This window comes from Ambystoma mexicanum, chromosome 5p (assembly GCF_040938575.1).
Source record: "Ambystoma mexicanum isolate Mex_15411 chromosome 5p, UKY_AmexF1_1, whole genome shotgun sequence".
Taxonomy (NCBI): Eukaryota; Metazoa; Chordata; class Amphibia; order Caudata; family Ambystomatidae; genus Ambystoma; species Ambystoma mexicanum.
Window position 1 is genome coordinate 1214825766 of NC_090930.1, and position 144179 is coordinate 1214969944.

A 144179-nucleotide genomic window follows, 5' to 3' on the forward strand; every position below is an offset into this window, starting at 1 on the left:
CATACCACCGAGCAACTGTCTTTAGTCATCAACAGACACACGGAGGTCCTTCAATTCGACATCATCTGGGCCGCTCATTTTCCCATAATCTTAGGAATCCCGTGGCTTCGCAGGCACAATCCTCGCATCAACTGGACTGAGAACCAACTGAGTTTCGGTTCCCCATATTGTGCTGCCAACTGTCTTCCGTCAGAAGCTAGGGAAGATCCACAGTCTGTCAGGATTCTCTCGAACGATCATGTGGGGATTCACACTCTTCCTAATTTTTGTGCAGAATTTACTCAAGTATTCCAAGAGAGCCTTCACGCCCGACTACCATCTCACCGGCCAGAAGACTGCTCAATTGATCTCGAACCCAATGCTCTGGTTCCATTTGGGCGAATGTTCTCCCTTACCCAGTCAGAAAAGAGGGTACTAAGGAACTATCTTGACACTAATATGGAGAATGGGCTGATCCAACCTTCGAAGTCTCCCGCCAGAGCCTCCTTATTCTTCATCAAAAAGAAGGACAGCACCGACCTCAGACCCTGCATAGACTACAGGGGTCTTAATAAGGTGACCATCAGAGATCGATATCCTATGCCGCTCATAACCGACATCATCGAGGCGGTGCAAGGAGCTCGGATATTCACCAAGTTAGATCTCAGGAACGCATATCATTTGCTCCGCATCACCGAAGGGGACGAATGGAAAACAGCTTTTCGCACCCCTTACGGTCTCTATGAGTATAGAGTTATGCCATTCGGATTGGTGAATGCTCCAGCGGCGTTTCAGAGATTCATGGATAAGATGTTCTCGGATCTGCTTTCAGTCTCAGTTATAATCTACCTTGACGACATCCTTGTATTCTCCCCTACCATGAAGGAACACGTGAAACACGTTACTCAGGTATTGTCTCATCTCCAGGAGAATCAGCTGCTTGTCAAAACTGAAAAATGCAGGTTCGCGGTTTCTTCGGTGCACTATCTAGGCTTCATCCTTTTCCCGAAGAAGGGGTTGCCATGGATCAGACCAAGGTTGAAGCTATTCTCGACTGGCCGGCGCCTACCTCCGTACGGGAGGTACAAAGATTCCTGGGCCTAGCAAACTACTACCGAAGGTTCATCTCTAACTTTTCTGAACCGGTGTATCCCTTTACGCGACTGCTCAAGAAAGAGGCGTTCCCGTTTTCCTGGTCGGACGAGGCCGAAAAGAGTTTCAGTTATCTCAAAAGTATTTTCTGCTCTGCTCCCATTCTGCAACATCCTTATCAGACACGACCATTTATTCTCCCAGCCAACTCAATTACTCTGTTCTGGAAAAGGAACTGCTGGCCATGAAACTTGCCTATGAAGAGTGGCGTCATCTGCTATTGGGGGCCAGACATCAATTCCTGATCAGAACTGATCACAAGAATCTCAAGGTTCTTCAAGAAATGGAGTGTTCAAATTCCAGAAAGGCCAGGTGGGCTCATCTTTTTGCATAGTTCGAATTCCAGGTCACATATATCCCTGGATCCCAGAATAGTTTGGCAGATGCTTTGTCCCGCAAAGACTCCATTAAAGAGCACACAGCGATCAGGACGGAGTCCATGTTTAACCGTAATCAGATTCTGGCTTGCATTGGATCTTTCCTTCAAGAAGTTAAGACGGCCCTAGTCCAGGAAGGGCCTCGATTGTCCTTACGCTCCACCTCCCCCTTTCAACAAAAAGAGGACTGGCTTTTCTACAAGAGAAGATTGTACATCCCTGAGGGTTCTCTACGCATTAAGATCCCGAGTGGAGCCATGACTCTTGCTCGGCCGGTCATAGAGGAGCCGATAACACTCTTTTTTTTTTTAATAAAGTATTTTATTATTACTATTATAGTACAACAATCACAAAAAACAACAAAAGCAAATCAACACAAAGACTGTCATGGTCATCAATAATCAACAGAGGTAATGCATCTCATCAGAGGTCGAATGGCTTTCTCAGTACATATATTAGCGTGTAGTACTAAATACCCAGTGCACGCTCCCCCGCATGTAGGAGGGGTTCTCAGGTCGCTTCTTCTTCCCATCTATCCCATATTTTCGAGACTTTGTTGGGACAGCCTCGTGCTAAGTAGATCCTATGCTCCATCATATCGCATGTGTCCATATCCGATTTCCATTTGTCCAATGTCGGGGAATCAGGGGCTCCCCATTTCTGCGCTATATTGCGCTTAATCAGTCCCATCGCCCTATGCAGGAGCATTCTCTCCCACTTGTTAGCCTCGATTTCATCAGGCACACCCAGGAGTAAGGCCTTCGATGTCCAGTGGTATGGTACGGGTCAGAACTCGGGAGAGTTCCCTACAGCATGCATTTCAAAAGGTTTGTATCCGGGGACATGCCCACAAGATGTGAATGAAGGTTCCCTCCTCCTCCCCGCATCGCAGACAATTCGGGTTTGGGGCCAGTTTCCAGCCGTATAGGCGCGTCCTAGGGTAATATACCCGGTGCAGTATTTTCAGCTGCACAAGTCGAAGCCTAGAGGAAATAGCGATTTCTCGGGGATGCATGAGGACTTGTATCCAGTCCTCTGGATCTATTTCCCCCACATCCGCTTCCCATTTCGCCTTCAGCTCATTCAGTTCAGGGGTGGCAAAGGAAGATATGGCATTATAAAGGATGGAAGTGCATTTGGTGGGAATATACGCCGGCAGGATGTTACGCTCTATAGGGGTGTACTCCGGTACCAATGTGTCTGCTGTTAAGTAGGGTCGCAAGGCGTGGGCCAGGCGTATGTAATGATATCGTTCCGTGTTTGGGATCTGAAATTGTAGTTGCAGGTCGTCAAATGGGGTCAGTCTCCAATCTGTGAGCATATCCCCAACTCTAGTGTCTCCCGCTCTCACCCATTTGGGTCATGGCTCAAACTTCCGGATTTCAGCTAGGTTATTATTTTGCCAGAGGGGTTGTGCGGTGGTAACTTTGTTTTCCCACCCAATGAATCGATGTACCTGTCTCCATACCATAATAAGGTGTGTTGTGGTTGTGGGTGGGGGAGTTCTCGGAAGGGGTTGATAGAGGAGGGACAGCGGATCCGTGTTCTGTATAGTGGCTATCTCAGCGCGTATATGAGGTAAGTCTCGATTTCCATGAAGAAGATCATTAACTACTGCCAGTTGTGATGCCCAATAGTAAGTTTGGAGACGGGGAACTCCTACTCCTCACTCCCAGACCGATCGCTGGAGTGTAGTTAGCGCGATTCGTGACTGGCCTCCCCCCCATATGAGATCTCTGAGAAGTGTCTCCACTTGGTGAAATTCTAGGTCTGGGATTTTGAGTGGGGCATTCTGAAGGATGTAAAGGAATCTGGGAAGGGTCATCATTTTAAAGAGTGCCACTCTTCCCATAAGTGTCAGGGGCAGGAGTTTCCAGTGTTGGACATCAATAATGGAACGGTCTGTGATCGGTCGGAGATTGTGTTCTATATAAGTTGTCAAGTCCCCGGATATCCATATTCCCAGATATCGAAAGCCCTGTCGTTCCACTCGGTACGGGCACTCCTGGGGGATTGCTTGTTCGCCACCCTTTACAGGAAAGAAAACTGATTTATCCCAGTTGATTCTGAGTCCGCTAAATTCACCAAAGCGGATGAGCAGTTGTGTTACAATAGGGGAGGACCTTGGCGGGTCTCCTAGATATACAAGGAGATCATCTGCGTCGAGAGATGTACGATCATCATATCCCTCTGGCCATCTAAACCCCGTCCAGGCAGTATTTTGACGAAGCCAAAGAGCCAGTGGTTCGATTGCAAGGGCAAATAGAAGGGGGGAAAGCGGGCATCCCTGCCGTGTACCCTGACCCAGAGGGAAGGACCTGGAGGACCATCCATTTACTTTCACCTCAGCTTGGATGTTAGTGTAAAGTAACTTCACCCATCCCAGACAGGCTTCTCCGAATCCCATACGGCGCATGATCTCCCAAAGGCTGTCCCATCGAATGGAATCGAACGCCTTTTCGAAATCGATAGCCAACAGGGCCAAAGGTCCGTCTATAATCGGGGATCCCTCCAATGCCAGATGGAGACGGCATAGATTCATCCGAGTCGATTTGCAAGGCATAAATCCACATTGGTCCGGGTGGACCAGGGTGGGTGCAACCAGTTGTAATCGGTTCGCTAGTAGCTTAGCGAGAACCTTAGCCTTCCCGTTAATCAGTGATATAGGTCTGTAGGAAGCACATTTGTGTGGAGGTTTATCAGGTTTGGGAATGACCACGATGGTCGCCTTGCAGAGATCTGGTGGGAGAGTCCCCTGTTCCCGGGCCGCAAGAAACATTCTATGCATGGGAGCCGCCATTTTGTCTGCCCCTAGCTTTTGCCAGGTTTCAACAGGGAATCCATTCGGGCCTGGTGCCTTCCCTGATTGGAGTTGAGATAGCGCTTCTGAAATCTCAGCCTCCGATAAGGCCGAATCCAGATGGTCCCTTTGCTGCTCAGAGAGAGTCGGCACCGTTACCGTATCTAAGAGGGAGGGGTTTAGCGGAGAGGTTGGGGCTCGGTACAAGTCTGCGTAAAACTGAGTGATAGCTGTTGCCCTGTGGTGTAACTATTTCCCAGACATGGCGCTGTCCTTCATCCCTTTTCTGCAGCCAGGTGAGCAATTTACCCGCCTTGTCCCCTAGTTCGTACACCCCCGCTTTAACCTGCCAATGGGCCTGCTTGGCGTCATCCATCCCTCTGTTCCTGAGGCACTCTTGGGCGTGTTGGAGGGATCGATGAGTCTCGGGTGTGGGATCAGAGATGTGCTTAGTCTCCCAGTTACTCACTTCCCTCTTGGCCTCTAGTAGTTCCTGGAGCCGGGTTTTTCGTTTATGTGTCGTCCAAGAGAGAATCTCACCCCTGAGCACTGTTTTATATGCCTCCCATAAAGTCACAGGGTTATCTACCGATTCCTCATTAATTTCGAAATATTCGGCGGATACTGCCTCTAGGCGATCTATCAGTTCTGGGAACCCTAGATAGTAGCTATTAAGTCTCCACGTTCTAGGGGGGAGGGGACCCTGCATACATATTTCCACTAAGAGTGGTGAGTGGTCCGAGATGCCCCGAGGGAGTAATTCTGCGGACATTGCCCTGTAAAGATCGGTATGTGGTAGGAAGAAATAATCCAATCTGGACATAGAACCGTGGGCACCGGAGTGGAAAGAATATTCCCTAACATCCGGGTGTAACTCCCTCCATACATCTCGGAGCCCATGTGCAGATGTAAAGTTGGCTAATCTGGTAGGGGTATCTGGGCTACGATTCCGGAGATGGGAACGGTCAGTGTTATTATTCATGGTGTCATTGAAGTCTCCCCCTAGGATGAGTGCATCAGGGTGATGTTTCCCTATAAGGGTGGTAAGGTCATCCAGTAACTCCTGTCCCAGACCAGGTGGAGAATAGATTGAGGCAATTGCCATCTTTTGACCCCAGATCGTTCCCAAGATGAACACGTATCGGTCCCTGGGGTCCTGTTCTACAGTTTGCTGAATAAATGGGATGCGTTTGTGTAAGAGAATGAGGGTGCCCCTGGAGCCCATTGTGTACCCCGCATGAAAGGCAAGGCGATAGTTGGTTCTCTGAAAGAAGGCACAGTGTGATCCGGCCAGGTGGCTTTCTGTTAGGAGAGCAACATCAGGGGAATGTCTATTTAAGAATTGCATGATAAGACGCCGTTTAATTCCTGAGCCCATCCCATTCACATTCCAAGTGAGGAATTTCAGAGATTTAGTGTGTCGCATGAGTGATTTACAAGTTTGAGCGGAGGACATTTATTACGCATGATGGGGTTTTCCAGGGTATAGCGATCAGTGAAAGATGGCGGTATAACTCCCGTCCGTACCAAAGGAGCGGGGGTGCACTGTGGAGTGGTACAGAGTGTGCTCAACAAAGGACAATGGTTCGTTTGACCTATGAGCATGTGACAGTCTTGAAATAACAAACAAAGTTTTGAATTTTCCCAACTCACCCCCACCCTATACTCCACCCCAACACGAAGTACCTGTCGCCCAAACATTGCTGAACCTTCAACTTAAGGTGTCAGTTCAAAAACCAGACCCTTGGATAGAGTCCAAAGAAGCAAGAAAGAGAGAAAGGGGGGGGGGGAGAAAAGAAAAAGGGGGCTTGACCAGGGAAGGGATCAGAGCTTCCCCCAGAGTTCCCTCTCTTGCGCCCAATGTCAACATCTTCCATGGTGGACAGATTATGCGTCGGGATAGGAGGCGCGGAAAGCACACGCCCACATGTCAGAGCACTGCTCCTAGGCCCCCGAGTAAGGGACAACAGTTTGTTCAGTGTCCTCCTTGTTCTGCCGCTGGCTCCAGGATCTCCTGTCCCTCCCGGTCTGGGTTTCTCCTCGGGGAGGCCCGCCTGGGTCCTGGTCGGGGTCTTCCTCTCGGTCTCCTTGGTCTTGCAGTCCAATCGCCTTCTATGTGAGCCACTGCCCATTTCCAGGCCTCTAGTGGGTCGTTAAAGTGAACAGTAGTTCCTTTATGATACATTTTAAGTTGGGCCGGGAAGAGCAGGCCGTATTTCACATTCAGTTGAGCCATTTGTCTCTTAAGTGGTTCAAACGATTGTCGTGCCCCCTGCACTTCTCGGGTATAGTCCGGGAAGAAGGCGATTCGGGAGCTGTTATGGGTGATCGACCCTTGCGAGCGTGACAGTTGCAGGAGGGCGTCCCTGTCCCGGTAGTTGAGCAGGCGGGCGATGATAGTACGGGGCGGAGCACCCGGGAGTGGTTTGCCCGAAGGCATCCTATGAGCCCTCTCCACTGAAAAGAACTTTGAGAAGGATTGGGCCTCGAAGATGTCCACGAGCCACTGTTCCAGGAACAGTTCCATGCATTGTCCCCTCTTCCCCCTCCGGCAGGCCCAGGATGCGGACGTTGTTGCGGCGGGACCTTCCCTCTCCATCATCCACTCTTGATTCAAGGGTTTTCAAGCGGCTTAAGGATTGGGACAGTTGACGATTGATCCCGCCAATGTTGTCTTCCGCTTCAGAGATGCAGTGTTCCGCCTCTCCTGTTCTGGAAGTCAGCTTCTGCAAATCGTGGCGCAGGAAGGAGACATCCGCCGCAATACTGTCTATTTTAGTCTCCATGGAGGATCCGGAGTTGGCGATGCCCGCCATTACGTCACGTAAGGAGAGAGAGCCGTCCCCCGTGGGGGAGTTTGGTCGTGTTGCTGGGCCCGCCGTGGCCGGGGCAGTAGCGACGGCAAACTGATCTATACTGCTCTGTGTGGATGGTTTCTTCTGCCTGTCTTTCCCCATATTTCCGGAAGCCGTGGGCGCCCGGAACAATGGGTCGGATGGTATTGTTTATGCGCGGTTGGAGTGATCGTCCCTCCCAGGTGTGTGGTGTTGCAGCCCCGTAGCGAGTCAGATGGAGAGCTGTGGGTCCCCAGGGCTCCTCCAGTAGGCTAATATGGCAACATACTTTGAGCGCCTGGGGCTCAGTGCCCCTTATTGTGCCTTCACAGAACGTTCACAGAACGCGCGGACCTCTGGCGTTTCTAACAGTTCACCCAAGAAGTGGTGGTCCTCTAGTGGTCTCTCATCCACTATACGGTGCGTTATGACCTGTGTTTCACCAGGAGCAGTTGCCAGGTGGGGCTTGCACCACAGATTATCATTAGTCCAATGCCAGCACCGTCACGAGACCCTAAGAAGGCCCTTGCCGTTACACCAGACTCTAGCCGGGCTCGGCCCTCTTCAATGGACTGTAGGGCGCTTCCGTGCCTCACACCTCCTTCCTCGTGGGGAAGAATCACCCCTTTTCTATGTATATTTTCTCCCCCAGTGGTTGGTTCCTCAGTGGGGGGTCGAGAGGGCCTAAAGGAGGAGGGGGCCCCACTCACTTGTTATGGCCTGGGGTTGTTCCCAATGCAGCCTCCGGTCCCCTTCTGCAAGCCGCTCTTCACGTGGTAGTGCAGGGAGGGGGAGAGGTCACGCTACGGGATCTCCTCCAGGTTCCAGCCGTTCTTCAGGGGCCCGCGGCCCACAGCGTGTGCTCCTCCGTGTCCTCCGTTCCCCCTTTGAGTTGCAGAGGACCGCTTGGATCACGGCACCAATGTCCAGCGCAGGCACGCTGGGTCTATGGAGTCCGTAAGCTGGTGTTAGCAGATGGATGCACCGCCGTGCTCCTGTGTTGATGCCGGCTCCCAGCAGGGAGGGGCGGGAGCACCGGCCGATGCAGCCGTAGTTCGGTAAGGGAGCCTCGCTTGCTGTTGTTCTTCTCGTCCGTCGCTCTGGCTCTCAGGGCTGCAGTCCTCAGCATACGCAGCCGACACCGCTCTCTGCAGTCCTCTCCGTTGGCGCTCGCGTTGCGGTAGGCAGTGACGGTTCCCAGCCGGCAGGTATGAGGCCGCAGCTCCCCGCTTCACCGCCACTCTTACTGGGGGTTGCCGGAGGTCCCCGCCGGGTCCGCAGCACACCCCCTCCTCAGCAGGCAGGCACGGGGGGTTCAGTCCCTCTCCCTCGGTGCCGTCCGCCGTGTCTAGGCTGCAGCAGCTGCCCGGCCAGCTCCACTGCCACACGGTGCAGGCGTCTTCTCCTACCGCAGGCAGTTTCCAGGGGTCTCTGTCCTCTAGACAGCAGCTGCCCGGCCATCTTGGAGGCGGCTCACGCGTCTTACGCACTGAAAGTATTTCTCGACTTACAGCCTCAAAACACAGGATTTGCAAGCTGAGACTTGCACGGAGCCCCTAGAGACACTCGCCCAATTGTGCTTAAAATTTCAGGTCTCCGCGTCCCACCAGGCAGGATAATCTTATCAGGATGTTTTCGGCGGCAAGAGGAGCTCACGGGACTCACGTCTTCTGAGCTCGCATGTCGGCCACGCCCCCGAGCCGATAACACTCTTGAACTCCTTTCCAGAACTTTTCTGTGGCCCAACGCGAAGAAGGAGACCTACGATTATGTTAAAGCCTGCCCGATTTGTGCCAGAGCCAAGTATCGCCTGGGTAAACCTTTAGGTCTGTTGACTCAAGTCGAACTTCCTGCTCGTCCTTGGTGGCGAATCTCCACCGATTTCATAGTCGATCTGCCAGACTCTGAGTCCTGCACTTGTATCATGGTGACGGTGGATGCTTTCTCCAAACTGGCTCATTTCTCCCCTCTTCCAGGTCTACCCACTGCGGCCAAAATGGCAGAAGTTTTTTCTCGAGACATCTTTAAGCTGCATGGTCTACCCGATAAGATAATTTCTGATCGGGGAAGCCAGTATATCTCAAAGTTTTGGACGGCCTTGTGCAACCGGTTGGGCATTGAGAGGGCTCTGTCTTCGGGTTTTCACCCAGAATCCAATGGTCAGACGGAACGACTCAACGCTACCCTAGAACAATATTTACGGTGCTACATCACCCAACATCAAGACAACTGGGTCGCTTTGCTTCCGATTGCTGAGTTCTCGTATAACAACACCAGGCACTCTGCCACCGGACTCTCTCCTTTTTTCTGTACATATGGGGTCCATCCCCGTTCAGTGTTTACAGAGGTTCCCAGGTACACCAATTCCCCGGCTGCGGAGGAAGTCTTAGGAAACATCAAGGAGGCCCAAGCTTCTGCTATCCGGAGTCTGGAGGCTAGCAGAAAACGGTCCAAATCCAGCACCGATCGACACCGTAGGGATTGTCCGGCTTGGGAGCCTGGTGATCAGGTGTGGCTATCCACCCGGTTTCTGCCCAGATGGACACGGCCTTCTAAACTATCCCCTCGATTTCTAGGACATTTCCTCATTCTTTCCAAGGTCAATCCGGTTGCGTATCGCCTCCGGCTCCCTTTCACTCTTCGCCGTATTCACCCTGTTTTTCATTCTTCTCTTCTCAAACCCTACTATCCTGATCTGCACCTGCGGCCCATCCCAAATTCTGCTCCAACTCATTCCCCGGAGTCAGAGGAGTATGAGGTAGCTCGTATCCGCGATTCCAGGTTTTATCGCGGACTTCTGGAATACCGTTTGTCCTGGAAGGGCTACCCTGAGTCAGAGGACTCATGGGAACCGGCTTCACAGGTTCATGCTCCGAGATTGTTAGCCCTGTTTCACCGCCGTCACCCAGGGAAACCCGGGGCGGTTAGGTGGAGAGGAGGGCATACTGTCATCCGCCACCACAGCCGCAATTGGCGGCTTCTTCCACGTTGGAGACTGCAACCCGGACGAAAGGGTTTTTAGTCCTTCCTTTGTTTCTGGTCCGGGCCCATTGGCCGGACGCAGGGCTGCCGGGTGTTATCTTCTCCCTCAACCCGGAAGTCGCTGCGTTTCAACCCTCGCTGATTTTGCTCCAGCGCTCCTAGTTCCTTCGCTCTGCTTGGGCCCCTCTTGATCCCTCCGCTTGCCTCGGCTTCCGAAGCGGATCTTGGTGCCTGCCAGTGTCGCTCTCCTAGCGATTCTATTTTCCTGTCTTTTCTCCCTCCTCTGCCGCTTCCTTCGCGGTACCCTTTCTCCCTCCTCTTCCCTCGCGGTCGCTGCCTCGGCGGCGTGCGTTTTTCTCCCTTCTCCTACCTGGCCGCTTCTCTTTCCGTAGCGGTAAGGTTCTCCTGCATTCTCTTCCCGCTACCTTTCTCCTTTTCTGGGAACTGTTTGCTTCCTTTCTCTGGGCCGTGTTCCTCAGTCCACTCAGTACTTACTAGCCACCTTTTCACAGCTGCCTGCTCCTACTTCATAGGACTGCCCCGCCTTCCTACAGAGTTCTTCTCGACCCTTCAGCTACCGGTCTCATTTCGTTGGAACTTCTCTGTACTCCACCGTACCTGCATTTTGGACTGTATCTTCTCCAGCCTTGCCTGCGTGGATCTTCCAGACTGCAACGGTCACTCTGTATCCTCAAGGGTTTTTTCCCTGTGTGGGTTTTTCCCTTTTTTCGGCTTGTTCCCCGAAGAGGAGTCCCGGAACTGCTGTCCATTCAGCGGTCACTGTGGCTTCTTTCCATGACAGGCAAGTGCCCCTAAAAAAGGAAAGAGACTACCTGAGTCGGCGGAACCTACAAGACACAGACAACTCGGGAAGTTCAGGTGAGGAGAGTGTGGAGGTACAGGGGAGAGACGTGGTTCGACAGCACGAACAGTCACAGTAGCTCCATTGGTCTGCGGATGATAACCTGAGGAGAGGGCACGTTGGATTCCTAGTATACGGCATAAGTGTTTCCAGAATTGAGATATGTATTGAGGACCTCTGTCTGATATGATCTTGGAAGGGAGTCCATGAAGTCGGAATATGTGTTCCAGGAAGATTTCAGCAAGTTCTGAGGAAGATGGTAATTTATACAAGGGTGTAAAATGAGCCATGTGAGTGAATAAATCAATGGTAACCATGATAGTTGTATATCCCCTGGAAGCTGATAGTGCCACAAAAAAGTCTGTAGCAATAAATTCACAGGGCCTTGTTGGTAGCGTTGGTTGGAGTAGGAGACCCACCTGCCTCTTGTTATCATGCTTGTTTTGATTGCAGACTGCACAGGCTTGGATGTACTGCTGGATGTCAAGTTTCATTTTTGGCCACCAAAACTGTCTTTGTATTAAACAGAGTGTTGGTAATGCCACGATGTCCTGAATGAAGGGTATCATGACAGAGGCGTGTAATCCTTTGTCGCAGTCTCTGTGTGGGAATGACCAGGCCATTGTCCTTGAACAAATACCCGTCTTTGGTTTTAAGATTCCATCGATTCTTCCCAGTAAATTCCTTCCAGATCTCAGAGGACTGGGTTTGAATCCGAATGTCTTCCATGACATCTTATGGGGAAACATCTTTGGGAAGGATCGATCTTCAAGAGTTTCGTAGTCGGGACATCGGGATAAGGCGTCAGCAATTATGTTGTGTGTTCCAGGTACATGATGGATTTGGAACTGGTACTGGGCAAAGAAGAAGGCCCAACGGGCTTGACGACTATTCCTACATTGCATGGATTGTAGGACTTGGAGATTCCGATGATCCGTACGGACCTGAACAGGATGTTTAGCTCCCAGGAGTAGATGACGCCACTCTGTGAAGGCTTGACGGATGGCCAACAATTCCTTTTCCAGAACAGAAAAATGGGTCTCGCTAGGAGTTAGGGTTCGCGAGAGATAAGCGATGGGGTGTTCTAACATGTCCTCGAATTCCTGCTTTAAGACTGCTCCGATGGCGTAGTTAGAGTCATCAGTCTCCACTAGGAAAGGTCGATCAATGTCAGGTTGAGCCAAGATGGGGCCTTGTGTAAATTCCGACTTCATACGTTGGAACGCTTTGTCTTGGGCTGGGGTCCAGAGGAAGGGAGTATCCTTCTTCAACAATGTAATGATTGGTTGAACTATCTCCGAAAAGGAAGGTATGAATTTCCGGTAGAAGTTGGCAAGCCCCAGGAAGGATTGAATCTGTTTCACAGTAGTTGGAACAGGCCAAGATAGTATGGAATTTACTTTTGAGTGGTCCATTCCAATTCCTTCTGTACTAAGGACAAATCCGAGATAGTGAACAGTAGAGACATGAAAAAGGCATTTCTCGGGTTTAGCCAAGAGTTTATGTTCACATAGCCGTTGTAAGACTGCATTGACATGCTCTTCATGCTTAAGATGGTCCTTGGAGTATATCAGTATGTCGTCCAGGTAAACTATGACGAAGAGGAACAGCATATCGGAGAACACACGGTCCATAAAATGTTGGAAGACCACTGGGGCATTGGCGAGTCCGAAAGGCATGACCAGGTATTCAAAGTGACCAAAGGGTGTTCTAAAGGCTGTTTTCCATTTGTCACCTTCCTTTATACGGATCAGATGGTAGGCACCTCTGAGATACAATTTCTTGAAGATTACGGCTCCTCTCACCGCTTCCAGGATATCCGAGATTAAGGGCAATGGGTAGCGGTCCTTGAGGGTGCATTGATTGAGACCACGATAATCAAGACAAGGCCTAAGCTCCTTAGTATCTTTCTTGGGAATGAAAAACAACGAAGCTCCCGCTGGGGATTTGGATGGTCGTATGGTGCCATTTTCTAGGTTGGTATCCAAGTATTCTCGGAGGGCCCTTTTCTCTGGATCTGATAGGATGAACATCCTTCCAAAGGGAATCACTGCTGAGGGTTCCGTATCGATAGCACAGTCTTCTGGTCTGTAAGGGGGTAGGGCTTGAACTATGGCAGTTGAAAACACATCACTGTAGTCCTGATAGGCTCTGGGGACCTGGATAATATTTGAGACCGTGAGTGGGCCTTGCTGGTCTGTCGGCGTACCTTCAGAGGATCTTGACGAATCCAGGGATAGGCAGTGAGACATGCAATGTTCGGAGCCAAGAAACAAGGATCCTGCTGCCCAGTTGATGTATGGGTTGTGCTTCTGTAACCAGGGCATTGCCAGTACCATTGGAAATGGGCAGACTTTATGATGTCAAACTTGATCATCTCTTAATGATGGTTTATCGAGAGCTGGATCTCTTTGGTTTGCAGGGTGATTGGTCCTGAAGAAAGAGGTCGTCCATCGATGGCCTCTACAGGTTGCATGATGTCTCGAGTTTCATATGGAATGTGGTGGGTAGCGACCCAATCCTGATCTATAAAAATCCCCATGGCTCCACAATCCACTAATGCTAGAATGGGGTAAGTTTCTTTCTTGGACGGCGATAGAAAGGCCTGCAAGATCACAAGGTTGTTTTGCCCAGGAGAGTTCAAGGATGGAATAGATGTGGAGCAAACATTTCTCTCCCGAAGCTGTGCTCCATCTAGGATCGGGAGCTGGCATTTCCCGAGCGCCATGGAGGGGCCAAAGGACATTCTCTCACAAGATGTTTATCTGATGTACAGTACATACACAGCCCGGTGTGAATCAGTCGCAATCTTTCTTGTGGGGATATGGGTCCACAGAAGGCCCCCAGTTGCATGAGTTCAGGGTCTGTGGTCGGGGCAGGAGTGGGCTCGGGTTTAGAGGGAGATTCTATAGAGTTCTTTTGGTAAGGCATCTTTGTTTTCTTCTTTTCTACCTTCCTTTCCTGGATTCGAAAGTCTATTTGTAAAGAGAGGTCCATAAGGGCCTGGAAGGAACCTGGGCGAGCTACCCTGGCTAGCTCGTCTTTTATTTCTTCGTTTAGTACTCTCCGGAATAGAGTAAAACAGGCCTCCGGGGCCCAATCTGCTTCCTTGACCAGTTGCTTAAAGCGTGTTACATAGGTAAGCATGTCCTGAGACCCTTGTTGGAAATCCAATAGACGTTCTTGGGCACAGTAAACCTGTTCTGGGCGGTCAAACATGGTCTTTAGAGCACGTACAAACCCATCATAATCATCCAGGAGGGCATCTCCAGAATTAACTAAGGGCGTAGCCCAGGTTAATGCATTCCCGGAGAGATGCGAAATCATAATGCCCAACTTTGCCCAGGGTGTGGAAAAGTAGTAGGGCTTAAAGGTAAAGTGCACTAAACATGAATCAAGGAAGCCACAAAGGTTCTTTGAGGAGCCATCATATTTATCCACTTTCCGCCCAGCAATACACTTTCCTTGGTCGCGGAATCACATGACAGGACTAGTTGTTTTAATCCGGCATTCTCAGATTTGAGATTCTGAACTTCTGTGGTTAACTCTTGCATGCCGCGCATGAGGTCTTGAACTGCAGCCTCCATGTCCGTATCTGTATCAGTTTGTCGGCGTCTCAATCTGTCTTTGTTGTTTGTTGGAGTTCTTCGATGGAGTCTTCTTTCGTAAAGTTCGGGTCTCGTGTAACCCAGTGTGCAGGTCCTCGTGTTCCAGCGTGCATTCAGCGTTCCGAGTCCTGGGAACGTTCAGATGTCCGGAAAGTCAGAGGAAATCCAGGAAACAGCGAAGAGTGCACATGGAAGACGAGTGCACGGAGATCCGGGATGCAAGGAGGACAAAAAGGAGGGGGAATGAAGGAGGAGGAATTTAGGGGATCCGGGAACCAGGAATCAAAGGAAAAACACAAGCGAACTACGGCAGCACACGTCTAGCCAAGGCAAGCGGTAGCGTTGAGACGCGCAGGGCCGCAGGGGTCTGTCCGATTTATAGAACGTAATGCGTACAGCGTGGAAACTGGTAAACAGTATTCCGTGTTCGGTGGCCATGTTGGGAGTACTGCTGAGTGCAAGCCCCTATGGGTCAGGGACCAGGAAGTCCAGAAAGGACGCGTCCGATGGTTCATGACAATTTCTGCAAGGGGTGCTTAACACAATGAACTAACATCTGAACCATTGTGGCACTCAATTTATCAACATGCATTTCAAATGTGGCTACATGATCAACATAATTCCAACAGAAATGAAAGAATGCTACAGGAGTTGTGCCGTAAGGAGCACACAAACTATGTACACCACAGTGAACACAGAAAGCATTATGTGATGAATTGATCAAGGCAGAATGTACTTGTCAACACCGACAGGCAATAGGTTCAGAGCCTCGGCAGAATGCCATAAAATATCCTGATGTGTGCCGTTTAAGTCTGGTGGACAATGGAATCTTACTTCTTTAGATCATGCAGCCTTGTCGGGCCCCCCTCCAAGGTGGGGGCCCGGGGCAAATGCCCCCTTTGCCCTCCCATTTAATGGTCTCTGTACTCATTCATGTCACCAATTCTCACACCACTGCCAACCATTATCTCCTCCATTCTCAATCTTCTAGACCTTTCAGCTGCTTATGATACTGTGGATCATCCCTCACTCCTTCAATCTCTTTCCCTCTTTGATGTCAAGGGCACCATACTTGACTGAGTGTCCTCCTACCTCTCTGATCCATCTCTCTTAATTTCAGGGGTCTCCATTACCTCCTCCCAACAGCCCTTCCCATTAGTGGCCTGCAAGGATCAGTTCTGGGCCCACTTCACTTCATAACATACATCTCCTTTTTTGGTAACCTAATTTCCTCCTTTGGCTTTAACTATCACCTCTTTGCCGATATTTGTCAGATATTCGTGCCTTTCTCCTTCATCCCTGCAATTCTCAAATGCATAACCAAGTGACCAACTGCCATCCACCACTTCACATATAGCTGGCAATCTTGAGGTTCTCTTTGACTATGACCTGAAACTCTAGCTGTTCATAACCGCACTACTGTTACAGCCAGCCTCAACCATGTAAACATTAGAAAAATCACCCCATTCCTCACACACGTCAGCTAAAATACTTCTCTAATCTTGTGCTCAACAATTGCACTACTGCACAAGCCTACTTCTTGGCTTACCCTCTAATCTTTTGCTGTCTTCAACAAAGTCCTCACCTTTGCAATATGCACCCTTTTCAACCTGCCCAGATCCTTCCCCACATCTACCTACCATCACTACGCTCAGTGTCTATACATGTAAAATGGCTCAGTTGTTAAATTCTTGCTATTCGTCTGTAAATTCATCCATGGTATTGCCCCCACTACCTCACTGAATGCATCTCACTGTATTTTTCCTCTCAAACTCTTTGTTCGTCAACTCTTCCCAACCTTTGCATCCCCTGAACCCTGTGCCTCCTTCTGCTTTTGATCCTTTCCCTACTTGCCCCATCCCACTTGAATGCTCACTTCCTGGCCATACAAGCTATCCCTCTATTGAAACTTTTTAATACAAGACTCAAACTCCACCTTCAAGCAGTCAACAGATCACCGCAAGCGCCTCAAACCGCTTATCCAAACTCACCACACACCCTACTTATCCTGCATCCTGCAGGAGATTATTGTGTTTCATTTGTAAATGTGTAAACACTGGCCTCAGGCTCCCAATGTTAAAACATTTTAATGTCCTCAATTCCTTCTTCCTGTTTTAGATTTCGATTCTTACCCCATTCACAACTTGGCATATGCCATTCAATAAAACGATGCTCTTATATTACTCCATCTTTCCATCCCTCCTCTGTGTATACTCGGCCAAACACGAGCACCTGCGTTCTTTCCCAACATTCTTGTTCTCCTCCTATTTCTTTCACCCCCCCTTCAGGCAGGGTAGTTTCTTCAGTGTTATTGTTTTCGTTTCGCCTTTCTACAGATCATATGTATTGTATAGCTTGGTCTAACTGCCAATAATTGTTCATCATGTCCAGAGTCTTTATGTAGCCTTCTTCATATGGGATTGTTGTTTGAGACATCCATCACAATGTTGCAGTTTTCCCTGGAATCTTCCTGGGGTTGTAACCATGAATAGGTACATGAGGCATTGTGATCTTGGTGCTGGTATTTCAGTTGCTATGAACGTTCTGGGGGAACTCATGGCATAGGGGATTAGTGAGCAGACAGAGCAGCTCTCCCTGATGGTTTTCTTGACTACTTTGGTCATGTGTCTATACCTGAGATATATGTCCACCCCCATGTCTGTGTCCATGCTGCACTTACCTCTCCTTACCATGCTTGCAGTGCTCACCTGTCCACCTGACATTGTCGCTCCAGCTGCTGGGGTTGGGGTAATGTTAGCAGAGGATACAGCAGTTTCACTAGACACAAGAGATATTCGCCAAAATAGAAATGAAAAAACACCACATGGGGATAAGAGACACAACATGATGAGCACAATTTTAATTACTTCTCCCATTTATTTGTACTGCTGGATTGTTGTGCAGCTTGAAGATATCAGTTGGCCACTTGAAATGTGAAAAACTGTCCATTATTAGATGTAGGGTATCCGAGTACTGCAAGAACAGATGCACTTCCTCGTTCGAGTTGTGGGTAAACCTGGGCCAAATATGTTATAAAAACATGGTAATACACACAAGGGGGACGTGCTTGGAATCTGTTGGGCCTTCAAATAAAGTGGACAAATTGGCTCTGAAAATGATCAGGTTGTGAATCATTGGGCAGCATGAAAAATTATGCAATAACAGTCGCACTTTCGCAAAGAATGTGTGTAGAGAGAAAACTAAGAGACAGTGTACACTCACCCTGGATGTGTAGGAAGTCCTTGCCCTAGATCTGCTCCCTTTGAGCGAGTAACCATTGGGTGTCCTCTACTCAGCAGTGCTGGTTTTAAATCATCTCATTGCTCTTCTTGCTGATAATCATTGGCCCTGCCAATCTCGTTGTCAGGTGAGGCTACAGCTTTGAAGGGCTTGATGTCTTTGCTATGATTCCAGACAGTCTTTCGCTCGAGATTCACTGCTCTCTCAGTCACTGCGAAAATCGCATTTGAATGAACCTGAATAAGGCCGACTACGTTGCCATTTTAGAATCATCCGCCATTTTTATTAACTCCTGTATCTGCCTCATGTTAAACTTTGTGTTTTCGGCTTCAACAGAGAAAAATGAACTTTGATCTGTGTCAGCGTAGATAAACATGTTGAGGTTGCTGAAAGTGGATTGTGTGTCCTGCACTAAGAAACCTTAGAGCTAAACTAGAGTTGAACTGAACAGTAATTTAGATGTTGTCTGTATCAATAGCGTCATCCTCGCGCAAACAGTGAACAGAATGTTGAATAGCTGAAACCGAGTGCCTTTGCAGAAATCTGTGTGTACGTTCCTTGAAACTGGATTAACTTTAAGCTTGAAAACAAATGTTACCATTGTATTGTATGTGCAGAAAACAAGTATTTAGGGAAAACATTGAACAATGTATCGTGTTTGAATCTGCATTAGCTATGTGAACTGGCTACAAACTCTTAATGAATATATAACTCGAAGAAGGGCTGGACGATGTAACCAGGACTGTGGAAAAGGTATATAAACTGGTGTCTTTGTAATGTTGAGTGCTCTCCTACCTCACGGTGTCTGCTGGTACACACTGCGAGGTGTTGAGAGCCAGATAGCTATATGCCAAATAAACTGTACATGTAGTTTTGAACTTGTGACTGGCGTATTTCATTTTTTGGTGGTATTAAGCCTCGATATTTTCTTTCATTTTTCAACTGCTTCTACAGTCTGGGCACCTGTGAATCTGGGTGCGTCCCAATGATGAGAGAAGTTGCGGAGGAGGAAATACAGGCAGCTGCTTAAGTAAGTCATCTGTGCTGTTGACACTGTTGCTTCCACCGTTGGCTTCATGTCCTCCTTTCTGTTGTATCTGGTGAGAGATGAGAGGCTCTAGCAATCAAGGAAGTCATAATCATACATTTCTTGAACCAGTACATTTTCAGTACTCTGTGCATCTTTAATCTACTGTGTGGGAGGTGCCAGGGGAAGTTTCAAGTGCCATCCTGTCACCACCTTGTGTGGGGTTAAATGGTGGTCGGACCCAGGCTTTTTGTGTAATGAGAGCAGGGCTAAGGTCAGAGAGTTTAGTCAATTCTTATTGATAATCTTTTTAGTTTTGACTATTGATTCCTTGAGCAGGCCATTGAGACGTTCACACAGCCCGTTTGCTTGTGGGTGATAAACTCAGGAAAATGTGCTTTAGATACTTAGCAATGTTGGAACATCTCTTTGGTGAAGTGAGGGCCATTGTCAGACCGCAGGACCTCACACACACTTCATCATGGGAACACTTCCCGAACCAGAAATGTCGCTGCTCTGAGCACGTCAAGATGAGAACAGGGGACAGCCTCAATCCGCCATGAAAATGGGCATACAACCACTATCATGTAGCCGTACTGTTGGCAGGCTTGGATCATGTCCACATAGTCGATGTGGAGGTGTTTGAATGTACCAACTGGGCAAAGTATGGCTCATCTCACAACTCTCAATGTATGCCCTGCAGTAAATTGCTTGCAAGTCAAACAGTTACTCATAGATTTGGCCACAGGTTCTGCCAAGTTAGGACAGAACCATGTTTCTCCAATATGGGCAGCAAGGACTTCCTTCCCTGTATGTGTTGGGTAATGTGGCTGTGTCAGTGCTGTATGCAATAATTTCCCTGTGTAATTTTACCACCATAGGGCATCTGTTGCAGATACTGTACACACCCCCTCCTAAACCATATGTGTTTCTCCTCCCTGGGTGCATCTCCCTTCAGTTCCATTATTCACGTTGCTGGGAATACATTGTACTCCTCTTTGAGCATCATTGTCCTTCCATAATCACAGGCCTCCTTGTGACAAGGCGTCCGTTTCTAGGAGCACTACAAAATATGTGGTGCATTTTGCTCCCATGTCTGCTGCTTCATTCCAGCATTTTACTATTGCTAGTTGCTCAGGATAATGTACGACATCCACTATTGTCCCCAAAAGGAGTGCATGCTGCACTGGTGATCCGTTAGCACATCTGAAACCCCTCATCCACTGTGACAGTCCTGAATGTACTGTGAAAGTCACGTAGGCTGAATCTGAGTAAATCATCACCTCCCTTTTTCTACTGTGCTCCATTGCCAATATTAAGGCCATTTATGTAGCTGCTTGTTATGTTATGTTACTTTGCATTTATATAGCACCTTATGTATCATTGGTATGATCTCGAAAGCGCTGGTAGTTTGAACGCCCTCTGGAACCGTAGTTCAAGTCAGTAGGTAGAGAGAGAGAGAGAGAGAGAGAGAGAGTCATAAGGTCCGTGGGTGCACCGCATATGTGTGCAGCTGGTTTAGCACTTGCATGATAGCTGCTTCTTAGCAGTCGGTGTGGTGGTTGGGAGGTCAGGAATATGTGTTCATTCTGGTGGGTTGATACCCAGACTGATTTCTGGCTGTGTTAGGCCTGAGGAGACGCTTAGGTTGGCAGTGTGTGCTCAGCTAGCTGTGTTTAATTAAGATGATGAGGAGCATGTGGCGGGTGTTAGAACAGCTATACCAAATGTGTCATAGTATCGCTGTGTTCTAGTTGAGTGGTGGTGTATAGGAGAGTGTAAGCGTGGGGGTGTGATATGGTGGTTTTCAGTAAGGCGCTTGAGATCGAGCGCTCCTCTGCACCATCAATTTGATCTGTTTTATTCACTCTGTCCATTCATTCAGCTTCGTCTGTTCATGCATTTCATTTGGTTTGTCATTTTGTTTACTAGTCTTTCCATTCATTGCATCATTCAATCCTTCATCTACATAAACTACTCCATCCAATCTGTTGATCCATTTCATCCTTCCCATCTGTTTAGTGTGTTCCATTTGTTCCATCTTTTTTATTCGTTCGATCTGTCTCATGTGTTTTACTCACTTCATCAGTTCCATCCGCTGCATTAGTTCCATCTGATGCATCCGTTCCATCTGATGCTTCCGTTCCATTTGATGCATCCGTTCCATCTGATGCATCCGTTCCATCCATTCCCTGCGTTCTATGCACTCCCTCCGTTCTATCCGTTCCATGCACTCCCTCTGTTCCATGTGCTTCATCCATACCACGCACTACAACCGTTCCATGCATTCCAACCGTTCCATGCATTCCATCCGTTCCATGCATTCCATCCGTTCCGGCCACTCCATCCGTTCCAGCCACTGCATCCGTTCTATCTCCATCTGGTCCATCCACTTGGTTAGTTCCATCCACTCTATTCGTTCCATCTGGTCTATCAGTTCTATCCACTCCATCTGTTCTATCTACTTCACCTGTTTTATCTATTCCATGGGCCTCATTACACGGATGGCGGTAGGGATTTACCGGTACCGGTAAAATACCGGTACCGGTAAATCCCTACCGCCTTACTACGAGGTCCCTTTGCGGGTTGGGGGATTTAACGCCTGCTTTTTGCAGGCTTTAAAATCCAACCCGCTAAGGGACCTCGGAGCTAATTACGGCACCGCAAAATTGCGGTGCCGTAATTAGCGCCTTCCCCATTCCCATAGAGCCCTATGGGGCAGAAATGGGAATGGGGAAGGGCAATGGTGGAAGGGGGATTTACCGCCCCTCCAACCTTGGAATGGGGCGGTAAATCCCCTTTCCGCCAAGGCGGTGCCGGTATTTTACCGGCATGAGCCATGGCGCTAGTAGCGTGTAATGAGGCCCCCATCTGTTCCATCCACTCCAGTCCGCTCTGTTCGTTTCATCTGCTCTATCCGTTCTATAATTCCAATTTTTTGTTCTACTCCATCAGTTTCATCAGTTCCATCTATTCCATCTGTTCCATCCACTCCTTCTGTTCCATCCACTCCTTCTGCTCCATCTACACCATCTGTTCCATACACTCCATCTGTTCATCCAGTCTATCTGTTCCGTCCACTTCATCAGTTCCATCCTTTCTACATGTCTCATCCTTTCTACATGTCTCATCCACTCTACCTTTTCCATTCACTTCATCTATTCCATCGACTCCTTCAGATCGATGCACTCTAACTGTTCCTTCCGATTCATCCACTGCACCAACACAGTCTGTACTGTCTACTGTATCCGTTTCATCCACTGTATCCGTTCGGTCCATTTGATCTGTTCCATTTGTTAAAGCTATTAATTTTTCCATTTGTTCAATCTGCTCAGTAGTCTCATCCATTCAATCCACTAATCCATTTTATCTGTTCGACTCCTACCATCCATTCAGTCTGTTCCACCCACTCCATCCGTTCCACCCACTACATCCATTCTAACCCCTCTACGTGTTTCGTCTGCTCCATTCGCTCTGCTAGCCAGTACGTTTACTCCATTCTGATTGGTCTGTTCCATCCACTTCTTCCGTTCGTTTTGACAATTAAACTTATTCCCACTAGCTCTTTGTTCCATCCTTTGCATTCACTCTATCCATTTGATTGATTCTGTGCGTTCGATCTGCTCTATCCGTTCTGTCAACTCCATCTGTTCCATCTACCCCCTCCTCTCAATTCAGTCACCTTTTCCATCCATTTCATTCCTTTGTCCACTATCTGTCCACTCCATCCTTTCCACACGTTTGATATACTTTTCTGTTTTGTTTACTTGGTCGGTACTTTATATTTAATCCATTTGTTACATTTCATCTATTCAGGATACTTCTTTTAATCCCTTCTTCTTCGATTCTATCCAATTCTTCTTCGATTCTATCCAATTCTTCTTCGATTTTAAACACTTCTTCCGTTCTATTCACTTATTCCGTTCCATCCATTTCATTCCGGATCCATCCTCTTATACCGTTCACATCATCCGTTCCGTCCGCTTCATCTCTTCCATCCGCTTCATCTGTTATACCTACTGCATCCGATTCATCCGTTTCATCCATTTCATCCTCTGCATTCATTTCCTCCATTTCATCCACTGCATTCGTTTCACCCACTGCATCTACTTCATTCCTTTCATCCACTTAATTCGTTCTATTCAGTTTATCCGTTTTAATTTAATTTATCTTAGCATTTTTAGTTTTCCATTTTCTCGATTGGGTCTCAATGCTGGATTGTTATTTTTGTTGCAGCAACTATAGGCTACTGTTTATTGTTACTGTTATATTTGTCCTGAAGATAGAGGTCCGGTTTTATGCATTGCTCAGTGAGAGATGCATAACCGGGCAACCAGAAGCCAGTGCAGAGTTTTGAGAGCTGGGGAGATGTGATCTCTTGGGCCAAGTGCTAGTAGCAGTTTGGCTGCATCATTTTGTGCTCTTTGCTCTTTGAAGTTTAGTCAGGTGGTACGCATGGACTCCGAGGTAGAGGCTGTTAGCATAGTCCAGTCTTGACATAAGAATTGATTGGATCGTGGAGAGACTGTTGGGAAAGGAGAGGTATGGTAAAAAGAGCTTAGGAATTTTGAGGTGTTAGTGGCAGGACTTAGAGACGTTGTTGACTTGGAGCGAGAGGGTTAGGTCAGAGTCGAGACTGCATCCAAGGTTTTTTACAGAGTTTGAGGTTGTCGGGTAATTGCCCATGGCAGATGGCCAGGGTAGGGGGTGCGGAAGAAGTTTGGTGTTGCCACACACCATGATTTCAGTTTTGGAGGGGTTTAACAGGAGGTGGTTTGTGGTCATCCCATGATCTATGTCAAGGAGCAGGCAGAGAGGTCGGGTTGGCAGTTGGGTTTTGAATTAAGGAGTTTTAGGATTAGTTGGGTGTCATCAGCGTAGTTGTAGCACAGGATATTGTGCGAGCAGATTATTCATGGGAGGCTGGACATATAGAGGTTGAACAGGAGGGCTGATAGGCATGCTCCTTGTGGAACTCCCATATTGACTGGTCGGGCGGGGGAAGCATAGGAGGAGAGTAGGGTTATTTGGTTCCTATTGTTGAGGAAGGATGCTATCCATTTAAGAGCGTTTCCACAGATTCCTAGGGAGTGGAGGCAGTCGAGGAGGATTGAGTGGTTGATTGTGTCAAAGGCGGGGGATAGGTCAAGTAGGATTAATGCGGCGCATCCCACAGAATCTGCAGTGTTTTTAAGGTCATCCCAGACTGAAATTAGGGTAGTTTCGGTTCTGTGTCGGGTCTGAAACTTGATTGAGCGGGGTCTAGTAGATTGTTGGCTTCGATAAAGGCATAGTTGGGAGTAGGCTGTTCGGTCAATGAGTTTGGCAAGGAAGCTGGTGTTTGAGATGGGGTGGTAGTTTTTGGGGTCAAGGGAAGTTTTTCTTTTAGAAGAGGCTTGACATGAGCAGTTTTGAACAAATCAGGAAGAATTCCTAAGGAGAGGGAGTCGTTTATGATCGTTCTTGCGTGTTCTCCTGTGCAGGTAGATGCACATTTTTATTTGAGGGTTGTGGCTGGGCAGGGGTCTAGCAGGGAGCCAGATGGTTTTCGGGTGGAGAGAAGTTTGAGAAATTGGTCAGTTGTTATTGGAGTAAAAGAGTCGAAGGTTGGGTGGGTAGCGGTTGCAGGCAGTGGGATAGCAGGTGGGGTGGGTGGATTGTGTGGGGGTGCATGAGGGCTAGTTTGTTGGTTAGAGAATTTGTTGTTTCGAGAGCAGTGGTGTAGAAGTGGAGAGAGAGTGAGTCGCAGAGTGATTGTGAGGGCATCGATTGGGAGGTGGTACATGATGGTTCAGTGAATTCGGAGATGATTTTGTGGAGTTCTTTGCTGGGGTTTTGACAGTTTAAGATTCGGGCATTGTAAGGGGCTTTTCTTGCTTTCCGGATTTCAGCTTTGTAGTGGCGATGGTGCCGGGCTAAGGTGGATCTGCTCAGGGTGGTTTTGTCTTCCTGCCATTTGCATTTGAGGGATTTATATAGTTGTTTAGCAGTCTTCAGTTCTGGTGTAGACCATCTAGGAAAAGTGCCATGGCGAGCTGATGGTTTGCAAGTGGGGGTGAGCGGGATTAATGAGGTATTGAGCTATGAGTCAAAGGCATCAGAGGTTAGGTGTTCATTGGGGGTGCTGGTAGGGGGAGGAGACTGACAGAGCGTGTCAGCTAGGTCGGGAAGGATTTTTAGTTTCTTCCAGCATTTGCGTGGATTTGGAGGTTCTGGTTCAGGTATGGTGAGCGGGGTGAGAGAGCGAATGGTGAAAGAGACAATGAAGTGATCGGACCAGATGATAGTGGCGGGGGTGTTAGATGTATCTGGTCGTCGGAGCGGAAGATGGCATCAAGAGTGTGTCCTTTATAGTGAGTTGGCCCGTTTATGTGCGTTATGGAGGTTAATCGCGTCTAGGCAGTCAACTAGAGAGTGGGTCATAGGGTTGGTGGGGATGTCAAGCCAGATATTGAAATCTCCTAGGAGGTTAAGGGTGGGATGGTTTAATTGGAGGGTGGCTATCGAGTCACAGAGGTTGTTTGGAAATGTCTTTCATTGCCAGGAGGTCTGTAGATGATTAGGAAGCTGTGGGAGAACGAAGGGGGGAGGGACAGTTTTACAAGAAGCGATTCGCAGGAAGGGATGGTTGGCTGGTTGTCGATGATTGTGGCGGCGAAGTGTGACTTGAAGGTGATTGATAGTCCCCCTCCTCTAGAGGGTCGGTTCAGTGGGATGAGACAGTAGTCGGGGAGGAAGGCTTCATTGGCGATAGGGCCAAAGTCATCAGAGAACCAGGTTTCCGTGATAAAAACCAGGCCCGGTTTGTCAGAGGTGAGGAGGTCAAAGATGCTGTGTCTGTTTTTTGCTACAGATCGGGCATTAAAAAGGACGCATCTTACTTCGGTACAGGAGGAATGTGTGGGAGTCGCAGATGTGGAGGATGGGAGGGGCAGTGAGACAGAGGGGTGGTGGGGGGGTGTCAGAGGTGAGAGAGTGGACACTGGGGTGTGAGAGAGGGGGGTGGCCGGTGGTCGATGGGAAGAGTAGGCAGGCGTTCGAGGTGGTGGGTGTTGGGGGGAGGGGTTGGACGGGTGTGTCGGGTTGGTTGGAATTGGGTCAGCGGACTTGAAAGAAGGGTGTGGGGGTTAGGAGTTTCAGTTGTGGTTGGTGAGAATTCAAGGGAGAGGGGTTTTAGGCAGGGTGAGGAAGGGGGGAGGGTGGGAGTGATTGGGAATTGGAGATTGATGTGGTGGGTCGAAACAGGAGTGGCGAGGAGTAATAGAGGTTGAGGGAGACCAAGTACATTTTCTTTTCAGGGTTTTTGTTGCAGTTGGAGTGTGAGAGAGTGTGGGAGGTTCAGAAGGTGAAACGATTGCGGCTACGGTTCTTGTCAGGGCAAGATGTGGAGTTTTTAGAGAGGGAAAGAGTAGGGTCGGGAGGATGTTTAGGGGAGTTTATGAGAGGAAGGTAGAGAGGGCGATGGGGGGGCAGGGTGTGCCTGGGAGGCTGGGAGGGTTGTTGATTGGAGGGGCTGGGGGTGAGGGGATGATGATAGTGGGCAGGTGGGTGGAGGGGATGGGAGGAGCAGGGGTCTTAGGATAGACGGCTCACCATCAGGCTCCTCTGGCTTGGTGTTTGGATAGGGGTTGGGTTGGGGGCGTGATGGTCAGCGAGTGGGTTGAGAAAGTGGGGGTGGGTTGACTTTCGGTGGGCCATGGTGGGCTGGGTGGTCTCATGTTGTGGCCAAGTTTGAACTAAACTATAGTTGGGTGTTTTTGTTCACACTTTCCACTTTCATCTATACCAGAGGTTGAAAATATTCACACTTGTTATACCACAGTTAGGGACACATTCTAAGTTCAACTATATCACAGGATGAATATTCACACCTTCTAAGTTCAACTATGCCGCAGGGTGAGATTGATTATCTGCACTTTTGAGTTCAGTTATACCAAGGATGATGTCATTTACAATTTCTACCCTTCGTCGACCGGTGCGGGTAACCCACCGAACTCCGTTCGCGATAGGGATAGGGGCTTCTAAGGTTACCTTTGTCACATTTAGGGACAATTTCTGATTGTAGGCTAGGATGATATTCTTAATTTCTAGGTCAATTACCATAGGATGATGTCATCACACCTTCACCTTCTAAATTGAGCTATGCCACCGGGTGAGATTATTCAGAGTTTCTGAAATTAGCTGTGCCACAGGTGATATTATTCACAGTTTCTAAGTTCAACAAATCACAGGATTATATATTCTAAATGCAAATAAACCACAGGTATGCTATTAGGCACACTTTCTAAATGCAACCAAACCACAGTTATGCTATTAGGCACACTTTCTAAAGGGAACTAAACCACAGTTGTGCTATTAGGCAAACTTTCTAAATGCAACTAAACCACTGTTATGCTATTAGGCACACTTTCTAAATGCATCTAAACCACAGTTAAGCTATTAGGCACACTTTCTAAATGCTACTAGACCACAGTTCTGCTATTAGGCACACTTTTTAAATGCTACTAAACCACAGATCTGCTATTAGGCACACTTTCTAAATGTTACATGACCACAGGCACAAAGGGGGAATAATGTGACGGCAATCGTGCGCTGACCACTACCTCACTGGTTCTGTCCTCCCTTAGTCTTACCACTGCTGTCCCTGTATTTCTTTACCCTGTCTGCCTGGTGAATTGTTGAAGTCCAGTCAATGTAGAGCACGTCTCCCACAGCAAGTGTCCTTGTGTACTTTGCAAGTGTCACTGAATTCTTGTAGGTTTGCTGTGCAGTCATGGGCATAGTGCCCCTCTTGTAAAACATCAGCGAGAATGGTCGCCAGATTGACAAGTCTGCATCTCACTACCTTAATAGCTGGATTCGACAGTAACACCTCATATCTCGATGCTCTTTGTGTTGTCAGTGTGCTCTTTGATATTTCCAGTATTGCGAAGAGGGCATGCTCCACGTAAAGAGTAGTGCTGCACACCATGGCAATACTCACTGACTTGTCGACTGCGAATGTGGCTGCAGCCAACGCTTGTTTGCATGGATATTGTCCTCTCATTACTGGGTCTAACTTCTCACTGTAGTATGCTAGTGTCTTGTGCCCCAAGCTTGTCTTCTGGGTCATTATTTCTACCATCACTACTCCGTCGGAGTGTGAGAACAAAAATAATTCATTTTTATAATCTGGCATCCCTAAGACTGGAGCTATGCACATCGCTTCCTTCAGCTCATTGAATGCCTCAGTCATTTCTGTTGTCCATCGTATTATCTTGTCCCCTTTTTGTGCTTCCTTCAGTGCACTCGGTAGAGGCCTGGTGTAAGTGCTATAGTCAAAGACCCATGCCCTGGAGTAATTGCATGACCCAAGAACTGCTGCATCTCTCAAATGTTGTGGGTTTTGCTGTCCTGCATATTGCCTCTGCCCTCTCTGGCGTCACATATCAGCCATTGCCCTCTCTGGCGACACCTGTCAGCCATTTTGTGAGATCACCTGCCCAATGTATAGCACTTCTGTCCGACAATACTGTAGTTTGGCCTTGTCCACCTTGACTCCCTTGTCAGCTAACAATGTCAGCATGTGTACCGAGTCATTTCTACATTGTTCTTCAGTCGTGCTGCAGATCAATATGCCATCTATGTACGGTATGACCGTGCTCTCCGTCTGTACATTGCCTAGGTCCATCTGGAGGACCTTGTTAAATATGGACAGTGATTCACAGTACACTTGAGGAAGTCTTATGTGTTCCCACTTCTTATTTCTATATAGAAAAGAAGCTTGTGAGTGTAGTTGTAGTGGTATAGGGAAGAAATCATTCTTCAAGTTTAAAATAGGCAGCTTCTGCTGGAATGCTGCACAGAATTGTCACTGGATTCAGAACTAAGGGACATTGTGCTTCTACAATATGATTAAGAGGGTACAGGTCCTGCATAAAACGTCACAACTGCCCTGTCGCCTTTTTGACTGGGAACACGGCCATGTTGCAGGGTGACTGATGGTACTAGGATGCCTTGCTTCACTAGTGCTGCAATGTTCTCATAGATGCCCTTGTCTGCCTCCCTTGAAAGTGGGTACTGTTTGACTTGTGGTAAAATCGCTCCTGGATTCAGCTTGATCTTCTCCGCTCCCAACCCCTTCAGAAGCTCCACATCATAGGGACCAGTGGTCCATAACATGCTGGGTACCTTTGACAGATCCTCCTCAAGAAAGGTTGGCTGTGCCTTCAGCGCCATCAATATTCTCTGTGGTAGCTCCCTGTAATGTATCCTCGCCTAATATGGGTTGCTCATTTCAAACACCATCTCATGGTCTGATCTGTTGTCCCTGAATAGAACTTCATCTGTCACTGTGGTTAATCTGTATCCTTCAGCTACGGCAATCAATGTTAGCCATGGTCACCCTATGTCATAGGTCCCATGCACTGCCATCCACTCATCTCCCACAATCACTGCCTCCAATTCTAGTGGCAATATTGTCCCTTCTGCCTCATCCACGGGAATTTCAGGTCTGAATAAATATTCATTTGGAATGCGCCACATCTTCCCTTGGATCCCTGGGAGCCATGCCATTGAAACCTCAGTCCGATATTGGAACAGTTCCTCATCCACTGGCACCCCTCTCAGTACCCTTCATCCACAGTAGGCTTAAATGTTTTCCCGTACATTGAAATGTGGATCCCTGGTGAATGAAATGGTCATGTTAAGTCTACTCAATGTCCCTCTCCAGTAGGTTTACAGGTGTCTGTCGGGAGTAAAGTCAGGGCAAGGATAGATCATGTTCCACTATAGAAAGTGAAATATTTTCTGTGAAAGGAACCACTTTCATAGCCCCAGAGAATCCTTGAGCATTCAGGATATCGCCTGACAACCTACATCTCCCCTCCTGAATGCAGGATTTAGTTGCTCCTGTGTCTACAAGAGGAAAAGGTTTTGTCACCTATCATCACCCCTATGCGTGGTTCCTCCGCAAGGTTGGGTGTGACCGACAGGATATAACACATCAGTCCATCGGTGGGCTGCCCTAATGAGGGTATAAGGACACACCCGTCCCCTAGGAATGGGTGATTCTCCCACAATGGTGACCCCTCCCACTTTCCTAATGGGGGCAGTTGCCATGCAGTCTGTGCGTGTCACTGTCCCCATCATTTGGTTGTGCGGTATTCTGTGTCTGCGGGACCTCTGGTGTCATGTATGCGTGCTGCATGTTACCATGGTATATAATGAGGTTGCCCCCTTCCTTTTTCCAACAGGGGCAGCTGTGTGAACTCTATCTCCCTGTTCGGTCCTTGTGTCAGTCACGTGTACCTATCTGGTCCCTTAGTGTCAGTACATGCTACGACCGTCTCCCATTTCTTTCGTACTGGGAGATCCCAGAGTATTCAAACATATGGGAGCAAGTATCCCAACGTATGGGAGTTGTCAGAGTTGTGTGATGCATCTCTGGTCCGTGTCGACCGATTGTCCCTATCATCCGTAGGCGTTCATGTATTCTTTCCCCCTTCCCATTCTATGCTTCCTCTGCGCTGTCCCCCAGAGACCTGTGCTTAGATTGCGCTCTTCCTCATTCCCACTTGCCCCTGCGTCCTCTTCTGAGTCAGTATCGATGTCACTGCAAAAATAGTCCACGTAGGTCAACCTTCGAGAGGTTGTGCCTTCCATGGGATTCACTCCGGAGTTAATCAAGTCTAGTTCATCCCTTTCCCCACAGGACCCCATACCTGTCCTGTCTGACATTTGGGGTTGTTTAACGGCAGATAAAATGTCCACGACGGAAATGACCGCATGAGAAATGTACAGTATACAAAATTGTTCATACATTTCAATTTTTTCGGACATCCTTGGTAAAACAACATCAAATCTATGGAAACACTAACCCCCCACCCAAACGCCCACACCCCTACTTAACTTTCATTCTGATGTGCTGTGTCCCTGCAACACTGGTTCCCTTTCAATTTCGGGATCAGGACAGCTGTGGGTGACACCCCTGCAAACCCCGGCTCACAATATAGTAAGCGGGGGTTAGGGGGGGACACCCCTGCAGCCCTAGACCATTTCCAAATCACTTACCCAACCAAAAGTCAATTTTCTGATAGGCAGAACATTTGGTGGTACCTGTTTTGAAACTTTTAGATGGATAGGTCATTTGGATTGATTCTTTTTGCCTGAAACTTTGTCTGATAGTCCTGTCCAGCGTGTTTGTGCTGTCTGGTTACACTCACCTATGCCCTCCCCTTTTGTCGTCTCCCATGCCCATTGCCCACTGTGTCTTTATGTCTCTGATTGTGCGCTCCTCTTCCTCTGACTGCGTTCTCACATAAGCCACTGTAGCTGCCACTTCCATTAACACTTGCTTTGCATTCTCATCCTCTTACCCTTGTCTCTCAATCTCTTGTCACTCCTTCCTCCTCTCCTGCTCTCTTCCTACCTTTTCCTGTCCCTGCGCTCTCTCTCACATCTCCTTTCTCCTTACCACTCTCTTCTGTCTACTTCTTCCATTATCTCTGCCCAGTCCTTTGCCGCTCCCCTTAAGGCCATCCATTTCTTTGGGCGCCCCCACTGCTTCTCTCGTTTCCTTCACATCTAGCTTTAGGAGGATCTGTCCCCCCACCCACTTGTTCCATTTCTACTGGTCATTTGCCAGATTCCTTTCTGCCCCTCCTCCATGGTATATGGTAGAGGTTGAAATACTGGGTTTCAATACCCTTCTGCTGCTTTTAGCTCCCGTAGTGGGTAAATCCCTTGTTCATCCTCTGTGTCCTCTGCGTTTTCGCTTGCAGGGGAGGGTGGGGACGCTGGCCCCAGGGTCTCCTGTTGGTTCAGCATCCATTGATGCCTCACTACCTCCCCCTTGCCCTCCTGAAACATCCACCACAGTGCGAATATTGCCATGTGGTTGGGTAACTTCTTTCCCTTAAAAATCTCCTGTAAGTGTGTCAGTAGTGATTGCTGCACAATCTTGAAGAAACTTTCACATTGTGCCCATAGCTTAGTCAATTTACCCTCAGTGCTTTTTGTCCATTCCGTGCTATATTTATAAATATTGTCCTTCGAAGGCGGAAGGGTCTTCATAAGTGCTGTAGCAGTGTGTCACCCCCACACGTCCCTTGGTATATTGCTCTTATACTTACTTGACCTCAAATCAAGGCTTTCAATACTCCATGGTTGATAAACACACAATAAAATAACAGTTATTTTACCCTTTCTCGAGCCTCTCTGGCCCCAAAGCAGTCTGTCAGGCATACTCCACGCACTGCCCTTCTGCAGTTCTCAACCTGTTAAGGCACACTCATGGATCTTGCACATGCAGTTTCCATGCACCACCACTGGTCAACTTTCTCTGTCAATCTCAGGTTTCTCCACACCGTTTCCACAACACCTCATGCTCTCCAAGTCCGATGCACAGACCTTAGTGGTGACATCACCAATTCACTAGGCAAGGTAGTGCTAAAGATCACTTACAGCGTGCAAAACACTAGAATATATAGTTGCCCAAACATACACACAACCCCAACTTAGACCCACAGCTGTCTTCCCGCCTCCTAACAGTGGATGGAAATAGTCTTTGTGTTTGATCTGTACCTACAGCGTCGCCTTGTAGATAAAATGCCTCTGCGAGACTTAATCAGACGAATCACCTTCCGCAATATAGGCCAGCTCATTTTGCTAATCTTTACGGTGATACCATCATCTATGACCCGAGCTAAAATGCCCAACCCACAGGAAATCCAATGTTCACATAACTTCTGTCCTCCGCGCCCTCAAGTCAATAATCTAGGTTGATCACCAGAACCTTTTACCTCAAGACTGAATGTGCCCTAACCACAACAATATCTACCTCTGCTCCCTTCCAATACTAAACAATACTTGAAAATACTCCAAAGGTACTCAACAAAACTCAATTCCACCCTTGCACCCCCCGTTAGTTTCCTGTTCCCCTCAATTGCTGTGTGGCTGAGTAAATACTTACACTTCATGATCTGCTGCGCTGCTCGGCAGCCAGTTCTACTAAAGATGCCAAGCTGGATCCTGATGGCATTTGCATGGGGCACACTTCCCAGTCTTCTTTAAATCCACAAGGCGGGAGAGTTGTTTTTGTGCCGGACTGGCATAGCCCAACCATCCTCTGCTACCAACTTGTTGGTGGGAGAACGGTATACCAGAAGTCTGGGGATTGCTCTCCTGAGGGCCCAACAATCATCTCCACAGAATAATGGAGGACTCAGCCAAGGGCAAGGTTAGCTGTCGTTTATTTAAAAAAAACAGCAGGGATCATACAGGACCATCACAATTCTCCAGCAATTCTCAACGCCCCAAGATGCGCTTCACAGTTTTGATACCAAGTGGCACTATCACCTGGGCCCACCCCCCAAAATACTATCCCTGGCTGGGTGCTCGTGGTGGTATACCTTATAGCGGTTCTGTATACATCTAATTCTACTGGACTTTCCATGTCAAGTGGCAGACCTGCCCCTTCCCCAAGAAACTATTACACTGTTGCAGGGTCGTAGACTTACCATTGGCCCTTGCCCTCCATCATCCACCCCTGAATTTGTGTCTCTTGATTGGTTAGATCTGGTCTGCCCAGGCCAGGGACCCTGTTTGGTTCTCAGCCCTCTGTGCACCTCTTAAAGGTGATGTAAAATGACTATGTGCCCCAATTGTATCTGGTAGTAACACCACCTTTGCCTATGAGAGTGCGCTCCACGTTGCAACATTTGTTTCACTTCTTGTCTGTGTTTCTGAGAACGGCTCATCTTCTCACCACGGGTGAATGCCCATTGTCTAGTTTGGCTGCATCACGCAGTTGTGGACCACAAAATCGAGCTCTTTGAGTCTGCATTTATGAGGATTTATTTTGTTTTTCTGCAGCTGGCCCCTTGTCATTTGGAGCTGGGAATGCACTTGTTTATCTCTGACCTTGGCTGTGAGCTTGATTGTCACTTTGTGCAGCCTGAGCCCACTCTTGTCTGGTGTCCTGTGGCTTGAGGCCTTCTGTAATTGTCCTTAGACTTATGTGATTTCTACGTGCTCATGCTGTGCTAGGTTTTCAATAGGTTAGTTGTACGTGGCCCTTCCAGGCTCCATATATACTCCTGAAGTCTCATAGAATTAATTGCCATAAGCATCTGCAAGCTTGCTCAGGATTTCTTGTTGCCTTGCATTTTAGCATTAATGCACTTGGCTACTGAGAAAATAATAAAAGGCTTTAGACAGTATGTACGTGTATCTGTACTCTATCTACAGAACTGTAAGCATGTTCATGTATTCAAGTGTGCGTTTGTGTAATGATGTGCAGACTATCGCTGCTCTATCGTGATGTCACTAGTGACGTCAGCCCAATGAATTCTTGGTATTTAATCGATGCAGTCCATTATAGTGTTCGGATCCACGATCACCATCGAGTCACCTGTATTTGCAAGGATATGCACCAAGGTTGGGATGGCTGTCTGAGGGGATACCTCTGTGCATACATTCCAGTCAGTGCTGCACTTGGGGATTGTCCAAATAATTAATGACTTCGAGCATTCTTGACTCTTTGGGTCGTCATGTTCATGGGGTGAGGAGCGGCATTCCTGGGACCCTCTTCCTTAGGACCACCTTTGCTCTCTGTTCTTGCCTACTTCAAAACCCATATCTGTTTGAAAGGACATCATTAAATAACTATATATACACAATGTGATGTTACTCAATGATAGCGTATGTACAAAGGAAGACATTCCAGGGGTTTCTGTTTTGGCAGGAGGTGGCTGGGAATAACCATATGGATTAACTGGACATGGTCAGTCAATGGAGGGTAGTTAATAACCAAATTACACTTGCACATTATTTGTCCCTCCTCAAATGCCATCTCCCACATATCTGTACTCCAATACAATAGTAAGCATCACCTAATAGCCTAAACTAACAGCAGAGTCATCTGCATATTCTTCCTGGCCCCTCATGTTTGACTGAGGTTTGTCATGGTAACCTTGTGGCCATGCAGACACACAGATGCCTGGTTCACACTCCTCACACAACAGGAACAAGAGTTCTTGCAATTTAAAGTTCTTTATCAAGTCTTATGAAGAACATTCTTGTTTTACCTCTGGGATTCTTGGCATACCCCAAAGAAAAAAAAAGTCGAAATCAGCTTACCCCCAAGACATTTCTTTTAATATTTTTATGGTATAGAGAGGAATGAAACATGTAGGGTGTATGTGTGTGAATGAAAGACTTTGTGTTAGTGAATGAGTGAAAAGCTATTTGAAGTTTAAGATTTGCACTTGAAAGCACTAGCATTTTACATGATTTAATGTTGGCGAAGAGCTGATGATAGCTTTTGGGAAGCAAAGTCAAAATGTATGGAATTGTATATTGGCATTGTGATGGAAGCTATGCTTGCTACTAATTTAAGAAAAATTGCGGTTAATTGTTTTGAAATTATATCAGCTGTATGAATTGCATTTTGAAATAATAAATTGCAGATTTTTTATATTAGAATAAGGTCTGAGAAATCGTGTGACCTTGTATCTGCTGAAACGACTCAACCGTAAAGCACTTGTGCTTTTGTAAGGATAATATCCGATAGAGGGATTGTATTACGAGGTCTGTAAATAAACCTGTGTGTCTCAAAGTGTTGTGCAGTGTCTAGAATGGCCACTTGGTCATGAGACAGTATAAAGGATACCCTGATTGGATGTGCTAGGACTACTTTGATTGCTTCTCTTGCCTCTTTTGTTTTCTGTTGTAGAAGTAGGGATGGCGGTCAAGCGCTGTAAGAGTTATGATGATCAATATGTGATAGAACTGCTCCAGAAATCTTCCTTATTTGGGAGCTCCATGGAGAATACGACTAACCTGGCCAATTAGGATGAGTTGTCACAATTAAAGAAAAGACTCATAAGAACTGAGTTGCATGGTTCTATTATGTTGGAGTATCTCAGGAAAGGGACCCTCCCACAAGTACTTGTAGTTAGAAATGAGCCAAGCCTCTTTCTAGATAACAAAAACTTTATAGTTCAGTGGAGTTACATTGCCAACAAGTGTGGGAGGGACTGGGATATCTTAATAGACACTTCCAGGGATGTTACAGAAAAAAAAATCACCATAGAGCTGCAAACATTGGAAGAGGAAATTAAAAAAAATAGTTTTCTTAGACCTCTTTAAAAAACATTAGATGAATTACTACGAGAAATTAATGACTTTAAAGATTGATCGACCACAGAAAGGGTCTGGAGGATGAAAAATATATTCAAAATTTTACCCATGAGAAAGCATTCAAGTATACTCAAGAAAGTTATATCCCTAGGGAAAAATATGAAGAACCATCAAGCTATGACCAAGGTGAACAGAAGAAAAGTGTGAGATTTAGGGAGACTTCCTTTAGCTCCAGTGAAGGGAGCACTAACGATGAAGTGGAACCTAGTACCAGAGACTCGAATTCACAACCTGGTGAGATCTAATCAATTCTGGGGAGGTAGAAATAGACACAACCGAGGCAGACGGGGGAACAATGATCCTTTTTTAGAGAGGGGCAATAAAACCTGGCACACAAAACCGTGAATAACTGGGAGCATGCAAGCCTTGCGGCGAATCTCTCACAATACAGTTTAATGACAGATTAACAAAATACACTAGAGAAAGGCATTGGTTGTGTGAATTTCATGGGGTCATGAGTTAAATAAGACTCCAGACAATTTTTTAAGATAAGGACTCAGCATTAATATCAATGATACTGGCCTACATAAGAAGTCGACTTTTCGTGTGCCTTTACAGGCACAGAGTGCGGAAGCACGTGTTTGTGAGAGCAGAGTTCTCCATGATCTTGAAAGTTTAGAACAGTCGGGTTTGGGCAATCTGTCTTATCATAATTTAACCAAAATAGAGGACATAGCAATTAAGGAACTCCTCAACAATACAGATATTTTGATCCATAAAATGGACAAAGGCTATTGTGATTCAGGGCAGATCAGCATATCTAACCGATGCGAAAGATGACTGGCAGTTATAATGTGCTATGAGAGATTGGATCAGGACCCCACATCTAGATTGCAACAGTTTATTATTCAGAAAAAAAGAGGCAGAATTTGTTATCATGGATGAACCCAAAATCCCCCAATTCTATACCCTAACTAAGATTCATAAATCTCTAGTCACACTGCCAGACCACCCAATTGTCTATAGGGTGACCTCTGTAGTGGAACCCCTCTCAGGGTTTTCTGATTGTTACACTCACCTGGTTTCTGCGGAGGCGTTGGGGCATGGTTGCAGCCCTCCCTGAACTTGAATCCCCCCCTTCAGGCCTCCCCCTCAGTAGAAAAGCTGTGAGCGGTGGTACATGGTGATACTGCTCAAGCGTGGAGATATGAGTGTGTGAGTGCGCCAATCTGTGATTGTTGTACCTCTCGAACCCTTCAACCCAAAGTACGGTTTCTGTGATTACACGACGGCCCATAAAGCTCACATGTTCATTATGGAAGATAAGCTCTCCATCCTGCTACTTCTGGCAGCGGCGCATCGAATGGGATCTAGTTCCTTCACTAATCCCTGATAAGGATTAGTCCAGTCCAGCTGTGACTATGCTTCTCCTTATGATTGGTAAGTCTTTCTTGAGCTCTTGTGATGCTGTTTGTTCTGTTTAATGCCTTTATATGTTGCTCCCATTTATGCCCGCAATAATGTCTCTCTTCTGTTTTCTTACCTTAGTTCGAAATGCGGCCTCAATGCAGCTGTGAGATGCGGCCAATTGGAAGATGGATGCTACCACAATGTTCGACAGCAGATAAGTGATGGTTTAAGGAAAAGCGCGAAGTATGGCGAAGCGCAACCTTAAACTGACTGTTTTTTTTATGTCTAACCTTGTCTTCTATTTTTCCTTGCAGGCGCTGCTGTCGATGTTGGAGTGTGTCGTGCTGCGGTGCCAAGATAAGGAATCGGCGTTCCGGAAAGTGTAAAGATGAATACTTGGTTCGCCGAAGAGATGTACAGGTATGAACAGCTTCACCCACTTGGTAAGTATGCTTGCTGGAAGCAGGATGTCCAGGAAGCAGCATCTTCAAAGGTAGGTCTGACCTCAGGCGATGGTGAGCGTTACGCTGCTTGCAAGTGCAGAATAACACGAAGCGTCTGTCTTGAGGATCGGGGCAGCTTATACAGCTGAGGTCGTGCAATGGCGCAGACGGGCTAAAAAACGGTGGTGTGGAAGGTTGCCCAGAGCAATGCCAGTGGTACAGATTCATTCAAAATTTTCCACCCATCACTTTTGTGGCCAAAGGCGCCAGGACAGTGTACACCTAGGTCTCCTGCGCATGCGACCCCTGCATGCCTGTGCACCCGACTTCATGACCATGACAGCGATGCATTGCTTCAGCCTACAGTAAAATGGATGAATTCCTACATACAGGACACAACACAAATAATGAAAGAAGTAGAGGGCCTTAATTTTGATTCAGAGGAAGAATTACTGTTGGGTTTGGATGTAGTGGCCCTGGATTTAGCGGCCCTGTATACTAGCATCCCACGAGGAAAAACAATAAGCATGCTGGAAGAAACGTTGTGAACCAAGTCGAGACCATTATAGCAGCCTCTTTTATTCGCTGGTGTGCAGAAAGAGCACTGACTGAGAACTTTTTTCATTTTAATAAAGGGTGTTTTAGCCAGATTCATGGAACAGTGAGGGGGGCCACATTGGCCCGGAGTGTAGCTAACCTGAATATGGAAGCTTTTGAGACTAACAGAATCTTTCAAGTTGACAACCTCTTCAACAATCAGGTGTGTATATGGCGCTGTTATATAGAGGACATATCAAAGTGAAGTCCAAGCCAAATAATTTTGTGAATAGATCCATATACAGGACAAGTATATGGGATTTAGGTCGGTGATGAGTAAAAATACCCTGAATTTTCTAGACATCGCTATCCAAAGCAATGAAGAGAACAAAGTACGTTTTGTAAAACCATTCCATAAGCCTATTGATCGCAATGCATTGTTGCACTTTACAAGTTTTCATCCTCGGCATGCAAGGGATAATCTACCATTGGGGCAGTTTCTCAGATTGAAAAGGAACATCACATGGCATCAGGATTATAAAATGGAAGCCATAGACCAAACTAGAAGGTTATACGCAAGAGGCTACCCAGGTGCCCTAGCGGCTAAGGCAATGAAGAGGGCAAACAACAATAACCAGGAAGCATTGTTGGAATATAATGCAACATGACCAAAGAAAAACATGGAAGACAAAATTGTTTTTTGTGAATAACTATAGCAATTTGTCTGATCAAATCAAGAACATTGTGAGCTAAAATTGGAAGATTCTAGAAAAGGGAACATGCCCAATGTCAAACCAAATGTAGCTTTCAAGAGGAATAAAACCTCAAAGATCAGTTAACAAGGAATGACATCAGCCGTGGAAGTACAAAACAAAAAACAATAACAGAAACATGGGGTTTGACACAGCTCAAAGGACATTCACCATGAGGGACGAGCACAAGTTGTTTACAGACCTTTAGAAGCTCTGAGGTAGACATTGGATTAAGGAATCTGTGGAGGTAGAACTGCTTTAACAATTGTAATTTTAAAATTGTATTATACAGAATCTGGTGCCCTTGCAACATAGGTAAAACAGAAAGAGATACAAATTAGGTTGAGAGAACACAAGAGCTGCATTAGAAATCAAACACAGAATGCAACCCTGGTTTCCCACTGGATCGAATATGTACATACCGTGGAAGGTTTGGAGTTGACTGTTCTTAATCAACCGAGGACAGGAAACGACTCCAATTGTGATAAAAGAAGGCTGTTGTTGAAGGAACAAGAACTCATTTTTCTGACACAAAACATTGAGGAAGGTCAAAATGAGCAAGCAGAGTGGCTTGAACAATAGATAGGAGTGTTTTTGATCATTGCATACCCCTGAGAGACATACTACATGTATTGTGCTGTTTTTGATTGCCAGTACTGGACAGCACATTTTAATTATGAAACACTGTGGATGTGACCATGGAACAGATAAGGAAAAATTTAACAATAAGAATTTCTATACCATAAGTATAGAAACATCTCGCTATACCAAATGGACAAGAGTAATATAGGCAGATTAGACACAGCATATACGGGCAGGGAAACCAAGTATGGCAGATGCACAAGCTGAATATAACAAACGCACACCAATATAGGTCTCTAATATGGAGGCAAGAAGGGCAGAGCAACCATTTTTCTAGCACATGGCTGCAGCATGCTAGGAGTTAGCAAAGCCTCAGACAGATGCTGAGTTCATAACAAACTATTTTTTTAGAAGCTTTGAAGCTGCCCAGATAGTAGTTTGTAGCAAGCGCCAAGGTCAGATGCTTGCAAGGGAGTCGTGGATGTGCAGAACGCAGGGACGGGACAACAATTCCCAGGACGAAAAGCAGTAAACTCCCGAGCTCATTAAAGTTCAATAAGAGCACAAACAGCCATTGATGTCCAGATGCGTGAGATCAGTAGGCCAAAAGACTCTATAGCAGATAGATTAAGTGTGTCTCCAGTGGGTATAAATAGTACAACATGCATGTTAGAATTAGCTAAAAGGTTCAATAAATAGGAAGAAATGCATTCTCCAACATGGGCCCCTAACATGTGATTAAGATATGAAGAACACTGACTATTCATTATGATCAAAGTATAGATAAGACGCCTGCCGATTAGCATGCACACAGACACGAGGCCAGATACAAAGTAACAGATAGTTCACATTGCCTGGGAATGATGGGGAGTACTTAATTGGAGTTAGTGCAGTGCAGACCATGGACTTCTCCCTCACCCTACCATATGTGCCTCTCAAATGTTGGTGTCTCGTCAAGATGTCCAAGACTGGTGAGTAAAGTACTAACCAATAGAAATCCCTCTTGCCACATCACCTAAGATGAACAACACCAGCCAATTAGTGGCCAGAACAATAGTGTAGTGAAGCGGTTATCTACGGTGGGTTGCACTCAGGAGGAACCATCAGAGATGTATAAGCCAATGAGGAAATTAACATATGCAATCTCTACATATCTCAAGATATTAACCAATCCTAACCATTAATAAATTGTGTAACTGATATCGTATTGTGACATCATTGCTGATGTATTGTATTGTATTGTATTGTATTGTTTATTTGATAATGCGCACAAAACCCAGGGGTAGCCGGGCGCAGCAGGTACAAGGTTACTTAAGCTTGGGTTACATACAGAGTATAGGCGAGAAACAACATAACAGTACAGTAAGAACATATCAATACACGCCGTGTGGAAGGAAAAAAACTAGCATATTGTAGTTTTGAGGGAGTGTACAGGTGTAGGTATGAGAACAGAATCGTTTTGGACAACGGTATCATGGTCATTGGGTGCCACGAGAGTTAGTTGTCGTTTGTCCAGAGCCAGTTTTTTACCTTGCATCTAAAATTGGAGTAGGGTAAGTTGGCTCTCAGTGCAATGGGCAGTGCGTTCCAGGCCTGGGCAGCTTTGACAGGGAAGCTTGCTCCGCCCGCTTTGGAACGTCTGAATCTAGGGGTTTCGAGCAGGTAGTGGTTAGTAGCCCTAGTATGGTGCCTGGATGATTTTCTAGTCAGTCTGGCTGAGATGTAGGGGGGAGCAGTGTTGTTGAGCCCTTTATGGGCAAGCGATAGTGTCTTGAGCAGGACTCTGTCGCTGATTTTGAGCCAGTGGTGGTCTTTCCTAACGTTTGAGATATGTGCTTTGCGGGGTATGTCAAGGGCTGCTCTAAGAGCGTTGTTTTGAAGGATTTGCATTTTATTTATGATGGATTTGTTGGCACCTGCATAGAGGGCATTGCAATAGTCCAGTTTGGACATGACTAATGCATTGGCAAGCATGATGCAGTTGGTTTTAGAGAGGTAAGGTCTACAGGTCCTGATTAATTTGCAGGTGTACGCTGTAGAGGATGCCAGGGTGTTAACTTGTTTTTTGAGGGATAGAGTGGAATCGAGGTAAAAGCCCAGGGTTTTTACCTCGGTGGCCACCTTGATTGAGTTGCCATCTATGTTGAAATTACGATAGTTGGGGCTCAGTTTTTTTAGGTTAGAGTCGGAACCCAGTATTAATATCTCAGTTTTGTCGTCATTTAGGCAGAGGCCGTGGGAGGCCATCCATGCCTGAATGAGGAGGTAGATTTTGTTTACTAGAGCCGTATCTTCGACAAAGTTGCCTGATAGAGGTATGAGAATCTGCGTATCGTCCGCATAATTCGTGTAGGTTACCCCTAATTTGTCAAGTTTGTCGAAGAGAGGCTTAGTAAAGATATTGTACATAGTCGGGGAGACACATGAGCCTTGTGGGACACCACAAGTGATCTGGATTGGGTCCGCTGCTGCTACATGTATTTTTAGTACATAATCCACTCACACTCTTAGTAATTTTGAGAGCTGCTTGTATGCTCTCCTGGCCGAGATTCTGTGTTTTGAAAAAGCTTTGTTTTACTGTGCACTTTATTGTATTGATTGTACTAGTGTGGCAAATCTGCACAACTATTGCACCACCCTTTTCCGCACAGAATCATCTTCATTAAGAGCATGTACCCTCACTGTTTCATGTTTGAGATTTAGTGGGTCATTACAAGTTTGGAGGTAGCCATGGTGCTATTAGCGCCATGGCTGCCTCCAAAGTCGTGTCCGGGTCCGGGCTCCCTGAATGGGGACTTACCGGGTCATTCCAACCTTGGAGGACCCGGTAAGTCCCTATTCAGAAAACCCATCCCCATTCCCATATGGGCCCGTTATTAGCTCCCTGGTCGCTTAGCGGCTCCCGCTAAGGACGGCTGGATTTACTAGCCGGCCTTAGCGGGACCCGCTAAGGGACCTCGTAATGCGGCAGTAAGGGGTTAACGACACCGGCATCCTTACTGGTGCCGTTAACCCCTTACCGCTGCACTCATAATGAGGCCCTTAATGTCCTGTCGAATTTTCAGTGTACGTTTTATGGAAAGCTTTCAACATGACCTTTTCAAAAGTTAAAATCTCTTTGAAGACCATCTGGTTGGAGAAAGTGAACACTGATTTAGGTCTAAATGGGGGTTGGACCCTCTGCTGGCCGTTCCATCTAATTCTGACCTGCATTTTGGTAGGATTTAACATCAGAACAAAGGGCAAACCTTTGCTCAACAATGCCAATCCATAAGACTGTCAAAGATTTAGAGGAGAGGTTAAAGACAGCAAATTCTTCATTTGTCTAATGTATTTCCTACTTTGGGTTTTTACCAGCAGGCGGTGGCAGGCCCATGTTGCTGGTGCCACCTCAAGAGGTGGTTGGGTGCAATGATCCACTGGCAGCAGCCGTATTTTCGCAAAACCCCTCAACTTAATCATGAGGTATGGCGGCACCTCTTGCATTTGTTGTAGGTATTCTTACATTTGTGTAGTTGGACCATGTAGTGATGGCAGCCAATTAGAAGAGGAATATGCCACTGTACCACACTTCCCTCTGGTTGCATGTTGTGCAAGGAGAAGGAATACCATAGTCATGGGAAGGTACTCACCTCACAGGGAGACTTTGCACCCATTAGAATGGGAGTAGTCTGTGGGAGAGCTAGTATTCTGAAGGGTACCTGGTTACTGCCTTGCTCTGCCCAGGTTGGTACAATAGTATCAAAAAACGAATGAGCAAGGTCAGGTCAATCTCTGCTTAAGAGTAACCACTGCTACACCCTGAGTGGGTGACCCCTTGTGTGTGGGTGGTCACAGAATTCTCATGAAACTGTTCTTCTGCACAAAAGGGTTTTATTTTGAATTGCAGTGGTGTAGTAATACACTGGTATTTTTTTAAAAACATAGGACATTCACATTTGAGGACATACAAAGTGTAGTACCTAAGTACGAATGATCAAGTAGTCAATATTTGAGACATCTACTTGTACAGTTTGTTCATTCTTTATAGGTTCCTTGGGAAGGAAGCTTAGAGAATTCAGTGGAATCATAAACAGGTGGGGGGCCATAGAGTGTGGGCACAATCAAGAGTTGAACAACAGCATATAATATATGTCAACACGACAGTGTTTCGGCCATTTTGCGTGGAGCTAGGTGAGCTCTAATGGTGTAGGCCTTCATCAGGACAGGAGTGTCTTTACGAGTGGAGATTCCTATGTGGTCTGTAGGAGTGAAACAGACAAAGAACGTGTCAGGATGTACGTGGTCAGCAAAGATCTAGCAGAGAAAAGTTATGAATACTATGTAGGGCGGATACCGGTGCTTACCGAATCCGAGGAGCTTAGGGGCTCAGATTAAGAGGTGGAAGGATCCACTTCTTTAGGATGCAGTCGTCATCTTGTCAACAGGCGCGGTCACGTCTGTAAGGGGATGAGGAAGTAGGATTACTAAATGACGCCCCAGGGGTGCGGTTCCTCTCTAGCCCATAGTTAGTGTGTGACTAGGGAGGTGGTGGTGGTGTAGGTCTTAGCCGATTTGGTGAGAGTAGACCTAATGGTGGTCCCACTAAACGTGGAGTGCGCTTAAATGGGATAAAAAGGGCTTCTGTGGAATAACAAAATGCCATTTATCAAATGCACGGAAAACAGTGCAAATCTGTATTTAATATAATGTGATTAAAAAGAGTGCCCCTTCTCATCGGTCCTGGTGGAAGGGTGGACCGTGATCTATGTGGGCTGTGCAAGTTCTGGATTACAGTGCCACAACACGTGTCATGCAGCCTATGGTGTAGGTGACATGAAGGGCTATGGGTGTTTAAATGTGCAGAGTCATGCTGTTTAGAGATTCCTTACAGTGAGGGTAGGCCTACCAGTTTCTGTGCATGAAGCCGCGGGCAGTAAAGCTTACCTATTGTCAGTGCATTCAGCTGCCAAGATCGTTGAAGCAGCAGTGTGACGTCTCGGATGTCGAGGATGCAAGTGTGTTAAGTGCAGGCCAAGGCCATGTTAAAGAACAGGGGCCCTGTGGTGGGGTGACTACCTAAATGCCTGTTTGGAGTTGATGCAGGCAGTCAGTTGGCCCAAAATGCAAGTCATGCAAGGTGACTACCTAAACGCCAGTTTAGAGTTGAGGCAGGCAGTCAGTTGGGCCAAAATGCAAGTCATGCAAGGTGTGGCACATGATGATGATGTCAGCCACTGTCAATCCCATTGGGTGTCAGCTGTCATGTAGTATAGAATCAGGCCTGCGTTACTTCATTCCCACATGTTGTTCATGACAGGTATATGACATCAATGGTTTATATCAATTTACAGATGTAATTACTTTAAATAAAGATTTGACAGAAAAACAAAAATCAAATTGTTACACAGTGCAAATTCTTGTTTTTAGAAAATGGAAAGGATCTGTATGAAAGTCTGGCCAGATGCAAGGTGGATGTGGTTTCTCAGAGAGCATCTGCAGCCATATTGTATAAAACACATTGCTGTAGACGGGTGTTCTGTCATAGGACATACAAACTGTCGCCATATTTTACAGGAAATGCTTCCACTCTACAGTTATGTTCAAACCTTCTTTGACAGTTCGTAGTTTGTGGACCCATTTCTGTTCTAGTCTGGTCAGGGTTTTGTCAATGTCTCCACCTCTACGCGTGATGTTGACTTTCTGTAAAACACACCACTTTATATCCATGTTGGTGTGGTTCTTCTTAACATAGTGTTACACTAGTGGTTTGTCCGGTACCTTGTTTTTTTATACAAGACCGGTGCTCGCCAATTCGAGTCTTCACAGCTCTCATGGTTTTCCCAACGTATAAAAGTCCATATGGGCATTCAATGGTGTAAATAACTTGTTTGGTATTACAGTTTGTGTGATCCTGTAAGGTCCACGAGATCTCTTTGTGTGTGAATACTTTGGTTGTCTCAGTGAACTGGCAGGCCATGCATTTGCCACATCGGTAGTGTCCTTGGACAGGTGGTAAGTTCCATAGAGTATTGGGTTGTTTTGGAGACTCAAGAAACGTATGGACAAGTGACTCTTTGATGTTGCAGTTTTTCTTGAAGGTGAAAATGGGCACTTTTTGGAGAGATCCAGTGTTCTTGATCAGTGGCCAGTGCTGCTTGATTGTCTTTTTTATCAAATTGCTGAGGGGACTGTAGGTTGTCATGCATACCAGTCTGTCCAGTTCTTTTTTGGTGGTTTTGGTGAGGCAGATAGTACGGTCCGTGTTTGCTGCTCGTTTGCTTGCGTGTTTCACGGATTTCCTCGGGTAGCCTCTGTTGAGAAGGCGGTTTTGTAGATCTGTGGCGTGTTTCTCATATGTGTCACGGTTGGTGCAATTCCTCCTAATTCTCAAGAACTGTCCGTAGGGCAGGTTATATTTCAGACCTTGAGGGTGATAACTTCCAAAGTGTAGTAAGGTGTTCCGGTCTGTAGGTTTCCGAAATAGTTCTGTGTGTAGATGGTCTCCTGACCTGTAGATGTGGAGGTCTAGGAAGTCAATCCCGTGGAAGTCTGTGGGAGAGCTGCAATACTTTAGGAAACACTCTGTGAGAGAGTTTAAGAACCTTAGTAGGTGGCTGTGCTCTGACAGGATCTGATAAATGTAGCTGGTGGCTGCAACCGCTGAAAGAAAACAGACATTTAGTGGGCAGTTGTGCCCTCTAAGAGAAACCAAGAACCTGAATGGGTACCTGTTTTTCTGTGCGAGACCACAAGATCCTTGTTGGTTGTCTAGTATTGTGAAACCCCAGGAAATGGAAGAGGTGCTTGCACCTAGTGGGAGAACCCAAGAACCTGTGTAAGTGGCTGCACACTGTGAGAGACCCACTGTGAGAGACCCAAGAGGCTTAATGGGTGGCTGCCCCCTTTGGGAGAACCTATGGATTGTAGTAGTAGATTGGAACACAAGAAACTTTTTGGGCAGAAATCACACACCTTAAGGGGTGGCTTTGCTCTTTGACAGAACCTGAAACCTTAGTTGGGGTTGCCTGCACCCACTAGGAGGTTGTTTGTGCCCTGTGGGAGAACAAGAGTGTAAAGCACCAGAGGGGGGTGTCTGTTCTCTTGCTCTCTATATGGTAGAGGATAGGCACAGGAGACCCCAGCCAAGATTCTCTATATTGGTAAACCGTGGCGAGAAATCAAGGCCTAGCTTCTCAGGAGGTGATGCGGGCTGGTTCTTAAGTACAGTGTAGTCCCCAAGCACCCACAAAGGAATGTCCACACACTATGTTAGTTAAAACACAGGTTTTTATATAAATAAGGTTCACATTATATACACAACCACAATAACACAATTGTGCGCTGAGAATTCTAAAATGGTAAATATATACAGTTCGAGGTGGTACCATGATTACTCTGATTCCATTAAAGTGCATCAACTGTTCAAATAGCATACAAATCAACACAGCAAAACGATAAAACGATATCAACCATACACTTAGGAGGAAAACAAGTTGGTTAGACAATTGGCAGAATACTGGGCCCTACCCCTAGGCACAGTTCTGTATGAGGATCCCCTCCCCCCACCTGGGCAACCTGTAATTGAAGATGCACTACAAGCCCAGTCCATATATTGTCTATTAGAGTCTTATCTCCTTCTATAAAAGTTTTATTGCTCCAAAGTACCTGGTTTCGTAGAGTTCTTCAGTGAGTCGTCGACAGGCCCTTCTTGAGCGCACTCCCTTTCAGGCAGGAGCTGCGGGTCGTCGAGATTCGGTGAAGAATGAGGCGAATGTAGTCGTAGAGGGAGCAGCTTCGCTTCACACAGAGAAACCTTAATGAGTGGCTGCACTCTGTGAGAGAACCTGAAATCCTTAGTTGGAGGCTGTACCCTGTGATCGAACCAGCAAAATCAAATGGGTGAACACACCCTGTTAGAGAACATATGAACTTTAGACAGGTGGTAAGAAACATCATGAGACATAGGAGGATTCAAAAACATAACGTACACCATAGGCACAGTCATTTGAAAGACAGCAACAGGTCATGGCTTCTCAGTCCCAACCACACCCACCACAAAACAAGTCTGGGCAATTTTTCAGTGTTTCACATGTACCTGAATAATACGATATCTATGTTTCCCCCAGCATTTTTGACAAAAACCCATTTCCTGAATCCAGCTTTTGCACTGCAGGCAAACCACCACTGTGCCCGCAGTCGCCCTCTGTCCCTTTTCTTATAAGGAGGACACCACCCCAATCTGCCGAGGCACTGCTGAAACCCTCAATCTCTTGCTTTGCTGGCTCACTCCTTCCTCTTTCCCTCACTGCCTCACACCCGCCCACTAGCAGGCTGAGTCCCCTCCCTCGATTTCACCCCCACCCTGACTGGTCACCACTACTGCTTGTGGGTCTTCAGACTCATGTGCCAATGTGTGCATGCATTTTCCTGGCATGCCACTGTTTGGATGACCTTTCAGGAATATGTGTTTGGCAAAAGTGGGCTAATGTAAACAATCATTGTCATATTCTTTGCTGGTATGTTGGCTACGGGCAGATATTGTTCCATAGTCTTCTGCAAAGATGTAATTGTTCATTTTTATAAATGCTCATTGTTCATAATTAGGCACTGCACAACTTTGCGTGTTTTTAGAGGCAATAGCTCAAGTCACACAAAAATATCTCTGGCACCATACTACTAGGTGGCAAGTTAGTGACTCAACAGCAACTCATCCAAATGTCGCTGGCTAGACAAAGAGTGCTTGCTGAAGCAATGTTCTAGAGGTTCTTCATATTAGGAACACGATCCCTATGAAAGGTGGTTCTTTTTGTGTTCTGCTCCAATAATGCCCAATATGACACCTTCAGAACAGTGTTCCCCTCCCTGAATGTTTTATGTCAGTGAAGTGCTGTCAATCTTGATGCAGACATTCCCAGTGAACCTGCCAAAGTTTGGGCTAGTTGGTGTTCTTATTGCCTGCCGTTTTACTCCAATTGTTGCAAGCACTGCAACAATGCTTCCTCACACATTTGCACATTATCTCCTACTTGTGGTGTTTGCTACCAGCCCTCCTCCTCAGAGACATGTGAATGAAAAGCATCCACTGATACCTTTAAATGTGGATCGATAAAGGATGCCTGCAGGCACTTAATGTTACCTTTCAATCCAACTACCAGTACATTGCCAAACAAAATCATAAGCATGTCCTTTAACTTCTGTGCTGTATCGGCATCACCCATCAAGGAACCGGCCCTCACTTTGTTGATCGGGTTGATCCGAAGCAGGTAAGGCTTGTGACCATGAGGAAATGCAGAAAACAGTGGGCATGCTTTGTCTTTTAATAAGCCGGTAAGGACATTTGATCAACCTTCTGCTGCAACAAATCCCAAATTCACATTACTAGGCCTAAGCTACTGCACCTTCACCCACTTCATATATTAACTCGCCTGTAACCCTTGTAAGCACCATGCATGTTGCCCAATTGCATAAACTTGCTGCCCACTTGAATTATTCCAGGGCCCCTCCTGGCTGTTAGGAGTATGAAAGAGTGCTATGAGGGCAATTCACTCAATAGTCTGTCCACCATCACGTCAACATGTCTAGGGTAGAGTAGAGCGTGTGTCACCATCTCCAATGTAGAAATCACTATGTTGTCCAATTCTGCAAACTACTTTGCGTTGAAATGAAAACATTGTTGGTCAGAAACATCCCATTGGTAATCAGCTTTCCCTGTAAGCCACCGATAACCAGGAGTTTCAACAAAAGAATAGGGCAAGACATATTGCCAACATTATAGTCATAAAATCACCAAGCAAGTGCTGTTAGTCTAGGGACTCGTGATATTTTGGTCATGCTCAAAGGTTGTGCTCAAAAGTTTCCACATCACTGGCTTGAAGAAATGTGGGATCCCAGTTGTGATCAGCTTTCTCCATAAGCCAATGCAATCCAGGTTTTTCCACAAAAGAGGAGGGCAAGCGATCTTTTGCCAACATTATAGCTAGGATAGCATATGACAGGCACTCTCTTGAATGGGATTTGTAACAGTTTTGCCCATGCTCAATTGTTTCCACAACACTGGCTTGAATCAATTGGGGATCACTTCTATGCCCCACAACAGTACCAGAGCAGAGCTTGGTATTTCACTTCCAAGCACTTACACAGCTGCATTTGGTTCTTCCAATAGATGTGCATGGCGCTACCAAATAAGTGACCGCACTGAAGAGGTATTCAAGTTGACCGCCACCATAACCAAGCACACAACTTTCTGGCAGAGTGTGAAAGTGGCCAGATTTGTCTGCGGTTTATGCTGTGTGAAGTATTGCCACACATTTGCCTTTCGCTCTGCGCTAACACAAGATGGGCTCTTGTGGGCACAATCGTGCTGGTAGTGGTGGTGCTTCTGGTTTTCTGCTGGGCCCATTATTATGTGACATGCTTTCTAATCTGTGACAGGAATGTTGTTACTCTAAGAGACTCTCCACAGGTGGGAGCACGCTCCTATTCATACTACAGCCTTTGTATCTGTGGTGACATCTTCCTACTCCCCTGTATCACTCCTTTCCATAGTTAAGGTTGATTCCCATCTGGGCTCTGGTGGATAATTTTTGACTTTATCACATCAATCTTGTCATTATTGTCTGTCTTACCATTGCAGAGGGGTGGTGGAGGTAGAGACAGTGAAGGATTTGTAAACTCCTTCCACTGTTTGTCTCCTCGGTGAGATGATCTTCCCTGATCTTCTGTAGATAGGATCTGCTGCAGACATAATCCATTTGACGCCTGCGCTGCCAAGGGCACTGATGGGAGCAGGGGAGTAGGAAGGAACCGAGCAACATCGCGCTCGTGCTGACCATGCCCCCCCCTCCCCCTACCGCTGCCTACTTTTCCAAGCTGGAGCACTTGTGGCGAAGCCTGTGTTGCCAAGGGCACTGGTAGTTGGGAGCAGGGGATCAGGAAGGTGCTAGCACCATTGCGCTACTGCTGGCCATGCCCACCACCTATTTCTTTCCCGAGCAGGCACCCTCACGGTGAAGCCTGTGCTGTCAAGGGCACTGGTAGTTGGGGTAGTTTGGGATGTGAGGGCTGAAGGCACACGGGGCAGGGACCCTTGACTATTTTGTTTAACTAAACTGCTTGATACTGCAATTAAGAAAAAGAGCATAAAACAACTGTTAAGGACATGCATGTTGCTGTGGATATTGGGACTGTATAAGACTAAGAAGCCACTAACTAAATACAGCTTGAAGATCTGGTAAGAGCTGAAAGGCACGCTGCACCCCTTATAGCAATCCACATTTACATTTTCTACTGTATTTGTTCGTATATTGGAGCGGGACAATCTCGCCAAGCAGCATTGTGGTGACTCCTTTGTCAACTTTGTTCTAGGAAAAATAAACGATTGTGCCTGGCCTTAGCCCTCGGTTCAGTTATGCTTTCACACTAAGGAGCGGGACAATCTCGCCAAGCAACATTGTGGTGACGCCTTTGTCAACTTTGTTCTAGGAAAAATAAACGATTGTGCCTGGCCTTAGCCCTCGGTTCAATTATGCTTTCACACTAAAGAACTAAGTCTTGAAAGGAGGGGGTCAGGGTGACTGATTGAGATGGGTCTGCTATCGACTTTCTGCCCACTTTTTAAACTTTTGGCAAACAAATTCTGGAATAATCAGATCAGCCTGGTGCAAGGAGGGCGGTGGAGGGTGGGGGGCACGGGTCGAACCAGGGGTGCCTCCTAGGCAGTCGAACATTCCTTGCACCAGCCGTTGTGGCCTATGATGGGTTCCTACGACTAGAGGGTCCTTTCTCCCTCCATACTTTATGGTCTTGGTGATAAGAAACCTAATCATTCCGCTTTTAATTTCATGGTGGTCATTAAAAGTACTTTTTAAATTAGGTTTTAAGTTTTACTGAAGAAAAAACATATTTTTCGTTATTGATAACCTGTACCTGCACTCTTCAATATATCAAACTGTTAATTATGGCAAAGAGGAAAGCCATGATATACCCACCTGTGGTAAAATCCGCTAAAAGATAAACAAATATAGCTGAACCCATTGAAGAAGACGTGTGACGGTCCGGAAAGAAGAGTGCTCGTAAGCTCACAAGCACCCTTTTTTACAGACCGCCACACTGAGTCTGCCTGTTGGGGCCCCTGCACCGGACAGGTCTGACCATGGCAGGCGCAGCGGCCCCGGTAGGCAAATTCATCAAGGAAGCACCAGCACCATTAGCAACGGCGCTTCTGATGGGAATGGGGATTTACAAAATCCAGCACAGGACTTGTAATGTCCCGGTGGCACCGGGAAGTCAGTTGCCGGATTTGGTGTTATATGGTTACCGCCAACCTCATAATGAGGTTGAATGTGCTCATAAATGAAATTGAGGTTTTATTAAGCACTTGCTACCACTTACCCCTGAAGAGATGGCGGTGGATATTCAGGAGGGATAATTGTTTACCTCAAATTACATTGTAACTGCTAACACCCTAACCTGCATTGAATTATCTTATAACATCACCCATGAAAATACACCCCATACCCATGACCATTGATTCGAAAAAGGTGGGGGGTAATAGGGAAAAATGCAAGGATCAAGAATCCTATATGTCCACCACAATGCAAGCTGGGGTAATGTCCTTCCATCTTTCTAAGTACCAGTACCTAAGAATGACAAATGTGGGAAGGAAAATCTATAAAATCAAAGCAGAAATGCACAGGCTGATGGCAACTGTGTGCCCACAGAAAAAAACAGGAGGCAGCTAACAGAACAAATTCACTAGTCTCTAGTGCCCTGGAATATCAATCGAACATTTCAACGTCTAATAGGTTCGAAGCACTGACACAGATACCTGTACCCGACAGTGGAACATAGGATGAGCTTAGTGGAAATGAGACCTGTATTGACTGCCAAAACACAGGACTAAGGGCTAATGCAGCAATTCCACAAGATAGTGTTGAGCCCACAGAGGATTTATATAAAACGATCAAAACCGCATGTCTCTGCCAATGTAACCTTGTGGTTATTAATTAATAACATGAAACAAATGAAGGAAAAGCTAGAAAATGAGGTTGAAACTTTCAGAGGAAGTGTTATAAGGAAATATGCAATAGTTGCTGTAAACTAAGAGGAAAAGGACAGAACGGGAGGGATCGCTCCTACTCATGGACTGACACAGAATATTGGGGCAGGTATGTGGAAGCCAACGAGAGAAAGTAAGAGTGCCTGTGTTGCTGCACTTGCAAACAGTAGAAGAGACAACTGGGGAACACACAGTAAGTAAACCAGCAGGGTGGAGGCAAGAGGGCTAGTCAAACCTACATAGCCGTAAAAAGACCAATCCCCAAGTTAATAAATGAGATTCAAGCAACACAACTCCTAATGTGCCATTTATTTTTTATACTAGTTCTGTCCCTTGGTTTACATGTGTTTCATTTTAGGGGCGTTTTTCAAAACCGGACATAAGCTAAATACACAAGCATTTAAACAAATGAAATAAATGTGTAAGACAGAATAGGGGGTTTGGAGCAAAGGAGGATTGTAAGGTTTGAAAAAATGATAAATGACAAACGAGAAAAACAAAATCCAAAGGCACAAAATAGAACAGGTGAGAAAAATTAAAAAGAGATTTGTGTGCAATCAACTCAACTTACATATATCACAGATATTGAAATAGGTCCTTCTCCAACCTTGTGGCTGGTTTCCAAACTATCATAGCTCAAACTGTACTCACCCCAATGATAAATTACCTTTGTTGGGCAAGGTAAGTTTCCAAGTGTAGTCCAGTTTCGGTTGAATCCCTTGGATATTTGACATAAACTATGCCTCCTTCACAATCAGGAACACCAGAAGGTAAGTAGTTTACATGTAGGTTTTATTCTTTTAGTTGGTAAGTAGAGGAAGCACTGGGACATCCATCTGGTCTAGTATCTTAGGTCTAACTGCCATCAGTAGAACCTTCAATCAAACCTACACCAACATTCCACCCAGAGTCCCAGTGACATCCCCACACCAACATTCCACCTAGAATGTCAGTGACATCACCGCCCTTCACCACAACACTAATAGCCATAATCAATCCCACACAGATTATGACATATGTCCTTCTCTTCAACCAATACCACACACCTAGCAATAACCCATCCCACACAGATTATGACATATATGTCCCTCTCTAAACCAACCCAATACTAATAACCTTAATCGGGCCCAGAACAGGTCATGACATATGTCTCCCTCCCTTGGACTGACACATCACAACCCTGTGACATCACCCACCATGAGGATGGGTGAACACCACCAATAAATATTCCGCACTAAATGCTCATAACATCTCCGGACAGCTCCCAGCTGAGCTCTTGTACCACCCACACTTCTAACCCATAATCTGTAAATTTTGACAACACACAGCTGGAAACCCAAAAATAAAACTTATGACCAACATCATCTGGCTGCCCCTTAACCTAGAAACAGGCTCTGGCAGCCCCTTGAGTGACCAGACAGCACCTAAATGCCCTTACCCGGAACAAAGATAACATCTCATAGCCCTTAGTACCGCCATAACAACACTAACTATTCCTAACCAGGCCCTATACAGCACCTAAATAAACCTTAAATCACAACAGCACCTCACTGCCCAACCGACAACCAACAGCACCTGACTGTCCCTAAAAACAACCAAACAGCACCACACTGCCTGATGGACATCACCTCACTGCCGCCTCTACTCCCAGGCAGCACCTCACTGCCCCTAAAACAACCCACAACACCTCGCTACCCCACCTACCAGCAAGTGAACATCATCCAAAACCCTCACTAACCCTACACCCTAGACAGCACCTGACTGCCCCTAAAACAACCAGACTGCATCTGACGGTCCCAACAACACCAGACAAAACCAAACCACCCGCTAGACAGCACCTCGCTGCCCCCAGAAAATCACTCGGATAACCCATCACTGCCCACTAGACAGCACCTCACTGCCCCCAAGAATGACCCAGACAGCACCTCACTGCCCGCAAAAATACTACCAGCAGCACCTCACTGCCCCTTAAAATTGAGCCAGACAGCCCCTAACTGCCCGCCAAAAAAACACCTCACTGCCCCCACAAATACTAAAATCACCGACGTCCTCCACACAGACATCATGCACTTATCCAAGTGACATGTCCCTACAGACAATAACAAACAAAAACTGCAGAGGACAACATCTAAATCCCATGAAAATCATGACAGATAAATTCATGACGCCAAAGTCCCTGCGCCAACCCCAAAATATCCATGAAATGCAAAACACTAGATGCAAATCCTTGGCGCCCAAGTCCCTGCGCCAACCCCAAAATATCCATGAAATGCAAAACACAGAAATGCACAACCCCTATGGAGTGGCGCTAAAGTCCCTGCACCAATCCCAAAATATCCATGTAATGCAATATCCTTGCCCCTAACTGAATACCTGAACAGCACTATCCCCCAACTTACTTAGACAGCACCTCACTGCCCTTTAGTCATGAATGGACAACACCTAACTGCCCCAAAGGTCTTACCTATAACCCCAAAAATCTTACCTATGACCTGACAGCACCTAACTTCCCTTTAACCCAAAACATAGGCAGCACCACACTGCCCCTTAAAATGATCAACCAGCTCCTCATTGCCCCTTGAAGCCACCAAAAAACACCTGACCGCCCCTTGAAATGACCCGACAGCACCTAACTGCCCCTTAACCAACACATAAAAGCACCTCAATACCCCTTAAGTACAGCATGTGGGCAGCACTAACTAGCCCTAACCGGACCCTAGACAGCACCTCACTGCCCTAACATCACCAACAGCACCTCGCTACACCACACCTCCTGACACAACAAACAGCACCGCTATGCCCCCCAGCATGTAGGCAGCACTAACTACCCCTCAACCAGATCCAAGGCACACCTCACTGCCCTTAACTCAAAACATGAGCAACACTAAACTAGACACCACCGGACTGCACCTAACTACCCCTTAAAATGACCAGACAACCTCTAGCTACCCCTTGGACAGCACCTCACTGCCTCTAGGCCACTGCATGAAAGTAGCACCTCACTGCCCCATAAAATAACCAGACAGCATCTCACTACCCCTAAAATAACTAGACAGCACCTAACTACCTCTTACACGTGGAAAAAAAACAGATAGTAACCTCACTACGCCACCCCAAAAGCACTCCCTAAAATGAATATATGCAACTCCCGCAAACATCGGCACCTCCTAAACCTCTAAAACCCCAGGCAGCACCTCACTACCCCTTCACACCACCCGGCAGCATCTCACTGCCCCTTGACCAGACCGGGAGCATCTCACTGCCCCTTGACTAGACCTCAGTCATCACGTAAGCATATTAATGCCCCCTTTAACCCAGGCAGCCTCTCACCACCCTTTTTAATTCCCAGGCAGCACCTACCTCACTGCCCCTTCATGGTAACACCTCACTGCCCCTTAAACATTAGACAGCACCTCACTGCCCTTTAACCAAAAACCTAGACAGCACCCAAAATTATGACCAGGGGACATGCCCCTACAGACACACATATAACATCACCTGACAACACATAAAACCCTACACTAACAATCAACAGCGCCAAAGTCCCTGCGCCGACCCCAACATGTCCATGAAATGCAAAACACAGAAATGCACAACCCCTATGGAGTGGCGCTAAAGTCCCCTGCGCCGACCCCAAGCGCCAACCCCAAATGACCATGAAACGCAAAGCACAACAATACAAAACCCACAAGACGTGGCACAAAAGTCCCTTGCGCCAAACCCGCACCCACATGTACCTGAAATGCAAGCACTTAAATTAGCACAGCGCTGAAGTCCCTGCGCCATCCCCACGACCACACGTCCGCTTAGACCCATCCTGCTAGTGGAGCATCATTCCCAACATTATAACTGCCCACGGACCCCACCCAAAGTCCGTTCTGCAACCCAGGGGAATGTCCTGAACATTAGGCCACCACATAAACACAACAACCATACATAACCGGCCTTAAACCACTAACATTTCCCCAGGACCAACCCATGCATTTACTAACCCCGAGGCCACAACATATACACAACAGCATTATAACACCGGCCTCCCCCAACACCTACCTCACATTAAACCACCAACGCCGTCCACCTTGAAAGATCCCACAAGTCATGATCGAGCTCCCGCAACAATCTTGCAGGACCACCGCACCTTTCACCACCACTTCGACGCCGGGACCCTCTCCTGGAGAACTTGCAACTAATGTCCTCCAACCATACCGCGTCCGCATGCTTTTCCTCAGAACCAGAAAACATCTTGTTCAAATTGACACACCCTCCTGTATAACGCCAAAAATCCTCTTCGCTGTCCCTCTGTGCCGACCAGTAGACTTCTCCATGACTACCATGTTCAGTCCTGGATCCTCCCAGTATAGCGCAACACCCGACACCGGCGTCCGCCTGACACTCTTGCAAAACGTTGCGTTCCATATAAACGTCAGAAAGGCTTTCAAGTTTGCGTTCCAATAAAACTTTGCGTTCCAGATGAGCCCGCTGGAACGCCCGTCCTCCGCCCACTGATGCCGGCCCACCCCCTGCCGACATCACCATAACGTCATCTAATATCCTGGGGAAAAGATCTCCAATATACTACACCATGCACTCCACGATGCTGTTCCCCTGCAGCTGCGCACTCCCCATTTTTTTTTTTTCTTTTCTGTGAGAGGCCCACAATGCAGTTCACTGCATGCAACACGCTGGCTCTCTTCCTGCCAACGGTCGCGCACCGCAGCTCCCCCTGGTGGATGCAGGGGAACACGACCTTGGAGGCACCAAACGCTGTCTTCCTGTCTGCCGTCGCGCACCGCAGCTCCCCCTGGTGGACGCAGGGGCACACGACCAAGGAGGCACCGAACGCTGTCTTCCTGCCTACGGTCGCTCACAGCAGCTCCCCCTAGTGACCACAGGAACCAAATGCCGTCAGTGTCAGATCCACCAACGACCCTACAACCTTACCGGGCTTGGCGGAACACCAGTTCAACCGCCTCTGACCACTCCAGGCAAAATAGAGAGAAACTCCCAATCCGCTCTCCAGTCCTGCGCACCCCAGCTGCCTCACCCAAGACAGCCCACCAGGACCAAGGGCACCGAACCCTACCAGACACCACTCACTCTCCACGTATCAGGGGCAATGGATACCCCACTTCAGTCACGGGACACTTCTTCTCCACCAACACCGGACGCCGCCGAATATCCGGTCAGCAACGCACCGGGCGGGATGTCATCGCTGGAGGGCGATGTCACAGTCCTTCAACTGCCCCCTCCACAGCAGCACCATCCGTATCCAATTTAGTCCCGGCGCCACTTGGACCCTCCATGCACCGGGCCCGTTCAACCCGGGCGCCACCTGGATTCTGGACCCCCCAGGCACTGGGCCACCTCAGCCTGGGCGCCGGCTGGAATCTGGACCTTCCAGGTGCTGGGTCACCTCCCCTGGCACCGCCTGGACTCTGGGCCACCTCAGCCCGGGCGCCAGCAGGAATCTGGACCTTCCAGGCGCTGGGCCACCTCCCCTGGCACCGCCTGGACTCTGGACCTTCCGGGTCCCCAACCTGGACCACTGTATTGGACCCCACTGCACCGCCCGGCCTGCAGCTCCTTGTTGCTGGATGGATGTCACCTTGGAAGGCAGCGCTCCTCACCTACTGCCCCTTCCCAGCAGAACCATCCTCGTCGCCAGTGACATAAACTATGCCTCCTTCACAATCAGGAACACCAGAAGGTAAGTAGTTTACATGTAGGTTTTATTCTTTTAGTTGGTAAGTAGAGGAAGCAATGGGACATCGATCTGGTCCAGTATCTTAGGTCTAACTGCCATCAGTAGAACCTTCAATCAAACCTACACCAACATTCCACCTAGAGTCCCAGTGACATCCCCACACCAACATTCCACCTAGAATGTCAGTGACATCACCGCCCTTCACCACAACACTAATAGCCATAATCAATCCCACACAGATTATGACAATATTCTACAAAGATAGACATCGTGTACCAACTACATACACTTGAGTAATTCACTATACACCAGGTTCATTAATTGTGCTGTCGAAATATTCTTCAATGCAGCTTCATAACCATATGGTAATAGACTTTTGCACCTAGAGATTGGTTCTAAATTGTCCAGTGTGTTGATATTGTATTTATCCTGGTGCAATTCTCACTCACAGTGATCAGCAAATTGGGTTTGAAAGTAAAGTTCCTCGTGCCCCATAAACGTTCCTGATTTAGACAGTATATGTGGATCATTAACAATCCAGGTGTTTCTAAAAGAGCCCTAGGAGTAAGTAAAACTGCAATCTACCATACATTCACAGTTGTGTGATTGATTTAGCTTAATTGCAACACTAACAAACCCTGTTCTAAAGTTAATGATTTTCTCTTAGCCTCCGCGAAATTCGCGCAACTAATATTGAAAATCCAAGGGCCCTCCACTCACCTATGTTCACGGAGGTAGAATACCCACACAGCCGCGAGAATCGCGGCCGCCATTTTAGATCCGTATTCATGCAAAACTCGCCGCCTTAAGCCCCGCCCCCTTTCCGAGCATACCAAATTAGAGGTGTGTTAGCTAAGAAAATTGGATGCCGTTACCTTCATTGAAGCTGATTAAAACTCAATGTAAATATGTTGTCATGCGTATATCTAGAGCAGTATACATGTGTTTAGTTGTGAATATTACAATACATCAGAGTTTCCATGTACAGTTAAATTCAGACAATACTATGTAATTGGTGTAAATGCGTTAATGTAACAAACGTCCTGTTCTTCTGTTGGGATGTCATGCCCCATAATACAGTGGGGAGTGCAGTGAGCCAATGTGGTGATTGCCCGATTCTATCACATGTATGTTGGTCAAACAAAATTGTTTAAACAACATATAATGTTCTTGGTGCTTGGAAACTGGGGGATATACTATTGTTTGTGCTCCCAGCGTGTTCGGCTAATCCCATGTGTTATGTATGGTGGGGGGCGATGGGAGGCCCACGCAAGCACACACACACTCGCTCTGCGTGCATTCAAGGAGCCACGCCGGAGACGTGTGGATGGTTGCGGTCCCCGGCGCGAACTGCCGCACGGGCCGTGTTTATTAACACTGCGCATGCGTGAGCCTCGTTAAGGCTCACGCATGCGCCCAACAGCGTAGTAATACGCAACATCCCTCCTTTTCCCCCAAAACAAAGAACATGAACAAATATAAAGTTAACAGTGCTCAAATACAACTTAAACTGTCAGTGTACCACTGATTACACAGCAGGGTCCATGAGAAAGTCCTGGAACCTCTGCGGCGGCCTGCGGCCCGCCCGGCTCAGGTACCTGTGTGCTTCATCCGGAGGTGCGCCGGGCGTCCCTGGAGGTTCGGGCGGTTCATCGTGTCTCAACGTTGATTTGGCATTCTGCTCCGTGTCGGGTGTGACTGTCTCCTCCGGACTTGCAGTTCCTATGGGTTTGAAGAAGGACACGTTCCTGGTGACCGTCCCTCTTGCATTGGCAGCTGTGACCATGGACCCCTTGACGTGTGTTACCCCGAGTGGCTGCGTCTCATATGGTAGTGACAACTTTCCTTCCGGCCTTCTGTTTCGCACTAGCACGGTGTCACCCACGGCAACGTCTTTCTCGGGGAGCCTCCTGCTGGTGGTCTCTCTTTCATTCTGAGTGGCTCTCTCCGCTTGCACCTGCTCGTTGTTGATCTCTCCCGGATGTCAACCTCCGATTTCTGGTAACAATCCTCTTGGCACCCGTTTGAAGAGCGCCTCTGCCGGGGCGACCCCAGTGGACTGATGCGGGGTCGAGCGGTACTCTCGGAGAAATTCGAACAGGTTGCGTCTTAGATCTTCTCCTCCATTCATCGATATGCGGAACACCTTGTTGAGCGTTCGCATAAACCGCTCTACCTCCCCATTTGCTCTTGGCCAGAGGGGTGTGACCTTCCGATGTTTTATCCCTCTTTCTTCACAGTAAGTTGCAAACTGCTGCCCTTTGAACGGGGCCCTGTTGTCCGGCCACAGCTCCCTTGGGAACCCATGCGTGGCAAACATTTTCTCCAACGCCATGATTTTGTGTTCGCTGGCAGTGGACTCGACTAGCTCAACCTCGGGGTATCGCGACCACTGATCGGTTACCACCAGAAAATACATTCCCCGGCCTGTGGACCCAAAGTCGGCATGTACCGTCCCCCATGGTTGGTCGCTCCTTGGTGTGGCTTGGATCGGGGGCCCCCTTTCCACCGGGCTCGCAGCTTGGCAGGGAATACAGTTCTTCACAAACTCTTCCACTCTGCTTTCCAGCTCCGGGAACCAGACCTTTAGTCTTAAACGAGCTTTCATTTTGGCCATCCCCTGGTGGCCATTATGGGCCAGATGTAGGACTTTGTCAACCAATGTTCTCGGGATCACAATCTGGTGACCCCTCAGCAGGAGGCCGTCATCCGCCACCGTCACAGCTCGTGCCGCGCCTTCCAGAGGGCTTGCAGGTCTTTTTGAGCCCCGATGATCCTCCTGGAGTTGTCTTGCAGGACCTCACACCACTCCCCGCTCGCTATCACCTGCCTGATTTTGGTGAATGTTTCGTCCTTGTTTGACTCCTCCACAATCACCTGGCGGGCCAGGGCAATGGGGAGCGCAGATTCGACAGCCAGGTGTACGGCCTCAACGCAGTCAGCCACTTCAATGGAGTCTCGGAGCCTCCCCGGGCCCGGGTGGCGAGACAGATAGTCTGCCGGGTTGAGTGTTCCTGGGCGGTACAGTAATTTGACCCCATACTCCATTAGTGAGAGCATCCATCGTTCAATGCGAGGTGGTGGCTTGGACGAGGACCCTGATAGAATTGGGATTAAGGGCTTGTGATCTGTCACCACGATGACTGGATTCCCCAAAATGTAAATGCGGAAGTGTTTACACCCCCACAGTATGGCCAAGGCCTCCCGCTCGATCTGAGAGTATCTCCTCGGTGAGGGCTTTGCTGGCATAAGCGACGGGCCTCATGGTTCCTTGATTGTCCGCCTGCATAAGCACTGCTCCTAGGCCCACCGGGCTGGCGTCGACCACAATTTCTGACTCTCGTTCCGAGTTGAAGTAAGCCATGGTCTCTTTCCCGGATAGAGCGTTCTTAATGTCCTCGAATGCCCGCTGTTCTTTTCCACTCCAGTTCCATGCGACGTCATTCCTGGTGAGCGCTCTCAAGGGCTCCGATAGCGAGGCTAGGTCGCGGATGAAGCGACCGCAATAGTGCACCATCCCTAGGAAGCTCCTGATCTCCACTGGAGATGTTGGTGGCGCGGCTTCACGGATGTCCTTCACTTTTTCTGGATCAGGGGAAATCCCTCCAGCATGGAAAACGAAGCCAAAGAACTCCAACCTGTCTTTCAGAAACTCGCACTTTTCTTTGTGCAAAGTTAGACCTAGAGTGCGCAGTCTTTCCAGGGTGTTCACTAGGTGCTTCAGATGTTCTGCTTCCGACCGGGCAAAGACCAGGATGTCGTCCGACATGTTGATCACTCCCTTGAGTCCTGACAGAGCCCCCCTGATGGCGTTTTGGAAGACTTCTGCCGCGGACGAGACTCCAAAACTGAGCCGCTTATATTGATATAACCCCTCGTGAGTTGTGAAGGTCGTAATGTATCTGGACTCGGGGTGTAACTCTAACTGGTGATATCCAGATCGTAGGTCCAGTTTTGAGAATATTTTTGCTCCTTGGAGTTCCCCGACAATGTCATCCAAGGTGGGCGTGATGTGGCGTTCCCTCTTGATGGCTACGTTGGGTAGCCTCATGTCCACGCAGATGCGCACCGCGCCGGGCTGTTTAGGCTTCGGGGCTACTACGATAGGGGAGACCCACGGGGTGGGGCCTTCCACCCTTTCGATGATGTCTCGGTCAACCAGGGATTGCAACTCCTTCTCCACCTGTGCTCTCAGATGGAACGGGATGCGACGGTGTTTGAGAGCTGTTGGTCTCACTGACTCGTCTATGTGGAGGCGTATTGGATCCGCTTTCAGCTTTCCAATGCCATTGAAGATTGTCTCGAACCGTTGCAGTAGGTTCTCCAGATCAGTGCAGTACACCGCATATGAGAAGTGGACAAGGTTTAGCGCTTCCGCGGCAGCGCAACTTAGGAGTTAGTGTGGGCTCACACTTGTGACGATTAATCTTTCCTTGATTCTGGTCTGTCCGTGAGTCACCGGTGCTACGAATACCCCCTGAATGGGGAGCGGAGTGTGTCCACCAAAAGCATATATGCGTGCCGTGGACTCTGCCAACCCTGGTGGGCCAGGCAATGCATTGTAGTGCTCGGTTGCTAGTACGCAGACGGATGCTCCAGTGTCTATCAGGACTGGCGTGGGTGTTCCCCCAATGTGCACTGTGCACTTGGGCTGACGCCGCTTCCTTGGGCCTTTGGCGATACTGGAGATGAAGAAGATTTCGTCCTCTTCTTCCTCTTCTTCTGCAATGTTTAAGTCTTGCATGCCCTGTTCAATGGACGACACACCCCTAATTCTCCTAGAGGTGCCTCTGCTAACTCTCTCCGGACCCCTTGACGCTGCGACTGGTGTTGTTGCCCTGCACGCTCTCGCATAGTGTCCTGGAGTGCCACACCTGCCGCAGGTTCTAGATTTGGCAGGGCACTCGCCTACATGTGGCAGGTCATATCTGCAGTATTGGCATGATGGAGCATTGCTGTGACCGGTGGGTGGGTCACCACCTCTTGGCGCCCATCTTGTCTTCCCAGGTGCATAGCGACCGACTGCAAAAGCTTCTTCCTCCTTTTTTGCATTGGTGGCGGTGTCCATTTTCACCCCCTGGCATCAGCCAGTTCATACGCTCTCCCCATGTCTAGGATTTGTTGTAGGGTTAGCCCAGGTTCTCTCAAAACCTGCCTCTGCAGTCTTCCGGAGCTGCACCCCTGCAGCAACTGGTTACGAACCATCTCCTCTTCGTTACCCCATCTGCAGGAGCTTGCTAGGTATCGGAGTCGCGCACAGAACTTGTCCAATGATTCATCGTCTCGCTGCTTTTCCGCGTGGCAAATTCTTTTGGCTTGATTTTGTCTCAGGAGTTTTTCCTTGTTCCCTCCTCTTTTGTTCAATATAATCCTTTTCAGACCAGTGAACCTAATGTTGTTTTTGTTCTCCATTTGGTGATTCCTTTGCTGACATTTCTGTCTTACACACACATATTCATTTGTTGTTTAAATGCTTATGTGTATCTAGCTTATGTCCGGTTTTGAAAAAGGCCCTATAGCCGAAACACGTGTAAACCAAGGGATAGAACTAGTTTAAAAAATAAATGGCGCATTAGGAGTTGTGTAGCTCGAATCTCATTTATTCATTTTTGGAGTGTGGCATACATGCCAACATACTGAGGCACCTAGGAGGGAGATTTCATGAGAGAATTCGGGAGACATTAATTTTCCCATAGGCATACATTTGGGCTAGAATTATTTTAGGCGGAAGAACGTGAAAAATAGCAATATTTTTCAGTTCAAAATCCGGAGTCTCCCGCCTAAATCGGGAGGGTTGGCATGTCTGGTGTGGGGTTCACTCCTCATGCACTTCCTATGCGACAAAGCACACAACTGAATGGACTTGAAGACTCAAACAATAGTACCCAGGTCGCAGTGAGACGCTCCGTGAAAACCACAAAGCACAGTTCTTCAATCCCCAAGTTAGTGGAGGTCAAACGATGAACCATGTGAGCACACCAACTAAGGCAATTTGTGAAAGTATGGCCATAAGGCAAATGGAACAGGTAATGTGCACCGTGTGAACAAAAGTAAACAGCTCATCTACATGGTAAATGTTCCCAAGCTGAGTAACAAAAGTAGAGAACCCAACAACGCATTAAAAAATAAAGTCATCAACTGTATCCCACACCATAGATGGTGCTGTGCAGTAATTAAGGAAGACATATTAGATTGTACATGCTGCCCAGCATCCAGTGACAACACCAAGGATTACATTAGGTTGGAGTTGTCAAATAATCACCTTGAAGGGTTACTCACAATTGAATATATGATCTACCCACCTCCTGGTATAAACACCTCCTGGTATAAACAATGAGATGAGAGGATGAGAGCACCCCCTCCACCCCCATCAACAAGGCCCAACCAGCCCAATAAAGGAACTGTTGGGCAGATAAGCAAACCCCACACAAATGTAATTGTAATAGAGGATGAGGGTCTAGATGTGATCGATTGACTCCCAGTGCATGTTGAATGCGATGATATAAACCCAGAATCCGAAGTCGGTTGGAACCCCATAAATCCCAAAGTGCGGTTACTTTAATGGAACATTGTGGGATTAGTGGAAAATCCAATAGCTTTTTTATGGTGCAACTTCATAAGACAATACCACATTTTCTGTTTCCAATAAACCTGTGCCACAACTACAACTACTGTGCAGGGTTATGCATGCAATGACATCCAAGCAACAAAGTGGAAAGAGGCCAGACCCAGTGGGAGGCTTGTGACCTGGGTGGATGCCAATTTAGATGTCTCTACAGCTATCTTGGAGAGTGATAGTCGTGACCTGCAAGTGCTACATGTTGGAATTAGGGAAGGAACTCATTTTCCACAATTAAACATGTGTAACAGACTGAAATCGGTGGTTGGGGGTGTTAAGCGACTTCAATTCAGCAATCCCAATACGTCAGTGCCTCGTCTGGGACGCCCAAGGGAAGCCCTTATTTATATATTTTTATGACAAGTTATACTCTGGATGATAAACCCTTATATAACACCCCTCTCTTAGAATCCCCCTGACCTCACTGAGCCAAGAAGTAGGTTTGTTTTGCAAATTATAAAGGTTTATTTGAAAAATTAAACAATAGATATATATCACACTTTTATAATAAATTAATATTTGATATCACACTTAGACAAATGCAGTGAGTGATCAACAATGGAAGATGTTATACTAGCACACTGGTTTAATTACTTAGGAGTAGTATAGAGGATAAGGTAGCTGAGAATGGTTTATATGGTACAAGGAAATGCAAGGTGGAAAAGAAGCAACACAGGAATAAACTTGATATGATTTCAGCAAAACATAATATAATCACTTTTCCCCTTTTGGCAAGTCACCCCCCCTCTATGCAATGTAAGGAGGTGGAAGTAACACACACAGTCTTCAGGAATACAATCACAGTACAATACGAATTCAGTTCCCCACTAGCAAGCTTAGAGAAACAGGGATGATTTTAAACACAGGCAAAGTACTTTAAAGGTGGTATGCAAAGAAGGGAAAAATATGCTAAAAAGGATTTTAATTCCCTCTAGAGGTTCAGAGTGAGTGAGAGATACTTTAAATCAGTTCAGGCCAGCCCTATCAATGATTCAGGGCTGGTTACCAGGTTGAAAACGGAATTCCGTAATGGAAGCAAAAGACAAATATTTTTACATGTGGCTGAAATGAAAGAAAATGTCAAATCGCGGCAATTTAGCTGCGTGCGTTGAGCGCAATTACGAAGGAACTATAAGGAGTAGCAAGTCGGTTTAGAACTTAGAATCTCAGCTTTAAAATAAAAGTTAAATCTCGCTTCTATCACAAACGGTTCAAGAGATACGGACGATTGTGTGAAGGTAGATTCTCAAAATAAAAGTAAAGCTCAGAATGACAGTTGACAGTTTTGCAGCTTTGAATCAACAGGAGGGACACGATTTCTATGATGCAGTTCTCAATAGGTTAAAATAGTTTGAATTAGATTGTTTTAAACTAAGAGATTGGTTTTGCACAGTTCTGGCTGAGTAATCACACTATATTTTGGACAGGAATGCGACTTCATCATGGATCGGGTCAGGATTGGCTGCGGTTCTCTCGCCACTGGGTACTGGTTCTGCACACAGCGATCTGGGTCAGCTCTCAGCACTGCACAGCGATCTGGTCTGGGTCTGGTCTCTCTGGATCTCTGGTCTCTCTGGATACAGCACTGCTTTCTGGGTCTGTTACCGGTTCTGGCAAAAGTTCTTGGCAAAGAATTCAAACAGCTCGCCCGGCTGTTGAATAGTTTGCAAATGATTTTGAGGCCTGCTGAAAAAGGATTCAGCTCGTGGATTCAGGCCTCTCTGCTACAAGTTCTGGAGTCTGGGTTCAAAGATCTGGTCTCTGGAGATTGATGGATTTGAAGTCTGGAGTCTCCGTCAGCGTGCTGCGCAGGAATTCAGTTGAAGGTTGGAAAATGAATGCCCCTGCCTGGGTTCCAATGGCTCTTTTCATGTCTTTTGAAAATGGGTGTGGATGATAACTTTCTTTGCCCAACCCACTCACGATTTGATAGGTCAAGGATTTCTCTTTGACCTGATTTGAGAAGGGAACAGTGAGTCAGAGTGATGAGGTAGGTTTATGGTCAGAGGATCCTCCCCTTGTCAAATTGCACACAAATCTATTTCTGATCCAAATACCCATTTATCTATGTACCATTTTTCTAATATTATATGTCCAGTTAACATATTTTCTGTAGCACCAAACCATCCGAGCCCTGTCTTTGTAAGATGTTGTGTCCACTTTTGACAGAATTCGGCCCTTTTCATCCAGATAACGACCTCTAAACTTTTCCAGATTTTACACAAATGTGCACAAGGGATATGGGTTTCAGATGATAAAGTGTCAGATTTTTAACATGCATGCATTTGGAATAACAACCTTATTTTCCGCTACTACTCCCCAGAACATACCACAGAGTTCTGACACCTCTTAAAATGTGCACAGAAAAATCACAAGAATGATGATATTATTTATATAATTTTTACAAGTCTGCACTATGAATTATCCATCTTTTTAAAATTATGCTCTGGCCCCAAAGGGGTGTGGTTTTCCAAAGCACATGGTGGAATTTCTGGTTTGTCCACTTCCCCCAAGCTCAGCTTGCTCACAGAGGCACTTCTCCTCCCACTTTTCCCAAGAGGAAGCTATTTTATGACCCCCCCATATAACATTCGCCTGAGCCCAAGACAGTACTTTGTTCAGTTTCCTGCAGTCCCCAGGTGCCACTCCCCTAATTCAATCAGAGAGGGGTCATCTCCTTTTGGCAGGGGCAGCAGAATTCAACCAGGCCTGGGAACACAGCCGCTAATCAAATTTCAACTCCTGTCGGGGGTAGTTGTCAGGCAGAATTCAATCTCTTTAAGCCAGGCTTCAGCTAAATGTCACTTTGGTTCCCAGTTTTCTACATTCAAACCAAACTTGCAATTTTTACACATGCAGCTAGAACACTGATTCTAAGTTCAACACTATGACATTTAAACAATTGCAACCTATGTGACACTCAAAAGTAGGTCACTCATTTATTCTAAACATTTTGATTTTAGTGGCTTTAAACCCAAATTCACTTAAGCTGCTGACATCTGCAGCTATTTTCAATACATACATTAGACAATGACTTCCTTCAAGTCATTTCAGAATATAGTTTTACATTGTATCCACCTCTTAGTAAGTCTTTCTTTGGCCTGGTTTGGTTCATTTGTTCAGTTTTCCACAAGTGGCTGGTGGTTTTAAAACGCCGGCTTTCTGGTAGTGGTGAGCACCAGTATTGCACCCATTTTTGACATTAACAACAACAAATTTTGAACAGCACCATATTCCTTAGCACTGATTTCGCTCATGGCGCTTCTGGCCCCTCACGCTCACACTGGTGGGTGGCAGGTCAGGCGACCATTTTGTTGTGCGCAAAGACTGTGCGGTTCTCCAGGATTCTGGCGCAAATGTGGGCTTTTCCACCCTCTTGGATTTCCTAAAGCCACAGCACCAAGTGTTGCAGCATAATAGTCCAAACGTGGGTCAGGACACCCAACAGGAGGGACTAAGTGATCTTCTTTTCACAGAACTGGCAAAACAATGTATAGAGAACTGAAAGGACATAACACATATGATAGCGGTCGGAGAGCTGAACATTCCATTTGAGCCATATAACTTACAATGGGTATTGTGCAAGATGAAGATTTGGCCTAGGATATCCCTGACTTATTGCCACCATTTGTAAAAAGGCAGCACAAAGATGCTCTTTAAGTAGCCCGCCTATGGATCTCCTTAAATCTGAGAGCCTGTAATGGAAGGATAAAAAATCATCGTCCAGCAAATTAATTTTCTTCCATTGCACAATCGGGGAGTCACATAGAGTACATACTATTGAATGTGGAATTATGGCCCTTGCTAGTTGATTTTCAGGTAGTGGTAAAAATGGAAAGTGACCATCAACCATTATCACTCGCCCTAAATCCTCAAATTATTTAGACCAGTCAGCACTCTGAAGGAAGGCAGAATGTCTTACTAAACATCGAGGAATGAGCTGAGCAGTGCCAAGTAACATTATAAAAAGTGAATTGCCCAGAAAAAGAAAGAACATGAAAATTCACTGTGGGAAAAAAACCTTGGAAGCAGTGAGAAATAACGACAATGCAAAGTTTTGGAGAAATGCAATATTCTGGAGATTAATGCCATCAATAACAAAGGGAGAAGTTAACCTGGTCCAGGGAAGTATACCAGAGACTATCTGGTATGACCATTTCAGTGTCCTATACAAGGAGACAAGATAATTTGAAGTAGAAAGCAACCTACTTCTTATAAACAACCCTCACCTCCCAGAGAACCTTCTGTTATTCACTTTATATGAAATCACAGAATCGACAGCAACTCAGAAGCGAAACAAGGAAACCGGGCAGATAAAACTCCTCAGGATCTAAACAGGGAACAACTGGAGATCTCACTCCCATGCTCAGTGGGTAAAGTGTTTGCTAGGGCTGTGCCATGCCATCTAAAAATCTGAACAGACGATGGACATCTGATAAATCATCTCCAGACAGGCCTTCGTCAAGGAATAAGCACAATAGACCAGAGTTTCAGATTGCTAATAATGGTAGAAAAGTATGTATCACTTAGGAAGATGAACCCTTATGCACTTTTCATATACCTTCAACCAGCCTTTGACTGTGTCCAATGGGCAAAAATGCAATGTAAACATGATATTCCCCCTGAACTGTTGTAAGCGCTACTATTATTACATAGTGAACACAGAGAAACAGATGGAGTTTCAGTGGGGAAGTAACAAAAGCCTTCAATGTAGAAAAGAGAGTGCCGTAGGGTTGTATGCTGGCACCAATACTTTTCACTCTTTTTATTAATGGTGCAATTGACAGAATATCATCAGTTCCGATGGATGCCCTATCCCTTGGCTCGGATGAATAACCCATCCTATTGTTCGCAGATGAGCCAGTCCTTATAGCCCTAATGCCAAGTGGTCTTTAAAACAGTTTGACCTATTTAAGGACTTATGTAGTGATAATGGTTTGAAAATAAACTATAACAAAACCAAATCAATGATCTTCGCCAAGAAAAGGAAGAAGCCACCACGTTTGACGATGCAAGATGAAGGGGGTAGCATAGAACAAGTAATGAGGTATGATTACCTCGGGCTAAGGTTTACTAAGACTGCCAATTTGCATGAGCAAATAGAAAAAGCTAATAACACTCTATCAGGATATAGTGGGACGGTTCCCAATTTCCCCAAGGAATAGGGCTATGGGTCTATTTGGCCAACATTAAAGTCCTATACCATAAAAGCAAGACAGGCAGCACTTCGTACTTCTTATGCACCACAACAAATAGGTGAGAGGTGTGCAGCCTCATTCTAGTTGCATTGTCATATGCTCTAAACAATGCGGAACTCGCAGTACCACATGCTTCATTGGAGGGAGATGCACACTGTGTTATGTTCAGAAAATGATATTTTATACGAGCCAAAAGTACATGCACTGCGCACGGGTTCTGTAGACAAACATGATAACACTCTCATCAATTGTTGAAATGCAGTGATCCTGTAGGTTGCTGTCCATGGTCCTCATTACGGCCCGGTCGGTAAGGGATTACCGGTACCGGTAAGGGCACCGGTACCGTAATCGCTTACCGCCGTATTCCGAGGTCCCTTTGCAGGTCCTCCCTTAACGCCTGGTTTTACCAGGCGTTAAGGACGGGACCCGCAAAGGGACTTTGGAGCTAATAACGGTACCGCAATTAGCGGTACCGTTATTAGCGCCTTCCCCATTCCCATTGAGCCCTATGGGGGCTCAAATGGCAATGGGGAAGGGTCCTGGTGAAAGGGGAATTACTGCCCCCACCAACCTTGGCATGGGGCGGTAATAGCTCCATTCACCAGGGCGGAGTCAGTATGGGTTTGGAGGCAGCCATGGCGCTAATAGCACCATGGTTACCTACAAACTTATAATGACCCCACATGTCACTTATCCCTTGATGTGCTTTGCACTCTGTAGTAAACTGCACTGGGAACGGGTGCATGTGGCTGGCTGGCATACCCTGTAGCAGACGTGGAGGGCAGGTGAGAGTTTGTGTGTTGTAGCATACTGGGACCTTCTGTGTACTCTCCCCATTGCGGTGCAGTGTGGGCTGTGCAAATATCTTGGAAATAGTGCATCCTAGGGCCTTCAAACCTGGTCCTCGAGGCCTTTAAATTTTGTTTCTCACATCAAGATGCTTAAAATTGTCTTTGTCTGGTCCTTCTACGACCACAATGATGTTTTGCTGATTTCAGGGATCCATCTGATGTGTGAAGGGATTGAAATCTGAGGAAAGGGGTGGGGTGTCCAAATGTCATGTAGCCAGCAATGTGTGTGGTGCTATCAAAGGCCCCAAATCAATGAACAGCCCAGTGAAAATAATGACCTTCCAGCATTTATAACAAAACCTTAACACTGAAAACAGGCATATTTAGGCAGACTATAGGGTTTCTGCAGGTAACACAGGGAAGGGCCACGTGAAAAAAGCCTACCTGTCATTACAAAAAGAAAAGCAGCATTTTAATTAACAAACTGGCAGAAGAAATTCAAAGGTCCCTTTCACTGTTTAAAGCAAGACATGAGAAACATTTTCCCCTGCTAACATAAAGATGTCAGAGAAAATAGTGTGTGTTCACAAAAAGTATTAATACCGGCAAACATTTGAAAAGAAAAGCCCACGTTGTTTCCATGAAAAGTTCCTATAGGCCCGAGGCAGACTATGTGGGTGTCTTTCTGCAGTGGAAATCCGGAGAAAGCTAAAACAAAAATGTAATCCAAGTGTAGATTGGAAGAGCACATCACATTACTGGCTGCAAAATAAATGCAGAATTTTCACTGTAACTGCTACCCATCAAACGGTGGTACACGCTGACAATTCTGACAAAGTTTTCAGCCGAAGTATATTTTATTCATGACTGAAAGAAACAACCCTGTACTTTCAGCACAAAAGCAAAGTGAACCCTGATCTGTAAAACACACTGTATGTCAAAGAATCAAGGTCGATGTTAAAAAACACAATAACTGAATTCCTTTTAGTCAAAGACAAATGGTGGGCTTCTGGGCAAAATTCACAAAGGAACTCCCGAGGTTAAGGGTGGTCTCAATATAATGCGACAAATTGTGGGTTTGCCCGGTATCTAGTCTATTATTGTTCACCCATGACAAGTGCATTGGTGATAGGGTATTCATTTTGGTGTAACTGCATTGAGGTAGATATAAGGTTGCTGTGCATTGTTAAAAGGCCACTGTAACGCTTGACTCCTGAGTTCCAGGGTGGTGGATAGGTGTAGAAAAATAAGACTGTGTAGAGTGCTAAGGCAAAAATGAGATTGAGTAAGAATTGATTTTTTATTTGGCATTGCATGTAGAAATCAAGCAGGAACAGGGTGATTTTTGCCCCAGCGCAAATCAAATTTAAAAAAAGTTTCATAAAGCCATTTTAAAATGAATACCATAGAAGTGCTTGATGACAGGCAGCACCTCCTGGCTAAGCTATTCAAGGAGAATGGGGCAAGGGCGAAGCCGGGAGCTGGAAAACTACTATGGTTCAACAGATCACCTCAGTGAGCACTGACATTGGGTGTGAAGGTGGGATATTGCACAAAACATTAGCTTTATATGACCACAAAAAGCTTGTGAAGAACTGAGTCAACTGGCTTAGCTCACAGATTATTTATATTCCACTTGCAGTTAGTGGAAAGGCGAGAGCAAATGAGTGAGGCTGATATGATAAAGCAGACTGAGGCCTGGAAACAGGCTCAGGTTGAACTCCACAGCTTGGAGATACAGTGTAACAGAGCAAATGTGTTGAGTTACACGAAAGGCTCATTGAGCAACTACAGGGTGAGCTGTAAACACAATAGCAAGCCAGTGCAGATAGAGAGATAGAGTTTACTGCAATGCATATTGCTTGCACTGAGGGTGCAGACACCGTAAGGAGCCTGAATTCCTAATTGAGTAACCAGACTGGTCATAACAGAGGGGTGTTAGATGACATTATGGCCCTCAAACAACACATTAGGGAATTGGAATGGGAAAATAACCAGTCCATCATTAAAGAGATGGACTCACAAAAGGAGTTTGATGAAATGCGGCAGAATGTAAATATTCTGAAACAACAGAATTTACAACTGGTCAAAGACCAAGAGGCATTCAGGTTGAAAGTGGATGCAGGGAAGGAACAGACAGATCCTCAGGTACAGACCAGAATTAGAGAAGAAAGTAATGAGCTAGTAGAGCATGTGAGACAAATAGAAGATAAACTATTGGAGGCAGCAAATTGTAATGATGAGCAAGAGAAAGAGATGATTCTCCTGAAGGAAATGCACATTGAATATGCACACAGCAGACAAGGCTCTATTGGTAGCTCAGAGCAGGGTCTTGACACTAATCAGGCCTTACTGTCGGAAATAAAAAGCCAGCTCTCTGACTACCCACAGGAAATAAGAAAAGGGAGACACAGGTATGAGAGTCTCACCAAGGAAATTAAAAATTATAAACAGGCCCTAAGGCACCCTGACAAATCAGGATATGGGACAAGGCCCACTGATCAAGGTGAAGTGCCCCTCCCAGCAGGGGCCTCATGCCAGTAATTTGCAACTTCTCAAGCACAAATGGGAAACAACCTCATGCATGCCACCTGTCAAGAACATGGTTATATGAGGCAGTTTGAATTACCCAGGCCTAGCCCAACTGATCCAGAAGGCCAGGCCCTGGCTGATAATGATGAGTATTCATCTCTACCACACAGAAGGGAAGGTTGCCAGACCAGTATGTCCTTGGAGGCCAAAAGGAATCCATGAGTAATTCTGAACCAGAAAACACCTATGCTGACAAGATCAGGGAGTTAGACTTGCAGAAGATGAGAATACAAAGAGACCACTTGGCCCACTTCGCTGGAAGAGAAAAGCCATATATTCAACCCATGAAGAGCATATCAAAAACCTCCATCCATTCAGGGGGATGGGGCAATTTCCCCAGACAACCAGAAAGGAGGGAAGAAGAGACTGAGTGCAATCCTGGCCCTAAAATTAACTACCGGGAAAGTGACTCTGAGAGCTCACTGTGGTCCAGGCAAACAGAGTCCAGATCCTATGACTCTGGGAGATATTCACAATCTCATAGCGATAGGGAGCGCCTAGAGGACAGGGAATGGAGTACATAGAGTAGCTCTGAGTCCGAAAATGAATGGACTCAGGTGCAGAGGAAGAAAAAGACAGGGAAACATAGCAGGAGTTTTATGAAAGAACCAATAAGACAAAGCAAGGCCATAAAGAGCTTCCTGACCCCATACCATAAGAATGCCAAGTATTCGGTATCGGAGTACTTGGAACTTTATGCGCAGAGGATGGCATCATTCCAGATCAGAAATGATGTGAATGGAGTAGCATTTGCTAAATGGACTTTCTCACGTGAGTACTTCAGTTTCATTTCAGAACTGGAGGAAGAGGACCATTATAAATGGTCCACCTATATGGCGGCCATTTTAAAACATTTCTCCTCACACAGAAACCCACAGAAGGCACGTAAGGCTGCATATAATTTGCAATTTGGTAAGAATAAGCCACCTCAGGACCTTCTACAGGAGCTAAAGCGGACATTTGCTCAGACCTTCGAGCGAGTGAAAAAACATAGTAGGAAGTTTGTGAACACCTATTTTCATGCACTCCCCAAATAGATAATTACTCAGCTGGTGCATAACTTCCATGTGCACAGGACCCTGGATTGCTAATTGAACAAGCCACCAGAATCTATGAGGTCCAAAAGCCCACTGAGAATAAAAACACCCCCAAAACCCCAAAGCCATATAGCGCCCCTGCTGCTGCGAAGGTGGCAGAGGTGAGAACTACCCCCCCTTGGACCTGGAGATGGGTGGGCCTAAAAAGTAACCCTTCTGCCAACAAGCAAAATGGAAGGGAGAAGGGACCCCTCACCCAGGTCCAATCAAATGGTAGTCAGGCAGGGGCCCAGAACATTGATCCCTTAGACCTTGCCACCTATGTCCGCCCTAGGTACAAGGGTATCAAACCAATCCTGGGGTATGTATACACTCCACTGGCCCAAGGGGGGGGAGCAATCAGGTAAGTACTGCCCGGTGAAATTTCCGTTCAAACTTCCCGCAGGAGAGAAGTATCACTCCACCTCCCAACCAGAACTTTTTCCCCAGATATGCTCCGAACAAGAACTTTCAAAATAATCCTCCTCTCTCTGCCCGGTTCCAGGACAACAGATCCCTGAACCCAGGAGAAGGGAGATTCAGGATGGAAAATTTTGGGGGAAATTTCCAGTACCCGATCTATTCCAGGTGAAGGGACAGTTACCCTTTTCGGGAGCAGCAGAGGTATTACTCGAGACCTCCCTACCACCCAGAAAAGGTGTCGCATCTGGAGCGACAGGTCCAGCAACTGACCAACGACATGGGACACATGCTGAGAGCTCGATCCAACCCTCAACCTAATCCTGCTTCCCAGAATTCCCCAGCTGGCAGGGCTGATGCCCCGGTGGGGAAATGACAGGAGGAAACATCTGAAAAACCACAGGTTTAAGATTAGGGGACCTGGTGGAGAGGAGATGCCAAGCACTAGAGGAAGCTTCCTGTCTCACACAGACAGAACCCCTAGAAACCTCTCAGCCTGAAAGTGACTCTTCTATCCCCGGAAAGGTTGAACCCAAGGAGGAAAGGGTAAGTCGGAGAGGCCAAATAATAACCCATTTTGTGGAAGAGCTTAAGACCATCTGCTTTGAAAGAGAAGAGTGCCGGTAGGATTCGGGTGAGCAAATCTTCTCTTTCAGGAATGGGGTGATCCCTCCCAAAGAAAAATGGGCCCCAAAAGACCCTACGTGGGGCAGGGGAATTATGGAGACCGACCCAAAACAAGAAATTATTCAACCCCAGAATGTGAACCAGACAAAATAGAAATGTAGGGGTCCTTTCCCCAAACAGGTTCTGAGAACTGCCTCCATGAAAAGGGGGACAGCAAAGAATGGGGGCAGAAAAAGGATTACCCAATTCTGCCTATTGCCAGTTGTGAAATTTTCTTTACAGATTCCTGGTCTCTGTCCCAGAAAATTGCCCAAGAGAACACAGTGTCAGATTTCAATATCAAGAAAATGACCACTGAGCAGGCAAATAACTCACACTTTCTTTGCACCATGGATGAGAAAGAAGGCAGATTTTATGCACCGGTCAGGGTGCAGGGTCAGTGTGAATTATCAGCTCTAGTGGATACTGGATTCCAAGACACCCTCCTGTCCGAAAAGGCCTTAGACCAACTAAACTCAGGACAGGGGCAGGGCCACCAAATTACCCTCAGACCTCTTCCCAGACACCACCAACATTTCAAAGGGAATTACATTTCCGTCAAAGGGACTGCACATCTGGAAATCAAAATTGAGCGTCACTGATTAAAACATCTGGTGATAGTCGTGACTCCTCAGGGCACATCTTGTTCACAAGGGAACTATCTCCTGAGGAGGCTATCAGCCCTGATCAACTGCGTAAAAAAGGTCCTCTGACTGAGACTAACTGGCCTATAAAATAAAAAATGGGTACCGATTATGTAAGCTTCAATGTTACCGGTCATTTAATTGATTGACTTTCTGAGAAAGTAGAGTTCCATTTCAAGAATAACCAAGTCCCAGACATCACTGTCATCTCTGTAGGAGAACAAACTGGTGATGGGAACCCTTCTTCATTCGTGAAAATCAACCTTCCTACCAGTTGTAAGTGGCAGTCCACACTGGAAGGGAACACCCTAACTTTTTACACCAGTCCACAATCATAAGAATCCTTGAGTTCCGTGAAACCAGACAAGGAAGAACCCGCTCAAAGTCTGACGGCTATTCAGAAAAAGGGTGATCAGTTCTTTTTCCCCATTCAGATAAATGAGTAGGGGGAGTCGTGCTCGCCAGAGTATGCCTGAATAATGGAAGGAGCTTCATCAGCAAAGAATTATTCAAGGTACTCCCAAAAGATCAGACCATTCCCACATTTAAATTGATTGACAAATGGGAAGTAGGGATGAAAACTCCACATTCCAAACATTTCTTGCTAAACAAGTGTATGCTAAAAATGTCCATTGGAAACAAAAGCATACAGCATAATTGTTAGGTCATGAGAGATGTCCCGTCCGCCTTTTATTTGGGCAGTGACATTCTCAACCGATTCGCAAATCAATTTGGACCTAATTCATGATAAAGCTTGGTCACGACTGGGTGATAAACCCATGTGCTTTCACAACACTGAAAAGGCATTCCAATCAGCTCAATGGCTACCTTATGTGGTTGAAGCTCAGGTGGGAGAAGAGGTTGCCATCCCAGGACAGGTGTGACAATATACTATTCCCCTCAAAAGTAGGTGAGGCCAGAACCTCAACCATCAGGATGCCTATATAAAATTGAATTCCCATCTCCAACAACAAAGTTTGTATTTAAATTCAATACCTCTAGTAGACCTAGAACACAACATCTTTCGAATATTAGTGAATAACAGCAACCCTTGAAGTATCACTTTGTGCGCAGACTCCTTTATTGGCATTGTGGTTGATGCCCAACATTATTCTATTGATTTGGTAATGAAATCATGGTACCCATCCCAAACGACTGTTTCGACATCAGTGACGGTATTCTTCCAGAAAAGATTTTTACTAGGCATGGGGGGGATTTCATGGTGTACTCTTCCTGCCCCTACGGGGTGGAAGAAGTGGCCTGTGACATCAGGATGCAGGAGGTAGTGTTCAGAGTCAAGGACCACTACCCTACTCGAATCCCTGGAACCTACTGTCCAGGTCAACACAATAAAAAGAGATCTCTCCACCCAACTGGAGGATACTGCTGAAATTGCCATGCCGGAGGTCTTTCCAGCTTTCAAGCAGATGGTCGAGGGAAGGATCAATCTTGCTGATGCCTGTGAGACAGAGGCTGAAAAAGGTCTCCCTGGAATTCAAAGATATCTGTTCAGTGGACTCACATGACTGTGGATGCATATCCATTCATTCAATCACCATTCCCATGGACACAGAGATGGCTCCAGCATTTGTGAAACAATACTGGTTACCTTTCGCATCCATGGAATCACTCACTGAGATTGTTAAGAATTTATAAATCTTTGGGATAATTTGTCAGATCAACAGTACCTTCAACAATCCTGCACTGGGGATAGTCAAATCAACGGGCCAATGGAGACTATTTGCAGACCTGAGGGAGTTGAAAAAACGGGTCCACATGTAAAAAGGGCCACTTCCCTACATCGATCAAGGGCTGGTACAGATCCAAGGTTCAAAGGTGTACACAGCCATTGACCTGACCAACGGCTACTGGACAGTACCCGTGAGAAGGGAAGACCAGTACAAGCTTGCCTTTACCTTCGGGGGGCAGCAGTATACGTGGACGCCCACCCCTTTAGAGACATCAACTCCGGCAATGAGTTCAACATCTTTCTACATAAGGCCATGCCTGACTTGGGCGAAAGGGGAAACCTGGCCTATGTAGATGATTTTCTGATCAAGAGCTCAACTGTGGTGGAACATATAGCAGACATCTGCTATGTTATAACACAGTTGCAGAAAGCCAGAGTAAAACTGTCCTTTCAGAATGCAAAGTGGTTGTAAGACCCAAGTGAACATCTTTGAGCACGAGATTACCCATGAGGGTCTTAATCCCCATGCTAAGTAGGTGGAAGCCTTAATGAAATTAAAAACCCTACCACTCTGCTAGAATAAAGAATCCTTGTTGGACTCAGAAATTATAGTGAGAAGTTCATTGAATATTACGCAGAGGTCACTCGGCCATTGGTCCATTTATTAAAGGCCGGAGTCCAATGAGAGTGGGGTCCGGAACAAGTGGAGGCAGTTAAACAACTGAAAGGAGGCCTTTCCCATGCTCCCTGTTTGGCTTACCCCATAAAGAACAAGGAGTTATTCTTGGAGATGGGGTTCTCAGATACTTGCCTAACAGCAATGTTGTATCAAAAGCATGACAAGGTCAACAAAGTCATCTCGTATGCGAGCAAGACTTTGTCCTCCATGGAGGAAAAATTCAATGACTGTGAGAAGGCACTCCTGGCAATGACGGGTGTTGAAAAATTAATGCCCAATCATCCATGGGGAGCACATCATTGTCAAGACTCCTCACCAACCCTTTCAATATTGCCAAAGTGACAGAATTCCAGTGGGAAACGGTAGTACTTCCAGAATTACTTTCTGGATTCTGTCCCTGCAAGGCTTTCTTGTGAAGGTCAGATATGGGCAAAACAAGAAGAGTCCCCTAGTGCAAGGGTTGGTGGACTTGCATGATTGTGCTCAACAAAACTGTCTCGAGGATGAAAGTCTAATGAACAACGGAGGCATTCTTAGCTTCCCCACATAAGGTCTATGAAAAAGACACATGTCAGGTGATACCCACAGTTTTTGTGGATGGGTGCTCCTACCATGTTGATAACAATGGGGAAAAAGAATTAGTGGCTCGCATTGGGAATGACTAGGTGAATGATAACCTGGAACCCTCTGCTGGTTACAAAATTGGACCCTGAAGTAGTCCGTTTGCAGAGGTGATCACCATCATCAAGCCATCATCACTGCAGTGCACCACCAACTCAATGAACTGGTCATAATTACTGACTCTGATGATGTCTGGAATGGGTTTGCGGAGCACCTGATTAACTGGACGAATCAGTACATGATTATTGGCAACAATAAACCCTTAAAGCATGACAAACTGATCCAGTCAATTGACCACATGGAGACCTCCAATGAGATGACCAACTAATGGAAGATGGTAAGAGGTCATAAATGGGCCAGTTAAGACTGGGAATGACCTGACTGACCAGCTGGCTAAAACCATTGCCACTGTCACCAGGTCACAAACTCATCATGCGAATAGTGAACTCTCGACTGCCCAGTGGAGTAAAGATACCCCCGATGAAGATGTGATCACTGCACAGAAAGAGGACCTGATCATTGGAAAATTCTATCAACACATTGAAGACCCTGTGAGCAATCCTCTAACAGAGTCGGATTATTCCGGTAAAGAGGATCTCCGGGTGTTGATGAAGTTTTCCAAAATGTTCCGGATCCAAGACAGTTTGTTAGTAAGGCGAGCCCTATCTGTCTGTGACCAGTGTGTGGTACCTACCTCAGTCCGGGGCCTGATGTTTAACCACACAGATAACATGGCCACTGCCGGACAAAGGGGGTTTCACATGTCATTAGAAATCTTGTGCAAGGTTGCCTCGTGGCCACACATGGGCCAGGACCTCGACACTTACCTAAGTGGGGTGTCCTGTGTGCGCTCAATTTCAACCCAGATCACTCACATACAGAACTTCCGTGCAAAAAAGTGGAATGACATTGCCTTGGACAGATTTTCAATTCTATTTCACCGGGCCAGTGATTCGCTCCTCTAGAGGAAACAAGTACATGTTGACTGTGACGTGCTTGTTTGCAAAGTGGGTAAAATGCCTTCCAGCCCTGAATTGTAAGGCAGAGACAGCTGCTGAACTAATGATCAACCACATCTTCTGCAAAGGATTGAGTGGGATTGAGGAAGTCATTTTACTAGTAAGTTGATGGCAAAGATGCGGGAGATTCTAGGCATGAAAAGAAAACTCCACATTGCCTACCACCGGGCCTCAAGTGGGGGGGAAAGAGACAACAAGACAATTGTGAGCATCTTAAAGTAGTTAGTGGCACACTGGGCCAAGTTGGGACATCCACTTACCTCTTGTCCCGGTGCCTATTAGGCCTACACCATTTTCTGCAACAAAGATGTCTCCATTTGAGCTCATGACGGGATGAAAAATCGTGATACCTCAGCATCTGCTCTACAGAACTCAGGAGCAAACACTGATAAACGGGTCCATCGCTCATGAGTACATAAAAAATGTAAGGAAGCACCTCCAGCATTCTTTTGCTTATGCTCAGCGCAATTTAGAAAAGTTGGAAGAAGGAATACAGACCTATTATGATCTAAAGACACCAAGAAAGAGTATGAAGTAGGGGACAAGGTTTACCTATACAACTTTCAAAGGAATCACACCAAGGAAGAGACGTTTCTCCCATCTTGGTGTGGTGCCTTTGAAATTGTAGATGAAATATCACCTGTTGCCTAGAAGATCCACATCCCAAAAGGAGAACAGACGGAAGAGGAATGGCTCCACATCAATCAGCTGAAAAGCTGTCATCCCAGGTGAGCTTTATGACTGAAAGTCGAGGAATGAAAAGGAAGGATGAAAAATCTGATGGGAACTAAGATATGTATATATATGTATATATATATACATGGAGTAATTTACTTAGTGCACATAGTAAAGAGAAAGAAGATAAATAAATAGTTTTGTGAAATGCTGAAAATATCGTGTGTTATAATTGTATTCAGTTGTTGTTTTTGTGCTAGCCCCTTTTTTTCTTTTTGCTAGATAATTAACTTCCTTCATTTCCAGCGTGGAGTTAAGAGGGGAGTCTGTGAAAAATCCCAGGGACCCCGGAAAGAAGGATTAAAAGGGGTGCCGTTCTACAACCCCCAACCCAAAGATGGAAAGGGAGGCTGGTGTGCCCACTCCCTAATGAAGCAAATTGAGCCGGACGGGGTCCAAACGACCAAAAAAAAAATATGAGGAAAAAAAAGAAAAGAGGACTTTGGAAGAAAGAAAACCCACTCTGCCCTGCCCTTCCCAACAAAAGAATAATTGAAAAAAGGAGGGTATGAGGGGTGTAATCAAAGGCCCCAGCATCTATAACAAAACCTTCACACCGAAAACAGGGCTTTTAAGTAACACAAGAAAGGGCCATGTGAAAAATGCTTACCTGTCATTACAAATGCAAAAGCAGCATGTTAATTTGAAAGTATCAGAAGAAATTCAAAGGTCCCTTTCATGTGAAAAATAGGAGTTTCAAATATTGGGATTCATTCCAATTCTGGTGTTCAGGAAGTAAAGGTGCCGGTGCCAATGTACCCGCACCCTTTCCGGACTGTCTGACTTGCTGGGAGCACCGGCCCCTGCAGGCACGGTTTTCATGGAAGCAAGACACTGTTTGCAACAGTGCTGATGCTTCCATGTCCCCATTCCCATGGAGTCCTAGTTTCTGCCGCCTGACATCCCAGGCCACCAGGACTTGTAATGTCCTGGTGACACTGAGATCTCAGGCAGCGGAATGGTGTTACAAGGTCAGCGGCAATGTGCCGGTAGCACTGGCAGGTTACCGCTGACCTTGTAATGAGGCCCTTTGACACCAAAATGGCTTTGCATGTGTGTTTGCAGTTTAAAGCAAGACATGAGAAAAATGTTCTCCTGCTAATATAAAGATGTCAGAGAAAAGATGTTGGTGCTCATTATGGGGTTGCCGGTAAAACCTGCTGGTAGTCGGTGGGTTACCGGCAACCCCATAACACCCTTACCACCACCTGATATCCCAGTGCCATCGGGAACAGTAAATCCTCCATGGAAGTGGGGACACAGAAGCACTGGCATCGCGGAGGTCAGGCATGCCGGGGATCCGTGGGCCCTACAACATCGTTGTAGTATGGCGGCCCGGAAAGGGTGCTGGTATGTTGCTAAAGGCACCCTTTATTCCTGACCACAATACTCAGACTGAGGGTCGTTGTCTGTGTTGACAGAATGTAATGCATATTATGCATCATATGCAAAAGACCGGCAAATATTTGAAAAGAAAAGCCCACTTTGTTTCTATGCAATGTTCCTGTTGGCCCGAAGCAGACTATGTGGGTGTCTTTCTGCAGTAGAAATCCAGAGAAAGCTAAAACAAAAATGTAATCCAGGTTCAGAATGGAAGAGCATACCACATTGCTGGCTGAGAAATAAATGCAGCATTTTCACTGAAACTGCCACTCATCAAAAGGTGGTGCACTGTGACAATTCAGACCCACTTATCAGCAGAAAAGCGAACAGAAGATAATTAAAAGTGTATTTTATTAATGGCTGAAAGAAACAGCCGTATACTTTCAGCGCAAAAGCAAAGTGAACCCTGATCAGTAAAGCATACTGTATGTCAAAGAATCAAGGCTAATATTAGAAAATGCAATATGTGAGTTCCTTTCAGCCATGGACAAATGGTGGGTTTCTGATCAAAATTCACACAGGAACTTCCCAGGTTAAGGGGGGTCTCATGCGACAAATGTCCGGAGGGTTCTAATATGTAACGATGCAAAAAGTGTTACAGATTGGTGGAACGGAGTGGAGGTGCCTAAGGAAAAACTAACAGATGTTCTACTTTATACATAGAGAGATTACAAAATGTGCATACTATGCCATGTCACCATAGATGTAGTCTCAGAGCACTCAGGCCTGTATGAAAGGTGTCATATTGTGCCTCCATCAAGTACCTCAGGGGTGTAGTCTGTGGGGAGGAGTAAAAGTGAGAGGGTGAAGATGTACAGAAAAGAAGGTTAAGAGAAGAACATGGATAGAAGTCATAGACTAGTCAGGTAAAGGGAGAGGGGAGCTATAGATGTGTGTGATAGCTTGATTGCATGGTGCTCCACTTAATCATTGAGAGTGAATCAAGTGTGCAGAAAGTTACAACAATAAATTACAATTGAGTCTGTATATCCAGGAGAATTTTCTTGAGGGTAGATTCAGACAGTTATATAGATACTAGCTGCGGTACCCATCATTGCCCGTGTCCTGATCGAACGGTGTCTCATGTGCCCTAGAAGATGTTGCTCTTGTCCTCTTGTCGGCAAGTCTTGCTTCTGTTTGCTCTGGTGTCTCAAGTGGCCTGGAGCATGTTGCACTTGTCCTCATGTCAGCAAGTCTTGCTTCAGTTTGCTTTGGCATCTCATTTGCTCTGAAGAAAGTTTCTCTTCTCCTCAGTTTGGCAAGTCATGCTGATGTTTGTTGTTGTGTTTCAGAAGCTCTTTATATTGATTTTCACTTTGAATCAGATGGAGCTTTTACAAGTATTAAGATGGATTTCTGAACTCTGACCTGGAGGGGCAGAGGTTCAGAAGGCCAGCCTAGTTTCTTGGAACAGGGTAACCTCTGGACAAGCCAGAGCAATCAGGGTAGCGATGGCGGCGTTCAAGACTAAATCTCAAGAGGGGTGAGGGTGACTGAAAGACCTCAATGAGCACACAAAGCAAGGACACGTACAAATTACTCCAGACAGGTGTTATATTAAAAATATAGACACATTTATTACAAGGCCTTTGTAAAATCGACCATCGCAAAGAATCACAATAATACTAACGTAAACCAACACATCACAATCAATACAATATATATATATACAAGACCGAAGGGCCTAAGGAGTTATGAGCACGTAATATGTAGACCACCTAGATGGGGAGGAAAACAGGCAGTGCAAATAATCATTAGTCCCAGTTCGACATCAGAATTTCACCTAAGTAGGAGGAAGTCCGAGCCCTACGAAGAGAGGAGCCTTATGCTCAATAGTACATGCACGCGCTTGTACCAATGGACAAAAATAGGGTCTCTCCAAGGGTTTCTGACTGTTCAGGAATGTGGATGAAGCGATGAAGAACAGGTCCCCCACTACTCGAGCAAGACCTCCACTTGCGGGCAGAGGCAGGGTGAGAGTGCGGGACAGCTCCGCTATTTCACAACTGCGGTGGAAGAGAAGTGGGTTCCTGATCTAGGGGCCACCGGTTGGGGTATGGACTATTCACCGGTCCCCGATGCAGGCAGACCCAGACTTCGCCAGTTCAGTTCACGTTGCTGGCAGGTTCAGATGCGATGATCAGGACGTCTCGACACCGCATAAATTCCGCGGTAGCAGGATGCAGGGGTAGGGGTGTCCCAAATGCAGCGAACGTGCATAGGTTGTTACCACAGCAGGGCCACACGGCAACCACGTTTACTCTGGTCCGGGCGCACTCGTCTCACTTCAGACCTGGGAATACCAAGTGTACAATATTCGGTGTGAGAGTGCTGTGGACACAGAGCTAGCAGTAGGCCAAGTTTTGAGGGCTTCCCCGAAACGGCGGCGGTGACAGAGCAAACGTCCTGTGTAAGCTGGTCAGCCCACTGGTTGGCCCAGGGACACTTCCCAAGAGGCTTACTTGCAGGGTTTGATGAAGGTGCCGGGAATAATTGATCCCACTATTCCAATGGGTCGAAGCACCTTCGCAGACCTTCTAGGACGATCAGATGCAGAGGGGTCTCGCAGGACGACAGTGGTTAAGGGTGCCAAACCTTCAGCGGGTCAACAGCGGTTCCTCGACTCAGCTTCTTGTTGCAGGATACCTGGTTCCTTATCCCTCGTTCGGTGTGAACTCAACAGATCGACATGGTAGTGGTGTTTCTAGCCTCCTCTTATCCAAAGTTCCCTTTGCCCCAAAACGGAAAGGACCCAATGGGAGATCTGCTCACAAACACTCACACCATACGTGGACCTATCACGGACCACGGCATTCAGGATACTCCAGACTCTCTGGCACCCAGGATATGTATTGGGAACAGACATCCCAGCCCACATCCTGGAGGCATAGACACAAGGCATGCAGAAGCCCGCAAAAGCTTTGGGTTTCGCGGGAAAGTGCATGACCAAATAAGGACTGACCCGGGTCGGCTCGACCTTCGGGAAGGTGAAGGGGCAAGATGGCCAAAGGACATGACAAAGAACCTTGTGGCATGGTCATTTTGGAGCCAGGCCACTTATTCGTGCCAAACGCGGTAAGTGCGGATAACATGGCAAAAAAGGGTTAAAAACACAAGAGAAACGATAGCTGCCACCAGTCCTGTCCGTGACACACTTGCACAGTTCATAATAAGTCCGGCGAGAGTTTCTTGGGCCTTTGGAATGACTAGAGACCCAAGAGCGCTGTAAAGTAAGTTACAGAGCACTCTTGTTTCATGTTGCACAAAAGCTGCAACATGAGGAAAGGACTAAGGGAAACGAAGTCTCCCAGTACTGACTCTCATAAGGGCATGTCAGTTTCCCCATAAGAATTGAGTGAAAGCCCATAGGAGTGCGGCGGAAGGCTGCACTTCTCTGGCAAAGTCTAGATCATGGTGTAAAACAGAAGCAAAAGTTTGGGGGTTGTCACATGGAGGGAAACTTACATACAATCATGAATCTTGCCTACCACTCGCCCCTCCCAGACTAAGGACAGGGGGAACTAATCCACCCCTGGATGAGTTTCTTGTTCAGGTCGGTTAAACATTTTGGACAACCCATCAATATTGCTATGTTGGACACCTGGCCGGTGCTCCATAGTGAAGTCAAAGCCTTGTAGACTTATGGACCACCTAAGCAACGTTGGATTCTCTCCCTTCATGTTCATTAGCCACTTTAAGGGCTTATGGTCAGTTTGCACAGTGAAATGGGTCCCATAGAGGTAGGCCTCAGCTTCTGTAGGGCCCACACAACAGAGAAACATTATTTCTCTACTGTGGACCATCTGAGCTCTCTGCCCTTAAGCTGGCGACTAATGAAGCCAATAGGGTGTTCCTTACCCTTCTCAACTACTTGTGATAGTACAGCTCCTATCCCAGTGTCAGAGGCATCTGTCTGCACAATAAAAGGTCTTTGGTAAACAGGGGCCTGGCACAAGGAGTCTTTTAAGCCATTGAAGGCCTTCTCACACTCTTCAGTCCACGTTACCTTCTTGGGTTTCTTAGGAGTGTTGAGAGCAGTCAGAGGGGCAGCTATGGTGCCATAGTCTGCCATGAAATTTCTGTAATACCCAGTGAGTCCTAAGAAGGCTCTCACTTGGGTCTGTATAGTGGGGATAGCCCAGTCTTGTACTGCTTGTACTTTACAGGGTAGAGGTTGTATCCTCCCTCCACCTACTTCATGTCCAAGGTAAACCACTGAGCCTTGTCCAATCTGGCATTTACTGGTCTTTATGGTCAAGTGGGCTTTCTGAAGAGACTGTAACACAATCCCAAGGTGTTTCACATGGTCTTCCCAGGTGGCACTGAAAACTGCTATATCGTCTAGATATGGAAGACAGAATTCATCCAACCCATTCAACACATGATTCACCAGCCTCTGGAAAGTGGCAGGTGCGTTCTTCAACCCAAAAGGCATAACCCTGAACTGGTAAAGACCTTCTGGAGTTCAGAATGCTGTCTTCTCCTTGGCATGTTCTGCAAGGGCTATTTGCCAATAGCCTGCAGTGTGGTCAAACGTGCTGAGGTACTTTAGAGTCACCCAAGGTACCCAACAGCTCAACTGTTCGAGGCAAGGGGTGTTCATCTGTTTTGGTGGGAGCATTCAGAGCCCTATAATCCACACAGAACCTCAATTCAGAAGTACCTGCTTTTGGAACCAAAACCACAGGGCTGGACCAAGGACTACTGGAGGGTTCAATCACACCAAGATCTAACATTTTGTTGACCTCCGTCTTAATGTAAGACCATACTTTGTCTGACATCCTGTATACCCTACCTTTGGTAGGTACACTGTCTCCTGTGTCTATGTTATGTTTGCACCAAGGTGTCAAACCAGGGGACTGAGAAAACAGGGGGGAAACCTGCCTAAGCAAACTTTTCACCTCTGCCTGTTGATCAGAAGTCAGCTGAGGGGCCACTCGGACACCCTCAAAGGAGCTATGTGAAGGACTGCTTTGAAACATGTCAGGGAGAGGTTCAGACTCCTCTTCCTTGACATCTGAAGCCAATAGCAGTGCTGCGATTTCAACTCTTGGGATGAAAGCCTTCAGTCTATTTACATGGAACACTTTTGGAGCCTGTCCAGGCCTTCCAAGGTCCACTAAATAGTTGACCTCACCCAGGTGCTCCACCACTGTGTAAGGGCCTAACCATTTATCCTGTAAAGCTCTCGGGCCTTATGGGATTCATGATCAGGACTTGCTGACCAGGTGTAAAGGTGATGAGGGAAGGTTTCTGGTCATACCAATGTTTCACCAGAGCTTGTCCTGCCTTCAACTTGTCACTAGCCAGACCCATCAGGAGTACCATCCTTTTTCTGAGCCCTAACACATAGTCTACTACGTTGGTAGTAATAGGGGGAGTGGGTATCTCCCATCCCTCTTTGACTATGGCTAAGGGTCCCCACACAGGGTGACCAAACAGACGTTTGAAGGGGCTGAAGCCAAGACCCTCTTGTGGTACCTCTCTATAGGCAAACAGTAAACATGGTAAAAGAAGATCCCATTTTCTTCTTTGAGGCTCTTCCAGAGCCCCAATCATACTTTTAAGGTCCTTTTAAACCGTTCCACTAGACCATTGGTCTGGGGGTGGTATGCGGAAGAAAACTTATAGGTGACCCCACATTCTTTCCACATAAAGTTGCTGCCTCTGTCAGACACATCTTCTTTAGGGAAGCCAACCCTAGTAAAGATGCTGAGTAACGCTTTTGCAACTGACTTGGCAGTCACAGTTTTTAATGGGATGGCCTCAGGATATCTGGTGGCATGGTCGACCAGCATCAGGATAAACCTATTGCCTGAGGATGTTTGGGGGTCAAGTGGACCAACTATGTCGATCCCTACCCTCTTGAATGGTACTCCCACAACTGGGAGTGGTACCAATGGAGCTTGGATTGTTGAACCACTCTTACCAGATAACTGGCAGGAGGCACAATTCCTGCAGTGACTTTCTATCTGCACCCCCATCTTGGGCCAGTCGAAGTGCATGGATAACCTCTGCTTGGTCCTCTTAATACCAAGGTGACCAACAAGGAGCACTTCATGTGCCAGCTGCAGGAGGAAGGGTCTTACAGCAAAGGGAACCACCAACCTCCTATGGTCTCCTTCTGTAGACTCTGGGGGCTCACTATACAGGAGTCCACCTTCCCAATAAATCTGATGATTCCCAGGAGGTTCACCCTCAATCTGGGAGCAGGCCTGTCTCCTTAGGCCTTCCAGAGATGGGCCCTCATGATGGCCTTTACTGAATTCTTCCCTGTCAGGACCACCTTCTACTAACAAATCTAACAAATCATTTAGTTCAGGATGGTCATTGGGGTCAAACACTTCAGGCATCACCACCTCCTCGTTAGTTCCGGGTGATTGACCAACTACCTCCACCTCAGTGGTAGGCGAGTTAGGGGGAATATTCTCGTTCCCTCTTCTTGGTTTCTTGACTCCTTTAGCCTTGGGTTTCCCCTTTGGCTGGGGCAGAGCATTGGTCTTGGCCTTGTGCAGGGTCTGTCAGCAGTATCTCCCACAAGCCCTAACGCCCGGAGATCATTGCCCAACAAGACCTTTCCTGGGACACTCCCCTGAATGGCTCACTGGAATCCTGACTGCTGTACCATTAATAGTAAGATTTACAGGTATTACTAGGAACATGAGAGGTGGGCCGTCAGCCAACTTAGTGGGCATCAGAGTAGCTCTGGCAACTTCCTCTGGGTCTACGTGGTAGAATCCACTACAGTTCGACTGCACCCACTATCCCTAAGAGCTGGAGTATCTACCCCATTGATCAGCACACTGTCTTTAAAGGAGTGCTTGGTGTTATCTGGAATCCTAGCATAAGCCTCTGCGACTTTAGGCTCCCAGGAACCCAGGGAAACTAAAACTACCTCAGCTTCTATCCCACTGGGGAAGGAGTCTGAGGAGAAGGATGCTCCGGTAATCTCTTCTTCCTCGTACGAGGAGAAGGCTAGATTAGCAGAGTGGACCCCCAAGGTTTTGACCTTACATCTGGGATCCCCCTTCACGTGGTCAGTTGCTCCACAAGCAAAACAAGACCCATTGGGTCTGTTTACATAGGGAGGCTTATTATAACCAGAGTTCTGTTTCGGAGGTTGACCTCCACTATTCTTTGAGTTCTCTTGTGTCTTACCCTTATTTTTCATTTTGTGGCCCTTTTGGGAAGAGGATTTATCAGTTTGCCCACCCTCCTTATCTTTGGACTTTTTCCCTTCCTCCTGCTTACCAGGATGAGTCTTGTCCTTATGGGACACTCGATGTGACACCCATAAATCTGCTGCAATGGCAAGCTTCTTAGGATCTATCTCCTTTGAATCTGCCAAATGCTGCTTAAGCTCAGGGGAAGAAGATGCAAAAATATGTTCCAGCATGACAAGACTTATCATACCTTCAAAGGTAGAAACCTTATAACCTTCGACCCAGCCAGTCAAGGTTTTTAAGGATTCAGTTACATAAAATACCCAAGTACCACCTTTTCTTTTCTTATACTCTCTGAATCTTTTTAAGTATTGGGCAGGAGTCTTTCCAAACTTTAAAATGAGAGTTTGCTCCAACACTGCAAAATCTGCTCTCTCAGCCTTCGACATTTCCATAATGGCACTGCAGTCAGAATGGGGCAGTCTGCTAAGTAACCAGGCAATTTTATCAGCATTGTCAACTTGTTGAACTTCACATGCATACTCAAATGTATTAAGCCAGTCCATAATGTCATTCTTTTCCTCATACACACTGAGCAGATCTTTTGGAAACCTTGGATGAGAGGCGGCCCCAGACCCATGTCCAGGACCCTTGGATCCATTGGCAACTTGAAGCTTGGCCAGTTCCAACTGGTGATCCCTGTCTTTCTGTTTTTCTGCCTGCTCGATTTTATGTTTGGCCATATTGAACTCAAGCTCCTTCTGCATAAACAGCAGTTCTTGCTTCTTGAATTCAAGTATGGCCTCCCCACTGGCAGAGGAAACATTGGACATTTCATCCTCCCTGTCCTCATGGTCGCTGTGGACCAGTGCAGCGGCAGAACTGTCAGTTCTACCAGTCAGAGCAGCCCCACCTCCTTCTGCACTGTCCTCTGAAGCTATAGCGCTTGGCTGAGCTTCTTGCCAGGCCATGATTCTTTGGATCATTTCCATTTTGGTGCCTAGAGAGGAGACACCTCTCTCAGCACACATCTTTTTCAATGTTTCGGATTTAGAAGCATTTAAAGTTAACAAGGTACTTGTTTCCATACTGTAAGATAGGCCTATGGCCTTTAAAAAGTTATACTACGACAATTCACTATGTGTCCTGGTAGGAATAACTCGAAATGCCTTCACTCGTATGCAACACTGGATACCTTCAGTCCTATCCCACCCCTGTACACCAATTTGTTAAGATGGATTTCTGAACTCTGACCTGGAGGGGCAGAGGTTCAGAAGACCAGCCTAGTTTCTTGGAACAGGGTAACCTCTGGACAAGTCAGACCAATCAGGGTAGCGATGGTGGCAGTCAAGACTAAGTCTCAAGAGGGGTGAGGGTGACTGAAACGTCTCAATGAGCACACAAAGCAAGGACACTTACAAATTACTCCAGACAGGTGTTATATTAAAAATATAGACACATTTATTACAAGGCCTTTGTAACATAGGCCATAGCAAAGAATCAAAATAATACTAACGTAAACCAACACATCACAATCAATGCAATATATATACAAGACTGAAGGGCCTAAGGAGTTATGAGCACGTAATATGTAGACCTCCTAGATGGGGAGGAAAAGAGGCAGTGCAAATAATCATTAGTCCCAGTTCGACATCAGAATTTCACCTAACTAGGAGGAGGTCCGAGCCCTAGGAAGAGAGGAGCCTTATACTCAATAGTACATGCACACACTTGTACCAATGGACAAAAATAGGGTCTCTTCAAGGGTTTCTGACTGTTCAGGAAGGTGGATGAAGTGATGAAGAACAGGTCCCCCACTACTCGAGCAAGACCTCCACTTGCGGGCAGAGGCAGGGTGAGAGTGCGGGACAGCTCCGCTATTTCGCAACAGCGGTGGAAAAGAAGTGGGTTCCTGCACTAGGGGCCACCGGTTGGGGTATGGACTACTCACCGGTCCCCGACGCAGGCAGACCCAGACTTTGCCAGTTCAGTTCACGTGGCTGGCAGGTTCAGATGCGATGATCAGGATGTCTCGACACCATGTAGATTCCGCGGTAGCAGGATGCAGGGACAAGGGTGTCCCAAATGCAGCGAATGTGCACAGGTTGTTACCACAGCAAGGCAACACAGCAACTGCGTTTACTCTGGTCCGGGCGCACTCGTCTCACTACAGACCTGGGAATACCAAGTGTGCGATATTCGGTGTGAGAGTGCTGTGGACACAGAGCTAGCAGTAGGCCAAGTTTCGAGGGCCTCCCCAAAACGGCAGCGGTGACAGAGCAAACATCCTGTGTAAGCTGGTCAGCCCACTGGTTGGCCCAGGGACACTTCCGAAGAGGCTTACTTGCAGGGTTTGATGAAGGTGCCGGGAATAGTTGATCCCACTATTCCAATGGGTCGAAGCGCCTTCACAGACCTTCTAGGATGATCAGATGCAGAGGGGTCTAGCAGGACGACAGCGGTTCAGGGTGCCAAACCTTCAACGGGTCACCAGCGGTTCCTCGACTCAGCTTCTTGTTGCAGGATACTTGGTTCCTTACCCTCATTTTGTGTGAACTCAGGAGATCGACATGGTAGTGGTGTTTCTAGCCTCCTCTTATCCAAAGTTCCCTTTGCGCCAAAACGGAGAGGACCCAATGGGAGATCTGCTCACAAACACTCACACCATATGTGGACCTATCACGGACCACAGTGGTCCCAGGCATTAAGGACACTCCAGACTCTCTGGCACCCAGGATGTGTATTGGGAACAGATATCCCAGTCCACATCCTGGAGGCATACACACAAGGCATGCCGAAGCCCGCAAAAGCTTTGGGTTTCGCGGGAAAGTGCATGACCAAATAAGGACTGACCCAGGTCGGCTCGACCTAGGGAAGGTGAAGGGGCAAGATGGCCAAAGGACATGACAAAGAACCTTGTGGCATGGTCATTTTGGAGCCAGGCCACTTATTTGTGCCAAACGCGGTAAGTGTGGATAACATGGCAAAAAAGGGTTCAAAACACAAGAGAAACGATAGCTGCCACCAGTCCTGTCTGTGACACACTTGCACAGTTCATAATATGTCAGGCGAGAGTTTCTAGGGCCTTTGGAATGTCTAGAGACCCAAGAGGGCGGTAAAGTAAGTTACAGTGCACTCTTGTTTCATGTTGCACAAAAGCTGCAACATGAGGAAAGGACTAAGGGAAACGAAGTCTCCCTATACTGACTGTCTTAAGGGCATGTCAGTTTCCCCATAAGAATTGAGCGAAAGCCCAGAGGAGTGCGGCGGAAGGCTACGCTTCTCTGGCAATGTCTAGATCAGGGTGTAAAACAACAGCAAAAAGTTTGGGGGTTGTCACATGGATGGAAAACTACATACAATCATGAATCTTTCCTAACAACAAGTGATGTTTGTTTTTTGTGCGACATGTATCAGTCACTCACTGGCTTCAGCACATTTGTGATCATGTCCAAGAAAGATTGATTGATTGTGCTCTCTTCTCGTGAATTAACTTAAGTAAATTGTAACTTTGCTATTTCCCATATTTGGAGTGGCGTGATTAAAAAATATTCAACATTTCTTTTAAATTCCCTTTAAAAATGCTTTAATAAACACTTTCAAACTGTACACAGCAGTAATACATTTCAAAGGATAACCAACTCATTGAACATTTTGCTTCAGACACTTTCCAAATGTTGCCTTCCTCTAGTACCTACTGTAGTGAATCGGGGTGAGTATTAGTAAATGAGGGTGTCTACGGAGTGAATTTATTGCATCCAATCATACCTTGCCCTAGACAAATGAGGAATCCATTCAAAATTTGGTAGCAGTGGCTTCAACGGTGTGGATTTGTATAGATTGTCAAACATAGACAAAAACATTTAAAAGATTTTTGGCATATAAGATTGTTGCATCCAAACATCGATTACAATCTTGCCCCAGACAAGAGGAATCTGTGCAACATTTGGTAGATGTGGGTTCAACAGTGTGGGTTTGTATAGCCGGACAAACATAGACACACCCTTACATACATTCAGTTTTATATATAAAGATTATAAATTGTAGGGTATAGCTAAGTGATGAATTGGAAATGTGCTGAAGCGACCTCTTGAAGTGTGGAGACCATTTGTTAGAAGGGAATGCCTTTAGCTTCTCTGACTAAGCAAACACCAGCATACTAATACTTGGGTTTCTAAGACAAAAAGCAAGGTGGGGCCAAGTCCAGGAAAGACTGTGCGATAGGTGAGTGTGAAAGGAACACTGAGGGAAGGAGAGGGTAGGACTGGAGTCCATCATTCTGTATGTGATACAAGCATTGTCACCTTAGATGTAAGAAGTGTTTATTGACTATTTTATGAATTTTGCAGTGGCTTTGCGTTCATAATTGAGCATAGTGACTATCCTGCATATGCCAGTGCAATTACTTATAATCGTGAGGAAGGGAACTAGCCTTTGCAAGTTGTATTGCCTGGGAACGATGTATCTATCCCCCAGTTACACTAGCAGCAGCTTGCAGTTGAGGACTTTGTAATACTAATGGACACATTTCTGCTCACCTTGCCTCACTGCAGTGCACGCTCAGAAAGATTGAAGATCAAACTATACCCCTACAAATGGCAATGCTGAGGGAACAGTTGCTCACAAGATTATAGAACAGCCATCTATTGAAACTGCAAAGCCTTTCCACTTGCCCCAAAGACCAGGGAAAGTCATATCATGAGAGGAATCTCAATTGAGCCTTGAAACCCTTAATGAACATCAGAGGAAGCATAATTAGGATATTTACCTATATACAGATCACCTTAAGAAGTTAAAGAAGGTGTGAATAGTTTATCCTGCTTATGATTTTATGCACTTAAGTAGTCAATGAAGGCATTGCAACCCTGACAGAAAGGGATAGTATTTGATAAAGGTTGTTCACAAATCAATGGTCTGAGCTGTGGTCGGGGAGTCCAAGGTCTTCTTGCTAGCCTGCCATTCATGCAGGGTGACTCTCAAGCAGAATAGTCTTGTACCATTGCTCCGCCTCCATCGCTGTGAGTCCGTGGAGTTAGTCAGTGAGATGACATGGCATGGGTATCCAAAAGTCAAAATGAGAGAAAGCAAGTCCAAAACCTGGAAAAGGCTGCCTCGGCTCCCCCATAAAACTCAGCAGAATGCCCAGGTGGACAAATCTTCCAATCCACACTTGCCTACTGACAGACTCCAATCAGAGGATTTGGATGAAGTTTTGGATCAGGGCTGCTTCTAAATTGTGCGCACCCTATGGGATAAAGGATGTACAGGGACAATTATTGACATTCCTGTGCCATAGGCATAGAAAAGGCATAACAGGGATTGCAATGAGTCTTAGATCCTCAAGGTACTATGGGAATGTACATTAAAACTAAATATTAATTGTGCCACATATAATGTTCACTTATTGTAATTATTGATACAATGCATTGATACCATTAGTGAGGCTTTTTGTAGTAGTGGACAGTGGGAGCTGACTCATTATTAGAGGATTCAGATTTCAACAGAAAGGACCCAGTAAGATACAGGGAGTTTCCCAGGATGCTGCCTTTCAGGTAGGTAGTATTGCTGAGATTGGAACTCAGGCTGCAATCAGCAGTAATAGGAAGAAATACGCGATTGGCTTTCAGGAACATGCTATTTCATACAGATGACTTGAAATGCACACAAACCTAAATAAACCAATCTGACAATCAGCAACATGAATGAGGCTTTATGAAGAAGTGTGAATCACTCCCCGAGACTTCAAACTCTGGAAAATAAAGGCAGAGTAAGACAAAATGATTTGCCCAGGGTCACCTACCCCAGACTAGTGGTGCAGTTGGGACTCGATATCTGACTACGAGGAGGTCCTTGAGTGCATATCTTCCAAACAGTAGTTGGCAGATATATGTGAATCTCTTTCAAGGAATGCTCCGTTTCAGAGAGGTGACTTGAAGAAAAGTACACAAATCACAATACACCAATCTGATGTATTGATAAATCTCCATAGAGACATGATAAACAAAAGTGGTTGATTGAAGGATCAATTTTCGATGAAGAATTAACGGCTACTCATAACAGAATTGAATCTGGATTGAAAACAAAAGTGGCTTTGTGTTTGGGAAATGTACTTCTAAGACTTAAACTTGGAGGACAAAAATTAATGTTGATGTTAATGTTAAAGGACATTTGTACTGTTCACTATCACCACAGGAGTGGTTCCCTGGTGCTCTGGCAGCTCTGAAATAGGAAGGAAGGGTGAGTTAGTGGGAGGAAGCTGGAAAAGTGCAAGAAAGCAGTGATGTGCTGTTGGCGGCCCCAGCCCAGTGGGTCCGTTGGCTGGGCCTGGGGTGTTTGCGGCCGGTAGTCGTTGTGTACTGTTGTGCTAATCTATGTGTGTTTTTTGTTTTATTGCAGTGTAGTGAGGTTTGTGCGGTTTGTTGTGCTGTAGGTTTGTGGTTGTGTTTGGTTTGGAGTTTGAGAGGTGTATGCAGAGGGGGAAATTGTTAGCGAATTGGTTAGTTGGCATCTCTATCCTGAATTGACGTGTTGGGCTAGCGTAATCTCTCCAGATGGGACGGGAGCACCTTGCACCTCTGTCCTGATCTGGGCCCATCCGGTTTCAAGGTCCCGTTCACATCTCTCTCCCACCTCCACCAGCCTCCCTCACAACCCCACCTGTCCTCCCTACCCATTTATATGGCCAGTGCAGTGCACCTGCCAATGTCCACAACTCTGTTATTGTGGTGATTGGCAATATCCCGACAATTCCACAACACTGTGGTACCTAGTAGCAACCAAGGGGCGAGTGAAGATGTTGGATGGGATTGGCTGGGGTTGTTAACTCCGTCTCTATGGGTGTTGCCTGTGTTCCATTCTATCCAGCGTCACCCGTCCAGGTGCCGTGGGTGCTTCTCAGTCGGTTCTGGGAGTTTGTCAGTGTCCTTTCTGGTTTAGTCATTCTCTTTTCCTTTCTGTTGTTTTGGTTTTCAGTTTTAGTCTGTGGTGTTGAAGAGCCAGGTTTTTAGCAGTTTTCTGAATTTTAGGTGATCTTTGGTGTTTCTTATTTCTTTTGGGATGTTGTTCCAGGTTTTTGCGGCTAAGTGGTAGAAGGAGGTGCCTCCAAGTTTTTTCTTATTATGTATAATGAGGTATTAGTTTGTTAGTTAAATTGACGGAGGTGTATTGCCTACATGATGTGAAAGAAATTAGAAGTTACCTGAAAGGGATCTATTCAAAATAAGAAACAATAAGGCATGATGCATATATGAGTTGAAGGGAAGGGAAGGTGAACTTTCATGAAGAGAGATGAACACAGAAACACAGCCAAGCAGGGAAAGGCGATTTTAAGATTGTTGACTGGTGCACTAATGGTTTGTGCAGGATGGGTATACATCCAATACATCGCACACCATTGCTGCAAATTCCAATTAATCAAATTTTGGTAAACACATTTAACCAGAAATATAGATGGGGGTTGGGTTTGGGTAATAATTAAGGTTGGGGGATGTGGGAGTGGAGGGATTTGGGGGCTCTCCCCCTGCATTTATGTGGATTGAAATGTGCTTAAAAGAAGAATTTCAATGAAATGGGATTTGCAGTAATATTTTTGATGAAATCACATAGATCCACTGAATGACTTCGAATGCTAAAAAAGGTAGTGCACAGAGTTTTACATTTTTTTTTAAATTAGTTTCTTTAATCAACAAACAAAAAACAAAACTTGCAGTACATGTTGCAATATTTCAGGATTTTTTCTTTGTCACTCAGTGACAACTGCCTACCCCATTCCCACACTCCAACTCGAGCCTACTCCATTCCTTCCATCTTGTGACAGACAATTTGAGTTCTCTTCCGCTGAGTCCTGGTCTCTAGACCAATCCCGGGCGTGCACCTATAGGGTGGCTATCAGACGTTTACAGGCCATCAGGAATTCTAATTCCTATTCCCCTCCATTATCTCCCGCCGCCTGCCATTCTGTTGTTTCAGCCTCAGTCCATTTCTGCAGATCTCCCCACCAGACTTCCACTCTTGGTCTATTACATGCCTTCCATCCCATAGCTATTCTGCGCTTGGCAAGTATATATGCCAGGTCCTTCAATTTGCTGACGTGCTTCATTTGGCGCGGTCTGGGGAACCTCCCAACATGCATGCCCACACTGATTGTACATTCAACTTGACCCCTTTCTCTTCTAGCCGTTGCGCTATTCCGCCCAGAACTTCCCGATTTCCGTGAATGCCCAGAACATGTGCGTCATGCCAGCATTTTCCTCTCCACATGTGGGGCATTTTTGTTGTTCTGCATTCTTAAATTAGGTTATTCTTTGGGGTGTCATATATGCTCTATCGGTGACATATAATTGGATTTGCTGTAGCCTTGCATTTCTGGACACTTTCTTATGATAGCCCTGAGCCCGTTCCCACATCCCATCATTCATGGGCACCCCCCACTTCTTCTTACCAATCTTGTCTTAATTTGACCATTTCCTTCCCCACCCTGGACATCAGGAGCTCATATAGACTGGAAATCTCGTGCCCTCCCTTCGCATATATTGTTTCAATAGCTATATCAGGTTCCTCCCCAAGTCTTATTTTGGACCATGTCTCTTTGATCCGCCGTGTAATTCAATTATATGTGATATATTGTCCTGCCTGCAGCCCAGTTTCCTCGAACAGAGTCCCATATTCCTTTATTTCTCCTTCTTGCCATATATCTCCCATTGTTGTTATCCCCACTGGCTCCCAGTACCTACGGATCGTCTGCATTAGTTGCCCATCTCCTCTCGTCAGCGCCACTAACGGCACTTGCGGGGAACACAGGGTGGGATTATCCATAACCTGGCACGCTTTCCGCCATATTTCCCATCCCATTATCATCATATCTGTGCGCTTTTTCAATTGTAGTTTAGGGAGCCATATTATTTAATTCGGGAAGAACGGGGCACTCTCTTCTCTCAGCAATCTCGATTCTGAGGTTGTGTCCTCCGACAGCCACCTCGCTACATATTGCAGTTGGCTGGCCAGACCTCATAATTAGGTAATATAATGCCCCCTTTATCATACATATTTTGCAGCTTGCAGAGGGCAATTCTGTTCCTGGTTCCATGCCACAGGCGTTCCCTGCATATACTCTGTAGTTTAGTAAAGAACTGCTTCGGTATCAGGTATGGTATGTTACCAAAGAAATGTAATAGTCTCGGTAGTACCACCATCTTCAATAGTGCCCCTCTCCCCATCATTGCCAACAGGAGCTTGGCCCAGAACCTCATGCTATTGCGAATGTTTACTACTGCCTTCTCCATATTGTGCTGGTGTTCTGCCTCCACTGTGTGATAAATATCTATTCCTAGATATCTAAATGAATCTGTCTCCCATGGTATTGGCAGGACTGGCAACCTATTAATGGGGACCCCTATGTACCTACCCAAAGGGAAAATACATGATTTTTTAGGATTCACTGCAATGCCTGACAGTGCCTCAAAGCGTTCCATCACTTCTAGTATATATTGGAGGTTTTCTTCCGGGTATATTAAATATAGCAGCATATCGTCTGCATACAGCGAAATTGGATGCAGTTCCCCTTTCACGCTGATCCCTATTTCCTCATATTGCTGTCTCAGATATATCGCTAGCGGTTTAAATGCTAATGTGTATAGCATCGGTGACCAAGGGCATCCCTGTCTGGTGCCCCTGCCTATTTGCCATCTCTCTGAAATTATAGCTCCTGTCTTGACTCTAGCTAGCGGTGTGCCATACAGTAATTTGACCCATTTGCAGTACCCCTGTCCTATCCCATAGCTCGTCAAAGCTACGCTTAGCTAAGGCCACTTGACCGAGTCAAATGCTTTTATGACATCGAGTGATACAAATGCAATCTCGCTCGAGTCTCCCTCTGTGTGCTCTATAACCCTGTGTAGTCTTCTAAGGTTGTCAGAGATATTCCAGCACGGGACATATCCGGTCTGGTCCAGGTGTATCAGTTTGCTTATGACCTGTTTCATTCTGTTTGCAAGCACCACCGTGAGTATTTTGCTATCTTGGTTCAGCATCGACAGCGGTCTGTATGATCCGCAGTCCTTGCCATGCTTATTGGGTTTGGGGAGTGGGATAATAATATCTTCTCTAAGGGATTCTGGTAGTCTCCCTATTTCAAATGCCTCGTTTAACATTGCCAGCAGCGGGGGGAGCACCTCATTTTTGTACATTTTATAAAACTTGCTGGGGAGTCCATCAGCCCCTGGGGTCTTACTGGTGGGCAGTTGCACTACCACCGCTTCCACCTCTTCCAGTGTGATTGGGGCCTCTAGATCCGCCCGCTCCTCTGCACTTATTTTTGGCATGCCTATATCCTCCAGCGTATCAATCATTTCCTTGTTGTCGCTCCCTCCCTTGTCCTCGTATAAGTGTTTATAATATTCCAGGAATTCCAAGTTTACTCCTTCCTGAGTGTCCACTGTGTGCCCGTTCCTCCCCGTTATTACTCTGATCAGTGATCTGGCAGTCTCGCTCTTATACAGCCAGGCCAGCATTCTCCCCGGTTTATCTCCTCCCGCATGCTGACTCTCTATGTATTTTTTATAGTTTACGTTGCATAGCCTTTCCCAGTGTCTCAGGCCTTCCTGTTGCAGTTGGCTTATGGCTTCTGATTTTTGCTTGGTGCCGCTCCCTCTATTCATCATTATCTCTAACTCACTCTCTGCCTTCTGTAGTTCTTTAATTATCTCTCCCTGCAGCCACTTTGATTTGGCTATAACTGTTCCTCTCACCACCACCTTGAATGCTTCCCATAATGTACCAGTATTTTCTTCAAAGTAGTGTGTTATCTCTTCTCTTAGGTCTTCCCTAAATATTATGTCTTTTAGTGCTTCTGCTCTAAGCCGCCATCCTAGCTCTTGGGGGCCGATATTGCCATGTTACGACCAGGGACGAGTGGTCCGACAGGACCCTTGCTTTATATTCAGTTTGCGTTATATCTGCCAAGATGTCTTGTGTGGCAAACATATAGGGCCTCATTACGACCCTGGCGGTAAAGGGTTTACGCCAGCGTTAGCTGCGCCGACCCCTTACCGCCAATTACGAGGTCCCTTAGCGCCATGGAGGTTTTAACACCCGCTTTTGGCGGGTGTTAAAATCCATGGCGCTAAGGGACCATGGAGTTAATTACGCCACCGTAATTTACGGTGGCGTACTTAACGCCTTCCCCACTCCCATTATGCCCTATGGGGCAAAAATGGGAATGGGGAAGGGTAAATGGGGATTGGGGACTTACCGCCCCGCCAAGGTCGGAATGGGGCGGTAAGTCCGCCAACCACCATGGCGTAAACGTAATTACGCCATGGTGGTAAAGTCACGGCCCAGGCGGTAACTTACCGCCTGGGTCGTAATGAGGCCCATAATCTATCCTACTATACAAGTTCTGAGGGGCAGAATAGTGTTAGTACTGTCTATCTTGTGGGTGTTGTACCCTCCATGTGTCCTCTAGCTGGAGGTCTGTTAGCAACACCCTTAAGGTCCTGGCCGCAGGGGCGGGCTTGTCTATTTTCTTATCCGACCTGTCTATCCTCTGGTCTAGTGTGCAGATCATCGCCTCCCCCAGGTACGGGCTTAGTTTATTATAAAGGGTCTTGAAGTATGACACTGTGTACTGATTCGGGGCATATATGTTTAAGATACGTAGCTCTTTATTTTTGACCAACCCTCCTATTGCCATCATCCTCCCATCCTCTTCCGCTGGGGATTGCAATAGCTGGAATGGAACATGCGGTGCCACCCATATAATCACCCCTCTGGCATAGGCCGAATATGTCGCCCCGTAAGCCATCCCCTTCTACTTCTTCTGTATTACCCCAAGCTTTTCCTTTGTAAGGTGAGTTTCTTTCCACCATCTCGGTGGTCGCTCGTCTCCAGCGGGCCATTCTGTGCGTCCAACCATTCCATACCTTCCTCCGGGGTTTCAAAAAATAAGGCTTTGTTTTTGTGGAAAATCTTCAATTACGCTGGCTACATCAGCATGTATTTATAGTTTGCCTCACGCAGTCTTCTTTTCACCACTCCAAAGTTCAGCCGGCTTCTGTGCACCTGGAGCGTATAGTCTGGGTATGCTGCTATTTCTGCTGATGCCCTCCGGATTGTGCCTCCTTTCCGAAAGTGTTCTAGAATCTTTTCCCGGTCCCGGTAATTTAGTATTTTGGCAATGATCGGTCTTGGGGGGGGGGGGTCCCGGTGCTGGTCTTCGCGTCAGTGCCCAATGGGCCCTTTCCACTGCGGACCCTTGGTCAGTGCCCCTCCGTCTATTTCTTACAGCAGCATATTCTCAATATAGTCTGAGCAGTTAGGGCCTTCCTCTCCTTCCGGGAGCCCGATTATGCATAGGTTATTTGTTTGGGCCCGTCCCTCGGCTTCCTCGGCCCTATTCTCCAAGTTACTCACTTGCTGGCACAGCATATGGATTTCAGAGGCATTTGCCTTGCTAGTGGTAGAATTTGCTTGTACTTCTTTTTCTAGCAGACCTGTGCGCTCTGCTATTGCTCTCACATCTTGGCGCAGAAAGGTCACATCTACTTGCACCGCGTCGATATTGTGTTCTAGCGACATTTTGAGACTTGCCATGGCTGCTTCGAGCTTGGTTTCCCAAGTGACCTTCATGTCCACTATTACCTTCAAGATCTGTTGTTCGCTGTTCTCTTCCATTGGGTCTGTCAGTGAGCCTCTCTCTTTGTTTTTGGCTTTATCCGTCTGAATTGGGGTTTTGGCATATTCATCCATTGTAGGTTGTTTCCCTTTTGCTTTGGGTGCCTTGGCTGCCATCCTCACGTCCCTTGATATGCTGTCCGTAACCTCTTGAGTCACTATGTCCGTCCTGGAACTCGCAGTGACCCGATGGCTTGGTCCTACTTGGAGTTCTGTGCTGCTTCGCTATGGGCCAAGGTGTCCCACTATGCACTAGCGGTGTTTTTGGGGAGCGTCTGCTCAGTGCGCCCCAATGTCATACTCCTTTCTCCCAGTAGTTGTGGTGGGTTGTGTTTCGTCGCTGGGCTTGGCGTGGCCTTGTTCAGTCTCGCACCCCCTAGGGGGTGTGGCAGTTTCTCTACTCCCCTGATTTCTTTAATGGAAAAGTGGAAAAGTGTATGGACACTGGCCCGTGGGTGCAAGGATACTACCTTATTCCCAATCACCTCCTGTAGGCACTGAGGCGTATGTTGTGGGGGAAGAGCCCAGTCATAGTACGCCAGCCTCTTCCTCTCTTCTTTATATGCGCCCGCAAGAGAGGCCATCTCACACACTATCTTCTGGTAACTACCCAGGCTGCCCAACACAACCTGCAGTGGGCTATTTTTGGATGTGCCTCAAAGAAAGTAAACGTTCCAAATAGGGGCTCTCATATGAGCCGACGTGCTGCGGTGGACTGCAATGTCTTTAGTGACGTTTCAGTCAGAGTGGGCCTTCCCACATAATCCACACGTATTCTTCTAGCGCCGGGTGTGTATGCTTATGTTATGCAGTGCTCCTGCCCCCGCTGTTTATGGTACGGATGCTGTGTGTTTCACCGCGAACATCCTCCTCCTTAACTCTCGAGCAGGTGCCCTGACAACCCTGTGTTGTCTGCAGTTTCAGGTCCAGTCTAGCGCAGGCTACCTCATCCCTTCACTTTCTGTTCGCGGGTTGTAGAGAGGGGCCATGTGAGTGTTTTACAAACATTCTGCTGTATGCCGCACTATTGTTAGCGCCTGCTGATATCTTGGAGTCCTCCCGTTCAGACTCCTTACCTTCAGCTGCTCACTCTGCTTACTTGAAAGTGCGCTCCGTACGTTTTTCAAGGGATTTGCTGCATCAACATGTGTTCTGCTATTACACTGGCGTCGGCGGCCTGCTCGCTTCCCTCAGCTGCTTCGGTCTGCTGCCTCGTCAGTTCCAGTTCATTTTTCCTGACGGTCCGCGTTGCTACACTGTATCCCAGTCGTTTGTTCTTTTGACGGCCATGTTGGGGGCAAAGTCACCAACTTTCCGGCAAACGAAAATGGCCTTATTTTGTCGTCAGATGGCCTTCTGCATGTCCTGCTTGGCTCATTATGTGCACCGCGTTCTCATATAGTTGGGCCTTCGTTCCAAGCTTGTTTTCTTTGTGATCTGCCAGCGGGCAGACACAGGATTCTGTCGGATCAGCAGGAGCACCGGGTCCTTCCAGCCTCTTACATGGCTGGCTAGCCGCGCCCCCCGGTAGTACACAGAGTTAATGCTGTACTGTCCCAAAAAATAAAATTATGGGAGAGGCTGCATTCGGAGCAGTATTTTAAAGATTGATTTTTATTAACAAAAACCCTGTGTACAGGCACACAAAATGCAGTGGAATGAAGTCCCCTACCTAGCTCATGTGGACAGTGCAGTGAGAAGGGTGACAAATTGGCTTGGGGCCACCCAAATACTAGAGGATTATGAGTCTGAGGGTTGAATGTGGAGGAACTTCTGGTCATCCCAACCTAGTCCCCGTCTATCCTAGATTGAGCAGCTTCCTCAAATCCAGCACTACCTGGAAGCCAATCACAACATGGGAATCCATCAGTCAGGGTTCCGCCCTGGCCACGGTACAGAATCTGCTCTATTGGACCTCAAGAATCAGCTGGATGATATCAGAGATGAGGGCAAGCCTGCCCTACTCCTCCTTCCCTACCTATCGGCAGCCTTTGACTGATCACAAGATCCACTGCCACCACCTCACATCGGCAGCAAATTTCTCGCCAGAAGCCGCTTCCTGGATCGCCTACTTCCTCAGCGAGAGATCCATCAGAGTATTCGCCTAGAACTCTAATGCCCCTCCTGCACCCATCCCTTGTGGCGTTTCCGCAGGTTTTTGTGTCCCCCCACCATTGTACAATATCTTAATGAAACCACTTTTTGTCCTCCTTGATTCCATTGGTGTATCATATACCAACTATGAGGATGACACGCAAATCTTGCTCCCGCTCACAGGCAACTGCTTGGTTGACTCCACCTCACTGAACTCCATCTACTCGACTATCCAAGCCTAGATGGCCACACACCGTCTCTGCCTAAAAAATTAAACAACAGGGCTCCTCCTGGTGGCTTCATCAGCATTGATCAAAAAGCTTGACCCCTAGTACTCTGCCTTTGTCACAGAGACACTAGGAGTTTAAATGGATGCCACACTCTCCCTCGCACACCAAGTGAGTTCCATTGCATCATCTGCCGCTTAAACGACCAAGCTGATTAATGCAGCCAGACCCTTCATATCCACAGTAAGGTGCCTTACAATTGACTATTGCAATGCACTCTTTGCAAGCACCTCAGAACACGATCTTAGGAAAATACAGGTCATCCAGAACAATGCCCTCAGAGCAGCTCTGAACATACCCAATCTCAAACACATTACTGCAGCAAGAAGAAAGGCACAGTGAGTGCAGAGTGAGCTCGCAGACTTTGGCAGACTCTAGATTCCACAGAGTCTTTCTACAGTGGACATTTCCTGTCTGGCTTGAAAAGGCCATTCTATCCGCGGAGCGGCCGCGGAGTGAGTGCCGAGTGAGCTCGCAGACTTTGGCAGACTCTAGATTCCACAGAGTCTTTCTACAGTGGACATTTCCTGTCTGGCTTGAAAAGGCCATTCTATCCGCGGAGCGGCCGCGGAGTGAGTGCAGAGTGAGCTCGCAGACTTTGGCAGACCTTGGCTGGACCTCGTGGGACCCCTGGGGCGGTGTTTCCCATTCCAACACGCCAACACTGACGGCTGACGCCCTCGATCAACTCATCTCAACTTAACTTCACCGGATTACCGGTACCGTTCCACGATGGAGGTCCGCCCGCCCGACATTAACATCTGCGAGCCAAGACCCGACTCAGGACCCGAGGTACTTTTGTTAAACAACACTACAACTCCTGGCTTGGAACCAGCTCGCCCCCCACAACCAGCCGCCATTGAAAGCTCATCTTCCACCCTCACCCCTTCCCGAACCTTTGCCTTACCGTTCTCCCCCTGCCATCCCATACCTGCCCCCCCCCAACTCCCTCCATATCTACCCTTCCTATCCCAGTACCCGTCTCCCGCACACCATCCTTACCTTCTGTTCCGTTCCGAGCGGCCTCGGTGGACCGTGGCTCTGTGGGATCCGAGGAGGAGGGGGAGGGGCCCGCTCGCCGGGCCCTCCGTGCAAGGAGAGAGCCTGCCGCGCACGCTGCGCGCCGAATGCCTACGAGGAAGCGATGTGAGGGGCTGGCGCTCCCCAGGCGGGCAGCGCGGCCCTTGGCCTCATTGGGCCCGATCGCTCAGACCTTGCAGCCCGTGGATCCGGCGGACGAGCCGGCGATGGGGCTGGCCGTCCCGGCGGAGTGTGGAGAGGCGGTGGGCTCCGGCTCCTCCCACCTCGCCTCCCTTGGCTCGGATGACCGAGCGGCCCACACTGTGTGTGAGTTATTGGGCCGTCTCGTGGACGAGGATTCCCAGCGGCCCATCTCAGCCTCGGCGGAGCTGGGGAGGCGGATCTGCTCCTCTCCTCCGGGGAACGTGGCTCCTAGTACATCTTGTGGGCAGATAAACCCGTTTCCATGGCATAAAGGAGATTTAAACCTCGACACAACGGACACTACAATTCCCCTAGAGGGAAACGAAACGGCAGCAGCACCTACCCAGGTGGAAACCTATTCCATCACTCCAAAAGGATCATTACTTAACGTCGAGGTCCACCAAATACCCAATTGGAATTCCTTGTCGAGCCCTAAAGAGACCTCTCACCACTTAGAGTTAGTTACAGACACTGTTGAGTGCACGACGAGTCCAATTCCTTTTTCCAACTCAGACCTTCACCTACTTGATGCGGGCACCTTCAATAAGGATGAGGCTCCATCATCAGAGCCTGGAAGATCGGCAAGCTGTCTCCCTAACACACCTTTGAAGAAAATACATCAAGTAGCCCAGGCGATGTATGCTCAACAAGCTCCCCACCTACAGCCTAAAAAACTAGATAAAATCCTGTTAGTTGAGGAAGATCCGAATCCAACTACCAAAATCTACATTAAACGACATTGTAATACAAGTAGTAAGTGCAGAAAAAGGCAGACCATGAAACCAACGGTCCCGCAAAACAAAAAAATGGGACCCATGAAACATCCCGCATTACCGGTCACCGAGGCGACCATGAATAACTTCTTTAAAAGGAAAATGGATAGCCAGTGGATTCCCCAGGCTGAAATCTCTGACAACGAAATTTTGGATAGTTTAAACCATCAAGAGCACCCTGCCTCTCCCTCAAATTCAGCACCAGGGGGTCATCTTAAAAAACTTCAAGACGTACAGTGCAGAACACCGCCACCAGCGGCAAAAGACCCTTCTGTGGTAAGATGGCACTGCACTCCTAAATTTATATCAACAAAGGAAATAATCAAACAAAGCACTGAACCAACTCCTGACACTGCTGTAATCTCACTAAACAAAGGAGGTGAGAAGCTACCTACCACACCCCCGAAAGAACGCTCAACCGCAGTTCATACAGAGTCTTCCACAAACCCGGTTTGTCAGGGCTCTGACCAAAGGAGTATGTCTGATGCTCCAAGTCCTCTTGCTTCAGTACCAGCAGCCATCAAGTCTCCTCACCACAGAGGAAAGAGTCCTGCTCCAACAAAAACTAGAGGATCCACCAGTTCGTTCAACATTCCTAGTACGCCGACACAACTGAGAAGACCGAACAATGGAGGCTACTCGACACCCCAATCAACGCCTCAACACAAAAAGGCAGACCTGATGTCTATTATGTCAACGGTGACGATTGCGCTTGCTCCATTTAGCAAGCTGTACGAGAGCATCAACGACACCTTACAAGACCAGACGTCCCTAATAGCATCAATGCAGTCAAAGCTGAACTATCTCGAAGGCTTCATTGTCGGTAACAATGGTAATCTTGCTGCAAAAATAGACCAATCGCTCAAAACGGCTCTCTCCAAAACCCGACTGCCCACGTTCGGCACATTGGGGGTCCAAGTAAACAGAGTGTCAACATCTACTCAAACAATTCTGGTCCCACCCCCACCTGAAGTTAAGGACCACCACGAGGCCGAAGTCTCCAAAACACGCGATAATAACGTCTGTGAAACAGAAAACCTGTTGGATCCCCTCGACACATTAATCGCGATAATAGACGAAAACAATAAACCCTTCCATAAGGATTACCGAACCAAACCCTTCACTGGACCCAAGCCCTCAATGCTAAATCCTTTCTCCTACACAAAACCTTTGGGTCACCGAATGGCCACCACCAAAGGTCCAGATCAAATCCCGAAGGTTTTTTCCTACGGGATTTTTAACCAACAACAGACGGCGTTTCACTTTGGTGCAAAGAAAAATCCAAAAAAGATTGTGACGTTACAATGTTCCCAATCAACAAAGAATGAAACCAAGCGGGTGGAACGAACCCAAGACCTAACAACCAAGTCTCAAGCTGCAAAATCTATTCTGACGAACCATCAACCGATCACAATAAACTTAACAGAATCAGAGGAGTTATCAGACTCAGTAACGACTGTTGAAGATCGACCTGACTGGAGCCCGATATCGATTGACGAAATTGGCTCTGAACCAAGTAAGAAAAAATCTTCCAAACGGAAAGCTACGGAAGCAGGTATTCCATCAGACAAACGAGAACCACCAATCAAAGTTTGTCTGCACGACCAACCATCAATAGAACTGCGTGTAGCTAAAAAATATCCAAAAAAACAAAATGACTGCCTAGAACTCCCAAAGATCCAAACACTCAACAAAAAAAATGATAATCACGCAACAAGAACATCAAATTCCTCACATCGAGGAATCAGACCTCGGTCCGTGAGTCCACGTTCCCGCAATCCTGTGAGAACACCCGAGTACAGAACTCGCTCACACGAAATGCAATACGAATCTAGCAACAGATCTCAACTACTCTCTCAGAACCAGCGTGCAGCAATAACTATCAAAAATTCGATAAGGCAGAAGAGTGAAAGAGACCCAAAGGCCTTAACAAAGCAAATCATAAGCAACACCATTATCAGGTTGAAGAAGATCAACCCAAACGGGGGAGAAATTACATTGAACAGAACCAATATCCTGAAAATAATGGCCCAAATTCCAAGCCTAAGACAGATTAGAAACTACGACTTGTGGATGGTGGAACCAAGTACATCAGGAAGAACGGACTATTCATACATTCATTTAAACTCGGAAATCATCAAGAACCAACTGATGAAGGAAATAGAATCACTGACGATCCTCGGTTACGAACTTACAGAAATTAAGCGGTCAAACAATCAAACTGAACCATCAGCTCGATCACTGACGGGCCTGAGAGAACCGACAACCTCCCCATCAAAGCCCGTTCCTTCTCGTATCCATTTTGTTAGCAGGATGGATCACCTACGAGCATCTGACAACAACCGAATAAGTGAGAAACCAAGAAGACGCACAGCTCCAGATGCGGACCTCGATTCTTCGACTAATCGTCACAGGGGACAGCTAGCGTTCGAGCAACCCCAAGTAAGATCGCAGAGAAGTTTACATCAGCTTCAGAATCTAGCACCATCGAAGCAACTGGAAAAAACAGCGGAGAGAATTAAAAGGCCTTGGACATGGTCTAAGGAAGAAGTACAACGTAACAAGAAAAATTAGCAACTACCTTTAGAAGATGGAACTAACTCATCAGGTGCAGGAAAAAAGGAAAATCGACTTAAAACAGACCTAAAGAACCCCCTAAAACTGGGAACATGGAACACACGTGGATTTGAGCACCTAACTAAAATAACGGATGTCAACTTAGGCATCTTTGATATCCTATGTCTGCAGGAGACGTGGCTGACCACTAAACCACAACTAGATGGGTATAAAATAACATTTTCAGCAGCAACAAAGGGAACCTTGGGTCGACCGTCTGTAGGGCTAATCACGGCTCTCAGATCAGGATCGGGAATCAAAGTAATCGAAGTTCTGGTTACACCTAAATGGATCCAGGCGATGATCTTAAACCAAACATTCACCCAGGACCCTTCCCAGATTTCGAACGAGGGGAAAACCCTCTTACTTAATATATACTGGAATCCAGATGCAACATCTATTGAGGAATTCGAATCCACCCTCTCAAATGTGTTCGACGAAGCCGACGAAAAAACTCAACACCACAACATCATAGTAAATGGGGATTTCAACGCAGAATGCGAAGGGATAGGGGAAGTCGGCAAACAACAAAACACTTCGGTAAGAAAAAGAGGGAAACTGCTTGAGCATCTCATGAAAGCAAGGGATTTGCATAACCTTCACCTGATGCGTACCAACGCAAATCTGGAGATCCCGATGTGGGAAAGAGGGAGCCAACACGCTTCGATCGATCACGTATTCGTCTCCAAGGACCTACTTCAGGCGATCCATTCCTTTGCGGTTAAGCGGACGATGTTCAGCGACCATAACCTTCTCATTACGGAGGGGAAGAACTGCAGACCTCATTCTCTCGCATACCCAATTCCCCTGGAAAAGTCGACCACGGGTAATCGGGTAAAGATATCGGAAAAAGGACTCAGAGAAATTGACTTTCAATACTCCAATCTCCAAGCTAACGGTGAGACTCCGGGAACTACTGTCAGAGACGCCCTGGATTACACCCCTTTGCTGACCAATTTCTTGATACCAATATCAAAAACCCGCAACCTGGCAATAACCCCCAACCACCGATATAACATCGACTTGGTGGAAAAAAGAAGGTCCCATCGACGCTTAAAGAAAGCCTACGCTAATAAACCCACCGCAGAAAATCTTAACCTGTGGAGGCTGGCTGTCCGTGAGTATAAGAGCTGGCTTAGACACTACCGGCACAAACTCTATCAACATGACGCAGAACAAATGCTGTCAGCCATCTGCGGAAATAAACCCAAAGAATTCTGGAACCTGATTAAGGGAACTCTCAATAAAACATCCGGAGACATCCAGAACAACGTAGGAGAGGCCAAGTGGATAACCCACTTCTCAAACCTGTTCGCACCGATAGTTGACAACAACTTTTCGTTGGGTTTTGGCACCAGAACAACAGTCCAGGACACCGGATCTTGGAATATCCCGGCTGATGAAGCATCGATCCTACTAAAAATAACTAAATTGAACAACTCGAGGGCCCCCGGCCCGGACGGCCTCTGCAACGCCGAGCTTAAGTCCCACCCAGAACTATGGGCTACGATAATGAGTAAGATCTTCAAAAACTGCAACCGACTCCAGGATATCCCTCCGTCTTGGCAAAGAGGCATTATTGTACCTATTTTCAAGAGGGGTCCCATAGACGACCCGGGTAATTATAGACCGATTGCCCTTTTGGACGTCATGGGTAAGGTGTTTGCATCTCTGGCCCTGGACGTTTTTCAAAAATGGATTACGGACTCGGACCAAGCGGACCCCTTTCAAAACGGCTTCGTAAAAAACTCTGGAACATCAACCAACATCTTTTTAGTAAGCTCTCTGAAAGCCAATGTATTGCAGGGAGGACCTCCCATTTACATGGCTTTTATTGACCTGGTCCAAGCCTTTGACCAGGTCAACAGACAACGATTATGGGCCAAATTGGAAAGCTTAGACTGTCCAAGCGACATCTTGGAACCCATAAAAGCCTTACATCACGGAACGTCAATACGGGTGCGACTAAGCGCCGAAGGCAGATTGTCAAAGGAAATACTTGCATCAAAGGGCGTAAAGCAGGGATGCCCGCTAGCACCAGCCCTGTATAACGCATATATAGCGGACTATAAGAAATCGTCGGAACTGATTAGAAGTTTCCCTCCATCCTTAGGAGGCTCAAAAATCGAGAGACTACTCTATGCAGATGACATCATCCTCATGGATTTAACTCCGATAGGCCTGCAGCGCCAATTAGACAATTTAACATACTATATGGCAGAAAACAACTTAAGACTGAATAAAGAAAAAACAAAAATTTTAATACTGGGAACAGCAGCTACAAGACGGAAAAAATTCACTTGGTATGGAGAGGGGAAGAAGCTGGAAACTGTCGAGGCTTTTAAATACCTGGGCATTATGATCAGCAACGACAAGGAAGAACAAGCCATGCAGGAGGCCCTCTGGACAAAACTGAAGAAGCTTACGGCGCAGGCCAAAGCAGTGGACAGGAAGCACGGAAGATTTTCCATCATTCCCGTTATAAGATTTTACAAAGCTAAAGTCGTTCCTGTCCTGATTTATGGCATGGATGCAATGCCACTGATCCCTGACTCAATCTGGCCCAAACTTGAAGGTTTCTTCTGGCGAGGTGTCCTAAACCTGGCCACCTCGACACCGATAACATTGATAAGAAGAGAATTGTGTTTATCCTCTCTCCGGGCCTTAAAGATGAGATCGACCATCATGCTATATCGCAAAGTCTTTGACTCCCCAAAAAATAGAGTTTTGGACCTTATTAGGAGAGAAACTCACTACGGGAACAACACAATGTTGACCAAATGGGCCCAATATAACCTCTCCATTCTCCAAGAACTGAACCTCAATCTGGAAATATTAATACAAAACCCCAACCAGGTATCAAAGAAACTTCGTGAAGCTGACTGGATAAACACCCTGGAAGTCGCAAACAACTATTCGATGACAGCCAACCTACCCAGCACGCCGTTGAAACTCGACGGGGTACGTGGATATCTACACAAGTTCCCAGACAAACGGCTAAGCAGAACTTTTTTAAGGTTCAGACTAAACCAATTGAAAACTAACGAAGTCCTAGCGACCCGAAATCAATCCAGCTCAAACAACTGTCGGTTTTGTGAAACATCGGACACCGTGGAGACTACTAAACATCTGATCCTCGAATGCCCGGGCCTAACAGAGAACAGATACCGATTCTTGGCCGATCCTTTGAAGAATTATCGCACCCTCGATTCAGAAAATCTATGGGCCTTATTGGCTAGCGGTAACAACAGAAGATGCACCATCGGTCTCTCTCTGTTTTTGGAAAAACTGAACCTGTGAAATTGGCCTTTCTGATAAAAGACCCCATTTGGAACTAAAAATGAACAATTCAATAATCCATCATTGGTCGGATTCCCTTCCTTTTTTGTAAAAATTGTAAAACAATTAAACCAAATAAAAAAAAAAAAAAAAAAAAAAGAAAGGAACAATGGCCCCCATCCATGAGAGGATTCGATTCAAGAGACTATCAATCACTCACAGATGCCTTTCACAGGAATCCCCCCTCACCTCTCGCAGAATACTACTAGAGCTACCTCATTCAAACCCACAAGATCGGCTTATGCTCATGGCTTTGCTCAACCCAAATTCAAATAGGCAAAATCTGAAGGCAAAAGCTTACCTACCATCGCAGCCAAGCAGTGGAACTTACTGCTGTTATCTCTGCGAGCGGAAAGCCCCTAGGGGGCCTTCCGGAACTCTCTAAAACTCTACTAAACTTTGAACCCATGCTCCACCAAATCTGTCCATACAGTGGTGTGTAATGTGTAATGTGTCTCTTATTCAAACCAGGATTTGTATTTTTTCTCCTTGCAAGTAATTGGCCAAGAAAAAGTGCCTTGATGCACGAGGACCAAGTGCGCTATACAAATGTAAAAATAAATAAATACATTAATTAATGGTATTTACCAACTTTCTTGGCTGCGGCTCGTCGACCCATCTTGCATCCTTTCTATGTCTGGGATGACTTCCCTTGTGGTTATGGTCGCAGGTGGGTGGTTGATACTAGTGTGTTCCTTGTTAGTCGTCCAGGGTAGTTGTGGCCGTTGGGTGTGGATCTGATGTCCGATGGGTTCTCTAATGGGCGCGTAGCAGGAGTTCTAAATATGGCAAAGGTGTTCTGTCGGGGTACCTAGTTATGGATGGGAAGTTTACAATGGTTCTAGTTATGGGTGGGCCTGTTGTGGGGATGCTATGGTTTTAGTGGTTTACCTGTCTGAGTTTCCTTGGTGCATAATTGGGCATGGTGCTATCCCTAAAATCTTCCCGTTGGTTGGGCATCCTTCTTTTGTAGCTCACTCTAGTTGTTGGGCATGTTTCAGATGCGGGCAGGAGGTGGGGTAGTGCACTGTTCTGGTTGTTTAAGTTATTGCTGCTATCTATGATCGTGTCCCTTATTGCATTTATTTTTGGTCCGTGATGTTATTGCTGCCGATGTCCCTTTGCGGTTGTCATTGTCTGTTAAATAACCAGGTTTTGAGTCTTTTTCGGAAGGTGATGTATGGTTCTAACTGATTTCGGCATGGTGTCCCAGAGATTTGCAATTAGACGTGAGAATGCTGTTCCTCCGAATTTCCTTTTTTTGTATTGTTTTGTCTATATTTGTAGGTCGTCACTTGATCTTAGGTCCCTTCTTGGGCCGTAGTGGTTAATCTTGTCTTGGAGGAATTCTGAAACTTGTCTGTGCAAGTCTTTGTGGGTGATGCAGTGTGCTTTGAATTTAATGTGTTTTTTTTTACTGGTAACCATTGTCGGCTTCTCAGAGCTGGAGTGATGTGGTCTTTTCTGTTTAATCTTATTAGAATCCTGGCTGCTGTGTTTTGCACCCTTTGGAGTTTCTTGGTGCGTCTTTCCGGCAGGTACATTATTTCACGAAAAAGTGAGGGGTAGCGGAAGTGACATCACACAACCCTTGACCTCTGATGATATCAAATGAAGTGAAGTCATTTGACCCCACCCCAAAGTGACATCACGGGAAGCGATGATACACAACCTTTCATCCCTTGACAAAACAGGAAGTGGCATCACATAGCATTGTTCCTAAGTACACAATGAAAAATATGTCTACAATATCACTGTAATGCAATACACAGTTCAGAGAAGACTGGATCACCATATGTATCATTAATATAAGTGTGCATAAGCCCATTTTACCAAATTACTGTGAATGAAAGCAGATGTCCAAGGCCAAATGGTAAGTTATTGTAAAGCACTTAGGCATACGTGTATTATATAATGTTAAAGGTATTCATATTGTGCACCGTCATCACCGGAGTGGTCCCTAGGCGCTCGAGAACAAATATACATACAATATCACCCAACCTCTGGGGGTATTCATTTATAGACCTCAGAAGGGTGAAAGGCTGAGTTGGCCATGCCGGGATTCAAAGCTGCAGCCTGTAGATCACACACGCATTGCTTCAGCGAGTGCTCAAACGACTGAGCTGTCTTACCAGCTATAGTAAAATTAGCAATTACATGTCTGAATATTTTTAAAGTCAGAAAGCAAATTACACTCTGTAGTGGATACCATTAAACTGATAAATGAGATTTGACAGCAGGTCAGTTCATCTGCAGGTCTGGCGCAACGTTGGCCACATGTCAAGCCTGTGTGGATCTTTTTTTCAGGCTTCAGAGGTTGGCAAAATACAAACCATTGGGAGGGAGGGTTCATAACTGTGTATTAAAAGATTTCGAGTAGCGTAGGGAAGCCAGCACACTCACACGGGATCCTGTACTCTGGGCACTTGTTACCTCATACAAGCAAACAAGCATCCTGGGAGATAGGAAAGATAGACAAATTACAACAAAGCATTATTTGTGGCACAATGAAATCAAGGTTCACTTTATGTGCTATGTTGAAACATTTCTACACTGTACACACACTTTTAGGCACAAGAATTTTGTCAAGTGACCAAGGACACCGAGATGGAATGTCTTGTGATGATCGTAACAGAGACAATGGCAGAAAAAAACATGATATAACTGCAACTTGAGAAAAGCAAAAGACGTTCTCCGAAATGGATGCTTATTCTCCTCTAAATGCTTTTTCGACGTTTCTGTCTGCATTGTGACTTTGAGATGTTTAAGAACAGACCAAATTAGTGATTCACCCCTTGAAGTGTGCCTGAAATAAAATTTTAATGAGTCTTGCAAATATTGTATAGAATTCCAGAAAGACACATTATTTGTTATTGCTATTGTTTCAGACCAAATTAGTGACTCACCCCTTGAAGTGTGCCTGAAATAAAATTTTAATGAGTCTTGCAAATATTGTATAGAATTCCAGAAAGACACATTATTTGTTATTGCTATTGTTTCTTATTTATGGTCACAACTTAAAGTGTAACACTTGTGGAACCCCCTGTTTTTTTTAAAGAGGACTGAACAAGAAAGCCAGCTACTCCAGAAACAAAGAGCCACGTGGCGCTGCGCACAGACCAGGAGCTTACATTTAAAAAAAGGGGGTAGCAAGGGAGACCACAGGGGTAGCAAGGAAGGCCTTAGGTGCCTCAATTGACGTACTTGCTTTCCGGCATTCCTGGGTAGAGACTGCATGCATAGACAATTGTTGTAAGTATCTGGGATATGATTGTGAGGGTTTTGTGAGGGAAGGAGAGAAATGCGAGTAGTCTTCTGAGTAGTCTTAGGAGAAAATAGCATTTTTTTGTGCTTGTGTTGACTTACGGTTCCAGGGATAGTCCTATGCTCTAACACCTTGAAGTGTCTCTTGTGCTAGATCAGATCAGATTACCAATACAGATCTCAGACCAAATAACTAGACAGACTCAAAGAATATGGCAAAGTACTACTTTATTCGCAGGGTGAACTGACGAACAACAGACTGATGCTCGCACACTCACAAACAAACTTGATTACACAGAGTACTTATCCCCCAATAGGCATCATCTATGACATCAGTCTAAGTCGCAAACTGTAAAACCTGTTGATGGGAGGTATTGGTTAGTGGAACATATCTGCTTAAAGCTTGTATACAGGTTAGTTCTTTATTGGCTGTCTCTTATCTGTAAGGCACACCTCGAATTACCTCTAAATAAGTATTAATACTGAGTAGAGTGCACAAAATGGTAGCACATTGGTCTATGCAACATTAGATAGCAGGTTGCCCCATATACCAACTGATTGGTTGGCATTCCCACCCAACCTTGAACTTTCGGGCTCGCAGCACGTAAGTGAAACGAAACCCAGGTGCTTGAGTGATGTCAGATTACTCCCCACTTTCCCAATTAGTCCATCATCTCTCATCAGTCAGACCATAAGCCAAAGTTTCCATCAGTAGTTGGCCTTGCAGTTGCTCTTTGTTCTGGGACACTCAAGGGAGTATGAGCACATCACAATTTTCAAGCGCAGCTTAATGAATAGCCCTTGTTTTCTAATTCTGCATCACACGTGAGGAGACCGCAAATGTGTCAATTTTGCCCTCCTATTTACTGTTATTTGATTCAATAATGCTGGGTGTTCTTGCTCATTTTGGCCTCTAGAAACATGCTCACTCCTTCCTATAGGAGGCTCATTCATTGTTAATTGTCCAATACTTGGTTGTCTAAAATGTTTTCTTCTTCTTTAATCTAAGAGAACTATGTCTCACATCCATGGCTTATCCATCTGCCTCCATTTGTGCTTTGCAGCTATTCCTTGAAATAGCATCTTGATCCCAGGCCAACATAGACTCCTCTTTGTTTGCACATGAAGCTGTTTTACAGAATCTCATGACTCTCCAGCCATGGTCTGTTTCTGAGGTAGCTGGAGTGAATCTTTGTACAAGCCGACTTCCAGTTTGCTATCATGGCTGCCCTTTCCACACTATATGTTCCTCTATAGCAATCTTCTATATGTCTCATCTACCTTGTGTTACTGTGTATTTACACATATTGGTCAGCAATTTAGGGACAGCACAGGGAGTCCCACATGCAGCTCTACTCCTACTGTTGCAGTATGACAGTGGTGAGAGGGCAGTAGTTAGGGTTTATGCGTATAGATGCTCCTCTACATTCCCCCCTCTGGTCGAGTACTCAACCATGTTCTCCTCTTTAATCTCCTTCCTCTTCTCTTCATACTGTCATTTCTTTGGGATCTATATCTTTGTCACCCCCTCAGGTGACGCACATTCTTTATGTGTTCATCCACACTCCAGGTCGTGTTGCCGCAATATCCTGATGGTGTGCAGAATCCAACATATTTCAATAGCTTTCTTGGCTGTCTTCTGGCACTGTCCCAAGATAATCCATATGAGACAGAATCCTAGCAGTACCAACACTAGTATTGCTCCAAGTTATTTGAAGGCATTTGCCAGCCAGGTTGGAATCCACGAAAACAGAGACTAAAACCAGTCATGTCGTGTTGTCTCATCAGCTTCATCCTCCATCTTTGTATGTATAGTTGTTGCTTCTGTCAAGGTTCCATTTTCTCCATCATGGGATGTTGGGAACGTACAGCAAGAAGCCCAACCTTGACACACACACCTCCTTCCATTGCTGTGATTAAGTCCAGGACATACCTGTTCTGGAGAGTCAACAGCCTGATGGCTCCCTATTCTTCTCTGATTGGATTGAATCATTTTATTGTTGCATTAATCGTCTGCAACAGCTCCCATCTGGTAATTTGCAGCCACTTGGCACTCACTGCAGTCTGGAGACCTGGCATAAATATAAATGTCATTATCACTGATGTCTTGCTGAACAGTTTCAGTTAATCTGGAATGTCTTAATAGGCCTTTATTGATTTTGACAAGAAGTAGTTCTCTCTCTTTAGTCAGCGAAGAATAAGCAACCTGTTCCTTCTTTGGTGTTCATTCATTTTTGGAAATTCATCAATATTAAGATAACTTTGGGGAATCACTAATGTTGGAACATGTATTAATACATTGGAACATTTTCCTCCCCAATGTTCAGGCAACTGCATGTAAGCTCTGGATCTAGAGGCCCAATATCGGTCCATCAATACTGCAGTTCATTTATTCTTTCCTGGGACTTCGAGCACTGGTTTGTATCCTTTAACTTTTCCAACCATAACCGAGCCTCCATTCCTGAAGCATGTTGTTGCATTCTTCAATGGTATTATGGAAACTGGTCCTGCTTCATTTTCAACCCATGTTAGTAGCTTGGAATACTTGACCGATGATTCTAGGCATCTGTCATTCACTATTTGCACTATGCCTCCTGGTTATTCATTCAATATGTTTGAAGGGCAAGATAATAATCATTCTTCCCGAATGGTACTGGTGGTAATACACCCACAGACCAATAGCTGAGGTCTTTTCCAGCATCTTGTTTGTTCTGCTCATTCAGTCATATCTGAGCAGTCCATCCTCTTCATCTCAACAGTTTTTATTTGTCCTCCATTCTGAGATGGATGCATGATTTTTTTGTTTTTCCACCCCATTCCACTTTCCATCCTGTTTGTCTTCACATAAGTATCTTCATATGGAAATGTTCCACTTGATCGCCATCATAGAGTTGCCAATTTTCCTTCAAATTGTCCTTTGGTTCTACATGCTGCTACATGACGGAGACATATTGGATCATGTGCAGGAAATTCTTTGGCAATAAATGACCTTACCGCATTCATGGCATATGTTATTAAGGAACAGACATAGCAGATTTCATCTGACATTATCTCTACCACCTCCTTCATGTGCTGATACCACAGGTTATTTTTTAAATTAGCTGAATAATCAAGATATGTATTAACATTGTTATGGTCTTCCCCAACATCTCTTTTAAATCGAAATAGATGCCTAGTAAGATTGTAAAGGATACTATTCAAAAAAACAAAAAAGGGATACATGTACACCCCCAGATCCTTTCTGGTTCACAATATGGATATAATCAAAAACATGGATCAGGGGCAGTGAGGCTGGATTAATTCTACTAGCATACATTCTTCATATCATCAGATTTAGCAAACAATTCTATTTTTTATTCTTTTTCACAACAAAATGTGTACAAATTTCATTAAAATACCATAGCTTCTGTATACACCACACATTAACCACATCTCTCACTACCACCTTGCATACACTTTCATGCCTTCACACACTCAAATATTTACCACATATTCTAGCATATATAAACAATATAATATACACTGTAGTTCCTTTTCCTCTTCACCTATTTACAATAGTGTCTTTGGCCCCACACTCTCTTTTACAGTATGCCTTTCATTTAGACCACTCAGATTTATTTGTTGTCTATGTCCACATATGTTTCGATCCCTAATAAGCACCAATCTTGCCCTTAATTCTTAGGATCTTCTTCAGATCTTCTTCAGGACAAAATATACAAACAAAAAAGCAGTCGAAATCTACTTATGCCAAAACATAAGGTGGTAGATGTCTTCACAAGTTCTACAGCTCTCAATTACCTCCAATTTTTCTGATGGAGGATCTTGTAAGTATTGGGAAAACAATCCCTCAAGTTCTCACGCACACCGTCGTGGTCTCTGAACCTTCTGTAACCTTCCAATTAGGATCAGTTCAATTACAACTTCCACAAGACGCTGTTAGCTGGCTCAGTATTTTGCCAAATTGGGAATGTCAAACAAACAACCGCAGTTCTATTCAGTTGCATATAGATCCATATTGGACAGAGGTCTGTTGTACCCTGTTCAGTATTCTGATAGTGCACACTTCAGATGATGTATGCTCATCACTGCATCTTCAAAATGCTTAGTCTGTGTTCCAATGGAAAACTGGGCTTTTCAGTGATTCAATACTACTACCATGGGACAGCACACAAGGGTATTTCAATCTGCTTACACTAGAGAACAAATAGGGTTTCAACACAGGCTAGCTAGCACACATAGGAAATCAGATTTTTACACAGGCAGCACATGAAAAATAAAAGTCAAAAATAAAAGGGAATAGAATTTGAATCTGAGATCAGGGTATGATAGGGAAAGAAGGATTGTGTAGAAAAAACAGTTTTCAAAGGTGAAAAGAAAGATTTGGAAAAATGAAAAGGCAAATCACGCTAAGTTTGGCTAGAGCTGGAAGTGACACACATGCTTTCAGCAATGAAAAAGGCACATGGAAATCGCGGTTTTTAGGAAACGTGACAGGGGCAACTCACAGGGATCTTTTGGCCAAAGAGGTTCTCAAAGTGGGAACAGCAGTTTGTGTTTATTATGACAGATGCAAATGTGGATTTGTTTTTAGATACACAATTTACACCTGAACAAATTCGGTTTTAGCTCATAATGGGAATAAATATTTTGAAGCAACACTTTAATGACTATAACAATTAAATAATGTCACAGAGAACAAGATGGTTGGTTTTGAATTGCAACAATCTTGCTCCATGAGTTTGAAGGGGGAATTAATTGATTTACTAAGCAAAATACTAGGGAAATAACTTACCTAACAATGCAAACAAACAAAGGACCTTTAAAGGGAAAGAGAACTATAATCAACAGATACAAAAGGGATGATTTTGTTCCATAGGAAGTTGCCGAATTGCACAGACAAATAAAAATATGTTTCAATAGAAAAATGACTAAAATTCAGATAGAATACAGGATTTTTCCTTATGGACACTCTAGGCAAGTGTTAACATAGATAGGACTTTCATCATCTTAACAAGTGTTCCACTGTGCAATTGTGCATAATGCAAATTGAATTTCATCTGTATCATGTTCATCATGTTACTTTACTCTATTGGTCTTCAATCCATAAGTAGACTGTCACAATAAGCCCATTTATAAGGAAAGTGATCCCCAAACTAGAGAGGTAGAGTACACTAGTTGCTAATGCTTATTCAGGTTAAATCCATATTCAAGCACAAAAAATAATGGAAAGTAGGTCAGTATTCGATTGCATTTCAGATAAAGCATCTAAACGAGAACTCCTCATTGAGTCCTTTAGGATTGAGAGTGTCCAGGAGATCTATCCAGATTTTTTCTCTGTGGGAGAGAGTTGACTGGTAGTCTCCCCCTCTGTATGGTTTTTTTGACCACTTCCAGAACCAAAAACTTAACTTGGGCTACTGAGTGTTGGTGTTGTACAAAGTGCCTTGCCAGGGGAGATTTAATGTTTTTGTATCTGATGTTTGACTTATGTTCAGTGATTCTGTCTGTCCCACGTACAGTTTGCCACAAGGGCATTTAATGGCGTATATCACACCTACTGAAATGCCTGTCTGGGGGTGTCTCACAAATTCACCTTTTATCACATTATTGCAATGTGAACAGGCCAAGCAGGGGTGTGTTCCTTTCCTCCCTGTGCTCAACAGCATTTTCTTCTCTTTGGGAGGTTTCTCGGCTCTCGCTAATTTGTCCCTTAGATTCTGACCTCTTTTAAAGGCCATCATCGGGGATTTGGGGAATAATTTGTGGAGGAGTGGATCCAGTGTTTCTTGATTGCTCTTTCTACTTGGAAGCTTTAGCGAGAATATTTAGAGATATATAGTAATGGTGTCTCCTTGTTCTTGACTTTAGGAGTCAGTAATTTTGTTCCTTGCTTAAACCAGACAACCTCTCTTTTGCCTCATCCAAAACAGTGTGAGGATAGCCCCTCTTTTCAAATTTCTCTAGAAGTTTTGTGCATTCCACATCTATATTTGCAGAAGAAAAGGATTCTACAGTCATCAATGGCGCCAGGGCTCCACTGCCAGGACCATCACCAGGGTCAATCAAGGCCTCACTCTGTGATCCCAACCAGTTACTCCGGGTCTCTCCTTCACCCCAGGATTAGGCCCAATTTCTGCAAGTGTAGCTCCAGACCTCCTGTCAGCTGCACAGCTCGGATTTTGTAGAGAGCATCTCCAGTTGAACCTATTTATAAGCCAAATGACATCACGCTGTGTCATCCTCCTCGTACAACTGATTGGGCAATGGTCAAGGGTTCCCTCCCCCTCCCTAAGCCGTAAGGCTCAGAGAAAGTTGGCGTGATTTGAGAAGTCAGGGGAGGATACCCCATCAATAAAATGACACAAGCATGGGTTTGGATCTTGCTTTTGTACCTAGAAATCTCCCATTTTGAAAAATACCCTTTGTCATCAGATTACGCCACAGATCACAGCATACTCAGACATTACATTTTTTTGTGAATCGCATAAACCTCGTTTGGTAACTGTGACTGATTGGGGCGAAGCTACCGTATTTTCTCATGTACACCCAAACTACATTACTGAAAAATATGGCATTCAGTGGGCAGACTACCTATTAACTACTACACCTCTTTTCAAATTTGTATGATTGCCAGATTTATACAGAGAACACAATTAATATTTGTTTGATAACTGTTGATAGGTTGATGTCACCAAAATCGTTTTGGACCCACAAGAAGCAGTGCACTGACAGCTTTTTATAAATACGAACATGAAAAATGTACGATTAATACTTCCCAAATTATTCAAAAAAATGCATATCTCTCATTGTGTGCAATGGGTGTGAAGATCTGCCTTCCTTCTCCCCCCTCTGTAAGCATAGATCTGGTTCTTAGCTCTGATGTCAAGAGGGACCCTTTAGTTGAGGTTAGCCTACAGCTTCAAAGGCTAATGGCTAAGTTTACAACAGTTTGAGTGCTTTCGGTTGTATAACTTGAAGATCCATAGAATGCCTCAGCTCATTTGCATGGTAACACAGCTTGGGAAGGCTGGTTTCACACCTGGGGTTCAATTCTTAGGAAGTGAAACTTAAGAGTTGCCTTTTCCCAGCATTTTTGTTTTGATCTTACTTTAGCAAATGAACACAATCTAACATGTAAACCCTTTTAACAGTACTTTCCCTCAACAGTGATTACAGAAGACAACATAATATGTTTAAAGACTTTAGCTGTACATTTAAGTACCTAAAGTGTTGATTTTGAAGACCAAATAGCAATGTCACTGGGTTTAGTTTTAGCCGTGAAACTTTTCATGCGGTTATAGTTCCACATTTCCTTGTAGATTCTGGTTACTTAAAAGATTCTCTGTGATGGGCTCATGATGAACAAACTTACAGTTCCTTAATGACATTCCTGCACATATTTTGAAGAGCAGGACTTTAATTGAAAATGAGAGGGAAAAACTGATTTTTGAAGACAATCATTCTTGTTACAGTAAAAACCCCAGTGTGTTTTGCATCCTTGCACACATTTTGGCCCTTTCATTTACATACTGGCCGTCGCTGTTTTTCCTAAGGGGGTCCTTTCCAAACCTTCCTCAACAATATCATGAGGTCTTCCCCTCATTTGTATCAAGGAATATTATCAGGCATCTCCATGCTTAGATGCCTAATTTTGTTCCTTCAAGATTGGGCAAGGGACTGATTTTGCATGCACTCCAGCGTAGGCCTTTTGCTGAGGGGCATATCTCCCCCTCTGACTCTGTCCTGTAGTTATGGCATTTTAGGGCTATTTCACCCCACAAATCCCCCATCCTAGCTCTGAACTAACTTTTATTGCGAGAGAAGAGCTAGGAGAGAGGTGGTGTGTTCACTCCGGGGTGGCTTGGTTTCACGTGTGGGATCTCCTTAAGAGTACGCCTGCTCCTGGGTTCATTCAAGGACTCCCCTTCAGGGTGTCACTGCTCTATTCCTAGCCCTGATGCAGGGGTGCACTGGTTCGCACCCACTCTCTTCGTATTTTGATTTTTTCATTGGGTTGGGATTCCTGGGCCTCTCCCCATCTGGAGGCTCTCCTCTGGCCTGTAGAGGCAAGGAGTTAATAGATCTGCCAAGAAGAACAGAGAGATTAAGTATTTTACACAATACCATTTTCCCAGTTAGGGAAATGAAAATAGATAACAATACAGCAGGAGATATATATATAAAGTGCACATAACAAGCAAGCATTGGGTTTTCGACATACAAATATTTCCCAAACAGTGTTCCCTTAAATTTTTCATTTTCATAATCTTTTCTAAAGAAGTATAATTATTATACTCCCTGTCAAGGTGGGGGTTTCTTTATTCAGGTTCCAGTTCCTTACCTTTACTCCTCAGAGAATTCCTGGGCTCTACCCTCACTGAGTCCTTCAATCAGTCGCATATTCTGCCTGGGATGGCAGCACTTCAACTGATTGATGTGCACCCATTTCCCTTCCGTTTGTTCTCCTTTACGGATGCAGATCTTATAGGCGACAGGCGAGATTTTCTCTACAATTTTGAAGGGGCAGTGCCAGGAGGGCAGGAGTTTCCGCTCCTTGGTCTGGTTCCTCTGAAATTTGTACGAGTAGACCTGTCTCCTACTTGATATTCTTTTTTAGTGGGTTTTCATCACCTCTGCTGATTTTTCCAGATTCCGCTGAGCGTACGCAAAAGCATGCTCAAGGTGTTTTCTCAGATTCTCAATATATTCATGTGTCGTGGATGCGTTAATCAGGGTCTTCTCTTGCATTCTGTAGAGCAGATGCTGTGGTAACACCATTATTTGTCAAATCATTAGCTCGAATGGAGACATTTTTCTCGCAGAGGATGGTGTAGACCTGATGGCCATCAGGACAAGCGGTAATCGGATGTCCCAACTAGGCCCAGAGTCCACCAAAAACTTCTTTAGGATGCTCACATTTGTTTAATTGTACCTCTCCACTCCCCCACTAGAGGCTAGGTGGTAAGCAATATGGAGTTTTCTCTTTACCCCAAGGATCTCTCAAATCTTTGTCATCACTTCCATGGTGTAGTTACTTCCTCGGTCCGACTCAATCCTTTGGGAAGACCGAAACGCAAGAAGATGTTGTTGATTATCAGGGCAGCTGCTGTTTCTGCCTTGTAATTTGGGGTTGGGAGACATTCGACACATTTGGTAAACAAGCATGTTACGTTAACATGTACTTGTTTCCTCTAGAGGAGCGAATTACGGGCCTGATGAAATCTACTTGTTAATCTGACCAAGGCAGTGTCATCCCCCTTTTCTGGAGGGGAGCACATTGTGTGAGTGAACTTGGCTGAAATTGTGCACACACAAGACATCACTTCAAATATTGGTTGAGGTCCTGAACCCATGTTTGGCCAGTATGCAACCTCTCGCAAGATTTCCAAAGTACTATGAAACCCCCATTGACTGGCTGTAGCCACATCATGGGCATGACTTAGCATCAGGCTTCGGAATGAGGTAGGCACCAACCACTGGTCACATCCAGAGATGGATCTCCAACAAACCATATGTAATCAGTTTCAGTCAGAGGAAAATTCACAGAGTCTTCAATGTGTTGATAACATTTCCCAATTATCAGATCCCCTTTTTTGCCATGATCACATCAGCATCTGGTGTCTCCTTAATCCACTGAGCAGTTGAGAGTTCATTTTGGGTATGTGTTTGAGACCTGGTAACAGCAGCGACCTGGATTTCCTGCAACAGGGACTCAATCTCAATCAGATCCCCATTTACGGCTCTGGTTTTGGCCAACTGGTCAGCCAGGTCATTTCCATTATTTTTCTGGCCCCTCTATTCTGGAATGACCCTTGATCTTCTTCGAGTAGATGGTCATCTCATTAGAGGTGACCAGATCATTTATAGATTGTATTAGTTTGCCATGCTTGAGTGGTTTATGGTTTGCACAAAGCATGCCTCTGGTTTTCCAATTAATCAGGTGCTCGGCGAACCCGTTCCGGACACAATCTGAATTAGTGATTATGATCAGTTCGTGGAGTCGGTGTTGCACGGCAGTGAGGATGGCCTGATGAACCACCATCAACTCTGCCACCTGACTACTTTGGGGACCGATCTTGTACCCATTGGAGGGCTCTGGGGCCTTATTCACCCAGGAATTCCCACCGCCGGCCACCAGTTCCTTTTCCCCGTTGTTTTCCCCGTTGTTATCAACATGGTAGGAACACCAGTCCATATAAACCATGGGAATCCCCTGGCGCATGTCATCTTCATAGACTTTGTGTGGGGAATTCAGGTACACCTCCATGTTGTCTTGTGTTTTGAGACTTTCGTCCTTGAGACAGTTTTCTCAAGCACAATCATGCAAGTCAGCCAAACCTTGAGCAAAGGGTCTCTTCTTGTTTTGGTCATATCTGACTGCCACAGGAAAGCCTTGCATGGACAGAATGCAGGAAGTCATTCTGGAATTACTTACATTCCCTGCCCAGATTCTGTCATTTTGGAGATATTGCAAAGGCTGGTGAGGAGTCTCGAAGATGATGTGCTCCCTCTGGATGAACGGGAAGTCATTTTTCAATGCCAACAACGTTGCCAGGAGTGCCTTCTCACAATCGTTGAATTTTTCCTACACAGAGGATAATGACTTACTTGCATAGGAGAGGAGTTTATTGACCTTGTCATGCTTCTGCTAGAATACTGCTGTTAAGAGAGAATTTGGGAACCATATCTCCAAGAAGAAATCCTTGTTTTTGACGGGGTAAGCTAGACAGGGCACCTGTGAGAGGTGTCTCTTCAATTGTTTAACTGCCTCAGTTTGTTCTGGACCCCACTTCCACTTGACCCCGGCCTTTAGTAAATAGACCAAGGGTCTTGTGACATCTGAGTAGTCTTCTATGAACTTTCTACTGTAATTAGTGAGTCCAAGAAGGCTCTGAGTTCACGCAGACTCAAGGGGTCTTTCAGTTTTAGTAATGCTACCAACTTTTTCACCTGGGGACATAGGCCCTCAGGGGTGATTTCATGCCCTAGGAAGTTCACGCGGGTCTTACTCCACTGCGCCTTCTAGAAGGACAGTTTTCACTCCGGCTTCCTTCAACTGGGTCAGAACATAGCAGATCTCCGCTATATGTTCCTCCACGGTTGAGCTTTTAATTAGAACATCATCCAAATAGGCCAGGTTTCCCTTTTCACCCAAGTCGGACATGGCCTTGTGCAGAAAGATGCTAAATTCATTGCCAGAGTTTATATATCCAAAGGGAGTTCAGGTCTACGTCTACTGCTGCCCCCCCGAAGGTAAAGGGCAGCTTGTACTGGTCTTCCCTACTCACGGGTACTGTCCAGTATCCGTTGGTCAGGTCAAGGGCAGTTTACACCTTTGACCCTTGGATCTGGGCCAGTCCCTGATCAATGTAAGGAAGAGGCCATCGGGACATGTGGACCCGTTTGTTCAACTCCCTAAGGTCTGTGCATAGTCTCCATTGGACATTTGGTTTTAATATCCCCAGTACCAGATTGTTAAAGGTACTGTGGACTAGACAAATTATCCCATGGGACTCTAGGTTCTTTATGATTTCCATGAGTAACTCACTAGACGCGAGAGGCAACCGATATTGCTTCACGAATACGGGGTCACCCCGGGTCCGTGGGTATGGATGTAGAATGTATCTCGGTGCGACCACAGTCGTATGAGTCCATGGCAAAGATTTCTTGAAAATCCAGAAATACCTGCTTAAGCTTCTGCCTTTGCTCCTCGGTCTCACAGGCATCAGCTAGGTTGACCAGTTCCTCAACCATCTGCCTGAAGTGTGGAATTACCTCAGGTTTTGCAATCTCTGCAGTATCCTCGAGCTGCGTGGAGAGATCTCTGGTTATGGTGTTGGTCTGGAAAGGAGGTTTCAGGTAGGAGAGGCAGTCACTGTTGAGCTGAAATACCACCTCATCCTCCCTGATGTCACAGGTCACCTTTTCCCACCGTAAGGGCAGGAAGAGTACACCAAGAAATTCCCCACTTGCCGGGTGAAAATCTTTTCTGGAGATATGTTGTCCTTGCTCACTATTCTTAGAGAGGCACAGCTACTCCCTACTGATGAGGTCCAACCAGACCGAAACACGTGTCTGGGGATGCTGTTTGTACTCTTGTTCAAAGGAGAATTGCCTAGCATTTCGGTGCTGGACTGCCCCAGGGCAGGATAAAGACTGATATGTTTGGGACATTTCTTCTCTGGGAAAGATAGTGAGCTAAAGACTCTGGGTAAGTCTCTCGTAACCAGGACTAATGTCTGGCAGAGAGACTCCCAGGACCCCCCTTGTCAATTTGCGTCGTCACAGTCATAGCAGTCATTGGGAATCTGTGAATTCTTTCATTCCTTAAGTCAATGGAGAAATGCTGGGCATCAACCGCCATTCCAAGAAAGGTGTCTGCGCTCAGAGTGATACTCCTAGGGACACTGTTATCCACCAATATTGGAATGGTGTTGTGTTCTAAGGCAACTAATCGGGTCATGTTCAAATACAATCACTGCTGTTGTAGATGATGATTTAAATGTATGTAAGAGTCCGGTTTTGGAGTAGTTTCTGTCCTCTCTTAATTTTTAGAGGAATAATGAATTTTCAGGCCAGTCCTGGGATGGTGACCTCTTGTCCAGTTTGAACTTCAACTGCATACAGTGGCAATTGAGCTGTCTGAAATTCCTTTTCAGGGTTGTCAAAGCCCAGGTGATCACCACCCAGTCGGGACCAGACTTTGAATTTAATGAGGTCCAAATTAATTGCAAATCGATTGAGAATTTCACTGCTTAAGTAGAAGGCAGTAGGGACTTCTCGCAAAACCCAACAATTATGCTCTGTGCTTTTATCACCAATGGGGTATGCTCCTGCTAGGCAGGTAATGTTTGGAATTAGGAGTTTCTTGGCCCATTTCCCACTTATCAATCAATTTAAACGTGGGAATGGTCTGATCTTTTGGGAGCTTCCAGAATAACGCTTCGCTGATGAAGCTTTTTCCATTATTCAGGCATCTGGCGAGAACATGCCCCCACTCATTTACCTGAATGGAGAGGAACAGCTGTTCACCCCTTTTCTGAATATCAGCCAAGATTTGAGTTTATTTTCCATCACCTTTTATCATGGGGTTTGGGTTTTCCTCAAATTGTGTATCAGTATAGAAGTTCAGGGTATTTCCTTACAGTGTGGAATGCCACTTAAAACTGAGAGGAAGGTGGATTTTCAGAAATGGAGAAGGGTTCCCATCACCAATTTGTTCTCCTACAGCAATTGCAGTTATTTCAGGGACTTGATTGTTCCTAAAGTGGAACTCAGTTTTGCCAGACTACTGCTCAACCATGTTGCATGTGCCGCTTAGAGTCATATAGTTGGTGCTCTGTTTTAATTGTATTGGCTGGTTAGTCTGCGTCCAGAGGACTTTATTCACACAGTCTATTAGGGGTGACAACCTCTGAAGGAGGTCATTTCCTAAGAGGGTGTTCCCTCTGGAGCAATGACTATGGGGGTCATTCCGAGGTTGGAGGTAAGAAATTACCGGCACCGGTAAGGGTGCCGATGCCGGTAATCCCTTACCTCCGTATTCCGAGGTCCCTTTGCGGGTCCTTCCTTACCTCTTGCTTTTAGCAGGAGTAAAGTACGGGACCCGCAAAGGTACTTCGGAGGTAATTACGGTACCGTAATTTACGGTACCGTAATTACCTCCTTCCCCATTCCCATTGAGCCCTATGGGGCAGAAATGGCAATGGGGAAGGGCAAAATGTAAATGGGGAATTACCGGTCCCTCCAACCCTGGAATTGACCGGTAATTACTCCATTCACCATGGCGGATTTGGGACGGTTTCGGAGGCAACCATGGAGCTAATTACTCCATGGTTAGCTCCAAACCCGGAATGAGGCCCTATAAACGGGTTTTTCACCTTGTGTCGCCCAAATTTGATCTCCAGATCCGCAGTCCCCTCGACGGGAATGTCATTCCCGTTGAAGTTCTTGAGTTCTCCAGGAAGAGCTGTGAGGGGAATTTGGTGACTCTCCCCGCTTCCTGCATTGAGTTGGTCATATGCCCCTTTTGATAGAATGGTGGCTTGGGATCTTGTATCCAAATGCACACTGCCCTTGCACCCGGACGGGGGCATAAACCCTGCCTTCTTTCTCCTCCAGGGGGCAAAGGAAATGGGCATTTAAGGCCACCTGGGTAGTTAATTATTCTTTATTTTGGACTCCAACACCGTGGGATCTCGGGCAGTTTTCTGTGTTGGACTTCGGGAAACTGTGAACAAAATTTTGCATTCTGAGATTTGGGGGATTTTGGAATCCCTTTTTTCCCTGATTCTGTGATGTCCCCCTTTTCCTGGAGACAGTCACTTGAACCGGCTTGGGGGAGGATACCTCATTTATTTCTGAGTCATTGGGGTGACATTTTTGTGGTTCAGTGATTTGTGGTGTATGGGTCAGTCCCCATACTTACCCAATCTAAGTTACGGTCTTTTGGGACCCATTTTTCTGGGGGAGGAATTTCCCCATCCTTGAAAGAGAAGACTTTCTTCCCAGAATCCCCCAGGGACTCTTCCCCTTCGATCTGGGGGACGCAGACTTCCTCCACAAAATGTGTCTTCCTGTGCACTTGGTTTTTCTTACTTACCCTCTGTTCCCTAGGTTGCAATTTTTCGGGGGTAGGGGATTTGGGTTCAGTTTCAGAGGTTTCTAGGGGCTTTTCACGGGTGAAGAAGGAAGCTTCTTCTTGGGCTTTGCATCCCTCTTTCTCCTGAACCTCCCCCCCTGGAACGTGTTGGTTGTCTGCGTTTTCTCCTGTCATTGGTCCAGGGCGCCAGACCCTGGGTTCCAGTTGTTCTGAGCAGCCATGTTCATCTGAGGGTTCTGTTCAGCCCTCAACATGTGACTCAGGTCTTGTGTCAACCTCTGGACCTGGCGCTCCATTTGTGACACCCTCTCTGGCTGATACAGGGGTCTTGGGTGAAATCTTTGCTGCTCTCTGGAAGGGTAACTGTCCCTTCCCTGGAGTAGCTTTGGTATGGAGGGTTTCCCTTGTAGCCCTCCATTCTAGGTCTCCCATCTCCCTGATTTGGGGGTCTAGACTCCTGAAAGCAGGGAAAGAGAGGGGGATTGTTCTGTATGTTGGGGTTTGGAGGGTACCAAGGGAACAAACTTAAACTGCAGGGTGGAATATTACGGCCCTCCTGAGGGAAGTTTAGTAGGAAACTTGGGGGGAAGTTTGGAGGAAAGTTTCCTGGCGCTGTACTTACCTGATTGGACCCCCCTGAGCCGGGGGAGTCCATACTTACGCCAAGATGGGTCTGCTCCTCTTGTATTTCAGGCTTATGTAGGTGGCACAGTCAAGTGACACATTTGTGGGGTACTCTGCCTTGCTACTAACTGCTTGGGACTGGCCAGAGAGTCTTCTCTGTCTCTGCTTTGGTTGGTTAGTGGGAACTGTATTTTTAGGCCCCCCCATTTCTAGGTCCGAAATGGGGGTAATCTTCACCTTCACCACCTTGGCAGTAGCGGGGATGTTGGTTGGTTTGGGATTTTTGAGTGCATTCTTATTTTCTACTGGCTTTTGGACCTCACAGATCCTGGTATCTTGTTCTATTACCCATTCTAGGGTACTTTCATCGTGGAAGTCCCTAACCAGAGGCGTCATAATGTACTTAGGGAGTGGATGAAAATATGAATTGATGAACTCCCTACTGTTTGTGCCCACCCGCCTAGTGGTTTGTGCAAATGCCCACTTCAATTCTTGGACAAATTCTCTCGGGCCTGATAATCTCCGCACTGCAAGTTGTAGGCAGCCTTGCAAGCCTCCTGGGGGTTCCGTTTCACGGAGAAGTGCGTCAAGATGGGCACCTTGTATGTAGACCACTTTGAATGATTCTGATCCTCCAGCCCAGCAAAGAAGCTGGAGTATTCTGGGGAGAATGTCCATTTGGCAAACTCTGTAGAATTCTGATAATTTTTTATGCCAAATGACATCATCATCTAGTCATACAGCTCCAGATGCTCCCAGAATGAGTATTTGGCATGTTTATGGTAAAGGGTGACGAAACTTCTAATGGCTTTTATTTGTCCAATGATGTCTTTTACCTGAGTTCTCTTTTGTTTGGCAGCCTTATTTTTTGCCCTCAGACTCAGAGCTGCTGCTATCTGAGGTCCTTCCCTATCCTCTTGGCGCTCCCTGATTCTTTGAGATTGGGAGTGTCTTCCAGAATTACAGGGTCTAGTTTCTTCTCCCCTGTTGTATTGTGGGCTCTCACTTCCCTTGGACTCCCTCTTTCGCACAGGGGAGTACTCATGCGACTCCTCCATTCTTCCAGTGTTGGTGGAGAACTCCCACCACCTCCCTGATTGGGTGGAGGCTTTCAGGATTCTCTTTTGGGGCCTAAACGCACACTCCTTTTTTTCTGCAAAGTGGATCAAGTGGTCCCTTTTGTAGCTGATGCTTCTGCCAGTCCAACTCCCTGATTTTCTCTTCATAGGAGTCCTCCTGTCAGATACATTTGTCAAAACATTTTTGAACCTAAGCAGTGATGCACATACATCAATCTCTGATGGACGCTGGCCTGCCGGCTCAATCATGCTGGGCCTCATTGAGTCGAACTGCCTCATCGTTCCTGCTTCTTGTGAACTGGTAGACATGAGGTTAGCAGCACTTTGCGCATATAGGGTGGTGAGTTGGCTTGAGACCCCAGGTACAAAGGACATCACACTAACGTCAGGGGTTGCCCTTCCATTCCCTCCCAGTTCGGGGTTCCCCAGTGCCTTATATAACCTAGCACACTCCTTCTCTAATCTCTCTCATTTCTCTTTCCCGGCCCCTATTTCTTGACAGTATGCAAAGGACTGAGCTTTGTGCTCTGCTATCAGGGCTTGACTGGCTTCTATGACCTTACCTTGTGCTACTACTTGGCCATGGAGACCCCGGTTCTCATCACAAAGGGCCTCATTTTCTTTCTGTGCTTCTAGTATTGTCTGGGAATACGAAACTATTTCTGTTGCAGGAGACCCATCTCCTCACTCTGTTCATTTCTGGTTTGTATTGTTTGCTCTAGATCACATTCTATTTGTCTCATATGCCCCATTAATTTGTCATTCTCTAATTTTATGTAAATCAGTTCCTGAAAACATGACTCACTTTTCTCCAGGTCTGTTTTTAATTGGCACACTTCCTGGCATAGGGCATCTTTTTCCTGAAACAGTGTGCCATTCTGTTCAGTCAGGTTATCTCTTTGCTGCTGCATAGCACTTAACGTCTGGTGCTCCTGGTCAAATTCCTACTGGAAATGGACTTCTTCAACAATCAACTGGTTTATTTCCTCTTCCAATTGCTTAATCTGATTTTGAAGAGCACCCATGTTCTCTAAGCACAATCTATTGTATGTCACTTTTTGGTTCAATTTGAGTTGACTCTTTTACAGGGAATCAACCCTTTCCTGGCACTGTTTTAGTGCAGATAATTAGGATTCTTTCTCTGAATTGGTTTGTTGCTGTACTGTCAACTCATCCATTAGCTGCTGAATGGTATTTCCTAATTCTAAGTCAGAGTTTTGGCTCTCTCACACTTTCTCCTCTACCTCCCTTAACTCCCCTTTTCCTTGTTCCAATAACTCAGATTGATTCTGCCCAGAGGTTACACTCTCCTAGTACCTTTCTTCCATGATTATCATGTGGAAGTACATGTATGCAGTGAGTTGGACCATCTTAATTTGCTCATCTTTGGTGGTCTGCGTCATGTAGAAGTCAGTCAGGGGTTGATGGAACAGGCCACTGTCCTGCCACACGTCCATATTTATAAAGGTCACGTGTTGCATCATACTAGATAGCCAGGCTTCATGTCCCTGCTCTGCCCATGGGAAGAAATTCAGCCCAGTTGTCCTGTTCTTGGTTGCAGAAGCATCGTAAGTATTGCTCAAGGGTTGAATTAAGCCGATCTGTCTATCCGTTGCTTTGAGGGTGGTAACCTGACGATAATGCCCATTGGATTCCTAATTGTTTACACAGCAAAGACCAGAAATTCAAGGTGAATTGTGTGCCATGGTCGGACACTGTCGTGCGAGGAATACCATGCAATCTGACAATGTCTCGCAAAAACACTGTGGCAGTCTCGGGTGCCGAAGGTAGGCCTGACAGTAGAGAGATGAGCCAGTTTACTGAAAGAGCCTATGGTGACCATGATGGCCGTGTTGCCTTGTGAGGGAAGCAGATCCACTATAAGGTCAGTAGACAGGTGTTCCCAAGGTCTTGAAGGTAGGGTTTATTATTGGAGCAAACTGATAGGCTTGGAGGTTTGATATTTATTGGAAGCACAAGTTGGGCAAGTAGCCACATAGGTCTTGACGTCTCTGTGGATCATTGGGCACCAGAAATGTCTAGACACTAGATCCTGTGTCACCTTTTGACCATTGTGACCCACCCTAGGGAGGCCATGGTGCCATGAGATGGTCCTGGTCTGTAGGCCTTCAGAAGGCAAGAACAAGGCCTTGTCGTGAAAATAAAGGCCCTTCCTTTCTTCCAGTGGATGTTTCAGAAACCTAGATATACATGTCTTACTAGTACTTAGCCGAACGTCCTTTAGAAAGGCATTGACCACACCTAAAAACCTCTTACCAGCCAGCAGTCTCTCATGATATTGACCTGAATCATCCCAGAGACTGCAAGACAATGTGTGAGCCAGGACATTCTCTTTACCTGGGAGGTATGTGATGTCGAAATAAAATTGAGAGAAAAAATACACCCAGCGAGTATGACATTCCATTTGCTGGAGTACGCGCAGGTTGCTGTGATCGGTATGTATGAGGAAAGGATGAGCAGCTCCTTGGAGTAGATGTTGCCACTCCTCACAGGCTTGTCGTATGGCAAGCAATTCCTTCTCCAGGACAGAATTGTTTATTTTGCTTGGTGTGAGAGTCCAAGAATAATAGGCTACAGGATGTCCAAGACCATCTTTTTGCTTCTTGCAAGAGCGCTGCTCCCAAGGCACCCCAGGATGCTTTTGCTTCCATTACAAATGGAAGAGTCTGGTTGGGTTGGATGAGAATGGGTCCCGTGTTAAAGGTATGCTTGAGCGCACAAAAGGCAGCATCTGCCTCCTTGTTCCAGTCAAACGTAACTCCTTTCTTGAGAAGTTAGGTCATTGGCAGAACGATTTCCAAAAACCTGGGTATGAATCGCCCATAAAAATTGGCTAGGGCAAGAAAGCGCTGAATGTCCTTGACATTCCTAGGTTCGTGCCACTGCAATACTGCCTTGATCTTCCCTGGATCCATCTGGACCCCGTCCTTGGAGAGAATAAACCCCTGGTAGGAGACGGAGGAAACCAAGCTTTTTTCAGGCTTGGCGAAAAACTGATTGTTGCGTAACCGGAGCAATACTTCACAGACATTGGACTGGACTACTGAATTCCTGCTATTCGCTGTTCACTGTTTGCTACTCTGCTGGTCTCTAGTCGGCAAGAACAAGCACCAATGTGGAATGCGGCAAAACCTGATACAGATATTGAAACGCGGCGGGTGATGCACTAGCTCTGCCCCTCAAACTCTCTGAAGCCTTGAAGTACTTAGGTGACTGCGCAACTGCATGCGCACCTGTAAGTGTATAATAAGTGTGCTGTTTGCTGTTCGCTGTGCACCTCACGCCTCAGTAAACGCGAAGGAGCGGTTTGAATTAGGTAAGAAAGCAAACAGTATATCTATAGCAAAGGTTAAATTGCATATACAGTTCTAGAGGTAATTCTTGCTATTTTAATCAAGTGCTGAGTTTAACACAATATTTCTATTTTGCATGATATGCTACCTAAGGCAAGAAAAGCAGCTTTGTGAACGTAACAGCTGTTGGTCATATTAGGTCATCTAATATGCTTGACAAGCGGGCGCGCTGAGTTGTAACCTAACGCGCCGCTTGTTAATCCCTGTTGTCTGTAATCTAGTTCGAGGTGATTATGGAGTTGCGTTCAACAAGCTGCCAAAAACACCTCATTACATCGACCTCTACATTTCAGCCTTCGTTCTCTTAAATGGCTAACCCTGGTATTGACCCCTCAATAAGGAGTAATTGTGCATGTAAACACAAAATAATTAGCCAACCTGGCTTACTTACCAATAGCAAGCTCACCAAAATGACAACGTTCTTCAGTAAAATTGAACAACCAATTGAACAGCCTGGTGAGGCAAGCATGCCAAAGATGACACCATATGAGACTGAAATTAGCTCATTAGAAATCATGGAATAATTAAGAGCAGTGTTTCCCTGCATTGGAAGTAAACTGTTTGCCCAAATGCTTCTAAGCCCTCAGTTAAATTTAGATGAGCTCACAATGAGATCAGATAATGCTGAATACACACCAGAGGATAATGAAATAGACCACATGAACGATTGCCAGACTAGTACGACTGTTGAGTGTAAAACAGTAAAGACAGTCGGTGGTAAAGGCAATGATCCTAGTGGTGAGATATTCCATATATTAGCACTAAGTAAAATCGCTGAGAATAATCTGCCTTTAGCACTGTGTTTAAAGCAAATAGCTGAGAACAATGAAATAGACATGGCTGTAGAGAAACAGTGTGATATGAAGCCAGCAATGACTAAAGTGGTACCAGTCATACTAAAGAACAGTAATACTTCAAATGTACGTCTTCTGCCCAATCTTGTAGATTAATCTTGTGTACATAGTGAAGAATCGATGAATGGAGAGAAAGACAAACCATTGAAGTTGGGGGAAAGGTATGAAATCGAGCTGATTTCAAGATACATTGATTTCACAGCCAAGATACATTTAGATAAAAGCACACCTATCATTGCATTAGATGATTCTACAAACATTACCTTTGTGAGTATGAATACAGAAGAACCGTTTCAAGCTCTAGAAAACGTGTTGTTGTCGTTGGTTGAAAAATGTGACTCTATTGAAGGTAAATTAAATATCCATTCTTTATTATTACATGAAATCAGTCAAAAATAAAAGAAAAGTTATAAAGATTCTAGTACTAATACCTCTGCTGAATTAACAAAAGGTAGGTTGCCATTAGGCAATAAAGTTGATAACTTAATAGTTGAGAGTGAGGCTAGTGAGAAGAATAACGAATACACAATCTCTGAATGTTTGCCGAATAAGAAATATGCACAGATAATTAATCAAGCACATATTAGAGGTAAGAGTAAAAAAACAAATTAATTGTAAAACACTTTCAAAGAAAAAAAGAGGTTTTGAAGCAGTGATGTATAGCACTAAGTAAGGACGTGCTACATCTAACGATTATATAATTGATACTAACCGAACACTGAGTATTAATAATATTGAGCCATCTTTGCGTGTGGCAATCAAAGGAGTAAACCAAATAGACTCCAAATCCCTGTCCATTTTTAAGGAACCAAACTATGTAGGCGATCATATTACTGCGATTTTGATCCCCTTGAACACGCTAGTTCGGTGGTAAAGGAAAAAAGACAAAAAGTGTCTAAAATATCTTACATTAGATTGTTTTTAGCCTATTCCACACAAAAAAATCACCTCGAAACCGCCAGAACAATGGCAAGGTTTGCGAAACATAATAACAAAAAGAAAAAAGAAAATTAGGAAAGAAACAGGTATAGTTGATGCAATTCTGGTAGATATGCACATGATAGTTGAAACTCTGCAACTATTCTGACAAGAAACTGAAGCTAAAGCAATAGACAGCAATAGAATATCTGATAATAGCAGAGATGCTACCTACAAAACTGTCAGATTCCAAGAAAATCCTATTGGGGGGTGCTTTAGCAACGCATATTAATAATCCTGATGAGTATGTGTGTGCTCTACAAACTTGATTCTTCTGAATGGATTATTTTAAATAGGCAACAAGTACTTAAGATATGTGTGTCCATAGTCCCATTGCAAATGATCATGTTCCATGATTTTAAAATTGTTGATCAGTTGGTGTCCTCTAGCAAAATAATTACAAATATATGGTGTACTGATATAGCTATCAACAAATATATTTTAAGCCATGAAAAGCTATTTGAGCAATTGGGTTATCTATGTAAAGAAACCACAATATCTACAGTAAAAAATGTGACTTCACATGTAGAAACCCAGAATTTAAACTCAGATTTACACATTGAAGCTAATAGTAAAACCAAAAGAACAGCTACAGACTTCAGTACCTTAACACAGAAACAGAGTACTGCTACATCAGAAAGCTCTATTGATATAGCGAACCCTGATGGATATTGGAAGTGGCTGCCCGCAGCACTTAGGTCTCATTTTGAAAAGCAACCCTGATGAATATGATGTAATTCTATCCTGGAATACACAAGGGAATTCACACTATACTAGCGATAATGGGCTGCTAATGAATATTGATGAGTTCTGTTTAGTAGCTTTGCAAGAAACTTGGCAAACGGATACATGTGATATTGATGGATGTTGCACCTTTCAAAGTAAAGCAATACAAGGAATAAGAGGGCAACCTAAAGGAGGGATACTGAATACAATTAAACATCCTTCAGTTGGTAAAATAATACAATGGTCTACTAGCATGGTCCTGGCAATAGTTGTTGAGTGTAAATTACCACATGTATCCTCCTTTGTATTAGTGAATGTTTACAACCCACTGAATGGTATCTTTAATAAGGCTAATATAAGAATCGTATCGAGAATCCTTGACGAGAATCATTGTAATGTCCCCATTATTATAGTGGGTGATTTGAACGCAAAGATAATCTTTGCTAATGGGCAGAGACTGGATGTCTTAATATCTGAACCAATGAACACAGGTTTTTCCAACAGAGTTGGGAAGGCGTGGGTTACTTTGTTCAATAAATACCAATTGATTGTTCTCAATGGTAACACAGCTGGGGATTGCGATAATAGTGTCACTAGTGTAAGTGGTCTTAGCCTGAGTACCTTTGATTATATGATTGTTAATAAAAGTGCTTATGCACTGGTACAAGATATGGCAATTGGTTGTCGAGAAGAAAGTGACCATCTTTCCCTCTATCTCTTATTACTCACCAGGAAAGAGAACACTAAATCTGACCATCACATGAATGGCGATATTGGAATAAAAATTGCAGAAAATAGAATAATCTGGAATCCAACTAAACTTGAAAAAGGGAAAATCATAGCAGAACTCAAACTTATGTAGAAACAACAGAAATTATCTCTTCAGATCTATCTAGCACGTTGATCCCCAAATTTGAAAAACTGACAGAAGCCATAAAATCAGTCACAGTATCGCATGGGAAAAAATCAAACGTTTGACGCTGAAATACACACAGTGAAAAAACTGCTTTGATCTACCATAAGAGAGCAGCAAAATGATAAAAGTATAGAAGCTGCAGCTATAATATACATAGCTAAACAGCAATATAAATCATGGCTTGGACGCCATCGTAAAAGCAGAAGGGAAGAAATTTGGCGTACCCTGGCATTTCAGGCAAAAAATAAAAAAAGCCAAGGAATTTGGTCTACCATAAATAATACCAAAAAGAAAACATTGGGCCTCATTACGGCCCTGGCGTTAAGGGTTTAACGTTGCCGTATAAGGTGTCAGCGCCGTTAAACCCTTAACGCCTGCTTACGAGGTCCCTTTGCGGGATCCGACCTTAACGGCTGGTTTTACCAGCCGTTCAAGTAGGGACACGCAAAGGGACCTTGGTGCTAATTACGGAACCGCAATTTGCGGTACTGTAATTGGCGCCTTCTCCATTCCCATTGAGCCCTATGGGGCAAAAATGGGAATGGGGAAGGGCCATGGCTGCATGGGAAATTACCGCCCCACCAACCTCGGAATGGGGTGGTAATTCCCCCGGAATGGGGTGGTAATTCCCCATTCCACCATAGCGGACACCGGCTTGGACCATGGTGCTAATAGCACCATGGTCCTCCGCCTGGGTCGTAATGTGGCCCATTATCTATTAATAGTGTTGCTGAGTGCGATTGGGTAGCCCATGTTAAGAAGACATTGAGTACCTTGGTGAAAGATGATATAAGTGGCCCTAGTGAAGTCATGGTATGACATGATACCTTTACTATAGAAAATCTAACAAAACTAATTAAGAATCTCCCCAATTCAAGAGCAGTAGGCCCGGATGGCATGTGCAATGCCTTATTGTGACTATCCCCTGATAAATGGGCAAATGCTCTGAATATCCTATTTCAATGGATAGGAGTTAATGGCCAAATTACAGACTCTTAACGAAGAAGCATAATCCTACCTATGTACAAAAAAGGAGAGTGGAAAGATCCGGCTACCTATAGGATGTTGGCAATGTTAGACATTCCGGCTAAAATATTTGCCAACATTCTATGAATAGAATTAAATCAGTAGATCTCGACTCATCATATTTACCACCAGGCTTTAGAGTAGGATTGTCTACATCTCATAATATTGTGATTTTAGTAGCCGCAATCGAGTACTTGTGGAGGTGTCGACGGCTGCCATTTTATGTAGCTTTTATATTTTTTACGGCAGCTTTCGACATAATAGTGCGCAGTCAGTTATGGGCTAAACTAAAAGCCTGGGGAATCCCTCCAGGACGATTATACATGATACAACTTCTATACAACGACTCATCAGTAAGAGTCTGTCTTGATGCAGAACCTAAACTGTCAGAATCTATACCAACACGTCATGGAGTCAAGCAAGGCTGCATTCTAGCAGCTATACTTTTCAACCTCTATCTTGCTGACTTCATGCGAGATGATTTAGAGCCTTACGTAAATAACATTAAGATAGGAACATGTAGGTTAGGCTAGTTAGGCTATGCCGATGATTCCTTCTGCTCGATTATACACCCAAAGGACTGCAAGTAAAGCTTGATGCACTTGAGAGATTTGCAACCGTGAATCATCTCACTATTAATATAGGAAAAACCAAAATAATGAAATTTCATGGTTAAGCAAAATCAGACAACAATAAGAGTTGCATGTAGTTTATAAACAGACAACCAATTGAAATTGTAGAGCACTATAAATACCTGTGAGTTATTATAGATAACAAGCTCTGCTGGAAACAGCATTGGTTAGAAACAAAGAAAAAAAGCATGATAGCCACTATGGTATTGAGCAATTTTATAGGTTGTCTAGGTAATTATTCCATAAGAACCATACTAATGTTATATTCTGCAAAGATTATGTCATGTTTGCCATATGGGGTGGAAATTTGGGTAAGCAATTTTTCTGGAGAATTGGAGAAATTTGAAGCTAAAATTCTAAGGATACCGCCGTGAATGCCTAAACATCTCCCTCGAGAATATATTTTATTGGAATGTAACCTAAGTAGTGTAAGTAGTAGAGAACAATACATGATGGCTATACTGTATGTGAAATTGTCCAGATTAAACAATGATACCTTTATCGTTGATTTGATAAAACAATATGAAAAACTGAACAATAAACAGGATCTAATGAAAATTCATAGATGGTATGTTACATATCATAAATGGGCAAATGAAGACATTTATAGTTGGGCATGATATTCTATTACCAAGACCAAATGGTTGCTGAAACGGTCAATATATGATCTCAATAGAGAACAAAATATGGTTAGGCTTGCGACCAAAACTAATAGTGGCATGTATCTAGAATTGTGGTCTGATATAATGTGTAAAACAAATTATCAGATGGCTTTTCCTGACTGTAAAACAATCAGACAGTACTTGTTGTTTAAATTTAAAATGTGTAATACTTTGGAAGTTTTAGGCGCAAAAGTAGGAATTCAAAAATAATTTAGATATTGCAGACTATGTGGTTTGAATATCATTGAGTCAGTAAAACACATCCTATGTGACTGTATGAGTTTGCTTCCCTTGCGGTTAAAATATCTATTAGCATATGATAACTCTAAGAACAATGGAAGTCTAAGTGAAATATGGGAAACACTGTTGTAGGGTAATGACATTAATTTGATTTTTATATGATGACATTTTATGATGCACTTTTATCTATTTTTAAAAAAATGGTCATTTGGCACATTGTTTTTAAATGGAAAAGTGTTATCATGAGAGGTTTTTAGACTATTGTTAAAGATTTGTAATTATGTAATGTATGTATATGTTTGTATATGTAAAGCCTTGCTGGCTATGTGTATATTATTAATAAATAAATAAATAAATACTTCACAGGCGTGTTTCCGATGTTCAGACAGATTAGCCGAGAACACCAGAATGTCATCTATATAGACAACTACCTAGGAATACAGGAGGTCTGCAAAAACCTTGTCCATAAACCGCTGGAAAACCGCGGGGGCATTCACAAGACCAAATGGCATAACTTGGTATTCAAAGTGCCCAAAGGGGGTCGGAAAGGCTGTCTTCCATTCATGGCCAGTTCTTATTCTCAAAAGATGATAAGCCCCTGATGTCCAGCCTGGTGAAACAGAAGATCCCTATACTGCCTTCAGAACATCTTTTATAAAGGGCATGTTATATCTGTGTCAGACTGTGAGGTGATTGAGTCCGCGGTAGTCTATACAAGGCCAGAGCTCTGTAATGCCCTTCTTAGGAATAAAAAATACAGAAGCCACTGCTGAAGACTGTGATTCTCTGATGAGGCCTTTCTGGAGGTGACATCAAGATACTCCTTAAGAGCTCTCTGTTCAGGCAGGGAAAGAGGGTACAATCTACCAAAAGGTACAGTAGGATCAGAAACCTAATCGATAGCACAGTCTTCATTCCGGTGTGGAGGAAGAGTGTGGGGAATCATGTCTTCAAACACCTCTGAAAACGCATGGTATTGAAAAAGTAAGGACTGTATTACGGATGTGGATAAGGAGATCTTCATTCCTTCCTGAGGTTCTTGGAGTTGCTGTGTATGACAATGTTGACTGCAGTACGAGGAATTGAAACAAATCGTGTTGGCAGACCAGTCAATACTGGGATTATGTCTGTGCAGCCAAGGGTTTCCCAGTATGATGGGGATGTGGGCTGCTTGGATGACATCAAACACGATTGTCTCCCGATGTTGAAACATTGAGACCAGAATGGGGTTTGATTCTTGAACTATGGGGCCTTATGTTAAGGGAGAGCTGTTCAACCGGAATGCGTTTCTTTTCTCTTGTAGGAGAATTCTGTTGTCTTTAGCCCAACTAATGTCTATGAAGTTCCCGGCCACCCCGCAGTCGAGCATGGCCAGAACTTTCAATGGTGGCAAAGGATCGATGTGTAACCGTACTTGAAACACCATCAGCCTGTGATCTTCCATATCATCAACCCGTTGGGTAGTATTGCAGGGACTGGAGAAATCACACCCAAACCTCTCCCTGTTTAGGGTTGGGGTGTTGCATTTCCCTGTCATTGAGGTGGAACCTCTGGGCAGTTTCTCAGGAGATGTTTCGATGATCCACAGTACATGCATAATCCTTGTTCTCTGCATCTCTTGCGCTACTCTGCCGTTAAGGGTCCTCGAGCAATGCCAATCTGCATGGCTTCCTCTCCCTGAGATCTCTCCATGGGTGCAGAAGGGTTAACTAAGGGAGGCTGGTAATGTCTTATTCGTCTCCTTTTCTGCTTGCGTTCAGATAGGCGGAACTCAATTTAGTGGGACAGAGTCACCAGTTCCTGGAAGGTAGCAGGTCTTGCTACTCGAGCCAACTCGTCCTTGATGTCTTCGTGGAGTCTGTTAGGCAGAATTATATGCAGTACCCTTTGGGAACACCACACACAATTAAGGCTACAAGTGACAGTACAAATTCACCTTTGGTACACACCTGTACTACACAGTAAAGTGGTAGCGATGGCTGAGAAGCCAGACTTATGTCAAGAGTAAGTGAGCAGTATCAATAGTTACACAAACCACAGCAATTACTATGATTCAAACAAACACTGACTCAAGGTTTCTGAGTAAAAGAATATACATTTATTTACACATCAGTTGTAAAACATTTCACTAAAGTAAAGCAGTTGAAAAATCACACTCTTAATACACTACACCACACCCAATAGATTCTGGACAAGTTAGGCTCAAAATGAAGTGTGAGCAAAATGGCACTCCAGCAATTTAAAAGGGAGGGAAAGACAATTATAGGCAAGAATTGAACAACACCAACAAGTAGGTAAGCAGGGCAATCTAGAAAAAGGAACTACAGAGAGGAAATCAGATTCAAACAGGGCCTGGCCCAAAGTCAATGGGTCAGAGTCTTTTACTCAAGATCACACAGTTCAGGGTAGTACGCGGTTAAGTCTTTGCTAAGAGTTCGAGACGAAGTTGGTCGGC